This window comes from Ovis canadensis, chromosome 17, assembly GCF_042477335.2.
Source record: "Ovis canadensis isolate MfBH-ARS-UI-01 breed Bighorn chromosome 17, ARS-UI_OviCan_v2, whole genome shotgun sequence".
Classification (NCBI taxonomy): Eukaryota; Metazoa; Chordata; class Mammalia; order Artiodactyla; family Bovidae; genus Ovis; species Ovis canadensis.
Window position 1 is genome coordinate 10,511,970 of NC_091261.1, and position 144,179 is coordinate 10,656,148.

General features: G+C 39.9%; 1 protein-coding gene and 1 pseudogene across 2 annotated transcripts; both read right to left on the reverse strand.

Annotated features, from left to right (window-relative positions):
* Nucleotides 1-5,153: 5,153 nt before the first annotated feature.
* On the reverse strand, nucleotides 5,154-83,696 carry LOC138422407 (ankyrin repeat domain-containing protein 26-like; annotated as a pseudogene).
* A 13,299-nt stretch (nucleotides 83,697-96,995) lies between these two features.
* Nucleotides 96,996-128,838, reverse strand: TMEM192 (transmembrane protein 192). Of its 2 annotated transcripts, XM_069558540.1 has the most exons (6): nucleotides 128,674-128,838; nucleotides 119,295-119,441; nucleotides 114,130-114,394; nucleotides 107,577-107,711; nucleotides 101,494-101,596; nucleotides 96,996-101,175 (listed from the first exon to the last, which is right to left on the reverse strand). In XM_069558540.1, exons 1-6 carry the CDS (start codon nucleotides 128,680-128,682, stop codon nucleotides 101,037-101,039), a joined length of 798 nt encoding a protein of 265 aa, XP_069414641.1. In that variant the 5' UTR covers nucleotides 128,683-128,838; the 3' UTR covers nucleotides 96,996-101,036. The 2 variants fall into 2 exon arrangements, with proteins under 2 accessions (XP_069414641.1, XP_069414642.1); XM_069558541.1 differs by lacking the exon at nucleotides 107,577-107,711.
* Nucleotides 128,839-144,179: the final 15,341 nt, after the last annotated feature.

The window sequence follows — 144,179 nt, forward strand, 5'->3', positions numbered from 1 at the left end:
ACTGGTTGGGGCATAGGCTTGGATTACCTGATAAAAATATCAAAATGTACTAAAATGAAAAAGGATAAAAATTGATGAGCCCACAGGATCTGGTGACAGTAAGTAATAATCACCTTTTTGTGGCTGTTGTTATTTAGTCACTATGTTGTATCTGACTCCTTTGCAACCTAGTAACATCGGCATTCTTCAAACAAAGTAATTTAAAACAAAGAGTTATCCAAAAGACAAAATCAAGTCTTTTAGGTTTATTATGCATCGTATAAAAATATATACATACAAAGTAGAGGTTAAAGAATTCTTTTAAATGAATTAAGAAACTCGATATTGTCATAAGGTAAACTAAAAAGCAGAATCCATATTTCACAAAGCTAATAAAACTAATTTGAAATCCCTCCGCTATTACAAGATCAACCAACCAAACAAAAAGAGGTTGCATATGACATCAGTCAATATTATAAGGGAATATGAAACCTGCTATACATTCCTGCTATATATTGTTCATGATTCCCAGTCAGAATAATTGATTTTCTACCTAAGTGATGATGTGTTGATCACAAATGAATCCTCTTATTCATTTAATCTTGATATTACCATCCTAGAACAGCACTAAGGGTTTTCTTTTTTTTTTAAGGGTTTTCAAAAGAAAAAGAACAACAGTACCTTTTCATCTTATCAACCGCATGTATATTCGCTTCTTTCTTTACTAAAAACTCTACCATTTGCCCTCTCCTTTCACATATCACAAGTGACAGTGGTGTCAGGTCATCCTGTAAAACAAGGAAAACCATTTCTAATGTACACAGTTAACCTATTTCTAAATTGAAATTAAAATCGTGCAATAGATTCTCTGAACTTAAGAATAAAAGTCAGAAAGTAAATGAAAGAGAACCCCCTCCTCACTGCCCTGTTCACCTTCTTTCTCTTTAATATGCTCCTCCTCTGGGCCTTCCCTGGTGGTCCAGTGGCTCAGTGTCAAGCTCCCAATGCAAGGGGTGCGGGTATCATTTAGCTACTGTATCAATTGCATATTTTAGGGACAATGCTGAGGCAGAAATATATAATACTATCTGTAGCATGCATAACCTATCCAAGGATGACCATGAGTAAACTCAAAAGGTTTACAGACATTCCAGTGGGAACATTACTCTCTACATGAACATGCAAAGAGAGAAACTTTTTTTTTTTTCTTTTTCAAAAAATCAACTGTGGGAACCCTGTTTTACTGCTTTCTCAGAAATGTCTCCTGGAATTTAATCTTACTCATTCTCTCTTCCTTGCTTGCTCTTTCCACCGCCCTTCCTTAAGTTAGACGTTCTGGCTGAGAGGTCAGCATTAGCTAGCTGCTAACTGCATGCAGAATGAGTGCCCTCCCCACCTTATCTTCAAAGACCCTTCTTGATGACTCTCATGTGATTACCTCCAGACGACCAGGAGGAAGCTTCCAAAATCCTAGAGTTCTCGTGTTTGTCTTGTTTACTGCTCTTAGTTAAAGATTGCAGCATAAAATTACCAATAAATACATGCTCAACATTTTCTCAGGGAGTTGCTCTTCCACCAGCTCTCCCTGCGCTGTCTCTTATAATCTTGTGTGTTTGTGAGAGTTATTCAGTGGGAAACTGCCACAACCAACTTAACAATTCTAATTTGAAAAATTAAATCCCATTCTTAAGATTTTTTTAAACATGAAATCAATTATAGATTAATTAGACTGTCTTTAAAAACCTTCAAATATTTATCAAAATAAACTATCAATCAAAAAATGGAAACTCATATGCTTATGGATGGAAAGCTGATGACCTGAGTAAGTGAAAAAGCCAGGTGAGACCAGTAACCCCAAAAACACATGTCCCACACAGAAGGGGTAGCCTCTGCACGCAGACCAAACAGTAGGATGGGCTCAAGGGGGTCTAGATTTGGTCCTTGGAGCAGCCTGAACTTCTGCATGGGCCTCCTAAATTTGAAATGTTGACTTAGTGTGTGGAGGCAAACTAAACATATCCAAGGGCCATGTTTGGTCTATGGTCCACTTTTGGTTTTTTGTTTGCTGTTTCCAAACAGGTGGGTATAAAGCAAATATTTGTATGTGAAACCTTTCCTTTCTTTAGTATCATATGTTTCACAAAAAGTGTGGGTCCCAATATGTAATAAATACGGCTATTAAGACTCATAATTCAAGTAAACATAAATTCTTTTAAAAAGATTCATAATTCACAGTCAAGAATATTTCCACTGCCTGTTGAAACTACAGTCTATCTCTAGAATTCTTCTAGATTGTTAATAAAATGGATCATGAGTTACCAAGCCTGCTGAAAACAAATGCTTAAAACAATTCTCCTCTGTGCTGTTACTAACTTCACGGGTTTTAAAGCTCTCATCTGCTTATGCCAGGGATCAGCAATTCTAACAGACACACTGCAAGAGTCTGTCCTGCAGCTGACACCAAAAAAGGCTCATGAGTTACTATTACTGCAGTCAGGAAAACCCTGTTGGTAACAAACATCCGTTGACCTAATGACCTGGACAATAAGCGAAGGTGCAAAATCCTTAAAGGGTCAGACTCTACAGACGAAGTGACTTCGCCATGAGCAAATCGCTAAAGACTCTCGGAGTGTCACTGAATGATGAGTGGTTGGAAGGAAAAGGAGTTATTGTTCAAGCCCATAGATACTGCCAAAGATATTCCTTTTAATGTCTTAAACACAGGGGCAGAGAAAAAGTCAGGCTAATATTGTTGGAAAGGAGGGAGCTGATGGAAGTAGCTAGCATTGATCAAACTCCAACACTTCAGGAGACTACTTTCTTTTGTGAAGTGTGCATTTAGAAATTACATGTATTCACTCCATAGTTATTCATCAAGGATTGGATCAGAATCTCAAGGGAATAGTTCTAAATACACACGCCCAAGCGTTCCTCAATTTACTCAGTCAAAATCTACAGCGAACAGCCTAGGCTAATACATTTTAAAAATAAGTTTTCCCAAATAACTGGTTCACCAGCAGAATATAGCTGAGAATTAGTGCAGCAACCAGTCCAGTCTCATCTCTTACTCACACGGCCAATTCTTTCTCTTATGTGAAGGTTTGAATAAAAAAGAAAAGTGTAAGAGGCAAGAGTCATCAAAACTGCAATTTTTTTAATTTTCCTGGGTAAACAGTGGTAGAACAGGGACTAGTAAACCCAAAAGGCAACCTGATCTCATTATTTATAAACCCATTACTTCCTTCCCATCAAGACATTCTAGATGGGAGAGCAGAGTCTAGACTCTTATCTAAGTGGATGGTTCTGCCAGAATAGGGTAATATCAGGTAGCTATTTGCTCTTCTCTCTTAATTCCCACTTAATCACCACCTGTTCACTGTCAGTCTGTTTGGATCAGAGTCTTCTTAAAACTGGCACCTAGGCAAGTTTACAATTCACTCACACTCTTTTTCAAAATAACAACTATTATCCCTGAAAACTGAAAAGCATACAAGAAATATATAAACTGAAGGGAATAAAAAGCACAAAACAAAATCTCGGGACTTCCGTGGTGGTCCCGTGGCTGGGTCTCAGTGCTCCCAGGAAAGAGGGCCTGGGTTCCACCCCTGGTCAGGAAACTAGATCCTACATGCTGAAACTAAGCCCAGCTCAGCCAAATGAATAAATATTAAAATAAATAAATCCTCTTCTTGGCATTTCCCAACTGCCAAAATTCCAGCTTGGCTTGCACTTTTCACATGCTTGCTCCTTTTCTTTTCCGTTTACCCTCTTAAGACTTGGGCAATAAGAGAGAAACCGTGTTTATATAAACCATTTTTCATAAAATGGGAATTTGTGAATAGCAGCAAGATTTCTAATATGTTGTAAAATGCTTTCATTATGTTTGAATTTCAAGACAAAGTCTACTGAGGCAAATTTTGCTTTACTCTGTTATTTTAGACTGATTACCAAAAAAAAAGAAAAACTTAAGTGGGGGAAAATATTTGGAAAATGTTTTACCTTTAACAAGTGCAGTGTTAACACGAATACCAGCCATAAACACATAAAGGAATGCTTTACTCTCTAATGCTTGAGAAATATCATGATTTCAAGTGAAATCATAGATAATTTGGTTCTTTCAAAATACTTTGACACAGGGATGGCTGGAGCTTTCAAAGACGAAAAACTGAGCCCACCTGTGAGAGTGGAGGGAGTTCCTGGTGGGGCTGCAGCTGCAGGACATCACGTGTGTCCTGGATAAAGCAAGAGGGACGGCTTCACCACCACCAGCTCCACATGCACAGCTGCAACCCCACTGAGCAGCTCCCCAGGGCTGAGTGCAGGAGACCCCGAGGTGTACATCGTGAACCAAGCGGTCACCAGCACAAGTGAACACCCTTGCTGGGTGTCAAACATGACCTGACCCTCTTGGCTGGATCTCAGAACCAGGGTCCTGGAGGGCTCAGGGCTCTAGGCCTGCTGCCTCCCAGGCCCATTTGCACTCACCTGGCTCCCCCTCATGGGCACTAGGTCTCCTTCCTCCTCCCACCCACCTCCAGGGGCACCCATTCCCTGGGCCCCTGGAAGCAGCCACTCCTCACATCACTTCATTTCCCCCAGGCCTTCATCATTTGTGGGCTCTGAGCCAACCACCCACTCTCCGGCACGTTCTGACGGGAAATCTTCCTTCTGGGATAGACGGCTGGCTGGGAGACAGAGCTTTGCCCTCTCTGTGGGCTCCAACATTTTCCCCCACCCCCTGCAGTGGCTTTGGAGTTGTTTCCACGGTAACAGGGCTTGATGGACACTATTCAGTTTACCTATTTACATAGTTAGAAATAAAACACTTCTAGTTTAAAAAAACGCTTTGCAAATATTTTGTAAATAAAGTTAGTTGAGATATACCTTGTTCCTGGCTTCTATATTGGCGTTGCAGGAAAGCAGCTTTGCTGCGAGTGATATATTCTGGCAAAAGACAGCATAGAGGAGAGCGGTGTTCCCACTGATGTCCGTGACATTTGGGTCGGCACCATGCTCCAGCAGAAGAGTCGCACACTCCTCTTCTTGGCATTCTAAGGCCTGTCAGTGTTGCACCAAGAAACAGAGTGTAAATTCTAGGAATTCAAAGTAAACGGTCCACAAGCTTCACCGGTTTGCTATATCTAAATGAGATGCATTCACTTTAGTCTCAGTAGTTAAATCACATCCACCTTGTGTGGACACAGTTCGCTGCCCCATACCTTCATCAGCACTGTCCTGTTTTCATTGTCACAGAGGTTAAGCAGGCATTTTCTCTCCAGGAGCAGAGTTACCACCACTGAATGGCCATTGGCACAGGCCAAGTGGAGGGCAGTCCTATGAAAGAAAGAGGAGTTTTCAGGAAACTGTAGTGTTACTGTTTCAAAACAAACAATTGTTCTTGTGATTGAAAACATTCAATAGCATGCTATTCTTATCGCTCTAAAACAAATATTTCGTTTCCTTCTGGAGAAAGAACATTATATATTATCATTAGCTCTTCTTAACACAGTAATGAAAGAACAATTTACTTGAATTGAATGACCATGACCTTGAGATTCAGCTCAACTTGGGTTTGAATTTTACTTTCACTCTGTCACTTAGCTGTCGCTCAGCCTCTCTGTGCCTCAATTTCCTCAACAACAAAATGGAGAGAGAGTAGTAGTTCTCTCACAGGACAGCACTGCGATGCTTAAATGAGATCCATGCAATGAGTTTAGAACCGTTCCTGGCACAGGTAACAGCTCAGTAACTGTTAGGTAATATAATCATACTTATTATTACTACTACTCTTTTACAAGGACAACATCTCAATGAAGTCAAAGGATATCATACCTCCTTTGTAGATACATTTTGAGGATTAGAGACAACACTGTACTTCAATGATTCTAATACGTTCATTTTCTGACATTTTAATGTCTCTGACATTGGAACGAAATGTATAATTCACAATGTCTGTACAACTATAATTGGTAGCATTTTTGTTTGCTCATTTCTCATTTTTCCTGTTGATCTAATTACCATAAGGTCTTTTTGTCTAAGGTTTCTTCTTTTTAATTAAAATATAGATGGTGCATATTATATACTATTATATATTACAGGTACACAACATAATGATTCACAATTTTTATAGGTCATACTCCATTTAAAGTTATTATATGGCATTTGCTATATTCCCGATGTTGTACAATATATCCCAGTAGCTGGCAGGATTTTAGTTCCCCCACCAGGTATCGAACCCTGGGCCCACAGCAGCAGGTCTTAACCACTGGATGACCAAGGAACTCCCTAGATTCCCTTGACTTCTGAAAAGGCTGAAAGTTGTCAGAAAATATAAATCCTCAAAAAAAAATTCTTAAAAAATTTGAAAGTGAGAAATCATTTTTATCTGTGCCACATTCCTATTAGTGCCAAAAAGACAAGCCCTGTCTGCTAATCTGACTTGCCTATAGACAGCTTGATCTACAGAGAGTTTTAAATTGTTTGTGTTTTTAAAATGTTAAATCAACATCCAGATTTCTTTTCTTTCGTTTCTTTGCGTGTGTGTGTGCCAAAATCCAAGAAACTCCAGAATTCTTACTTCTGAAATCATTCTTAGAAAGGTATTTGGGGTGGGAGGGAGGCTCACAAGGAAGGGGATATATGTATACTTACAACTGATTTATGATGTTATACAGCAGAACACAACACAACATTGTAAAGCAATTATTCTCCAATTTAAAAAAATTAAGGTTAAGAAACAGTAGAAATAGAAAAAACAGAATGTCTCTGTCAGCAGATAAAAAAATGTATAAATAGGAATCTGAGTTTTACTCTGGTACTTTTCTCACTGTGCATATTTGAAATGTTTGCTACATACTCTACCTGAAACTTTTTGGTGAGATAAAAATTGAGTTACTTTTCTCTTTTACCAGGTTATTACTTCACCATCTACATACAGTTTATCATTTCCCACAGAAAAGGTCATCATTTTCAAGTTCTAAAGTTTTATATACATTTGGGTGTTTGGGCATTCTGTTCCATTCATTTATCTATCTTTTCAGTCGTTAGTAAGTGAACACTTTGTGGGCACTTATAGCACATTTTGATATCTAGAAGGGCAAATCTTCCTCTACTATACAAAACTTTTAATTTCATCACAACAATTAAAGACAGCATATGTAACCCAAAATCTTTAAAACCATGAAATGTTGATTTGCTTTAAATATAGAAAGACCATACAGCCTAAGAAAATGCCTTCCTATGCAAGGACACAGCCAGCTTCCAACTTCAAAGCTGTCTTCTAAGGTCCTTCATCAAAGAACACATATACCTAAGTGTACACTGATATAAAATGGATATTGAATTGTATCTGAAGAATTTTTAATCCAGAAGTTGATTTGGCATGGGAATTATTTTGCTCACTATGCAGTTTTCTGTAATATATAACCTTACAGTATAAAAAATATATACATTAAAAATAAAATATTGACAACATCAGAAATCTCTCCACTGCCATGATCCGCAATAGGAGATCCATGAAGAAGTGCTTTCATAAATCACATGAGAAAAAGTGTGAGAGCCAGAAGTTCAGAAGATTTCTTGAAGGCTATATAACTTGAGAGCTTTTACTCATGAGTACATCATGCTAACCCATGCAAATAAAAGCAGGAGGAAGAAAGGAAAAACAGATGCTATTCATGTTTCATTTCATTTCTGTGATTACCAACATGCAGTTAAATGACTTCAAAACTATCAGGAAAGCTCTATAAGAGGAATTATAAGTGGGTCCAAAACCAGCTAAGGCCTTTTGCTGCCTATAAAGTCTGTGGGATGCTGGATCCCAGGAAGGTATCCAGGAGCCTTGGAGGGGAAACTCACAGGAGGGATCTCTGCCAGGCCCTTCCACCTCGCTTACCTCTTCATCTTGTCCCTGTCGTTCAGGCCATTTTTTCCAAAGAGAACATGCTGCACTTTGGCTACGTTGCCCACAATGGCAGCTTTGTGGATCTTTCTGAGGTCTTTGTCTCGGATGTGGTACCTGGGCTGGAGGTTGATTCCATGACCACTGTCTCTCACCAGGTTGATGGAGGAGCCAAAGGGCGACACACCCTTCTTACTCCCGAAGCCAAAAATCTTCTTAATCGCAGAGCCTATGGACTCTAAACACACCTCACCTCTCCCTCAGCTCTTCACAGTCCCCTAAACCCAACACAAGCACTACAGGTAAGCCAGAGCCGTCCCACCACAACCTCCCAGCTGGGAAGCTCAACGGTTTGGAATCTTTCATCCCAGAATGATCGTTGCTAAGCAACACCTCTAAACACATTGCCCATGCGCACAGAGGCCTGGTGTGCCAGCCCAGTGCTCATATGCAAGAACTGTAAGTTCATTTCCTGAAAGAAACAAACAATATCAATAAACCCTTACCTAAACTAAGAAGGAAAGAGAGGAAACTGAAATACAGAAATGAAAGTGACATTATAACTGTATAACTGTCAAAATAACTATAGTTTCCAAAGCAATCTACAGATTCAGTGCAATTTCTGTCAAATTACCAATGGCATTTTTCACACAATTGGAACAAAAAATTTTACAGTGTGTATGGAAACAAAAGACCCCAAATAGACAAAGCAATCTTGAGAAAGAAAAGCAAGAGCTGAAAGAATCAAGTACCCTGACTGCAGACTACTCTGCAAGCTTCAGTAATCAAAACACAGCACTAGCACAAAAACAGAAATATACTGAATGATCAATGGAACAAGACAGAAAGTCCAGAGAGAAACCTACGTACCTGTGGTCAATTAATCTAGGATAAAGGAGGCAAGACTATATATAAAGGAGAAAAGACAGCCCCTTCAATAAGTGATGCTGAGAAAACTCAACAGCTACATGTATAACATCATACACAAAAATAAACTCAAAATGTACTGAACACCTAAATATAAGACAGGTCCTGTAAAACTCAGAGGAGAATATAGGCAGAACACACTCTGACATAAATTACAGCAGGATCTTTTTTCATCCACCTCTTAGAGTAATGAAAATAAAAACAGAAATAAGCAAATGGTATCTAATTAAATTTAAAAGCTTTTCCACAGTACAGGAAATCATAAACAAGACAGACGACAACCCACAGACTATTTGCAAATGATGCAATTGACAAGGGATTAATCTCCAACATATTCAAATAGCTCAAAGAGCTCAACAGCAAAAAAACGAAGAACCTGATCAAAAAATGAGTATAAGATCTAAATACACATTTCTGTAAGGAACACCTACAGACAACCAAAAAGCACACGAGGGATGCTCAGAAAGGAAGCTCCGCATCACTAATTAATATAGAAATGCAGAAATACTATAATAAGGTATCACTTCATACCAATCAGAATAGTCACCATCAAAAAATATACAAACAATAAATGCTGGAGAGAGTGTGGAGAAAAGGGAACCCTTCTACACTGCTTATGGAATGCAACTATGTACACCCACTGTAGAAAACTCTATAAAGGTTGCTTACTGGGTGTATATCTGGAGAAAACCATAATTCAAAAAGGTATATGAACCCCAGTGTTCACTGCAGAACTATTTACAATAGCCAAGACATTGAAGCAACCTAAGTGTCCATCAATAGAAGAATGGATAAAGAAGATGTGGTACACACACACACACACACACACACACACACACACACCGAGAATGGAATATTACTCGGCCATACAAATAAATAATAATGCCATTAGCAGCAACACAGATGGATCTCGAAATTACAATCCTAAAGTGAAGTAACTCAGACAGAGAAAAACAAATATCACATCACTTACATGTGGAACTTAATAAAAATAAGCTTATTTACACAACAGAAACCAACTCACAAGATCTCAAAATCAAATTATAGTTATGAAAGGGGAAACATGAGGGGAAGGACAAATTAGGAGATTGGGATTAACATATATACACTATTTTCTAGTAGTCATGTATGGATATGAGAGTCGTACAATAAAGAAGACTGACTGAAAAAGAATTAATGCTTTTGAACTGTGGTGTTGGGAGTAGACTCTCGAGAGTCCTTGGACTGCAAGGACATTAAACCAGTCAATCCTAAAGGAAATCAATCCTGAATATTCATTGGAAGGACTGATGTTGAGGCTGAAGCTCCAATACTTCAACCACTTGATGTGAAGAGCTGACTCATCAGAAAAGACCATCATGCTGGGAAAGATGGAAGGCAGGAGGAGAAAGGGGACAACAGAGGACAAGAGGGTTGGATACCATCACCAACTCAATGGACATTAATTTGAGATAACCCCACAAGATAGTGGAGGACAGAGGAGTCTGGCTGGCTGCAGTCTATTGGTCGCAGAGTCAGACACGACTAAGGGACTAATACTTTCACTTTGAATATGGAAAACTTAACAGTGCTGGTTTTTAAATCACTCAAGTTAGCTGCAGAGAAAATACTTAGTATCAAAAGTACTTAGATACTACTGTCTAAAAGTAGTATTAATACTACTTAAAAGTAGTATTTTTTAAATACCATATAAATTTTCATCATACACACAAAAATATTTCCCTTTAATAAAGATTTTCTCATCATGTTTAATGAGAAACAACTAAAATGTCATGAGAACAGTCCAGAAGGGAAATTTTTACTAATTATTTTTCAGATCATTTATTTTTTCTTCAAAATCTGTACATATTCTTGTGATGTTTTCAAAAGCAGGTCCTGAGACAGATTTGACCCATCTGTAGCTCCTAGAGGAGATAATCCATAGGACTCGATTTAAATTCAGCAGCAGCTGGAAAGAAAAAGGATTACATTCTTTCTCTAAAATACTTGAGTTAACTCAGTATTAGTAAAAAAAAAAAAATAAACAAAAAAACCTGAGATATTTCTAAGTGCTCTGAAAAATGAAACATATCTATAAATGACAGAAAACAAAATACAAGATTACAATTATATAATCAGCCCACGGTCCCACATGTGGCTGAGTATCAGAGCTTCTGGCTTTCTCATTCTTCATTCATTTACTCAATGACTATCTGCTAAGGTGTTGTGACAAACACTGGAATTACAAGATGAAGGTGACCCATTCACCCTGAGAAATGATAATGCCATAAACTGTAAAAATAGATGAACAGACAATTTCCATACGGAGTCATAAATACTAAGACAGGTATACAAGATGGCATGAGGAACACTCAGAAGGGACAGCCGGCTTTGTGTCAATACTGCCAGCTTTTTGGTGGAGGTGCTATGGAAGTAGCCGCCTGAAGGACAGGAAAAAGTACAAGAGTCAGAGGGGAGAAGCACGTACAAAGACCAGAAGTGAGGAAAGGAATCTGTGGGATCCTACACAGTCTGGCTGTTTAGATGCACAGCTAAGGGGCAGAGTAAGGTGGTAAAGAGATAAGGTCAACTACTTTGGAAGGACCCAAATTGATGCAGGTGTTTGGAGCTTTTCCTGAGGGCAAGAGATAAACTAGTGACAAAGTCAATGACACAGAAATTATAAAGTCACCCACCAAGTGACAGCTATGCAAACATGACTGCTTGAGTCTGGGTGTTCTAGCCTTAACCACTACCAGACACTTGAGACGTTGATGAACTCCATGCTTTCTGAGGATGGTGTCTGGGTGCAGATGGACAGTTCCACAGCGATGACAGTAGTAGAGAAAGGATACAGCCAGAAATAAATAGAAATACATAGAACTTTTGAGATTTTTTTAAATTATGGAACATGATGAATAAATGAGGAAGAAGAATATTTTTCACTATGACTGCTCATGCTTTCACATTTTTCATTAGCTATGTATAAGAAGAAAACATTTAACATAGCATCTGTTATCCAAACAATGGAAAGAGATGCCATTTATTGTTTATTTCAGAAATCAATATCTAAATTTAATTCATACATTTTGGCAACATACCTTTTCTTAGTTCTCTAGTTATACTCCTGTCCAACTCCTGCTGCATCCGAAATAAGTCAAATATTACGTATCTTTAACTTAAGCAAGGGACATTATCATAGGAATGTTATACAACTTATTAAATGTGACATTTTAATAATACTTTTAGAGACTAATTTGAAGATTACTTAAGTAGAAAAATAATCATATAAATAAAAGAAAATGTATTCCTACTTATTCCACTTATAAATAACAAGGAACCTATATATAGAACGTTAATCTGATAAAAAGTACATTAAATATCAGTCTATTGAGTACACATAATTTCAAAGAATTACAGAATGACCCATGATCCTAGGAGTGACCCACAAGATTACTATCTTTTCCCCCTAACAGCTCCTGCTCTAAATACACCTTTATTTTGATTTCTAGGTGAGGATCCTGTTCAAGTGGAGGCAATAGTTTGAGTTGAATGTTATTAAGGAGAACACATCTGCAGTTTTCTTTAAACTTTTCCATTTAACAAAAACACAGGACCTCTGGCCACTCCTTTGGCTAAAGGCTTTATACTTGTCTCTGTTTTATATAATATGGTTCCACACAAAAGTTTGTTTGTTTGTTTGTTTGTTTTTTAAGAAAGGCTTTTACTTTGGGAAAAAAAAAACAACTTTTTTTAAGGTATGAGAGTCATGATTTAGGCAAAGTTCATAATTCTACAAAAGAAGTAAGAAAGCCAATGACTTTCTTACTGAGTCCAGAGTCCTGTGCCAGCTACTTCCTCAGATTAAGAAAAAACACATAGATTTTTAACTATAATGCAGAGAAAATGAATATGTAAAACCTTCTTACATAGTTCAATAATGCTTGTGGCATGACATGACATAGTAGCTTTTTAACTAAATCATGTTTTAAAGCAAGAACAAGAATAAATTATTGTCAAACTCCTATATGTAGCAGTCAGTTGATATAGTTAATTTATAAAGCTTTTTAAAAAAAAAAAAAAAAACACATGACAGGGAACTTGAAGGAGAAAAGTTTCAAGGTAAAGGACTCATACTCCTACCCTCCTTATGAGAGGTGAGGAGATTTACCTAACCAGTGAGTTAGGGAGAAAGAACTTCTCCCAAAGTGCTTGCTTGGTTCCAGATCCCTACTTTGAAAAGATGTATGTGCCCACAGCACTGTGAACTTGGGTGTGGAGTAGGCAGCCTGTGTCTGGGATGGGGGTCAAGCATTTGCTTCCTCCTTTAGGCCTGCATGGGGAAGTGTCTGACTTGGGATGAAGTGTTCGGAGGCCCGCTGTGACCGCACAGCTACAGCACATCCTCCAGTTTCACAGCTCTCAAGTACTAAGACCCAGTGTAGATGCAGTGCTGTGAAAGAAACCTTAATTGCTCTCCTACGATGGCAAGAAGTCAAATGAGAAAACAGGTTGAGACTGAATTTAACAAGGGTTACTTTTCCATACATCACAAATATCAGGAAAACACCATCAAAACCATAAACCTGTGTGCACTGACTGAAATGGATATTTTAATCAAAATGATTGAACAGTGAAAACTGGTTGCAATTTCAAGACTCCCCATCATTGCCATCTTAGATACCATTCATCCAGGTGATGTTAAGATAGAGATAAAGTGAGCTTCATTTATAATGTTTAAATGTTTGAATTAACTACAAATCTAGAAATATTCTACAAATGCTCAGCAAGATTGTTTTTTTTAATTTTAAATAAAAATGCTATAGGTAAAATAGCAATTAAAGAAAATGACGAAAATGTGATTTTTGTAAGAAATGACAAAATTTATGTAAGAAAATGACAAAAAAATGTTAAGCTAAAACTAGAAATTAATGTTTTGGTTTAGTATTTTAAGTTTATTTAATTCATAAAAAGGATTTATCTAGGATTCCTTTAAACAAAAAGCATCTATTTACGGTTAGTGTTTAGACACCAGTGATTAACTTATGCTTAGAGGCAGAAAAACTTCGTTGGGTACAGCAGAGCTTGAAAATGATTATGAACCATTGCCAACTGAAATCAATTAGAAAGGAAGTCAAACATCTGAAAGAATACTTTTGGATATTAGGCAATAAGATTTCATTTCTAAAGTAGAATTTAAATGCAGCTTCTCAAGAAATTTAATAATTTAGTAAGTATCTCTTAAAATCAAGAACTCTGAGACAAAAAAATCATAAATTTATGTCTCCTTTATAGGCACAGCTAATTATGACTTTTACTTAGTTCAGTTCAGTTCAGTTCAGTCGCTCAGTCGTGTCTGACTCTTTGCGACCCCATGAATCGCAGCATATGCCAGGCCTCCCTGTCCATCACAAACTCCCAGAGTTCACTCAGACTGATAGTTGTAACCTTGTTCTAAAGAAGTACACACGTGTCTAGGGCTCTTCAAGTAACAAGTCACAGTTGGGAGAGGAGAGAAAGGGCATCAGAGAGAAAGGGAGGTGGCCTCACAGTGACACCTGCTGCCCTCTGGGACACACCTGCCTCCAGGAAACAGTTCAGGGATGAAGAAACACCCCATCCCACAAAGCCACTTTCAAGCATTTGCTTTCACCACCTTGTATACATGTTTCACTCTTGACCTTGGAGAAATTAAGCTTTTGAAAAAAAATTAAAAAAAAAAAAGAAATTAAGCTTTTGGCTCTGAGGAATCGTCTAGAGTCACGATCTAGAGGGGAGGACAAGAAAGTCAATAGGTGATTGAAAAGAGCTAAAACAGCACCAGGAACAATTACAAGTATCCCCTGCTTTTCCAAAGTTCACTTTATGTTACTTTACTTCTAGGAAAGGCCTACATCAGCATCTGTTTTTGATAATTTTAAAAAAAAATTTTAAGAGACTTTTTGATTTCATATAAAAAGGTTCAGTGTACATTTTACAGTAAAAGGCATCATGCTCCCTAAGCAGGGAGACTGGCCCAACTGGGCTCCTTCCCTGGAAGCCACACCCCACATCTCAGTGTCAAGTCACCACAACCCCAAACCCTATGTGGGAGCACCTGTGCCTCACTTGTGCGTATTCATTTTAGGCTTAAACTAGCAGAACGTGCCCTCGGGTACCTACTTCTTTGCTGTATGCTGTTTTGGCTTATGAAAGGCTTCCTAGGAATGCTCTGCTTTCAGACAGTGGGGAAACCGGGACTAGGCACTGGAGGTGCCTTTCCATCCTCCACACCCCCCCCCCCAGTCAGGTCACCATACTATTTCTAGCCACTCTGTGAATTATCCTTTCACTCCTGTGTTATGTTAATTGCCCCCAATTTCACAAGCATGCCTTTATGCAGTATGCTGCTGCTGCTAAGTCACTTCAGTTGTTTCCAACTCTGTGTGGTAAAACTTAAAAGGACACAGTATTAATTGTTTGTCTTAGGGCGCCCTCTAGCAATGACCATCTAGTTAGCCTTCACTTCCTACTAATCTCATGAACTGCACTCTAGAAAAATTAGGCTTTAGAGACAAATTAATGAACTAAATTTACGTTCTGTGATTCTGTGTTTTGGCTTACCTGTCTAGTTTACCTTCCAATGACTTTCTAACTTCTAGTTCTACTAGGTAGAGTTGCTTATATTTTTCCAATTCTGCTTTATGAGAATCTTCTTGCAAAGTTTTCACCTTGCAGAGTTCAGATTCCAAGTCTTTATTTAATTCTGAGTTCCAGCTGACTTCTTATGGAAGCATTATTCTTCTCTTGTAACTGCTCTAAGTTCTCCTGAGAGCTGCTTGTATCTAAGGCAAATTTTAAAAGATAACATTTTTTAAATAATCAAAAAATTAAAAAATAAAAATAAAAATAATCATTAACCTAGAAAATGATATTTGCTCCCTTTAGTTTTGAGCCAGTGATTCAGAAAGCAATTTTAAAGGTTAAAAAAAAAAAGCAGAAGTTTAAAACAATTATCATCAATGTGAAGTGAATTACATGAGAACTATAAAATGAAAGTGGAATTATTGTTATAGTGGTGCTTATATAATCTGATAATTCAAAGAACAAGAGGATCAACTTAAAATTTTAAAAACTGAACAAGACAACTTAAAAATAATTCAAGAGGATGGTACCAGTTCTAAAGCACAATATTTTCTTTTCCTCCTAGTAGTCTTGCTTTATACTAATTGGTCTTATAAATGAAAGGATTCTCTAGTGAGAATCATTCTAATAGGTCAATTTGGTGATAACTGTGATGGAAACGGAAATATTTAAAGGGAGAAACAAGTGTCCCCTTCCTTCCAGAAAACCAGCAAACCAACTGCTCTAAGGGAAGTAGAGGAAACCCATAAGCTGTATAGATCCAAAATATAATTTACAATGAGGTGAATTCAAGCACATGACAGATGAACAAATTAACCTGCAAAATAGGTCGACTTTCTTTAATTTCTCTATGAGATCCTGTCTCGCCCTTTCTTCAATCTCCCCTTTATACTGCTCTACTTGACTGTGTTCTATCATATTCATTTCTATATGACTTCTGAGGTTCACTACTTCTTGCTCCAACTTCTTTTTATTCTTCTCTAGTTTTTCACATTTCTTTTGCATTCCTTTCATAGATAATAACTCCTCTCGAAGAACTTGATTTTTTGCATCCAGGTGCAGACATTTTGAAGATGCAGTTTCAAGGATTATCAGTCTTCAAGAATAAAATGATACTGTTTGCTAATGAAGAATGTGGACTGAGCACAGCCTAACTTAAACCCAGGATCAAATAGATACAATGGTATCTGTATTGTAGAATGTAGGACCAGGGATTACTCAGAGAATCAAGAAAGAAGTTCAAACCACCAAGAGGCACAAAATATATTCTTCACTGTCATCATCTTTGTCACAGAACATTTGCACTTGATTTTATACTCTTTTGTATTTTTTCCATAAAATGACTACAAGTCACCTCTTAGTAGAATATCCCTTACTCCTTCCCCCCATCTTAATGCCCCATGTTTTAAAGAAGTTTGAGGGATACTGTATTGAGTTACCTAGGGCTGAGTTAATAAATACTTCCCAAAAGAAGATTGTGAAAATAAGACTTTCATTAATAAATATTATAAATATGGATACTAATCCCATAAGTCTTTTTCTGAACTATGAATAGTTTTTGCTAATTTGAACTGCATTCCAAAGAAAAATAATTCAAAAGGTTAAAGAAATCCCATCTCCTAATAGCTTAGTGAGATGATCCATACATTTTCCTGAACAACAACAACAAATGCCTCATTTTGGTAACCATTTGTTACTTTTCACAGAACAGAACATACCAAACAAAACAACAAACAAAATTTGCAGGAATTTCAGTGACACCAAGTTGCAAAGAACTTTCCTTTAGACAGAATGATCACTCGGTAAGTCAAGGTGAGTGGAGGTGGTGGTATTGAAACTGTCTACAAATTCTTGGACACTTTTCTCTGAAATTCCCTCCCCTTAAATATGTGCTGGCCTCAGTAACTGATTTCTACTGGACAGAGTCTAGGGAAACTGACGTTTGCTCTGTGGGCAAGCCCACCATTAGCATCAGTCACTACGCTGCAAAGAAGTCCAGACCACATAGTGAGCACCTTGTCAGTGCCCCCACTGACGGCCCCCAACTAATGTCTCACCCAAAAGCCGGCTCCAACTGCCAGACATGTGCATGAACTAATCTTCAGATGACTCTGGTCCCCACCTTCACGACATCCCAGCTGATGCCAACTGGAAAAGAAACATGCTGGCCTCACTCACTGAGCCTTGCCTCAACACAAATTTGTGAACAAAGTAAATGCTGTTTTGAGCCACTAGGCTTTGACGTGGTTTATTATAAAATTTGCTGGCAATAAATACCTGGCACAGATACTGATATTAAAAGTACCATTAAAAAAGAACTAAAAGATGTGAGAATGCCTTTCAACCTGGAGGTAGGTGAGATCTGAATGGATGCAAAGAAAGAAATGAAAACCCAAAGGGCTTCATGACATGGTAAACTGAATCCTGATGGCCCTTAAAGAGGCTGCTGGTGACAGCTTCTAGGCAAGAGAAGAAAACGACACTGAAACACAGGGGAAAGGAAACTCTTGCTAAGAACCAGCTGAAAGTAACATCAATGAGAGGGATAAGCTATCAAAAAAAAAAGGGGAGGATTATTAAATATAAAGGAAGAAGGCTCAATTATATTTGGGTTCAATATCTGTTATCTCCTTTACAGCATCTCCACATGTCCAGTGGTCACATGATGCTAAAAGACAGAAACAGCTTCTGGGCTAAGATCAAATCTAGGGTGCTGCCAGGAAAACATGGTCTAAAGGTGAAGCCTGTAGACTGTAAAACCCTTCATTAAGACCCTGAAAAGACTTAAGGTGGTGCCTCAAATTCCTTTAAAGATCTTAAGGGCATAAGAATTTTAAAGGCATTATCCTACAAAGCTTCATAAGAAGCCCAAGATGCAGAGCTTCTCTCAAAAAAGATTTGTGAGGGTAGCCTCTCCAATGATGTAAATCCCAATCCAATTCACAGGACACTAAAAGCTTTAAATAGAACCTTGACAGCAAAAAACAGTGCTTGGCCTAACAGAGACCACGACATACAAACGAGAATAGGCCTTCGGGATTTTCTTTGAAGTTCAATAAAGAGGAAGCTGGCTTAAGAAACATGACTCAGCTACAGATAGAGGTCATTTCTTATGAAAAGGACGCACACAGAGCTCAGAGGGTAGAGCAAAGGAGAAGCACTCCTATGGGCAGGACCAAGTCCTCATCAAAAAGCTGGCAGCACCAAACTGAACCTCAGAGTTGCCATGGACCACGGTGCCTCCCGTTTCCTGTTTCTGGACGGGAGAGTCTAGTCATTCAGCAGAATGGTGGGGGTGTGTGTGGCAGATAACTTGTCCCTTTAGTTCTCAAGTCTTAGTACTGAGAGGGTTGTGCTCACAGGGTCACACTCTAGAAATCACACCCAGAAACCTCATCCCCATGTGCCATCTGTACCTGATGAAGATGGTAAGACCTCTACTTGAGCCTGGGCCTCACACTTAACAACTGAGATTTGTGAGGGAATGAGTAGGGAAAAGGGTATTTTTCATTGGAAGGAATATAAAAAATTGTGGCCAGTGAGTTACTGTGCTAGTTTTTAAATGTACCCATTAGTTTTTAAAACTTGATTCTGTAAAAAAGGTAGAATATAGGCCAAGTATAAGTGACTTGCTCCTATTGAACAGAAGATGATGAAAATGATGCCGTGTGAACTGCAAAGCGAGGTTAGACAAGGCGGCAGAGCTTTTTCCTGGCTCTCAACCTGGGAACCAGGCTCCATGTTGCAAGTAAGCCCAGGCTGCAAAGAGAGCCTAGGTGTTCAGGGTAGGTGTTTCACTTGTCTGCCTTCACCAAAGTCCAGCCAACCACAGATACCAACTATCAGACATGGAAATGAACACACCTTCACCCAATTCCAGTCCCCAGCCCTCGAGCTGCCCCATGTGAAGCCGAGGGGACAAGAAGCCAGCTGTCCTGGCCACCGTTTCCTAAGTGCAGATTTTGAACGAAACCAATGTTGTTTATTGAAGCCACTAAACTTAAAGCTGATTAGGAAAACAGAAAAATGGATTTTTGAAAAAGAGAAAATAAAAGCATAACTTAAATGCAGGTAGAAACTGATCTCTTATAAACTGGAATATAATAAAGGGTAAGAGTTTTAATGACAATGTTGAGGAGAAGAAGCATATAACTAGAAGAAAGACTTAAGAACTACTCAGGAAGAAGTTTTTTCAGGGTTCCCTTCAATTACAATTTCTTACAAATAGGGAGGTGTGACTCAGAATTTCTTCTCAAGTTTGAAAACAATGAAGACTAGTAAGCAATGAGACATATGATTTGAACTATAAGAAGTAACTAGAAATAGTTTAATTACCAAAATCAGACTTTTGACCTCATCTCAATTTACTGAAATTCTAAAAGAGGTGGGCAGCTTTGAGTAGTTACTAATCTAGAACTCAATCTTCATTGTCCTCTCCTCAGAGAGAGAAATAAAACACCACGAGATGCCACTTCATACTTGCTAGGATGGCTATACTCACAGAGACAGGTAATGACTAGTGTTGACAGGAATGTATAGAAATGGGAACGTTTTACATACCTTGGAAAAAAATATAAAATGATGCCGCCATGCTGGAAAACAGTATGGCAGGTCCTCAAAAGGTTAAACAGAGTTGCTGTGTAATACAGCAATTCTATTCCTAACTGTATTCCCAAAAGAAGTCAAAAAATATGTTCACATCAAAACTTAGACATAAATGCTCACAGCAACATTACTGACATTAGCCAAAAATTAGAAACAACCCCAAAGGTCCATCAGATGATGAATGGATAAATAAAATGTGGAACGTCCATACAAAAGAATATTCAGTTCACTTCAGTTCATTTCAGTCGTGTCCGACTCTTTGCGACCCCATGAATCGCAGCACGCCAGGCCTCCCTGTCCATCACCAACTCCCGTGGTTCACCCAGACTCACGTCCATTGAGTCCGTGATGCCATCCAGCCATCTCATTCTCTGTCGTCCCCTTCTCCTCCTGCCCTCCAGCATCAGAGTCTTTTCCAATGAGTCAACTCTTCGCATGAGGTGGCCAAAGTACTGGAGCTTCAGCTTTAGCATCATTCCTTCCAAAGAAATCCCAGGGTTGATCTCCTTCAGAATGGACTGGTTAGATCTCCTTGCAGTCCAAGGGACTCTCAAGAGTCTTCTCCAACACCACAGTTCAAAAGCATCAATTCTTCGGCACTCAGCCTTCTTCACAGTCCAACTCTCACATCTATATGTGACCACAGGAAAAACCATAGCCTTGACTAGACGGACCTTAGTCGGCAAAGTAATGTCTCTGCTTTTGAATAAGCTATCTAGGTTGGTCATAACTTTCCTTCCAAGGAGTAAGTGTCTTTTAATTTCATGGCTGCAGTCACCATCTGCAGTGATTTTGGAGCCCAAAAAAATAAAGTCTGACACTGTTTCCACTGTTTCCCCATCTATTTCCCATGAAGTGATGGGACCACATGCCATGATCTTCATTTTCTGAATGTTGAGCTTTAAGCCAACTTTTTCACTCTCCTCTTTCACTTTCATCAAGAGGCTTTTTAGCTCCTCTTCACTCTCTGCCATAAGGGTGGTATCATCTGCATATCTGAGGTTATTGATATTTCTCCCGGCAATCTTGATTCCAGCTTGTGTTTCTTCCAGTCCAGCATTTCTCATGATGTACTCTGCATAGAAGTTAAATAAGCAGGGTGACAATATACAGCCTTGATGTACTCCTTTTCCTATTTGGAACCAGTCTGTTGTTCCATGTCCAGTTCTAACTGTTGCTTCCTGACCTGCATACAGATTCCTCAAGAGGCAGGTTAGGTGGTCTGGTATTCCCATCTCTTTCAGAATTTCCCACAGTTTATTGTGATCCACACAGTCAAAGGCAATTATTGAGCAATAAAAGCAAGGAAATACTGATACATATTAGATAATGAAAGAAGGCGGTCACAAAGGATCCCATATTGTGTGATTCCACTGACATGAAATGTCCAGGAAAGGGACATCTACACAGTCAGGGAGTGGAGTCATGGTTCCCTCAGGCTGGGAAGATCAGGAAGGGAAAACTGGCACAGGGTGATTTCTTTGGAGGGTGATGAAAATGTTCTAACGTGGTAATGCCCGTATAACCCTTTAAACACAATAAAGTTACTGAACTGTACAGTTTAAATGAAAGAACTGCATGGTATGTTCATTAGATTTCAACAAACCTGTCACCAAAAACAATGGATACTTTGGGGTCATTAATGCTGTGCTGCTCAGCTTCAGATCACCAGCGAGGATACAAGACAGAGAGAGTAAGAGTATGTCCTTTTTATCTAAAAATGATATGGGGAAAAGCTGTCTTTTTTACTGGTGTCCAACCTAAAAAAATAATAGACAAATCTGTGTTTCACTGTTCAAAGCATGGAATGATTATATTTCCCCAAATTAAGTGATTTTGGGGTTCTAAAACTGATTAAAAATTACCTTATGTTTTAGCATATTAATTTGAATATCCATTTCCATTTGACTGGTTTTTAAATCTCCATGGAAACTAAGCTCTCCATTTTCTTATTCATTTAACTTCCTTCTTGTCATTTTTAAAAGTTTCTTAAATCTGTAGAAATGTATAGAATGAGTAAGTTCTTTAAGAGCAGATATTTAATAATTAAACAGATATATGTTCTATCAGATAAAACAAACAAATTTATAAATTATAATCCTTTCTCATTATTCAAATTTAATATTCCTTGAAAGCATAATAACAATTCTAATCTTAGATAAATACTATGAAGAAAAATTTTATCACATTTAAATATACTATGTGTGATATATGTAATATATGGGTTCTTATAATTAAGTTAACATCAATTTTTAGCATGCTAGTGTGAAATATTAATTTATTATTAAATATTAGTTATAAACCAGAGATTAGTATTCAAGCTAAAGATGAAGAGATATGATATATGAATGTTATTTGAAAAGACACAAGACACGTTTGTTCCTACTGACCACAGCCTCTACAAAAAAAAAGAAAGTAGATACAAAAAACCAACAAGAGTCTCACTCAGAATTGAAAAAAAAGAAAAGCCTTTGGAGCCTGAGTTAAGCGGGAAATAACCCAGGCTGAGAGTTTTAGAAGAAAGGAAGTCAGAAAAGAGAGTGTATCAGTCTCTTCAAGACTGTTTTAAGAGATGTAGAAATCTTGCCGAGCACATTGTTAACAAAATGCAAGGCAATGTAGAGAAAATTAAAAGAGAAAAATATTAATGAGAATCAGAGAAGAACTCTTTGTATAATCATCACTTGGCATCCACAGAGGACTGGTTCAAAAATCCCCCAACACTCAGTGGATACAAAGTCCACGGATGCTCAAGTTTCCCTAAGCACATCTTCCCTATACTTTCAGTCATCCCTAGATCTCTTACATTATCTAATACAATGCAAATACTTTGTTAATAGTTATAAATACAGTGTAAACACTATGGAAATAGTCGCCAGCTTGAGACCAATCCAAGTTTTGCTTTTTGGAACTTTCTCAAATTTTTTCCCCAGAATACTTTTTATCTTGGGTTGGCTGAATCTGTAGATGATGAGGATTAACCATACTCAGCAAGGAAAACAGAAGCAGTTTTTTATCTTACTGATCAAAACATGGTCACTAGTTTTATTATTCTTTAAGTTACACATAGATTTTTATATGTACATTTTATAACTAAAATTTGGGGGCAAAAAGAAAATATAAGCCAAATCAAGATACTTTTTAATGTTGTTCAACAATAACACAGGTAGGTTTTTAGATAATAAATTACTTGAATGATGAAGGGAAGGAACACAATTAAAAGACGGCAGGATTACCAAAAAGAACAAAGATACTTTGCAGAAGTAAAAATTCAGCATAGATGATGAGGAAGAGAGTGACATTACTATATGCAGAGGCACAGTTGTTACTGTTTTAGAAATCATTACAGATAAGTATAACACTGCTGCACTGAAAAACATTTCAGATTGTGCTGACTTTCCACAGTAAACTTTGAAATAGGATAATGTGTTTAATTATGAAAATACACAAAAAATGAATTTGTGTCTAAGGTTTTAAATAAAATAAAATAATTGGGGTTATCAGAAATATTAAAATCTTACCCAGTAATCTTTTTTTCTAACTCACTGTTTTTCTTCTTTTCTTGGTACAAGCTATTTTCCAAAGATTATTTTAATTCAATGTATTACTTTAATTGTTCCTTTTCATCCTCAGACTTAGAAAAAAAAACAATTTGAGAAAATTATTTTTAAATACCTAGAGAGACTTTATATTCTTTCTTAAAAATATTATTTCTCATGCATTCACAAATATGAATTTATAGTAAACAGTTATTAAAACTGATTGATGCCAATAACAGATTTCAAAATTGATGACTTTTCTTAAGACAACTTAAAATTATTTTTCATTTCATCATTTTTCTGAAATTTAAATTGCCAACATTTATTTGTTAAAAATAGAGCCTTTTACACATAAAATACTAAATGTTAATGAAAGTTTTTTAAAAGACTGCCTATGTTTACATTTTACTTTCTAGAGATGTTCTAAAATAATTTTCATAATTGTTCAAGATATTCCAGGTTTTGTTAAGTCACACCTTACTAAAATAATCTTTGAAAAATTCCCATGCAACCTCATCTCTTTAAAAAAAAAAATCCAACAAATGAAAAATACATTCATTCAGAAAAATGGTTCTATACAGACATAGTATTCATTCTTTTTTATTTTACTTTACAATACCATATTGGTTTTGCCATGCATTGACATGAATCCGCCACAGGAGTACATGAGTTCCCAACCCTGAACACCCCTCCCACCACCCTCCCCATATCATCTCTCTGGGTCATCCCAGTGCACCAGCCCCAAGCATCCTGTATCCTGTATCGAACCTAGACTGGCGATTTGTTTCTTACATTATCGTATTCATTCTTAATGAAGAGAACAAACTACAATATTTTAAATGATTCATTCTCAAAAATCTCACAGAAAGATCTGGATTACGAAAGAAACTCATAATTCTCAATCAAATCATTACTCAAATTTCTGGACTCAAATAGATGTCTGTGTACCAATGTTCAAAGCAGCATTATTAACAATAGTCAGAAAGTGGAATTTCATTGACAGATGAATGAACAAACAAAATGTGGTCTATATAAAATATTGCTTTTGGACTGTCACAATTTTTTAAATTAAAATCTTACTATAAAAATCATTAATTTTATGAATTCAGTCGACTTCTTCTATAGAGGAACCACAGTACTAGTAGCAAGCAGTATCAATAAAAATACAATAAGCTAATCACTGAAACTTTTCACATTGTCCAAAATATCCTTATATATTACTAGTACAAAAATTAAAATCCTTTCTCAGTATGACAGAAATTAAGAGGTTGACTCACCAATCTTGTACTTAACAAGTTTTTCTGAAGCTGTTCAATTTTGCCTGCTTAATTTTTTTTAACATTAACATTTTTTTATTTTTATTTTTACTTTATTTTACTTTACAATACTGTATTGGTTTTGCCATACACTGACATGAATCCACCACGGGTGTACATGCTATCCCAAACATAAACCCTCCTCCCACCTCCCTCCCCACAACATCCCTCTGGGTCATCCCCGTGCACCAGCCCCAAGCATGCCGTATCCAGCATTGGACATAGACTGGTGATTTGATTCTTACATGATAGTATACATGTTTCAATGCCATTCTCCCTTGACTGTAGTTTGTAACTTGGCATTTTCAATTTCAAGCCTAAAATGCAGATTTAAAAATAATTATTCTCACACATAAGATTATTTTTTTAAAGATTTTTCTTGGGCATAGACCATTTTTAAAGTCTTTATTGAATTGACTGCATATTGCTTCTGTTTTATGTTTTGGTTTTTTGGCTATGAGGCACGTGGGGTCCTGGCTCCCCAACCAGGGATCAAACCCATACCCTCTGCCTTGGAAGGCATAGTTTTAACCCTTGGACTGTCACGGCATTCCTTCACACATAGATTTTTAAAATATCACACTGTTTTTGAACAAATATCTGCAGGTTCAATTACATAGGTTCTTAGAATTTTGCAAAGTAGATGATTTGGCAACTGTACTGTTTTTCTGTTTGTGACTAATCACCTTCCCTGGTGGCTCAGATGGTAAAGAATCTGCTGGCAACGCAGGAGACCCAGGTTCGATCCCTGTGTCAGGAAGATCCCCTGGAGAAGGGAATGGCAACCCACTCCAGGATTCTTGCCTGGAGAATTCCATGGACAAAGGAGCCTGGAAGGCTAGAGCCCATGGGGTTGCAAAGAGTCAGACATGACTGAGCGATTAAAGCTTTCACTTTTTACTTGTGGATAATGTGCAAAATATGGAAATAATGGGGGGAAATTATGCATCTCAAAAAAGCTCAAAGCTGAAATGTTACACAGCTTCATGATAATATGTTTATTATCACTGTTGATCTATTCTCATATTATACTGTTTATCTGCTTTATACTTATTTTCTACGCTGCTTTAAATCATACTTTTGGACGTGATCCTGTGTTTTCTCAGCACGTCTCACAGCCTCTGTAAGTTGATCCTGTGTTTCTTGCAACTAAAAAAAAAAGAAAAGAAAGAAAAAACAACTGTTTAACTACTAATAACCTAGTAAGTCCGCCATCATTGGTTTTTGTCTCTTTTGTCTGCATATTGTTAACAGCTGCTTTCCTGCCATGCAGCAGAGATGAGTTGTTACAACAGACACCTTACAGTCCACAAAGTGAAAATATTTCCTGTCTGCCCTCTACAGGTTACTGACCTCTCCTCCAGCACTCAAACACAACATCATCCATGCTTTAAATCAGATTTTCTCAAATAAACACACAAATTTATAAACTACTCAGATGGGGAAAGACAGAAAACTACCTTATGGTAAACAAATATATATATATTTTTTTATCCAGGCTCCACATAGGCCATCACTTTAAATATTCACATATGTAAATGACCACAGATCTTCCAGTAGTTATGAGAGCTAACACTGCTGTTGGTGACAACCTAGTGTGAGAGGCAGTAGCTACACAGGAGCCAGAATGCATGGGCCTCTGTCACAGTTCCATCAGATCTGAGCTGCGTGTCTAGAACAAATCACTTAACCTTTCTGTATCTCAGTTTCTCCATCCATAAAATGGAGATAATGGTAGCATCAACCTCAGTGGGATTTTTGGAAGATTATATTGTGGAGTTTACATAATGTACTTTAGAGAAGCATATGGCTCCAGTATTGCCAGAAGGAAACCCGCTCCGGTATTTTTGGCTGGAGAATCCCTTGGACAGAGGAGTCTGGTGTGCTACTGTTCATGAGGTCACAAAGAATTCGACACGACTGAGTGACTAACCACATACATAAACTATTTAGAAGAGGAAGTGGCATAGAATAAGAACTGTTTGTAATTGGCATTATTACGGTCTCTGTATTTTATCTGCAAAACAATTTGATATATCAGGCAGATGTCATGCCAACAGAAATCGTCTTCAACACAAGTCACACTGAAATCACTCTCCATACCATTGCAAATGGCAGTAAGGGTGAGCACGAGGCCCAGAACATATGCATCCAGTACTTCAAGAATGTTCACTGACTCCACTAACCAACTAGCAGTGTTCTCCACTTATAATAATTTATAACTTACTTCCTCTCTGTACTATACAGTGGACAATGACCATGGGTTAATATGCAAATAGCACCTCCTGGATGGAGTGGTACAGAACTTACATGACCATCAGAGGAAGGGTGAAGTCACTGCCATGGAAATATTACCCTACTGCTAAATCAAAGTTTTCTGAATCAGTTCATTCCCAGGAACTGTTATTGTCTAGCAAGTACTCAGATGAGAAAATTAAGGTTACAAGCTATGGATATCAGAGAAGCCAACTCCAGAACCTCACAGTTGGTGAAAGGCTAGAAATCCATAAATCCCACTTCTGGCTGCATAATGAAAGAAGAAAATTTTACATTTTTATTCCAGAGTCAGGGGGAAAAAATGAGCGTTTAATTGAACAATTCTATTCTATTAGACTATTAGAATTTAGTTTCTTAATAAAAGTTTTACTATACCAGTATCTCCAAGAAGAAATTATTGATATGGTAAAAAGTACTTAGTTGTGTCCTAATAACAGTTAAGCTAAAATATTTTCCATTTATGCAGACAAGTATTGTGCATATCAATAAGTATTCTCTGGTAAACCAATGGATCTTGTAGACAAGATCCTCCCTCATGAAAAAAAGGACAATATAAAATTAAGGGCTAAAATATTCTTCACAGACTAGATGAGAACGGCTGAAGAGAAAAGGCTTAATGAGAACTGGACCGTCAGAAAAGCTCCATGGATAAGAGACTGGGCACCAGGTCTGAATAAATGGAGGACTACCCAAGAGAAAACAAAACTGTGAACACCAAAAGGACAGTCTGAGCAAAGGCCAAGAAAAGGTGAAATCAGCCAGTTAACTCTGAGGGTAAAATCCAACCACAGGAAAAGAAAAGCGTGTCCACACAGAAACTTGTAAATCAGTGTTCACCGCAGCATTATTAATAGCCTCAAAGTGGAAACAGCCCAAAGCTTCATCAACTGGTGAATGGATAAATGGCTTAGCCACATACTGTTTATTGTTTGACAATTAACAGAAATAGAAGAACTGATAACGTGCTATAACATGGATGAAACTCAAAAACATGACACCAAATGAGAAAAGCTCATCACAAAGGAGCACACACTGTGTGATTCCATTTATATGAAAGCCCGAGACAGATACTACACTGGTGTTTGCCTGGGGCTGAGGGAGATGGGGGGCCATGAGGGGCAGCTAAGGGATATGGGGTTTCCTTTTGGGGTGATGGAAAGGCTCTAAAATTGGTCACAGGTGACACCTTTCTACACTAAGAAATAGTGAACTACACATTTTCAGTGGGTGAATTATATGATACATGAATTATATTTCAATAGCTTTTAAAAAAATCCAATGGCAGGGTCTAAATAATCTTAATTCTCTATTTTGGATGTACATACTATACACCATCTGAGTACTTCCAGGCTTTTATAGTATATCTAAAATGAAAAGAAGGCTTTGCTTAACTTCAACTAACTTGTATAATACCCTTTCTGCATAAGTTATTCTGAAACCTATGAAACAAATATATATATAACTCCACAGTCACTGACATAAGTGAAGATGAGAAATGATAATTTCCTGAAACATTCCATTAAACAGTCTCTGATTTTATCTGGCTTGCCTTATCATGGCAATACAGGTATCACACCAAAATAGTATTGTTTCAAAGAAACAGTCTCTCAACTTCTGTGAAGAATGCTGCACAATTCTTAACTTTCCTAAGGGTAAATAATATAAGAAAAAATATATATAATGCAAATGGCAGAATGAAAGTCAAGTTTTAGAAATGAGTGCATTATAAAGATAATAAAATTGTAGTAAATTACTTGCAATGAAAATACAAAAGAAAGCTGTCCATGAAAACGAGTGTCCTAAAACACTTTATCCTACATATAAACAGTCAACACATTCACTTTCATACATACCTGACTTGTAAGTTGACATAAGTTCTTCTTTAAATCCTGTGCCTCAACTTCTAAGTTGGCACGATAACGTGACAAGACCTCCAGTGACGCCTCTGATATAGACTGCTTTCTGAGGGTATCAGCCAGTTCTTGTTGAAGTTGTCTCACAACTGCCTAATAAGATGCTCTGTCACTGAGTTTATCAAATCACTTTACTATTACATTATGTTAATAATAGATAACTCCAACATATGTACTTTGAAAATTATCACCACAGATAGCAACTCACCTTCTTTTTCCTCCTCACTGAGTTTGGTTACAGACACAGAAGGGACCGCCCTCCAGCCTTCCTGATATTAAGTTACTCAGACGAAAGATGCGGCCCCACTGTCCATGCCCTGCCCCTCCCAATAAATCTGCACAGCTTCACCACCTCATGTCCAGAAATGAGTGTGTAGGTGGGAAAAGTGATGGAAAATTCCACACTGTGGAAACATTTTCCTTTCCTTCTTTATTAGAAGCTTTCATTAACTCAGAGATCTTCACATATTCCAACCAGTGCTCAGATCTTTCCAATAGATTCCTACCTCAGCAGAAAAATGAAGCTATTCCCTTGTTGCTTACTCCAGTACTTTGGCCACCTCATGCGAAGAGTTGACTCATTGGAAAAGACTCTGATGCTGGGAGGGATTGGGGGCAGGAGGAGAAGGGGACGACAGAGGATGAGATGGTTGGATGGCATCACTGACTCGATGGATGTGAGTCCGAGTGAACTCCGGGAGTTGGTGATGGACAGGGAGGCATGGCGTGCTGCGATTCATGGGGTCACAAAGAGTCGGACATGACTGAGTGACTGAAATGAACTGAACTGAGTATGTCTATATTAATCCCAAACTCCTAATTTATCCCTCCTCCCCACCTTTGCCCTTGGCTAACTGTAAGGACCTACTGGAGAGCACAGGGAACTCTACTCAATATTCTGTAGTCACCTACCTGGGAAAAGGAACTGAAAAAGAATGGATATATGTGTGGGAATAACTGAATCAATTTCCTATACATCTGAAACTAACACAAAATTGTAAATCAGCCATATTCCAATATAAAAGAAAAATGAAATTTAAGAAATACGGTTGCTCCCATCGCCTTCAAGGAGCCTCGATATCCTAACCTCCACCTGCCTCCAGACCGCAGCCCCTACAACCCTCTCCCTGATTCACTCTATTCCTGCTGCTCATGAATCCTGCCATCCTTCATTTTTAGTGGACAAACTTGTATTCAAATGATACTAATTAATCCTTAAAATGAGAATTATGAGCAAACTGTAAAAATGTTCTAAGTAAATAACATAAATAGCAGTGGGAAGATTAAATCAGGAATAGTTTGGCTAAAGCTCACCACTCGAGTCCCAAATTATGATTCAATGACAAATAGATGCCTTTAAAGTGTTGAGAGGCCATAATAAAAAATGATTCAAGGCTGAAATTTTCCCAAGTTAATTCAAATTGGTATAAATAAAATTAAAATTATACCAACAAATATGTCAAAAAGGTATGACAAGCTACTGAAGCCAAAGTACAATATATAAAATATAGCATCTGGGAAATCTGGAATTGACTGTCAAGGTAATCCATGTAACTGAAACTTAATTTTGAAATATTCATTTTAGGTTTGAGCATTTCATTTCTCTGCTTCATCATGATACTGAAATGTGGTAACATAAAGATTAAAATTCTTATCCTAAAAGAGTAAGTTACTAATACTATCTATATTAATAATTTAGAACTGAATCTCTTAACATTTCATAAGCAATATGATGTCTCTACTCAAAGTAAAGCATCTCTTGGGTCTAATTTTTATTTGCTGGATGCAAGGTGTGCTTTTAGGCTGGTGTAGAGACCATAGATTCACAGCCTACATATTTTTTATGTTCAACTAGATTCAACATTTAGCCAGAATCAAGAATCACTGTGAACTTTCTTTCAGGAAGTCTGAGAATTTCTTCTTCTGGATACTCACGTCTCTTTCTGCTTTCTCATTTTCATACTGACACATTCTCTCTTTTAAATGAATACACTCCTTGATTAACTCCTTGTTTCTTTCCTCCAGCATCAGACCTTGTTTCTCACGTTTGGCCTTAAGTTTTCTCACGATCTGCTGAAACTGGTCTTGGACGCTAATGACCGTCTTCTCTTTACTGTCAGCTCGGTTTTGTGCATCGTCCAGTTGCTGTCAGAGCAACATATTTTCACTCTGGAGTCGAGATAATCTCTCCTCTAAGGATTCCTGCTTTCCAATATATTTATTCACTTTGCCTTGTTCATTCTGATACGTGAGTTCAATTTCCTGCTTTTGACACTCTGTTTGGCTTAGGTCTCTCTGGACAGGTTCTAATATCAAAATCTTTTCTCTGAGAGAATCTCGTGTGATGCAGCTTAATTTCTAGGTTAATGAACTTACTTTCCACTCTAGAAAATTGCTGGGAAAGCATCTCCTTGTTATCTTTCAGGTTAGCCACATCGGTCTTCATTTTGTCTTGCAAGTGTAACCACTCATCTCTTGCTCTCTGGAAGGCAAATTCCAGGTCTCTTTTTGATGTCTGACTTTGATCATGATTGTCTGAGGCAGCAGCCAGTCTAGAACGGTAGGATTCCACTTCCATTTCCAGTCTTCGTTTGCTTTCTTTTTCCTTCTCCAGCTTAGAGTTTAGCATTGTATTCTCAGCTGTCAGAGCATTAAGCTCGCTCAATATATTGGGATATAGTCTTTGTTGATGATTCTTCATTCAGTTTTATTGCCTTTTGAAGATATCATTCTTTCCTTTTACAATTTCAATGTCATCAAATATTTCTTTTCCTTTTCCCCGGTGCTGATTTTTCACTGCATCTATCTCCAGTCTTGGCATGGCAAGTTCATCCTGCAGCACGTGGTTTTTGCACAACAGGTCCTTTGCTTCTTCACAACTATCAGAAACCTAAGTGAAACAAAGGAGACTTTTAGCTAGTACTCAATACAGTGACATTCCATGATTTCCTCTCAAATGAAAAACTAACCTCTATGTTTATACAATGAAAAGACTGCACCAAGTGTGTCTCCAAATGGGAAAAATAAGGTTCGATACAAATCTCAGACTTTATACAAGCAGAAATACCCAAAAGTTCAAAAATTTAACTGAAGACAACAAATCCATGAAAGTACAAAAGAAACCCCAAGAGACTTTTCAAGAAGCTCAGAACTGGAAAGGCTTTACTTTGAATTACAACAAACTTGGGAAGGCTTAAACAAAAGATGTATAGATCAGACTACACTTAAAAATTGCATCTGACATGGTATATTTGTACAATGGAATACTGCTACTACTGCTGCTGCTAAGTCACTTCAGTCGTGTCCGACTCTGTGTGACCCCATAGACGGCAGCCCACCAGGCTCCCCGTCCCTAGGATTCTCCAGGCAAGAACACTGGAGTGGGTCAATGGAATACTGCTATGCCATATAAAAATGAAATGCTATTTGTAGCAACAGGGATGTTGGACCTAGACATTATTACACTAAGTGAAGTAAGTCAGACAAAGACAAGTATTATATCATACTGCTTACATGTAGAATCTAAAAATGAACTTATTTACAAAACAGAAAGCTTCACAGACATAGAAAACAAACTTATGGTCACCATAGGTGAAAGGGAGGTATGGGAAGGGAGAAATTAGGATGTTGGGATTAATATATACACACGAGTATATATGAAATATATGAATTGATACTTTTGAACTGTAGTGTTGGAGAAGACTATTGAGAGTCCCTTGGACTGCAAGGAGAGCCAACAAGTCCATCTTAAAGGAAATCAGTCCTGAATGTTCATTGGAAGGACTGGTGGTAAAGCTGAAACTCCAATAGTTTGGCCACCTGATGGGAAGAACTGACTCATTTGAAAAGACCCTGATGCTGGGAAAGACTGGAGGCAAGAGGAAAAGGGGACGACAGAGGATGAGATGGTTGGATGGCATCACCAACTCAATGGACATGGTTTGAGTCAACTCCAGGAGTTGGTGATGGACAGAGAGGCCTGGCATGCTGCAATCCATGGGGTCGCAAAGAGTCAGACACAACTGAACTGAAACTGAACTGATATATAAAATAACCAACAAGGATCAACATAAAGAACTACACTTAATATTCTACAAGAAAAATCTGAAGAGGAATGTGTGTGTGTGTGTGTGTGTGTGTGTGCGTGTGTGTTAGTCACTCAGTCATGTCTGACTCTTTTTAACCCCCATGGACTGTAGCCCATCAGACTCCTCTGCCCATGGAATTCTCCAGGCAAGAATACTGGAGTGGGTAGTCATTTCCTTCTCCAGGGGACTTTCCCAACCCAAGGATCAAGCCCAGGTCTCCTGTATTGCAGGCGGATTCTTTACTGTATGAGCCAGCAAGGAAGCCCTATATATATATATATATACATATATATACACACACACACATATACATATATTGCTGAATGACTGTGCTGAATACCTGAAACAACACAATACTGTAAATCAACTATAATTCAATAAACAGCACTACTTGCTAGCTTTAAAAACACTGCATCTGATACCTAACCTATACAGTTACCTCACAGTAAGAGCCTTAGCTCTGTATACATTTAAACAGACTAAATTTCACAAAAAAACTTTTTTGAGACTATGCTATATTTCTAACATTTTAACAGTCAATTAGAAGAATTATCCCTATTGATAACTGTACTAAGCACTTCTACAAACATCAATTAACTCATTAGCTATAATTCTGGAAAGGAAGAAGTTAAAAATATAAATAAGCTGCAGGCTTTTCACCAGGTCTTCTGACTCTAGTAGTCCTCTTACATCAAACCACAGTTACTTCTCTAGTACAAACATACAAAGTAAGCCTCTTATTTCACTCATGATACACACACTAATGGTAAATAAGGTAAAATGTAGAGAGCTCTTCTTAGAAAATCATGAGATTATTTGCTACAGCAATAACTTTCTTTTTTTTTTTAAGTTACAAAGGAATTTATTATGTTTTCCCATTGCTTCTGGTTCTCTTAAAACAATTTTGGGTTTTGAAATTTGAAGTTAAAAAATTGTGAATATAATGAAAGGCATACTCTTTTTCAAAAAAAGATTCATAAGCTAACCCAAAATACCTGCTGTCGTTTTAGTTATCTTACCAAGATTATCTCAGGTTTTGTTTAATTTAGCTTCTCTGTTATCTCGGTTTGGGCTATAAGTAACAAAATACTTAATTGCCTTAACCAAGGTTAGCTAGTCCCATAGCGGGCTATTCAGTGGCATGGGGACAGACGGATACTGCAGTTGGGGGCTCCCCCCTCTACCATCCTTGTTGGCTTCTGTCCTGTGTATCTTTCCTAGCTGCTAGATGGGTTGACAGCAATAACTTTCATTATCTCTTCATAATGTTTAAAATAGTAACATGGGGGAAATACAATGAAAAACACAATAATCATCTCTAATATATATTATGGCATGTCTATCACTGTTTTCAAAATTCCCTGTACTGAAACAGGACACACAGAGCAGAGCGCTCATCTTCTCACAAGTAGAAGAATGACATCCAAAATGTGGCCTCAGAACTGCCTATAGACTCCTCCTTGCCATCAGGGAAGTGATTAACCTAGTGATCTTTCGAGGAAATGACATCACCACCAACAACCAGAATATCTACTGTCAGTAGCAAAATTTGTTTTCTTTAGAGGGGGAGGGGGGACTTTTATAAGTTTGTTCTATAGAAACAACTTTTTAAGCTGTTCAAAAGTGTTTTAACAAATGATGGCACAGTTTTTACAAATCGAAAACCTGTAAATGATGTGAAAAGGTCGTTGATAGGGTATTGGTTAAAGAAATGACAGTGGAGCCAAAAACGGACTCTGATTCAGACACTGAAAGTGATGACGTGCGTGGAGTGACCAACACGTTCACTCCAAAGCAGAGGGACTTGGTCGGGACTTAGTCGATGCTAGACCACACACGCTCTTCCTCGCCTAAACCGCAATCAGGGCGCCGGCTCTTCCAAGACAATTGGAAAAACTTTGAGATCGATTCCTATGGAAAGTACTAAAGGCCTCTCCTTGGATGAGGCCATCGTGTGTCACTCCCTATCTGCAGCAGACAAACGGATCTGAATGACAAATATTACTTTACCCAACAGATGGAAAATGTTTCCCTCCTCAAAACATAGATATATAGGCTTTCAAAATTCTCTACATTTTCTATGATGTATAGTGTTGGTTTTTAAAATATACACATACACAGAGACATATACACATATTTTAAAATGACTACAGAAAATACCTCAGAGTTCATTTCCTTAGTAGCCGTTTCTGTCTCTTTTTGTTTGGCAAGGTGATTGGCCAGAATTCCATCCTGTAACATTCTGCCATTCTGTTCTCGACAAAGCTGCTTCTGAGTGTCATTTCGATCTTCTATAACCTGGAGAGACATTATATGAACTTTTGGGCCTATACCATTAAAAAAAAAATTAAAAGCTTAGGAGAAGAATTTAAAATCAAAAAAATACTGTTTAAATGAAGTAGCCTTATTCCCACATGAATAACTCAGATCTTAATTTAAATGCCTGCTAAATTTATCACAGAGCAAAAATATAGGCAGACATGGTACTGTGAAGGAAAATTTCTTTACAAAGCACTTAATTAGTTTCTTCACACTGTCAACGCAAGTTAGCCTGTATTTTTACATTAAAAAATCAAAATTAATACATGGATTGGAATTAAGAATACTACTTTGCCTAATGTATCAAAAATGCTAACCATTACGTTAATGATTAAGCTGGATTTATGTCCATTCCTCCACTCAGAAAACATACACAGACCATCTATGAGAAGCCAAGAATGGCAAGAAATTAATAACTTAAGCTCTAAATGTCACAGTTCATACTTAAGATAACAATTTTGTTCTAAACCTAAAAATACATATTAAATTAAAGGGATGCTATACATAATATTGATGAGATAGTCTCAGAAAATTGAAAATTTCACCAAAGATTGCTCTACCTGATTCAGATCATTTCTCACAGTCTTCAGTTCCATTTCTAGTGCTCTGAGAGTGAGTTCAAGTTGCTGTTTCATTTCAACTTCTTTACTATATTGGTCTTTTTTTCTTAACTACTCCCTAATTTTTTCATACAACATATCAGCATTTCTTCTCTGCTCTTCTTCTTGCTTTAAGGTGAATCTGCAAAATTTATACAGCTCTTCTTAGAAAATCATGAGATTATCCACTGCTACAATCACTTTCATTCCCTCTACATAATGTTTCAAATAGTAAAATGGGGGGAAATATAATGAAAAACACTTAATAATCCTCAGAGTTTTTACGTGCAGTCGATGGTGGACCACACACGGTCCACACACATGAGGGTTAAGAATAAAATTGCATCCATTTTTGTTTTCTGTCTTGAGAAAAAGGACTACTGTATACATCTGTGCATGGGAATGTAAAGGAATATAAACGTCAAATATAGATCAAAGATCTTTTTTAAGTTCTTATACTTTGACCGAATAATACGATATTATTAAAGAAACTGTATTCAAAATAATGAGAAAGGTAGAAATGAATTTATAGGAAAAAATGTTTCTTGTAGTATTAAATATAAAACAGAAAAGTGAAAAACAACTGAAAGTCAATGTGCTAAATAATTAATAAGGTTTCCATTATGGTGGACTTCTGTATGGTCATGAAAATGATGATTTGGAAAAACATACATTAAGTTATTAGAAGCATTCACTGTTAAGAACCTGCTATATTATTTCCAAGAACTTCACACTCCACAATACTATAACAATTTCTCCTCTGTAAAATCCTAGAGGATAAGCTAGTCCTTATAACACGTCTACATCGCTGCAGTATTAAAGGAAACAATAGTTCAAATATTTCTTTAAAAGCCAGGTGTACAGTACCTCAAGCTGCCGAGCTCTCGTTCCCACTCCACTTTCTGATGCTCTAACTGTGATTTTACTTCTTTGGTTTCTGACAGCTCTTTCTGTAGCCCACGAACCTTACTTTCCATTTTTTAATCTTTCCTCTAAGCAATTCACAGTGGCTTTTTTTTAAGTTCTACTAATCCGTCATACGAAAGAATCACATCCCAGATTTTCAATAAGCTAACAGAATCTGCATGATGAAGAAAACAAAGATTAAAAAGAAAAAAAAAGTTCATGTGAGTAATTTTTGAGTATAAAGGACTGCCTTTCATGTTCACACATCCATGCATTGAACAAATATTAAGTGTCTATAATGGGAAGACATTATTCTAAGCTCTGCAGATGAAACAGACTCCTCTGGCTCTTGTTTAGCTTGAAGTCTAGTAGAAGAGAAAGATAAATAAAATAATATGAACTCAGAAGGATACTCTAAGAAAAGAGAGTTCTATGATCACATAACAGAACTTGACATAGACTGGGTCCAGTAAAGATTTCCCTGGGGAAGAGGTGTCACACTGAGAAATGAAGGATGAGCAGGAAGTAGTAAGTAGAGAAGGAGGAACAACCCCATAGACAGTCTCCAGCTGCCATTATGTTTTTAACCAAGACGGAATGAACAGCTACTGATTTACCTTCCTGAGTGGAGCGAGCAAAAACGACACCGACAAAATACATTAAACAATGATTATCATGGCAAAGGACTTCAAGGAATGAGAGACAATGATCCTGGAAACACACGAGGTTAGCCTAAGGAACGCCCCAAATCACTGCCTTGAGAGAATTTCCAGGCTCCGACACGGGGAGAAGGAATGGAAGCTGAGTCAGCCAGACTCGCTGAAAGGAGGTGATAAAGCTGACAGTCTGGTGAAACCAAAGTGGGCAGAGATCACAGATCAGAACCACAGAGAGGAGAGAGTGGAACAGAGAGAAAAAGGACCCTGGAGATGTGAGGAGGAGCCCCTCGGGTATTCAGCAGAGGAACGAATACAGCCCATCTGGGAGAAACCACCTGAGACCAGGGAGAAACTATCCGAAAAGACTATAGGAACCTGTGACTGATGCCCACTCAGTCCCAGGAATTCTATCTATTCTCATGAGCCAGGCTGGAAAAACTCCTAGGTACCAGCAGAATGAACAGGGTAGTCAGCAAGGTCTTCCCTCCAAGACAGTAAATAACAGCCTTAGCCCCAGGGTCCCTCTGGATACACCTAACAAATCATAAGAAGCAAGAGCACAGAAGGATCTCTGGAAAACTCTTAATATTTGGAAACTAAATCACATGGATCTAAATAACCCTTGGATCAAAGAGGTAATGAAAAGAAGAATTACAAAGTATTTTGAACTGAATGAAAATGAAAATGTAAGACCAATTTTAGGAAATTGACATGCTGATGCTAAAATTCATGTGGAAAGAAGGGTAAAAAATAAAACAAGATAAAGCTAGACAACTGTGACCTTTAACCATGAAGCAAAGAGAAGTAACAGTTGGGCTTCAAGCAAGGGATAACATGATGAGATCTGAACTTTTAAAAATAGATAATAATTATAGCTGCTGTGGGGACTGAGGTTCCGGGAGGTAGAATGGCAGGGAAAGAAGTCCTGAGATTATTTCAGTTATTCGACGAGGAAAGTGATGCTAACTTGACCTTGGGTGAAGGCACAGGAAAGAAGAGGCAACAGAAGGTACAGTGAGTGAGAATGATCATAGACCTGTGGCACAGAGTATACACTCATGTTGATGTTCTTTTAATACAGAACCTACTTCTGAGATGCAGAGCACTGTAACATATCCCTGGCTCTAGAGCAGTACTAGACAAGGTGTACATGTATTACACTACACCATACACAAACAGGCATTGTGCCTGTGTCAAGTTGTTCAATTCAATTCAGTTCAGTTCAGTTCAGTCACTCAGTCCTGTCCAACTCTTTGCAACCCCATGAATCACAGTATGCCAGGCCTCCCTGTCCATCACCATCTCCCGGAGTTGACTCACGTCCACTGAGTCCGTGATGCCATCCAGTCATCTCATCCTCTGTCGTCCCCTTCTCCTCCTGCCCCCAATCCCTCCCAGCATCAGAATCTTTTCCAATGAGTCAGCTCTTCGCATGAGGTGGCCAAAGTACTGCAGTTTCAGCTTTAGCATCATTCCTTCCAAAGAAATCCCAGGGCTGATCTCCTTCAGAATGGACTGGTTGGATCTCCTTGCAGTCCAAGGGACTCTCAAGAGTCTTCTCCAACACCACAGTTCAAAAGCATCAATTCCTTGGCGCTCAGCCTTCTACACAGTACAACTCTCACATACATACATGACCACTGCAAAAACCATAGCCTTGACTAGACGGACCTTAGTCGGCAAAGTAATGTCTCTGCTTTTGAATAAGCTATCTAGGTTGGTCATAACTTTTCTTCCAAGGAGTAAGCGTCTTAATTTCATGGCTGCAGTCACCATCTGCAGTGATTTTGGAGCCCCCAAAAATAAAGTCTGATACTGTTTCCACTGTTTCCCCATCTATTTCCCATGAAGTGATGGGACCGGTTGCCATGATCTTCGTTTTCTGAATGTTGAGCTTTAAGCCAACTTTTTCACGCTCCTCTTTCACTTTCATCAAGAGGCTTTTTAGCTCCTCTTCACTCTCTGCCATAAGGGTGGTGTCATCTGCATATCTGAGATTATTGATATTTCTCCTGGCAATCTTGATTCCAGCTTGAGTTTCTTTCAGTCCAGTGTTTCTCATGATGTACTCTGCATATAAGTTAAATAAGCAGGGTGACAATATACAGCCTTGACGTACTCCTTTTCCTATTTGGAACCAGTCTGTTGTTCCATGTCCAGTTCTAACTGTTGCTTCCTGACCTGCATACAGATTCCTCAAGAGGCAGGTTAGGTGGTCTGGTATTCCCATCTCTTTCAGAATTTCCCACAGTTTATTGTGATCCACACAGTCAAAGGCCTTGGCATAGTCAATAAAGCAGAAATAGATGTTTTTCTGGAACTCTCTTCCTTTTTCATGATCCATCGGATGTTGGCAATTTGATCTCTGGTTCCTCTGCCTTTTCTAAAACCAGCTTGAATGTCAGGGAGTTCACAGTTCACGTATTGCTGAAGTCTGGCTTGGAGAATTTTGAGCATTACTTTACTAGCATATGAGATGAGTGCAATTGTGCAGTAGTTTGAGCATTCTTTGGCATTGCCTTTCTTTGGAATTGGAATGAAAACTGACCTTTTCCAGTCGTGTGGCCACTGCTGAGTTTTCCAAATTTGCTGGCATATTGAGTGCAGCACTTTCAGAACATCATCTTTCAGGATTTGAAACAGCTCCACTGGAATTCCATCACCTCCACTAGCTTTGTTTGTAGTGATGCTTTCTAAGGCCCACTTGACTTCACATTGCAAGATGTCTGGCTCTAGATGAGTGATCACATCATCATGATTATTTGGGTCATGAAGATCTTTTTTGTATAGTTCTTCTGTGTATTCTTGCCACCTCTTCTTAATATCTTCTGCTTCTGTTAGGTCCAGACCATTTCTGTCCTTTATCGAGCCCATCTTTACATAAAATGTTCCCTTGGTATCTCTAATTTTCTTGAAGAGATCTCTAGTCTTTCCCATTCTGTTTTTTTCCTCTATTTCTTTGCACTGATCTTAGCAACATGGAATTCTCATAGTAAAGCAACTCACCATCCTTGGAAGCTGTTTCAGATGACAAAGTTAAGTCATCAAGGTCATCCACAGAATTAATTTGTTCTTTGACTTACACATAAATAACACTATTTCATAATGTCCTTAAAATATTTATATAACATACTAATTGTACAAAGGTGATAATCATCTCTTCATTAAAGCAAAACCAGACACTTTTTAAAAGGACAGATTTTTTTATCAAAAGGATAATTTTATCAATAGTGTTTCTAAATTAAGTTGGCAAAGTATATGTCTCTACAACAAAGGAAGATTTTATATTTTGCTACTATTCCTTTTACAAAGTATTTTTTACTAGGAAAATATTTTTTATAGATAACTTTTTGACTGTACCTTGTTATTTTCATTAGATGTTTTCTTTGCAGGCCTAAAAAAACAAAGGATTCTTTTCAGGTTAATATTAAATACTTAAAAATACAAATACCTAAACTTTGTTTTTTATATAAAATCTTTGCATTTGCATTGGTAAGTAATGTTTTATAAAAGGATAAAACAAGAAAGAAGAGTAACATTAAAGGACGAACAAAATACATTTGTAATACTAATAAGGCATTTAATTTAGATCAAAGAAAAGGAACAACATAATATTACTTGTATTATGTGAAGGGAATATACCAGGATTTTTTGCAGTTGTTATTTTCATCAATAGGAAATATGTTTTGCAGCAATAAACCTATCTGGGAAGTATTACTTAAGTCCGTATAAGAAAGAAACCCAGTTTTAATAACCATGATATTAGCCTTCCAAGGACGTCCTATGCAACTGCTATGCATTATTATAAGCACTTTGTATGTCTTAACGGCATTTTAATCCTCACAAACATTCTGGGAGATAGGTAACACATTAGGTCCTCTACATAGGAAGAAACAGAGCCCAGAAAGGCTGAGTAAGTTGCCCAAGCCCACACAGCAGGTCACCAACAGACCCAGAGTTCAAACTCAGGAAATCTGGCTTCAACACTGTGGTTCGAAAATATGCTGAGAAAGTAATATTTAAATAAGTATACTAACACATATATATGGAATTTAGAAAGATGGTAATGATAACCCTGTATGTGAGACAGCAAAAGAGACACAGATGTATAGAATGGACTTTTGGACTCTGAGGGAGAGGGAGAGGGTGGGATGATTTGGGAGAATGGCACTGAAACATGTATACTATCATGTAAGAAACAAATTGCTAGTCTATGTTCGATGCAGGATACAGGATGCTTGGGGCTGGTGCACGAGGATGCTTCAGAGAGATGATATGGGGTGGGAGGTGGGAGGACGGTTCAGGATTGGGAACTCATGTACACCCGTGGCAGATTCATGTCAATGTATGGCAAAACCAATACAGTATTGTAAAGTAAAATAAAGTAAAAATTAAAATTAAAAAAATAATTAAATAAAAAGAGTAAAATAAAATAAAATAAATAAGTCTTAAGTAATATGATAGCAAATTAATCTTTATTATTATTCCATGTCCAGTTATAACTATAAATAATAATTTCTGAATCTTAACACGTTTCTCAAAAAATAAAAAGACTTTAGAGGTAGGCAATGCTGGAAATCTACTTTCACTAAACACGTGCTTTTGTAAAGAAATTTATCAGTAGGCATTCATTCAACCAATCTGCTGTTTATTCATGAATCTGATATACATTTATTGAGCACAAAATACATGTTAATAAAACTCTTACTATGGGAAGCATATTTTTTCTAATTTAGAACTTTATAAACCAAAATTAATAATTTGTGAAAGATTGTTAGAAGTTTTTTTTTTCCTGTTGAATATAAACAAAAAATTTCCCTTTTCCTTAGAATCTGCAAACAACTATGACATTGATATGATGTAATATTTCAGAGTACCTTACAAAATCATAGTTACTCAGGATGTTGCTATCAACTAGAATCATCAAGGAATGATCAAATCCTATTCAGTATAGCCTAAGTGTTTGTAAGTTCATGATTATATAATTTTTTAAAATCTATGTAGGATAGGATTAGCAGAACTAATCATCCACACGTGCAATTACATAGGAATATTACACTTCAGAACCAACAAACAAGCCCTTACCATAAAACTATATATAACAGTAGTATTATGTACAATTAGTTTGCTGTAATAGTTTAAAGATAATGCCATATGATCAATAAGCTTTCTAATATTGGAAATGCAAACAAGATTAAACCCAATAAACACGTCCTCTGCTGGCTCATTTCTAACAGCATACATACTCTAAAAGCTCCCATCTTAAAACAAGAACCTCCTTTGAACTCCACATTCCTCTTCAGTTACCATCTAGTTCTCTATGGCCTGTCCCAGCAAATATTCCCTACAGGGCTGTTTACATGTATTCACTACAGTCCAGCTTTCAAGGAGACTATTTACTGAAACGATTTCTGGCCAAAGGCACTGGTCCTCACTTTAATCTTTCAGCAGTGTTTGTCCACTATAGTTGAGGAATCTCTTGTCTTGGCCTGTATACTATATTATGCTGCTTTATTTCCAGAAGAAGTATTCAGTGCTTATTTCTTCCTCTAGAAATAAAGAATTTGTAGATATTACCTGTCATCATCCTGATCCACTTCACTTAAAATGCTGTCATCATTAACATGCAGCAGACCACCAGTCAGTGAATCAGTCTTTTCAAATATTGGTGCAATCACACATTCTTCTGGTGTCCACTTGCTATTGTCCTTTTTCTTTACTTCCTTCCTATGCATGCCAGGATCGCTACTTTAAAAAAAAAATCCACAAAAAAGCCAATGTTTTCTAATAATTCAACTGATAAAGAATAAGAAAGCAATTCTTGTAAAATTCCTACTCTTACCCATCTTAAATCATTGATTAATTCACAAAGTAGTTATTAAGTACCAACCATATGCAAGAAAACACAAATTCTTGCCTCAAAGACAGATATACAATTATGATTTGATGTGATATGTAAGAGTTGATAATATGAAAGTGATCAGTGAAATAAGAAAGGCTTTACAGAAGAAGTGAAGAGAGAAGGTTACAAAGAAGAAAAAAGGGAGAAAATCATTCTACTTGGAGACTAGAGTACGGAGCACAAAGATCAGGCACGTGGCATCTAGGCTGTTTACTAGGAATCTGGAAGGAAAAGTATGAAACACATGAAAGAAAGCAGGGAGGTGCATCTTTGGTAAGACATTGGGAAGAACCTCAAGGGCTACAGTGGAAACCTAGAGTTCACTGCCTAACACAATGACTCTTACCCATGGGAGTCATAATTAGATTTATATTTTATTTTCTGTTTTGCTTTTAAATACAATAATGCTTAATTTAGGGATTTCCCTGATGGTCCAGTACTTAGGAGTCTGCCTGCCAATGAGGGGGCACTGGTTTGATCCCTGGTCCAGGAAGATCCCACATGCCATGGGGCAACTAAACCCGTGCTGCACAACTGCTGAAGCCAGCACCCTAGAGCCCATGCTCAGCATCAGGAGAAGTCACCACAATGAGAAGCCGAAGCACTGCCGCTGCAAAGAACCAGCACAGTCAAACAGAAAAAAAAAAAAATAAGTAACGCTTAATTTGGGTGACTTTTTAAATGACATGAGGCACATATAACATGAAAGAAAAAAATCAAGGAAATATTTGGGGTTGGTGAGGGGCGGGCGGCAAGGCAGTTTACTTTTAAACCACCCACATGATGGGATGATTTCAGCATTATGGCTGAAAGACCAGTACCTCATCAGCTCCCCTGCCACCAACAACAATTTGGCTTCTATCCACGAACATACTCAAAGTGCTATGAGAAAAAAAAAAAAAAAAAAACCTGCCCACCAAGAATACTCTATCCAGAAAAATTATGTTTCAGAAATGAAGGAAAAATAAAAACTTTCCCAGAAAAGACAGAGCTGAGGGAGTTCCTCACCACTAGACCTGTTCCATAAGAAATGCTGAAAGAAGTCCTCACACTGAAGTGAAAAGATGCTAAGTAGTGACATAAAATTTATTTAAGTATACCACACACTGGTAAAGGCAAGTAGGCAGTCAAATTCAGAATACTCTAGTACTGTAATATGGTGGTATGTTAAGAAATTAACTTTAGTATTATGTCTAAAGGACAAAAAAATAAAAACAACTATATCTCTAGCAAAATGTAAATTGTGATCATCACAACCATTAGCTCAGTTCAGTTCAGTTCAGTTTAGTCACTCAGTCGTATCTCTTTGTGACCCTATGGACTGCAGCACATCAGACCTCCCTGTCCATCACCAACTCCTAGAGTTTACCCAAACTCATGTCCATTGAGTCAGTGATGCCATCCAACCATTTCCTCCTCTGTCGTCCCCTTCTCCTCCTGCCCTCAACCTTTCCAGCATCAGGGTCTTTTCCAATGACGCAGCTCTTTGCATCGGTTGGCCAAAGTATTGGAGTTTCAGCTTCAACATCAGTCCGTCCAATGAACACCCAGGACTGATCTCCTTTTGGATGGACTGGTTGGATCTCCTTGCAGTCCAAGGGACTCTCAAGAGTCTTCTCCAAGATCACAGTTCAAAAGCATCAATTCTTCCGTGCTCAGCTTTCTTTATAGTCCAACTCTCACATCCAAACTTATTTAACAGAAAAATAACAAATGACCTGCTGTTAAATAGGCTTACCTATCAGAACCTTCATTCTCCATAGCAGCAAACTCCTGCTTGTTCTTTCCCTACTGAATCAATCCACTCTCATCAGCAGTATCACATACATTGTCTGATACTTCCACTTCACTACTTTTGTGCTTCTTATTTTCTTCTTCAAACTTCAATGAAAGTTTGACAGTAAGAAATTCTGTTACTTAATTATAAACATCTTTTTTTGTTTTCATTAATTGTATTATTTGACTCAGGGTTTGGCCTGATTTTAAGTGATAAAAAAATCTTTTTGTGCTTACTTGAATTTTGTCACTAACAAGTCACTGAAATATTTGTAAATCCTACTTCTCCTTTTTTGACAAAAAAGAAACAAAATTCCCAAAATTTCAAAAAAGGCTTCCCTAAGATGATGCAATTATTCATCCCCAGTCTTCCCCATCTAACTGGCAGAGACAGAGAAATAAAAAGACAAAACACACAAAATCTGTCCTCTTCAGTCTTTACCACCTGGATTTTCCATTAAACAGACAGATTTAGAGGATGTGACACCTTAGTGCCTCAAAAACACTAAAGCTATTCTTTCCCCACTGCCTTTTACATTTCTTTGTTCATTTGGATCCAGGATATAACGAAAAAGTGATGGTGTTCACTAAAATATATGAACCAAAGTTTACCAAAACACAAAGAGCAGAGTGAAACTGACGAGTGGTTAGTGTGGAATTCTGGAATATAAATAATGCTTCCCAATTCCACATTCAATAACCATCAAACTTTATAGCTAGAGGGTATAGAAATAATTGTCTATTGTAGCCCCATTATTTACCAGAAATAGGAGTAAAACCAAGAAAGGTTAAATGATTTTTTTGTTTTTCTTTTTTTCAAATTATTTTTTAATTGAACGAAATTGCTTTACAGAATTTTGTTGTTTTCTGTCAAACTTCAACATAAACCAGCCAGTTATACATATATCCTCTGCCTTTTGAACCTGCCTCCCATCTCCCCGCCCCCATCCCACCCCTCTAGGTTGATACAGAGCTCCTGTTTGAGTTTTCTGAGCCATACAGCAAATCCCCATTGTCTATCTTTTTACATATGGTAATGTAAGTTTCCATGTTACTCTTTCCATGCATCTCAACCTCTCTTCCCCTTGCTCCAAGTCCATAAATCTATTTTCTATGTCTGATTCTCCACTGCCGCCCTGTAAATAAATTCTTCAATACCATTTTCCTAGATTCCATATATATGTGTTAGAATACAATATTTATCTTTCTCTTTCTGACTTACTTCACTCTGTATAATAGGCTCTAAGTTCATTCACCTTATTAGAACTGACTCAATTGCATACCTTTTTATGGCTGAGTAATATTCTATTGTGTATATGAACCACAACTTCTTTATCCATTCATCTATCAGTGGACATCTAGGTTGCTTCCATGTTCTAACTATAGCAACAGTGCTGGAATGAATGATGGGATACATGAGTCTTTTTCAATTTTGGTTCCCTCAGGGTATATGCCTAGGAGTGAGATTGCTCCTGGGTCATATTGTAGTTTTATTCCTAGTTTTTTAAGGAATCTCCATACAGCCTTCCATAGTGACTGGATCAATTTACATTCCCACCAACAGTGCAAGAGTGTTCCCTTTCCTCCACACCCTCTCCAGCATTTATTGCTTGTAGACGTTTTGATGATGGCCATTCTGACTGGTGTGAGGTTATATCTCATTGTAGTTTTGATTTGTATTTCTCTAATAATGAGCGATGTTGAGCACATTTTCATGTGTTTGTTAGCCATCTGTATGTAGTCTTTGGAGAAATGTCTATTTAGGTCTTTTCCCCACTTTTTGATTGGATTGTTTTTCTGGTATTGAGTTGTATTAGCTGCTTGTATATTTTGGAAATTAATCCTTTGTCAGTTGTTTTATTTGCTATTATTTTCTCCCATTCTTAGGGTTGTCTTTTCATCTTGTTTATAGTTTCCTTTGCTGTGCAAAAGCTTCTAAGTTTAATCAGGTCCCACTTGTTTACTTTTGTTTTTATTTCCATTACTCTAGGAGGTGGGTCACAGATGATCTTGCTTTGATGTATGTCATTGAGTGTTCTGCCTATGTTTTACACTAAGAGTTTTATAGTTTCTAGTCTTGCATTTAGGTCTTTAATCCATTTTAGTCCAATCGAGCTGGAGAAATCAACCTTCTTGACTTCAGATTATACTACAAAGCTACAGTCATAAAGACAGTATGGTACTGGCACAAAAACAGAAATATAGACTGATGGAACAAGTCTGAAAGCCCAGAAATAAACCCATGCACCTATGGGTACCTTAGTTTTGACAAAGGAGGCAAGAATATACAATGGGGCAAAGACAGCCTCTTCAATAAATGGTGCTGGGAAAACTAGACAGCTACATGTAAAAGAATGAAATTGGAACCCTTCTTAACATCATACACAAAGATAAGCTAAATGATTTCTTCAAAGCCCCTAAAGTGGCATTCCCTAGCATTTTATGGCACCAAAAGAGATGATTAAATTCTGTAACTTTGAATCTGATAAATTACCAAATAAATTCATCAAATGAATCAGATAAGTTTGCGTGACTTTACCCAAGTAATTTAATGCCTTAGCTGGGGATAGGGCTGATCTCCTTTTTCTTTTAAAGGAGAATACCTACAGATTTTTGTCTGTTGTTAAAACTCAAGTCAATGCACCTCTTACACAAAAGAGCAAACAAGCAAAGAAACTTAAAAATCTATTACTGGAAGGAAGAAAAATCGTACAGCATCTCAAAACTCAGTTTTCTCCTTTGGAGATAATTTTTTGGGGGTGGGAGTTTATACTACCTACATGACAAAATCACATGTGTCAGAACTTAATACATTTTAGTAAACAACATAATGGAAAAGTCTGTCTCAAAAGAAACATCTGCAAGTGATGATTAAAGAATATGTGGGAGTACATGTGAAAGTTAAAGTGAAAGCCACTCCGTTGTGTCCGACTCTTTGCAACCCTATGGACTATACGGACCAGGGAGTTCAACAGGCCAGAATACTGGAGTGGATAGTCTCTTCTTTCTCTAGGGGATCTTCCCAACCCAGAAATCGAGCCCAGGTCTCCTGCATTACAGGCAAATTCTTTTCCAGCTGAGCCACAAGAGAAGCCTTATACATGTATTGGGAAGGGAGTACATGTATTTATTAAATTTTTTATTTTTTTAATTTGTTTTACTGTTTGTTCTATTTTTAATTTTAGTTTTATTGTTATTAAATTTGTTATTAAATACATAAAGGGAAGGAAGCACATGTATTTGTAACTAAAAATATCCTGAGGTGTCCATGTTGGAAATCTAAAATTTATTAAAATCTAACTCTTAAACTTCTTAATCTATGCTTGCTGCTGCTGCTGCTGCTAAGTCACTTCAGTTGTGTCCGACTCTGTGTGACGCCATAGATGGCAGCCCACAAAGGTGCCCACTAGGCTCCCCCATCCCTGGGATTCTCCAGGCAAGAATACTGGAGTAGGTTGCCACATCCTCCTCCAGGGTATCTTCCCAACCCAGGGATTAAACCTAGGTCTCACACATTACAGGTGGATTCTTTACCATCTGAGCCACCAGGGAAGCCCAACAATACTGGAGTGGGTAGCCAAACCCTTCTCCAGGGGAATTTCCTGACCCAGAAAATGAACTGGGGTCTCCTTCATTGCAGGTGGATTCTTTACCAGCTGAGCTACCAAGGAAGCCCCTACATTCAGTTATATTATATTCTAATATCTACCAATGAAAGTGGAAAAAGCATTTTTAGTAATATTTATTGATTTCTCACCCCAAAAGGAGATAAATTAGAAAGTTATTCTTTGTGCCCTAACAACAAAGGTCCAATCTGGAAGCTTTGATTCTCTTAATAGGTGACCGGGTTGATTCTATGACCCCACTCTCTCCCTGAATGTACATCCCTAATCAATTACACCAAGATCACAGACAGAATGACTCTTTCATCTTGGCATCACTGACTGGCAATTTCAATGGAAAACCCTGAACCACTGGGAATGATTTCTCTCTACATGTATCTAGGTCCGGGATCATCATTGTCATATTGTTTATCATTTCAACTGTTTACTCTTACAATTCAGTATTTGATATCACCTTTATAATCATACAATGAAGTTATAAAAATGGAAGAAATAAACAATAGTCAGGAATTTTTTTTCCCTCAATTCCAAAAACAAACTATAAATATAAGAGATTCTAACAATATGTGAAGTTTAATAATTAAGATTCCATAAAAAACTATTAAATTATTATCTATTGATTCTAAAAGGCTAATTTTGAAAGGTAATTTTATTTGTCATGACCTTTGTTACACACTGTATCATGCTGTTGAAGCATAGGAAACAGTATTAAGCCAGAAATTTAAATTTGCATTTTTACATATCTGGGAATGGTTATTTTCATCTCCAACAGGTTTTTCTTCTTCTTCCTCTAATGTCATTTCTAAGTCTAGTTCTGCCGACAAATCAATTAAAGTTACTTAGAATATTTAGATAAAAGACATAATCTTTATTTAAAACATAGATTTAAAACACAGTATCGAATGACATCTTAAATCAATCTTAATCTTCAGCTGAATATTTACTTCTTTAAGACATACTTTCAACGATCTAAAATTTCAGCAAACAATTTGGAAAATACCAGATGTCACTAGGATATGAGCACACAAACAGCTCAAAGACTCATTCACAAAATCATCCAAACATCAATGAACAATCAGAAACAAAACAAAATTTCAAAATACAGGACAGACATATAAAGTCACAATACAGTCTCTTCTCTACTTCATAACAGTACCTTTTTAACAACATGCCAAGCTTCAACTGCAACATTATTCATGGTTTACAAAATTCTTCTTACTTTTTATGCTTTTATCAATTCCTTAATCTGAAATGCTACCCTGTACTCTTCCTGACAAATAACTTTTCATCTTTTAAGACTCAACCTACTTTGTGAAGTTGTCCTTGATTACAGCTATCTTTCCTCAGATAAACAGGTATCCCTTTCCTTGTAGCGACCTTAGTACTTTATAGATTTTTCTACTGTATCTTCATCACCTGAATCGTAAATTTTTTTTTCCCATGTCTATCTTCTTGGCTCCTAAACTGCACAGGACAAGCTCTTAAAAATCACTTTTTAGTCCTTATTTATTTTATTCAATAATTATTTATCAGCTTTCTGCTCTGTACTAGACTCTGGAGTTTAAAGAAAAATGTAGATAAAACATGTCAGGGAATGCTTTTCTAGAGATAATGCCTGAGAGGAGACTTACACAGTCCAAGGGAAGGAGAGGGAAGGCATGCAAGGCTGTAACAAGACGGGGAGAGAAGTACACACACAACAGGGTAAATATCTGAGAAAGTACAGAGACAGGTCAGGAGGGCATCACCAGCAATTCAGAATTCCATAGCAAACGACAGAAAGGGCAAGAGATGAAGAGTCAGGCAGAAGTCAGATTATGAAAGCCTCACATCACTTTATGATGCTTGGACATTAATGTGATTTGAAGAGTGGTTCACAGTCACACTTGCTTTTGAGAGAGGTGACTCTAAATGCTACAAGACGAATGAATTTGAAGGGCACACAAACAAATGGAGGGAGATGAATCTCAAGGCATTATTAATGGAAAAAAAACAAAGGTGGTGCAGGCCTGAACTGGGGGAGCATTTCCAGAAATATTTAGGATATAAACTTTTCTGAGTCCAGTACAGAATAAATATTTATGAAATGAATAAATGTACAAATCGGGGACCCTGAAGGAGTAGACTCTGCTGGTTACTTTATAAAAGGTATTGACTGAGATGAGAAATGATCTACATGAACGGTCTGAAGTTGCTTCCATTTATTTTGCACCTTTCCTATTTCACATCTTCCTCTGTTGAAGGGACTGGATAGGTTTTATCTGAACTTGCATTTCATGGACGTACCAAGCTAATGCACAAACAAAGGCAAACAAGTCACTTCTATAGATTAAAAAAAAAAAAAAACACTTTGAGTTTATAGCTTGTAGTCACTATTCTAGGAAATAACTGAGAATCTTTTGTAAATGCAAAGTTAACCCTATAGGTGAGGGTAGAAAAGAAAAAACCAGGGGTGAAAAAAAGAAACAGTATATGATTTCTTACTATAGCTCTGACCATATGACTGATTAAAGGTGCTAAATTAATTGGTATTTATGGACAACACATATTAGATGTGGTTACTCAATAGATTGGGCATCCTAGTAGAATCAGAATTGACTTTCTATATACCGCTTTTAAATGATACAGCACTCCTTCAATATTGCTATCAGGTTACAGTTTGAGAAGGCAATCTCTAGATGTCCACCTAGGTCTCCCAACTAGTCCCAGAGTTCTAAAAATAATCCTGTTACCCACTCTCAGCTGTATGCTAAATACTAGGCTAAACACTTTCTCCTAACTCTCTCTGTATTTCTTGTATTACTATGGTCAGAGGGAGAATGCAAACACCTTGCTAAGAAATATTGCTTGGCTGTAGGTTGCATAAAAGGATTCAGCACAAGGTAGGTTTTGCCACAAAATCTAATTTGGAACCATCAGAATAATGGTTAGGCCATGCCCAGGTGGCCCACAGCTGCATTACCTTGTTTGCTTTTTCTGTTTTCTGGCAGCTGAAACTGGCACAGGTCATGGAGCGTGTAATTCCCCAAAAACACCACTCCAACAGTCATCTTTTTTTTTTTTAACTTTATTTTACTTTACAATACTGTATTGGTTTTGCCATACATTGGCATGAATCCACCAAGGGTGTACATGCTTTCCCAAAAATGAACCCCCCTCCCACCTCCCTCCCCACAACATCCCTCTGGGTCATCCCCGTGCACCAGCCCCAAGCATGCTGTATCCTGCATCAGACATAGACTGGCGATTCGATTCTTACATGATAGTATACATGTTTCAATGCCATTCTCCCAAATCATCCCACCCTATCCCTCTCCCTCTGAGTCCAAAAGACCGCTATACACATTTGTGTCTTTTTTGCTGTCTTGCATACAGGGTCATCATTGCCATCTTTCTAAATTCCATATATATGTGTTAGTATACTGTATTGGTGTTTTTCTTTCTGGCTTACTTCACTCTGTATAATCGGCTCCAGTTTCATCCATCTCATCTGTACTGATTCAAATGTATTCTTTTTAATGGCAACAGTCACCTTTTATCTATTGCAGTCATCTGTCCAAATTCTGTGGGTGCTGACTGATTTTTGCTCATTGATTGTGAAACCGGTGGACACTGATCAACTCTTAAATGCCCCGCTCTTTGATAAGTCTCATTACTGAGGCTCAAACTAGAATCAGAATCTGAAAACAGTTTCCATTTATTAGAATGTCAGTAAGAATACTACTCTGACTAACTTGTACTGTCTTTCTTCAGAGAATCAGTTCCATGTCCTCCTCTCCCCTCAAACTCACTAGTCCGTCAGAGCTTATTATATCTTACACTTCACTGTGATTCATGAAGAGACATTAACTAGTGTCTCATTTTTTCTACCTGCTAATTTTCTAGTATTACTTACTCTGATTCACTCAATCTCTATTGCATATTCTGTATTCCATAAGAACTTTATTAATAATTATTTTTCCTCAACAAATAGTTTATTAACAAAATTTATGGCATTTATTTTACATTGAATTATGCATGACAATATTGTGTGTTCTAGAGACCATGGTTTTAAAAACACTTCTTTGAATGGTACTACCTTAATTAATGGTACAAACCAAGACAATGTATTAAAATGCAAAGACATCACTTTGCCGACAAAGGTCTGTACAGTCAAAGCTACGGATTTTGCAGTAGTCACAAAGGGATGTGAGAGTTGGACCGTAAAGAAGGCTGAGTGCCAAAGAATTGATGCTAGAGAAGACTCTTGAGAGTCCCTGGAGAGCAGAGATTAAACCAGTCAATTCCAAGGGAAATGAACCCTGAATACACACTGGAAGGACTGATGCTGAAACTGAAGCTCCAATACTTTGGACACCTGATGTGAAAAGCCAACTCACTGGAAAAGACCCTGATGCTGGAAAAGATTGAGGGGAGGAGAGGGGGACAGCAGAGGGTGAGATGGTTGGATAGCATCACTGATTCAGTGGACATGACTAGGCTAACTTGGGGAGATGGTGAGGGACAGGGTGGACTGGCGTGTTACAGTCCATAGGGACACAAAGAGTTGGACACGATTTAGCAACTGAACAGCACCAACAACAGCTTTAATTACAATGAGACAGCCTTTTCTCAATGTATCAATATCTTCAGAAGCCATTTTTTAAGCCTTGGATAAACATCACAAACATATAAGAAATGATAGGCTTGTGTGTGACTAATTGTTTCCACATGAAAATAGGATAAGTTGAGGACAACACTGGATCCAAAGAGCACAGAGCACCATGATAAAAGAATGAATACAACACAAAAGTGTTTGCTTCAAGAAAAAAAAAAAAAAGCTGTCAGGTCTAAATTTCTTAAGAGAAGTCAAAGAAACAAGCAAGAAATGTAAAAGTGAAACTTTAAACCCCGTTTCAGCTCAAGGCCCCATTTATCATTTCACATCTAACCACTTCAACAGTTTAAAACTGTGGTTCTCAAGTGTGCCCTGAGACTCCCTGAAGTCCAGAGACCATCAGGTCAGGGGGTCCAAGAGGTCAGAACTATTCTCACAACAACACTAAATGTTACTTCCATTCTCATTTTCTTTTGAATGCACAGTGGAGTTCTTCAGAGACACGATATATGATATTATAACTCTAATGACAAATGGAATTAGCCATTATGATTCTGTGTTCTTATATTTTAAGTTTTTCAGCTTTGTTTTCCAATACGGTGAACATCAATAAATACAACCGACTTAAACAAAAGTTCCATGGCATTCTAATAATTTTTAGAAGTACAAAAGGATCCTAAAGCCAAAACTTTCAGAATCACTGTTTTAAAAGATTATGTCTACCAAAAAGTCATTAAAGTATGAGTACTTCCTCTACTTCTAATAATCAAAGATACCACAAACACAACAGACACACAAAGTCTGCAAAACAAAACATCTGGTTGGCCTACATTCATCTGTGTAACAACACTAAAATGAAATAATTATAAGCTGAAATACAACTGATATATTAACAAGACAAGCTTTACTCTAGGTAAAGGTCAAAGTTCAAATAAGCATTTTTGGACACTGGAAAAATCTTAGGATCTAATAATTTCTGAGAATCCCTAAGAAGTATACAGATTGCAAACTGAGAACTTCAGGGTATTGAAACATACAGAAACATATTGAGTTCAAGTTTACATTTTAAAAATTTCTTGTTCTTATGCTTGCACTTATCTTTTTTTCAAAACATGGATACCAATAATAACATTTGCCTTATGTATGTCAAATGCTTTAATTAAATTTGCAAAAAAATAAAGTTAGCAGTATGAAGACTGAGAATTTCAAATACTTCAGTGTCCCTCTTTTCAGAGTTACGTGTGTATTGCAAAATTTACCTGAAGTGGATGTTCGTAGATCCTTCATTCCTACTGTTTTATTAGGAATGGAATCCCTCACTAAGACTGCAGGCTGAATGGGTTTGGAAACAAGTTGGTTAATAAATAATGTACCTTTGATACAATCCACAGTTCATAATTCAAGATAAAAACATAAATGATTTAGCCTTCATGTTAGGATATTTCTCAGGAGAATCTAAAAGGGAAAAGGGACATAGAGTTAATTACATGTAAACGTGAAAGCCAGCTCTACATTCATGCAGAGTTAGCACTGAGCAGAAATCCTTGTGCTCAGCCTTGGCAGTGAATACATTTGGTTTTAGTGTCTTGCTTTCAGGGGGATGTTAGGACACCAGCAAGACAGACTATGAATCCACTATACATAGTGAAGAAAAAATAGAAATAAAGGTTTAACAAAACATGCAGTTAAGACTTCAAAAGTAACATTACATTTTCAATGACTTTATAAAATATTAAAGTGCACACAGACCAGTGTGAACATGCCAACTGATGAGGAGAAAAGTGATCTTAATCAGAGGAACAAATCATGACCCCAAGAAGATAAATGTGAAAGTAGATGGTAAAATGCAACAGCATTGTCTGGAATGAAATACAGCAGTATCATTTACACCATTAAACTACAAGTATTTATTATGTTCTTCAATCCATCCAGTCATTTAAGAAGTACACAGCTGGGATGACAGTTCAACTGAATGCATAATTCATTTCTCATTAGAGAAAGAGTAATGAACTGATTAGCTGGGATACACACTTGTAGAATAATGGTTCATAAAAATATTCACTTTTTTTCCATACCCATGCGGGCTACTGGTATGCCTACATGTCTTGGCTCCTCTAGTTTAGCCATCTTAAAGTTTCTCGATCCAATCATGCAAGAAGGTATATAAGACACATCTAGAAAATAACGTATAATAAGTTCTCAATATTGAAATGCAATTATCAAAAAGGAAATAATAAATTTAACTGTCACACAATTATTAGATATTAAAAATCTTCCATGTTTCAAAATCAATGTGAAAGTGAAAGTGAAGTTGCTCAGTCATGTCCGACTCTTTGTGACCTGTGGACTGTAGCCCACCAAGCTCCTCCATCCATGGGATTCTCCAGGCAAGAATACTGGTGTGGGTTGCCATTTCCTTCTCCAGGGGATCTTCCTGACCCAGGGATTGAACCCAGGTCTCCCACATTGCAAGCAGACGCTTTACACAGAACTTCAGATCCAAGTACTAACATCAAAGATTTCAAGGGAGGAAAGGAAGCCAGGTTGAAAGAAGAAGGGGGAGGAGGCGGGGGGGGGGGCGGGGGCAAAAGGGGTGGCTTTACAGACGTCTCCTGCCACCTACAGATACCCAGGCATTATGGGAATTTTCCCTGGGCTCCAGAGAAGGGAAGACTGGAACTCGGCCCTACCAGAAATCAGACCAGAACCAGAATTCGAGTTCTCTGCCAAGAGGAGGTAATCAGTCTCCAATCCTCAGCTCAGGCTGAGGGCCCTTCCACCAGATTCCTGCATCCAGGACTGGGGGACTAGAAAAACAGGGAAAGATAGGAAGGGTTAAGGAGAGGAAAGAGAGAGGGAAGGGGAGAGAGGTAAATAAAGTCTCTTGTTCCTTACCGGTCGGGGCACTCTGGCCAGTTGTCCGCGTCAGGAGGGGACAAAAGGGTCCCAGTTGCTGCCGCTGGGTCTGGTCCCTTGGCAGGCAAGCTGGCCCCTGAGTACCCTGAGTGGTCAGGATGTCAGTCTCAACGAAGAGGAGTCCCACTAGAGTCGCCATTTGTTGCAGGAAGGCGGACCTCTTCCAGGGCCCAAAACTGGGCTCTTGTCTAACACTCGGAAATGAATTGTCCAAGGAGACACGTGTGCTGACAAAGCAAGAGATTTTAATGGGAAAGGGCACCTGGGTGGAGGGCAGTAGGGTAAGGAAACAGAGGAGAACCGTACTTATCGAAAATAATAATTCTAGCATTTAGGTAATGAACCCTATTAATCGGTTTTGTTTCAAAACTTAGTTTGGTTTGGTACACCATGCTACTACTTCAAAGGATTTCTGTGAAACAACTGTCAAAAAAAGTCAATGCCCCCCTATTCACATTAATCTAATTTGAATAACAAATACCAACACAACATATATCTTTGATGTCTGATAGGTATTTGGAGTGGCTGGAGTTTCCCCCACTTCTAGCACCCCTTCCCACCTCCAGTATTCTCTGGAGCAACAATGATCTTATCTCTTCTCAATCCAAATACACTGAAGCCATCTAGAAGGAGTTCCTTCAAGTTTCCTCAACTCCAAACTCACCTCCCTAAGGCCTTACTTTCCTCCCTTTGTGCTTTCACTAGAGCTTTCCTCTATAAAGGGTAATCTCTGGATCATGGTCTTAATTCTTCCCCCTTTACATTCTTTCTATGGATCATCCCCACCACTTCTTTTTCCCTCTTTGCTTAGCAATGGTATCTTACCCCTGTAATTGCTACTTCAACTCTTTGCTTCCCTCTGGCTACAGACACATTTAGAAAGAAAAACAAAATAATGCTTTTCCTTGATCCTGTTATGTCCTGAACTCTCCAAAGCTCTACTTCCAGATTTCTCTAAATGTAAGGCTACACTCTTGCTACTCGGAGAGCTAGTTAGAAACACAGATTCTTAGACTTCCTGCTCAGTATGTGCACTTCACACAAGGTCCCCAGGCTACTAGTTGAAATCTGAGAAACTCTGGTCTATACTGAGTCTGCTTCTACATTACTTCAACTTAATTTATTCTCCTGAAATCTTAGCCTCAACTTCCTCACTCTAACACTTCCCTCTAAAGTGAAACTGCATTACAAGTTGGAAACTTTCCAGTGGACTCTCTATCAGGCTGTAGGTTCCTTGATCTCCCTATCACGCCCCCTGCTTGCTCCTTCTTTCTAGTTCTCTTTTGTTGGCCTATGTGACACCATCCTATAAAGCAGCAATGTTTCATAAGACACCAATTTGCACACATTACAGCTGAGCACCTATGCCCACACTCCCCCACAGAGGATGACAGAGGTCCCTCTGCATGCCCAGGGACCGCAATCCTGAATGCCTTCCTAACAATGAGGAAGACAGGAAGAAGGGAAAGCTTTGCTATTCTTCTCTGACATGTTTTGGTGCTGGAAGCTCACTTCAAATGCATCATCCATATCAAATACTCTCCCTTTTTCTAAAGCGTTATCTTACTTATTGCCCCCTTCCTCCACAGACCTGTGCCTCTTTTCCTTCATTTCCTCCCTACACCCTTTGCCTCTCTAATCCCTCATTCCCTCATTCCTCTTGTTTCTTAACCTTCCTTAGGTCATAGAGTATCTTGAAACAGAATTTTTTTTTTTTTTTGGCCCATGTGTCAAATGGAATCTTAGTTCCCTGAATAGGGATCAAACCAGCACCCCCTGCATTGGAGACTCTTAACAGCACAGAGTCCTAACCCCTGGACCGCCAAGGAAGTCCAGGAGCTAAATAACTTAGCTCCTTAAACTGGATTCTCAATTTAATCTGTGGCTGACACGTGATAAGATACACTATTTCCCTCCTTTTCTTGTCTCTACCTCACTACACATCTGACAGGTGACTTTCTTTGCCTATTAGAATATATCAGCATTTCTATTTTATTTTTATTTTATTTTTTTAAGTTTTTATTTTTACTTTATTTTACTTTACAATACTGTATTGGTTTTGCCATACATTGACATGAATCCGCCACGGGTGTACATGAGTTCCCAAACATGAACCCCCCTCCTACCTCCCACCCCATATCATCTCTCTGATTTCCATTTTAAAGCAACATTCTATGGGAATGCAAACTAGTACAGCCACTATGGAGAACAGTGTGGAGATTCCTTAAAAAACTGGAAATAGAACTGCCTAATGACCCATCAATCCCACTGCTGGGCGTACGCACAGAGGAAACCAGAATTGAAAGAGATACGTGTACTTCAATGTTCATCACAGCACTGTTTATAATAGCCAGGACATGGAAGCTATCCAGATGTCCATCAGCAGATGAATGGATAAGAAAGCTGTGGTACATATACACAATGGACTATTACTCAGCCATTAAAAAGAATACATTTGAATCAGTTCTAATGAGGTGGATGAAACTGGAGCCGATTATACAGAGTGAAGTAAGCCAGAAAGAAAAACACCAATACAGTATACTAACGCATATATATGGAATTTAGAAAGATGGTAACGATAATCTTGTATGTGAGACAGAAAAAGAGACACAGATGTATAGAACAGTCTTTTGGACTCTTTGGGAGGGGAAAAGGGTGGGATGATTTGGGAGAATGGCATTGAAACATGTATAATATCATATATGAAACGAATCACCAGTCCAGGTTCGATGCAGGATACAGGATGCTTGGGGCTGGTGCACTGGGATGACCCAGAAGTACAGGGAAGGAGGTGGGAGGGGAGTTCAGGATGGGGAACATGTGTACACCCCTGGAGGATTCATGTTGATGTATGGCAAAACCAATACAATATTTTAAAGTAAAAAAATAAATAAATAAAAGGAAAAAAATAAATCAACATTCTGTCAAATGACTTTTCTATAAAATATAGTTCTTACCTTCTACTTGTCCATTTAACGTAATTTTTCCTCTTTGACCAGCAGCTCCAGATAAAAGATCCACATACTTCCATGGAAGGCTCTCAGAGATACTCTGTTAAAATTAATACTGAGTTGCATGAAGATTTCCTAATTTCTTTTGAAGAAAATACCCTAGTTTTAAAAACTGCCTACATTTAACCCGGTTAAGACAGGTTTGCCAAGATCCACAGCTGCTAAGTGACAGATTCAGGACAGTGACTTCAAACACAGTGCTGTATCACCAGGCAGTGGCTACCTGCACCTAAGGGATCAGGCCCTTCTCATCTCCTTCCAAAGCTGCCGCCTTCAAACAGAGCACTGCTACTTCATGTTACTTTAAGGACGGCTGCCATAAAGGTTCTCTGAGCGTGCTGGTTAAACTATCCAAAATGGTTTGTACTTACTAAAACATCACAAAGCAAAGCTAACTGCTGTTATTATGTCACATATTTCTTACTATTCGCTATGCTTTTGCTTCTCTTGAAATGTTCCTTGCAGATTAACTTGACAATCCAAATGTAATAATACCTTCAAGTTTCAAGCACTATCTTTTCAATGTTGATGTGGTAAAAACCACAATTCAACCCGTTTCTCTCTAGCCCTCTCCAGCAGTTTTACACATGCACATGTGCCAAAGAAAAATACATTTGCTAGGGAGATTAGGGATGACACAAACACACTACACACTACAGTGTATAAAACAGATAACTAGTAAGGACCTACTGTGTAGCACAGGGAACTCCACTCAATATTCTGTACTGGCCCATGCAGGAAAAGAATCTAAAACAGAGGTGATATACATATAGAGAGATATAACTGATTCACTTTGCTGCACACCTGAACTTAACACAGTATTGTAAATCAACTGTACTCCAATAAAAAATAAAGGAAGAAAGGAAGCGAGGAAGAAAGAAAGAAAGGAACATTTGATCATAGACTCACTTGGAACAATGCTTCAGTTTTTAGGTAAATGTCATTTCAGAACACAAACAGATTCCTTATGATTTCTAAGCCTTGATTTCCATATTACACTGAGTTCATTAGGTAAACCTTGACAATTAGCTAAAGTGTACTATGTGGTAGTATTTAGCACAGAATTATCTTCTTGATTAAAAATCAATAATTAAAAATTAAAATTAAAATCAGATTAAAAATAAAAAAATTTTGATGGGCAAATGCAAAGGTGAGAAAGTCACAGCATCTTCTGCTTTTATGTTTTTACATCACTAAGTTGTTTACATTTCAAAATAATAACAGAAGACAGTACCTCAGAATCCCAAGGTGATTCTATATCTTCCTCTTCTCCCAATCCTAAGGCTCACATCATATCTGTAAAATGGAGTCACAGATACATTAATGAGAACATTTACTACTATGAATTTTAATACATATATTAATTTTAATACATATATTAATTTTACATACATTAATTAATACATATATTAATTTTAATACATATATTTCCCACTAGTTCAATAAAATATACTAGTGGAAAAGAATTTCAGACGGTTGAAGCATTTTCAGGGAGTAAAAGTTGGTAGTACTTGGGTCACTTCTGAAGAAAGAGAGCAAAAGAAACACACTTAAAAAGAAATGGATGCCATATTTGCATCTATGCACTTTAAAGGTTTTTTACTTGTGCTTTTAAGCATAGAAAAAAATCCACAGACATTCACTTACTTACCAGTTCTATTATTTCTGTGTGTTCCATCAACAGAACTCAAACGGTCATGATTTATTTGCTCTTGTGGAGCCCTTTCAATAATATCTGTATCACTTTCTTTGTCTACAATCTCTGGCTTTGTGGCTCCTTCCTATAAAAACAAGACAAAATAAAACAAAAACCAAACTTCAGAAAACATATTCATTTATTTGGTCATTCAGTCAATCAGTAAGATGACATTCACTGTTGTCTAAGAAATCATAGACACTGTCCTCAGAGAAGTTAGAAATGTAAAGAAAAGAGTGATTCTGTTCTGTGTTCTAGGCAAGGCAGAGACACGTGAAAACAAGCAAGAGGGAAGAAAAGTGTCCTTCAACAGCTCTGCAACAGAAGTGGACCAAGCACAGGAAGGGCACAAAGGAGAGAGGAGGCAGGTGAACCCATGAAGCTCAAGGAACGCTGTGACAAAGGGCTGTGTCTCAGAAGAAAGAGTACGGAGCTGGGATGTGAGGGGGATTCTGGGAAGGACAGCCCAACAAAAGGACAAAGTGTGAAACAGTGTGAATAAGTCATGTGGGAAACTAGAGCACAGTTACTGGGAACCCTACAGAGACAAAACGGAAGGACCAGGTCAAATGGCAAAAAGCAAGTATCATCTTTTTTCTGCACGTGACAGGAATCTACTACAGAAGTAAAGGGTTACATCATCACAAATATATTTTATTTTATTTGGTGCCATGCTTTTTTTCAAATGAAAGGGGAAAGACTACACTGTACCAGGGAGTAGCAAACATGACATTATTTTACAGGACAGCACTGTGAAAAAAAAAAAAAAGACACTACAAGCGATGCTCCAGAGTGGACAGGAAGCAAACTAAACACTGCCCATCACCCAGAGTTTCCATGAAACTGTAATTAAAAAGTTGAATTTGGCTTTAAAAACAGCCAAATAAAAACAGTAACAGTAAAAATCATTCTAAAACAAACTGCAAAGCCAAGAGGAATGAAAAGATTGACAAACATGTTTTAGAAAGATTACTCTGGCAGCAACATAAAGATAAACATCAGGGAAGCAAAACTTGAAAAGAATATTTCAAGATTATAGGTGAGAAAGTAGATTATGATAATAAGACATGAAAAATGATAAGCAGGTAGAAAATACTGAACCTGCTGAGTGACTGGATGCAATAATTTCAAGGAAGTTTGGAGTCCGGGATCTTTCCTGCTGCGGCATTTCAGTGATGCTGTCTTCTAAGATGGGGAAAACAGAAGACAGTGTAGCTTACAAAGAGTCGGGGACGAGGGAAGCATCAGGAACAAGGCCCTCAGTTTGCAGAGTATTGAATTAATTATGCACACAAGGGACTCAGAAGAAAGGATTTGGATAAATACCTTTGGATTAGAAATAGATAGCCTTATTCAGGAAAAGCATAGCTGTTAACATAACTATTTGTAAAATATGCTAACCTGGTATAATTAATGCAAACCTATGCAGAATTTTGAACTTTTGAAAGTAAAACAATACCAGGGGAAGAAAACTATGACATTAAAATTTTCAGTTATATATTTTAACACCTGTTTCAAGGACATAAAACATACTTTTATAAATATGTGCAAATATTCATGTCTGGGATATTACAATAATAAGCATTTTTTAGTATAATGAAAAGGTTTAATAGTAAAACACCAAAAGATTCCTTTTTAAAATTGATCTTAAAAGACAACTTTTAAATTGTAGATTAGAAATGCTTATGTGAGTATGGAATTATGAGTCATTTTAATGTACTACTATGAGCTAAATTGAAGAAAGTAGGAAAAACCGCTAGACCATTCAGGTAAGACCTAAATCAAATCCCTTATGATTATACAGTGGAAGTGAGAAATAGATTTAAGGGGCCTAGATCTGATAGATAGAGTGCCTGATGAACTATGGAATGAGGTTTGTGACATTGTACAGGAGACAGGGATCAAGACCATCCCCATGGAAAAGAAATGCAAAAAAGCAAAATGGCTGTCTGGGGAGGCCTTACAAATAGCTGTGAAAAGAAGAGAGGCAAAAAGCAAAGGAGAAAAGGAAAGATATAAGCATCTGAATGCAGAGTTCCAAAGAATAGCAAGAAGAGATAAGAAAGCCTTCTTCAGTGATTAATGCAAAGAAATCAAGGAAAACCACAGAATGGGAAAGACTAGAGATCTCTTCAAGAAAATTAGAGATACCAAGGGAACATTTCATGCAAAGATGGGTTCAATAAAGGACAGAAATGGTATGGACCTAACAGAAGCAGAAGATATTAAGAAGAGGTGGCAAGAATACATGGAAGAACTGTACAAAAAAGATCTTCAAGACCCAGATAAATCATGATGATGTGATCACTCATCTAGAGCCAGACACCCTGGAATGTGAAGTCAAGTGGGCCTTAGAAAGCATCACTAAGAACAAAGCTAGTGGAGGTGATGGAATTCCAGTTGAGCTGTTTCAAATCCTTAAAGATGATGCTGTGAAAGTGCTGCACTCAATATGCCAACAAATTTGGAAAACTCAGCAGTGGCCACAGGACTGGAAAGGGTCAGTTTTCATTCCAATCCCAAAGAAAGGCAATGCCAAAGAATGCTCAAACTACTGCACAATTGCATTCATCTCACATGCTAGTAAAGTAATGTTCAAAATTCTCCAAGCCAGGCTTCAGCACTACGTGAACCGTGAACTCCCTGATGTTCAAGCTGGTTTTAGAAAAGGCAGAGGAACCAGAGATCAAATTGCCAACATCCGCTGGATCATGGATAAAGCAAGAGAGTTCCAGAAAAACATCTATTTCTGCTTTATTGACTATGCCAAAGCCTTTGACTGTGTGGATCACAATCAACTGTGGAAAATTCTGAAAGAGATGGGAATACCAGACCACCTAACCTGCCTCTTGAGAAATCTGTATGCAGGTCAGGAAGCAACAGTTAGAACTGGACATGGAACAACAGACTGGTTCCAAATAGGAAAAGGAGTACGTCAAGGCTGTGTATTGTCACCCTGCTTATTTAACTTATATGCAGAGTACATCATGAGAAATGCTGGACTGGAAGAAACACAAGCTGGAATCAAGATTGCCAGGAGAAATATCAATAACCTCAGATATGCAGATGATACCACCCTTATGGCAGAAAGTGAAGAGGAACTAAAAAGCCTCTTGATGAAAGTGAAAGAGGAGAGTGAAAAAGTTGGCTTAAAGCTCAACATTCAAAAAACGAAGATCATGGCATCTGGTCCCATCACTTCATGGGAAATAGACGGGAAACAGTGAAAACAGTGTCAGACTTTATTTTTGGGGGCTCCAAAATCACCGCAGATGGTGACTGCAGCCATGAAATTAAAAGACGCTTACTTCTTGGAAGAAAAGTTATGACCAACCTAGATAGCATATTCAAAAGCAGGGACATTACTTTGCCGACTAAGGTCAGTCTAGTTAAGGCTATGGTTTTTCCTGTGGTCATGTATGGATGTGAAAGTTGGACTGTGTAGAAGGCTGAGCACCGAAGAATTGATGCTTTTGAAGTGTGGCATTGGAGAAGACTCTTGAGAGTCCCTTGGACTGCAAGGAGATCCAACCAGTCCATTCTGAAGGAGATCAGCCCTTGGATTTCTTTGGAGGGAATGATGCTGAAGCTGAAACTCCAGTACTTTGGCCTCCTCATGCGAAGAGTTGACTCATTGGAAAGGACTCTGATGCTGGGAGGGATTGGGGTCAGTAGGAGAAAGGGGCGACCGAGGATGAGATGGCTGGATGGCATCACTGACTTGATGGACATGAGTCTGAGTGAACTCCGGGAGATGGTGATGAACAGGGAGACCTGGTGTGCTGCGACTCATGGGGTCGCAAAGAGTCGGACACAACTGAGCAACTGAACTGAACTGATGAGATAAGAAAGAAATATAAAACCCTATTTGAAAATTCACAAGGTTTTCTTCTTATTTCTGTGTAAACAGCACACTTAACAACTCTAATTTCCCATCTGTGCCTTCTGGAATAGTAGTAAAGATTGAAGGAATGATCTTGATATTAAAAATAGTAGTAAAATTATGATTATCCTAGCTGGAGATAGAAAGGTTTTCAAATACATCTATGATGATCAAGCAGGGCTCAAATTTCGTGTCAGGAAAGAATAAACAAACTTAAAAAATCAAGTAACCACAATTTCTGAGTTTTGGATACAAAAGAATTGATATGTTAGTTTCATATGTATAACAAAGAATTGACAGGATAGTTTAACACCTATAAATACTGAAGTTAATATAAAGTTTCTAAAATAACATAGAGTATACATATGGCTAGAGATATTTTAAAAAGTAAAAAATTATCTTCCAGAGATAATTTGTAAACCCTGTTGGTAATTTTTTCCTTATGATTTTATAATAACAAGTAGTCTACATAAGAAAAAGAAATCATAAATTATAATTTCATTCATTTCCTGTAAGTGCCATTACATGTAGATATTAGGAAAAGACAAATCAGAGTCTCTTCAGCAAAAAAAAAAGTTATACATTTTTTCTTTAAGACTATTGCACCTGAAAATTTTCTCATTGAATGAAGAGAGAGTAAGAATCTCATTTATATAATTATAACTTTTATAAAAGGACTAGATAAAATGCTTATTTATTTCCTCTTTATTTTCAAAAAGATCTAAAACACCCACCAAGATTATACCAAACAGTAAGATAAATTAGTTAAGTACATTAAGTATTTATCAAACAGTAAGTTAGAAACCACAAGAAACAGAAAGGCCAAAAGTTCTTAAATCATGATAAATCTGCTAAGGCCTAAAACAGAAGTCACCTTGAATTGTCTATGAACTAAAGTTTTGCTATATTAAATAGAGGACATTGCTTCATTACTTTCAAAGTGAGAATTTGTTTAAAAAGACAAATCACTTCAAACTGAAATGAACTTCCAGAGGGAACTATATTCAATACAGATATATACATACATGTGTATGTGTCAGTCCCTCAGTTGTGTCCGACTCTTTGTGACCCCATGGACTGTAATCCACCAGGCTCCTCTGTCCATGGAATTCTGCAGGCAAGAATACTGGAGTGAGTTGCCATTTCCTTCTCCAAGGGATCTTCCCAACCCAGGGATTGAACCCAGGTCTCCCGCATTGCAGGCAGACTCTTTACCAACTGAGCCACCAGGGAAGCCATATATACATATATAAGTATAACCAAGACACTCTGCTGTACATCTGAAACTAACACAATATTGTAAATTGATTATACTGCAATTGAAAAAAAAAAAAAAAAAACAAGAACCACCATCAACCTCAAAAATAACCACCAAAAAAAGTAAGGAACAAATTTTCTTTCAGTTCTTCATCAGCTATATGTCATTCAAAAGAGTATGAGCACTGCTTTTTCGTGACCTCACTGTCGCCTCTTAAGTTGAATTTGAAATAATTCTTTTCATATTTATAATAAAGAGTTCCTCATCTGACATACCCCCACTATTTCTGTTGTGTTTGTGTAATAATCTTTCTCATCCTGACCCTCATTCCATTTCATATTCATCTTTTCCTTCTTAAATGTATTCTTCCCTTTCATCCCCCTCCCCATGTTCATATTCATCTAGCTGTTCTTCCTAATTGCTTTGTAATGTTTGTCTTTCATAAGGGCATACTTAGTATGCCAGCATTTATAAATCTGAAGCATGCACATATATTGCTCTTATTATCACACCATTTTGTATCGTGACTTTGAAAGCTTCCATTTCTGTGGTAGGATCCCTTGTGTCATATAAGGGGACATGACATGTGAATGGCATGTGAAAAAGTAGAGGGAAAAAAGAGTTACAAACAAAACAACTTGCCTTTGTGAGACCAAGGCCCGCGAGAGATTTGAGAGGTTGTGGAAGAGGTTCAGGCGATGGGAAGGCAGGATGAGAGAAGCCCCAGACTCCAGGTGATGGTTCGGGAATGGTTTCAACCACATCTTCAATTTCACCATCAGAATTATTGTCCTCAGAGAAGGCTGTACTCTCTGGACTCACAATGCCACATTTTGCTTCTACTATAGTGAAAACAAGTGAGACTACATGAGAATATCTGTAATTTCAAATCAGTGAATAAAACCAGGAGGACAGTCTTAGATAACTTACTGTTTCTCTTGGATTGCTGAGAAGCATTCATTAGCTTCGTTAAGTTTGGTTTCAGGACATTCTGGAGAAGAAAATAAGAACTTTAAGAATAATGAGTCAAATTTAATAAAATAATTATAACACCTCCCATTCCTCTATATCTAACACAAAGAGCACAGGCTCTGGAGTCATTCAGATGTGGATTCAAATCCCAGTTCTGCCACTGACTAACCTTCTCATGGGGTAAGGATTATGACAGATGACATAGGAAGCCCCGGATGTTCCTCCCCTTATCCCTAATATACTGCTATACAAATACTATGACACCTACTAGATTACTTTCTCTACCAAAATGTTCTAGAATAAAAATTCATCCCCAATACTTTAGAGTACTATGTCTGAAAAACTAAGCTATTTAAATTAGTTGCTATGTTTTGAAATTTGTTTGCATAATTTCTATATGCATGAATTATTGCTTGGGAAGGGAAATACGAAAGTTTAGTTTTTAGCAGAACCTTATTTAGATAGGTTAGAACTGCAAATAGGAAAAGTTATTTCTATTCTGTTTGTCAAAGAGCTAAAGACAAATGATTTTTAAAATTCAGCTCATTCTAAGAAAGAGGGGAAAAAATAAGAGTAAACCTGTAGGGCAACGATCATGAGTGAAAGCCACAAACACTCTAAACAGAAAGCCATAGGCAAACATGTTAACAATAGAGGCAGAGAGAGATGCACTCAAAGAATAGACACTGAAGAAATGTATTCTGCAAGGAGAAATTAGGTTAACAGGAAATATTAAAAATGACAAAATGTAGGGTAGGAAAAAGAAAGGAAAAAGTGAGATATGCCTAGTGAAGTACAAACTTAAGGGGGAAAAAAGAAAAGCATAACTATAATGAGGTATGTGGAAAAACATATTTATTTAGAACTTATATACAACAAATCAGTAATATATCAGTATTGCTAAGAATACACTATGAACAAAGCCTGTGCTTTATATGTTTTTATTAATATATAAATTATATATCTACACTGCTCAAGTTTTATGAAAATATCAACATAAATTATATATAAAACATATATTTAAAATAGAGGCTTTTGTTCATTGCATATCCCTAATAATAGTAATTTATATTACTTTAAAACTGTTTATAAATAATACTGTAATAAAGAGTTTATTTTTGCCAGTATAAAAAAGCCATTCAATTAGCCACACATGGTCATCTATCACTACTTGAATGCTGTCAAGTATTACTGGAGAGAGAGGAATTGATAAAGAAATATTCCTAACATTTCACTGGGAACAAGGACTGGTAGTCAGAATTCTAAGGAAACTATGCTGTTTGAAAAAAAAAAATTAATGGAATACAAGATGGAGCTAGAAAGCTATTGGGTGGGAGAAGTTTGGGGTTGGCTAAAAAGTTTGTTTGGGTTTTTCCATAAGATGTTACAGAAAAACACGAACAAACTCATTGGCTAACCCAATATATGGGAGCTCTCTGCACCATCTATTCAATTTTGCTGCGAACCTAAAAGTGCTCTAAAAAATAAAGTCTATTATTTTTTTTTTTTTTGAAGAAAACAGAAACAATGGTTGGATAAAATACTGAAACATGCTATAATGCTTAGGACCCCTGAGAACATTATACCAAGAGAAAGAAGCCAGTCATAAAAACCACATACAGCATGATTTCATATATGTCTAGAAGAGGCAAATCTATAGTATAGAGACAGAAAATAAATTAGTGGTTGGGCTGGGCTCATGGGGGTGGGGTGTCTGAATGAAACGGGAAATGATTGCTAATGTGGGATTCTTTTGAGATGAGGAAAATGTTCTGAAAGTTGTTGTGGCCGTGGTTGCACAACCCTGTGAATATACTAAACACCACTGAACTATACATATTAAATGGGTGAATTGATGGTATGTGAATTGTATCTCAATAAAACTGTCATTTTCTTAAGTAAAGCTGCAATTTTTAAAAAGTAACTGGTTAGAACCCATAGCATGCATACTTTAAACATTAGAATGCTGAAGAATACTGAAGAAGTCTCTAGACTTCTAGAGATAGCAGATAGACTTCTCATAGTGATAATTCAGCAGAAAGGCATGTCATAAATATCCACATGCCTAACAACAGAGCCTCAAAACAAACAAAGCAAGAACTGAAGTTACCAAAGGTAGAAACAGATGGAAATTTTAAACACCAGTTTCTTAACAGGTAATAGAAGTAGATCCAAAGTGGGGGGGGGGGGGGGGGGGGGGGCGGGGATGTAAGTAATGTACACAATACCATCAACCACCTTGTCTAAAATAAATATTTTGAGGATTGACACATGTGCACTACTGATGTATAAAAGAGATAACTAATGAGAACGTATTGTATAGCTCAGGGAACTCTATCCAATGCTCTGTGGTGACTTAAGTTGGAAAAGAAATCTAAAAAAGAGGGAATATATGTATACATATAACTGATCCACTTTGCTGTATAGCAGAAACCAAAGTAAGATTGCAAAGCAACTCTATTGCAATAAAAATTAATTTTAAAATATGTTGAGTATAACAAGCAGTGGTTAAGCATTCACTTCATAATTTTTTGTCTCCTTGGAACCTCTAAGGATCTTTCAGTGGTCTGAAACCTTTCTTTAAGATTTCCTATTATCTTCTTTCCTCTTATTATTTATGTATTTACTCTGGGCTGTGCCAGGTTTCCGCAGCCACACGTGAGCCTTCTCTGGCTGCGGCAGGTGGGGGCTGATCTCTGGTTGCGGTGTGCGAGCTTCTCGGTGCAGGGGCTTCTCTGGCTGTGCAGCCCTGGCTGTAGGCTGCGGGGGCTTCAGACGCTGTGGCCTGCGGGCTCTAGAGCACAGGCTCAGAGGTTGTGGTACACGGGCTTCGTTGCCCTGCAGCATATGGAATATTCCTGAACCAGGGATGGAACTTGTGTCATAGGCAGATTCTTAAACACTAGATGAACCATCAAGGCGATCTTCTGAAAGGGGGTGACCAAAGTAATTTGCACAGATGCCTTTTTCCTTCTTCACATCCTTTTCAAACACAAAGACTTATTCAAAACCATCCCATTTTCCCCAAGACACAAACCCTGTATTCTTTCCTCTTAGATATTTTAATTCTCTACTCCCTGGAACCCAGGTGGTTTTGACAAGAAGCCCTGCTCCCCTGCAGAAATGTGCTGGGGGCCAATCACAAGCCATCAGCCAGAGACAGACAGCATCCAGGCGGGTGGGTCTGGAGTGCTACAAACAACACAGCAAAGGAAATGGACCTGGGCTGCACCCTCGTTTCATCACACAGCAGTAGCACCTGGCAGGCACGTGTTCATTTCCTATCAGCAAGCAGCAAAGGCGAGGCACGAGCTGGATCCTCCTGCTTTTCCCAGGAGGTGGTTTCACTGCCAACGCCTTGCGATGCTCTCCACGGTCTTAGGTTCGTTCCATAGCACGGTTGCTTTTCAGCACTTACCTGCCAGCTTCTGACTCATGGGACCTGTACAACCTCCTTCAACAGATTGTGCTTAGTCACTCAGTTGTGTCTGAGTCCAGGCTCCTCTGTCCATGGGGATTCTCCAGGCTAAAATACTGGAGTGGGTTGCCACACTTTCCTCCAGGGGATTTTCCCAACCCAAGGATCAAACCCAGGTCTCCTGCGCTGAAGGCAGATTCTTTACTGTTTGAGGCACCAGGGACTATCATATAATAACATGCATAAGACCTAAAAGGACAGGCCTGTGTCGGGGCATCAGCACATCAGTCGGCCTTCCTTCACACAGAAGAGGCCACACTAGGGGCCTGTGTTTCTCCATCCTAAAGCCCAAGGGTCCCAGAGCGTGTCATTTCCCTCAAATCACTTGCAGGTAGTAACAGCACACTCTGTAGCTTTAGGACCAAGCTAGGATGGCAGTGCACATGTGTGCTAAGTCACTTCAGTTGTGTCCGACTCTTTGTGACCCCAGGGACTGTAGCATGCCAGGCTCCTCTGTCCATGGGATTCTCCAGACAAGAATACTGGAGTAGGCTGCCATTCCCCCCTCCAGGGGATCTTCCTGACCCAGGGATCGAAGCTGGGGCTCTTATGTTTCCTGCCTTGGCAACCAGGTTCTTTACCTGGGAAACCCAAGGATTGCAGGGGGAACATGAAAAGAGAGGAGGTGCTCAGTGTTGTTATGTACACCATGGGAGGATGTCAGGGACAACTTCTTTTTAAAAAGGAAGAAAAGCAAGTTGTAAAATGGTGTTCTTTCATCCAAGAAATATTTACTGAGGGAATCCCCTGGCAGTCCAGTGGTTAGGACTCCATGCTTTCACTGCTGAGGGCCTGGGTTCAATCTCTGGTCAGGGAACTAAGATCCCACAAGCCATGCAGCAAGGTAAAAAAAAAAAAAAATTTATATATATATATATATATATATATATATACACTGAGCATGCACCATTCTAGGCACTTAGGACACTGCTGCTGCTAAGTCACTTCAGTCGTGTCCAACTCTGTGCAACCCCATAGACGGCAGTCCCCCAGGCTCCCCTGTCCCTGGGATTCTCCAGGCAAGAACAGTGGAGTGGGTTGCCATTTCCTTCTCCAACTGCAACTAACTAAACAGACAAACCTGGCAAATAAGCAAACCCTGTCTTAAATGGTGATAAGTAACATGAGAGAAACAGAGCAGGAGGAGGCAGGGTATCATCGACTCACAGCCTTTAAATGGGGCAGATGGGGAAGGCCTTCCTGAGAAGAGGACCTTTAGGCGTGTCTGAAGGTCGTGTATCTTGGTCTGCATATATATGCCTGGTGCTTCCCTGGTGATTCAGTGGTTAAGATCTGCCTTGCAATGCAGAGAGCAAAGGTTCTATTCCTGGTTGGGGAACTAAGATCCCACATGCCATGGAGCAACTAAGTCAACAAGCTGCAACTAGAGAGTCCACAACGAAGATCCCACGTGTGGAAACTAGGGCCCGACATAACCAAATAGATAAATAAATATTAAATATTTTTGAAAAGCCAGCCTGGCCTCAAATGATTTCAAGAGGTCCCTAAACTCCCGGGCATTCCCCTGCCTTCTTCTAAAGCCTGAAATTTCTTTAATGAGGGGGAAAAGAAACCTATTTAATTCCGTTTAATTCCATTAAATTTCTATTTAATTCTGTACTATCAAAGAGAAATATCTGATGGTTTTGGAAAAGCTGGCGCACAGCGCTCCCATGTTACCAGGTGACCGTAGAAGCATATGGTTGATGTCTGGACTTTGCTCCATCACAAGGGAAGGGGAGCACAAATTTCAAGAAGATAGGTGGGTCACTGAGTCAGAAGGAGCAAAGGCGGCTATCAGACGGCACTCATCCTGGCTCAGCTGCCTCTGCCTGTTTGGCGCAGGACAGGGCAGCTGTCTGCTGTGTGGTGCGCATGTCGTGTGACTAAAACCAGGCAATTCCAGTACACTAACCATGACGTTCACACAAGGCAATTTAGCAGTGACCGGGCATCCTGGACACTCACTGATCAGCAGTGCTACGCTGAATTCTCACCTTCTGTACCATCTGCACTAAAGCGAGAAGGGAGCTCTCTAGCAGACCCGCTTTGAAAGAGAGGCTAAAGGAAATTCTTCAGATTCAAAGAGAATAATACCAGAGGGAAACAAATTTCAAGAACAAAGGAAGAGCAATAGAAATGGCAAATAACTATGTAAATATGAGTCTTATGGTTTTTTGGTCTGTGCCATCCAACGTGTGGGATCTTAGTTCCCCGACCAGGGGTGGAACCCTTGCCCACTGCAGTGGGTGCTCCTAGTCTTAATCACTGGACTGTCAGGGAGTCCCTAATTTTAAAGAAGTGGCCAAAGCAGTCAGCCTTTTCTACTTCTTATTTAAGAAATATTTATTTTTATGTATTTAGGTAGCTGTGCCAGGTCTTAGTTGTGGCACTTGGGACCTTCCATCTTCATTGCAGCAGGTGGGATCTAGTTCCCCGACCAGGGATCAAACCCAGGCCCCGTGCACTGGGAGCGCAGAGGCCTAGCCACTGGACCACCAGGGCAGTCCCGAGAATATTTTGTATGTATATATGATGTACATATGTATGACAGCAGAAAGCAAAATTTCTAACACTGTCTGAAGCACAAAGATGTAGCCCTAAGTGGTGGTGTGGCTTCTATGTTCTCCTTGACATGGCACAATCTTATTTCCAAGCAGACAGAGAAAAGCTAAATATGAATACTATAAGCTCCAGAGCAACCACTAAAATTCAGAGACACATGGGGAAAAACATCAATATGGAACACTAAGAATATAATCAACAATACAGTCGATAATAATGTAGGGGAATATAGTCAGTAATCAAGTAATACCTTTCATGGTGACAGATGGTAACTAGATTTACTGCAATCATTTTGAAATGCATAGAAATGTCAAAGCACTATGCTGTGCACCGGGGAACTAACAGAGTGCTGTAGTCAATTATACTTCAAAAATAAACAAGTTCATAGAAAAAGAGATAGGATTTGTCGTAACTGGAGGTACACAGAGGGGTGTTGGGAGGAGAATTGGAAGAATCTGGTCAAAGGGTACAAACTTCCAGAGCACCACCCAGCCGGCTCAGGCAGCCGGCCCAGGAGACCCCGTCCTTCCGGCCTCTGCGGCCGGACCCAGATTTAGAAGGAGCCCCAGGGCGAAACACCCTCTGCGCGCCCGCCACAAGCCCACCGGAGCCACGAGCCCGAAACACCAAGGGGTGCCCAGCGAGCCCAGCTCCCGCCGCCAGCCCGCCGGCCAGTGTCCAGGCACGTCCTCCCATCCACGGGCTCGCCGGAGACACGCGCTCCTGCAGGCGATCCGAGCGCTCCAGAAGGGCACGCACCTGCTGCTAAGAAAGACCCCCTTCTGCCACCTGCAACTCTCTCATCCATCCAGCCTCCCATCCCTTCCCCTGCCCCGAGAGACTCTCTCCTCCTCTCCAACCTCCGAGACCAGGAGAGCTGTGTCCGCCTTCTCTAAGCTCCCTGGAGCTGACATCAGCCACCAGTGAGGACCCAAGAGTAAACACTAGGAAAGAACAAAGGTGAAGATTCAGGGAGACTCACGGAGAGAGTCTATCTTCTCTCGAGTCTCCTTTTCCTCTCCACTCCTCCCCCCATCCCCGCTCCTTCACCAGCAAGAGAAATACGTGTTAAATTCTCTCGTGGTGTGGACTTCAGTTGGCAAACCCAGGCCCTGTTGGCCCTGCAAGAGGCCGCAGAAGCGTTTCTAGTTCGGCTCTTCGAGGATGCCTGTCTCCTCTCCTTACACTCCCGCCGCGTCAGGCTCTCCTCAAAGGGTGCTCAGCTGGCCCTGAGAATCAGAGGCATTCAAGGGCACAGCTGGGCTCCGGGCACCCACCCGTGTTTCTGGTGGATACCAGAGCCCCTGCCCATGGCTAGGACCAGATCCACCGGGTACAAGGTGTTGCCTGCACTTGCTGTCTCTGAGTAGAGTGTGTGAGTTGGTTTCCTAGTTAGTTTTTTTGAGAAGGAGAAGACTGCATGGCTTTCCTCTCTAACAGAGGTAAAATATGAGAGAATCAAGGTATTCCAGAAATCTTGAGAATAATTTTCAGATGAAGATACTCTACTTTGCAAATTATTCATATGACTGTTTGATGATTTGGAAAACATCAGATTTTCTAGGTTATAGGAGAAAAGGATATTTACTGATTATTTTAAATCCTCTTGTACCATTTAAATGTTTTACCATATGTATATTTACTTCTATTTAAAACATGATGGAACAAATAAGGGAAGAGCACTCCAGTCAGTTGCATGGAAGAGCCTGGTGCATCCAGGATACAAATATCTCTCCCTCAAATAGACTTCATCATTAGTGGCAGAAGCAAGTTCCTGTGTGCACTGTGCCTGTCAACAGATCCAAAATTCAACTGAGATGAAAACAGAAAATTGTTAAGGTCTGATGTTTTACCTCCTCTGGTAAACTCCTACCAAAGTCATTCAGAAATTCCAACTTGCAAACTTGATTTGATTCATCTGCAAATCATAGATGTATCATAATTTATACTTCAGAATTCTTCATTCCAGGATTTTAAAGAGCCTTTTCAATGTTTTTACAGGTATTTTTATAACTTCCTTGTGGAGAGATAATAAAAATGATTCTTAATGAAAAAAAATTGAAGCAAAGTTACTATTATACAGAGATTGCACTGTGTTCTTTGTGTGTTAGTGCTAATTTCTTCATTTGGACACTGTTTTCCAAGAGCCACAATTTAAAGAGAATTGAGGGCCACATTTTTGTCTCCAATGGAGTAGAGTGTGAGCTGATAAAATCCTTGTCCTTCTTTTGTAACTGAAAGCAGTTTAAGTGACTTCCAGGGAAATAGGAAGTGCCACCAGAAGACTTTTGATATTGTGTGTGATGAAAATAATTAGTGAGGGTGGATATTAATAATGATGTAGTCAACCAACTGAATTCAAACTAAATGGAAGGACCAAGTTCTGTTGTTCAATACATTTTAACCCTTTGGAAAAACCTTTTCCTGTTCTACATCAACTCATTTTTATGTAAACAATGGAATAAACCTTATCTATGAATACATTTCTTTTTAAAGGTACAAATCTCCAACTGTAAGATAAATAAGTACTAGGGACATAATCTACAACACAATAAATAAAATTAATAAACACTGTTCTATATTATATATGAGAATTGTTAAAGAGGAGAGTGAAAAGTTTGGCTTAAAGCTGAACATTCAGAAAATAAAGATCATGGCATCTGGTCCCATCACTTCATGGGAATTAGATGGGGAAACAGTGGAAACAGTGTCAGATTTTATTTTGGGGGGCTCCAAAATCACTGCAGATGGTGACTACAGCCATGAAATTAAAAGAGTCTTACTCCTTGGAAGGAAAGTTATGACCAACCTAGATAGCTTATTCAAAAGCAGAGACATTACTTTGCCGACTAAGGTCCGTCTAGTCAAGGCTATGGTTTTTCCTGTGGTCATGTATGGATGTGAGAGTTGGACTCTGAAGAAAGCTGAAAGCCAAAGAATTGCTGCTTTTGAACTGTGGTGTTGGAGAAGACTCTTGAGAGTCCCTTGGACTGCAAGGAGATCCAACCAGTCCATTCTGAAGGAGATCAACTTTGGGTGTTCTTTGGAAGGAATGATGCTAAAGCTGAAACTCCAGTACTTTGGCCACCTCACACGAAGAGTTGACTCATTGGAAAAGACTGATGCTTGGAGGGATTGAGGGCAGGAGGAGAAGGGGACAACGGAGGATGAGATGGTTGGATGGCATCACTGACTCGATGGACGTGAGTTTGCGTGAACTCCAGGAGTTGGTGATGGATAGGGAGGCCTGGCGTGCTGCGATTCATGGGGTCGCAAAGAGTCACACACGACTGAGCGACTGAACTGAACTGAACTGAATATTGAACAGGACCTTAAACGGCCAGAAAGACTCTGACAAAGATGAACACAGCGGGAGGCATCTTCCTCTCCGACTTCAAACTACATCATGGAGCTATAGTAACCACCACAGTGAGGAACTGGCAGGAACACAGACACATGGACTCCAGGAAAGAATAGAGAGCCCAGGAACGAATCCACATGTACGTGGTCAGTTCATGAAAATCAAACCAGTAACGAGCAAAGAGGAAAGGGCAGTCTTCTCAAGAAACAGTGACAGGAAAACTGGCCACCTACACCGAAGAACATCAGTGAAGGTCATCCTCTAGATCATCTAACAGAAATCGAACTGGAAACACGCGATCTTGCACATGGAGCCCTTTCCCCACCACCCACCCCCCAGCCCCCCCCCCCCCCCCCAGTCCTCTGAGATGGACCTCCAGTCAGCGCTCAGCTGGACACAGGACTTTGTCCTCATTTTTCCCTCTTGCAGCGCCTCCCTGCTGGCGGGCAGTGAGGCAACCCCACTTCTCTCAGCCTGGATGCAGCCCCGTTATCCAGGAGCCTGAGCCCTGACGGCCCTGAGGAGACAAAGCTCCCGCCAGCTGGTCACCGAGCCCAGTCTGAAGGCAAAGCGTCCTGCGCCCGCGGGGCAGAGGGGGTTTTGGCGCCCCCTGCGGCCCGCCAGAGAAGAGCGGGCAGCTCCGCGCTCACAGACCTCAGAGGGCTCACCCAGAAGCAGCTCTGCTGTGAGCACTCAGACTGGAGGCCCAAAATGAATGGAGCAGAATAGCTCCATGACCCTCCTCAAAACATGGCTAAGGAAAAATCAGAGCCTGTATGGAATGCAGCCATAAAAAGGAACACATTTGAATCCATTCTAATGAAGGGGATGAACCTAGAGCATATTAAAGAGGGAAGTCAGTCAGAAAGAGAAAAACATGGAATCTAGAAGGATGGGTCTGATGAATCTGTTCACATAGCAGCAATGGAGATGCAGACATAGAGAACAGACTTGTGGATAAGGGTGGGGAACAAGAGGGAGAGGGTGAGATGAATGGAGAGAGCAGCATGGATGCATGTACACCAACATTTGTAAATAGACAACCAGGGGGAATTTGCTGTATGACTCAGGGAACTGAAACTATGGAGAACAGTGTGGAGATTCCTTAAAAAACTGAAAATAGAACTGCCTTATGACCCGGCAATCCTACTGCTGGGCATACACACCGAGGAAACCAGAATTGAAAGAGACATGTGTACCCCAATGTTCATTGCAGCACTGTTTATAATAGCCAGGACCTGGAAGCAACCTAGATATCCATCAGCAGATGAATGGATAAGAAAGCTGTGGTACATATACACAATGGAGTATTACTCAGCCATTAAAAAGAATACATTTGAATCAGTTCTAGTGAGGTGAATGAAACTGGAGCCTATTATACAGAGGGAATTAAGCCAGAAAGAAAAACACCAATCCATAAACTAATACATATATATGGAATTTAGAAAGATGGTAACAATAACCCAGTATGCAAGACAGCAAAAGAGACACAGATGTATAGAACAGTCTGCTGGACTCTGTGGGAGAGGGAGAGGGTGGGATGATTTGGGAGAATGGCATTGAAACATGTATAATATCATATATGAAATGAATCACCAGTCCAGGTTTGATGCAGGATACAGGATGCTTGGGGCTGGTGCACTGGGATGACCCAGAGGGATGCTACAGGGAGGGAGGAGGGAGGGGGGTTCAGGATGGGGAACACGTGTATACCCGTGGCAGATTCATGTTGATGTATGGCAAAATCAATACAATATTGTAACGTAATTAGCCTCCAATTAAAATAAATAAATTTATAATAAAAATAAATAAAAAGAAAAAAGTGAGGGGACACACGTACACCTATGGTTAATTCATGTGGGTGTATGACAAATCAAAGCAATATTGTAAAGCAATGATCAACCAACTAAAAATAAATAACTGTTTAAAAAAAAAGACTAAATGAACAGAAACACAAACTTTGCAACTAACACCATAACTCAATTTTAAAAACTATAAAACTTTATTTTTTTTAGTGTTCTTTTTTTTTTAGCTTTTTATTTTTTAAATTTTAATATCTTTAATTCTTACATGCGTTCCCAAACATGAACCCCCCTCCCACCTCCCTCCCCATAACATCTCTCTGGGTCATCCCCATGCACCAGCCCCAAGCATGCTGTATCCTGCGTCAGACATAGACTGGCGATTCAATTCTTACATGATAGTATACATGTTAGAATGTCATTCTCCCAAATCATCCCACCCTCTCCCTCTCCCTCTGAGTCCAAAGGTCCATTATACACATCTGTGTCTCTTTCCCTGTCTTTCATACAGGGTCATCATTGCCATCTTCCTAAATTCCATATATGTGTTAGTATACTGTATTGGTGTTTTTCTTTCTGGCTTACTTCACTCTGTATAATCGGCTGCAGTTTCATCCATCTCATCAGAACTGATTCAAATGAATTCTTTTTTATGGCTGAGTAATACTCCATTGTGTATATGTACCACAGCTTTCTGATCCATTCATCTGCTGATGGACATCTAGGTTGTTTCCATGTCCTGGCTATTATAAACAGTGCTGTGATGAACATTGGGGTACAAGTGTCTCTTTCAATTCTGGTTTCCTCGGCGTGTATGCCCAGCAGTGGGATTGCTGGGTCATAAGGTAGTTCTATTTGCAATTTTTTAAGGAATCTCCACACTGTTCTCCATAGTGGCTGTACTAGTTTGCATTCCCACCAACAGTGTAGGAGGGTTCCCTTTTCTCCACACCCTCTCCAGCATTTATTGCTTGCAGATTTTTGGATCACAGCCATTCTGACTGGTGTGAAGTGGTATCTCATTGTGGTTTTGATTTGCATTTCTCTAATAATGAGTGAAGTTGAGCATCTTTTCATGTGTTTGTTAGCCATCCGTATGTCTTCTTTGGAGAAATGTCTATTTAGTTCTTTGGCCCATTTTTTGATTGGGTCGTTTATTTTTCTGGAATTGAGCTGCATAAGTTGCTTGTATATTTTTGAGATTAGTTGTTTGTCAGTTGCTTCATTTGCTATTATTTTCTCCCATGCAGAAGGCTGTCTTTTCACCTTGCTTATATTTTCCTTTGTTGTGCAGAAGCTTTTAATTTTAATTAGATCCCATTTGTTTATTTTTGCTTTTTATTTCCAGAATTCTGGGAGGTGGATCATAGAGGATTCTGCTGTGATTTATGTCTGAGAGTGTTTTGCCTATGTTCTCCTCTAGGAGTTTTATAGTTTCTGATCTTACATTTAGATCTTTAATCCATTTTGAGTTTATTTTTGTGTGTGGTGTTAGAAAGTGATCTAGTTTCATTCTTTTACAAGTGGTTGACCAGTTTTCCCAGCACCACTTGTTAAAGAGATTGTCTTTACTCCATTGTATATTCTTGCCTCCTTTGTCAAAGATAAGGTGTCCATATGTGTGTGGATTTATCTCTGGGCTTTCTATTTTGTTCCATTGATCTATATGTCTGTCTTTGTGCCAGTACCATACTGTCTTGATGACTGTGGCTTTGTAGTAGAGCCTGAAGTCAGGCAAGTTGATTCCTCCAGTTCCATTCTTCTTTCTCAAGATTGCTTTGGCTATTCGAGGTTTTTTGTATTTCCATACAAATCTTGAAATTATTTGTTCTAGTTCTGTGAAAAATGTTGCTGGTAGCTTGATAGGGATTGCATTGAATTTGTAAATTGCTTTGGGTAGTATACTCATTTTTACTATATTGATTCTTCTGATCCATGAACATGGTATATTTCTCCATCTATTAGTGTCCTCTAAAAACTATAAAACTTTAGAAAACAATAAAAGATCTACATGACCTTTGGTCTGGTGATGAGTTCTAACACACAACAAAAAAGCCAACTTACCAAATTATGAATATAAATTGTTTAAAACATTGACTTTTACAATTTTATACATTTACTCTGTGAAGGACCTTATTTGAGAGAACCAAAAGACAAACTGTGAAATGAACCACTGACCACCCACCCTTGCCAGGCAACAGAGAAGAGAAAGCACTTGCAGGAGTCATCTTACAACAGGAGGTCCTGGTAAGGAACAAGGAACTAACAAGCTACCACCAACCAGGACTCTGGAGAGGTCAAAAAGAGATGGGAGACCGCAGTGCAGAGGTCCTACCAACTTCCCAGGATCCTCCTCGCTGGAATCCATCTCAGCTGAGTGATGTGTGTGCCCCCAGGAAAGATCCTAATTCAGAATGACTGGCAAGAGACAAACCAGAAACTAACCCAATGGCCAGAAAACCTGAGACTGTGAGCCATGTGGCAGAGCAGTTCTCTCCATTTCCCTCACCCTCCTCCCCTCTGCCCCGGCAGCCCTTCCCAATAAAGTCTCTCACTTGGACGGCACTCCTCTCCTCGGACAATTTACTTCCAAGTGTCAGACAAGAAGCCACTCTCAAGCCCTGGAAGGGATCCCCCTTCCTTCATCAAAACCATGATCCAGGAGAAAATATCTTCCAAATGCTACCTTGTAGAGAAGGAAATGGCACCACCTCAAGTATTCTGGCCTGAGAAATCCCAGGGACAGAGGAGTTTGGTGGGCTACAGTCCAACAGCAGGGCATTTCTGAGGAGAGGAAACAGTCCCAGGGAAGCTGAAGTGCTCACCAAAGGCCCCAGAGCTTTGGATGGCACAGCCAGACCTGTGGCTGAGGGCTCCCAGCAGCCAGGCCTCTTGATCCTGGCCTCTCTCACCAGGTACATGTGTGGAAAACTAGAATCAAAAATATGCCTGAGGGCGTCCCTGGCGGCTCCATGGTAAAGAATCCGCCTGCCAGTGCTGGACATGCAGGTGTGATCCCTGCTATGGTTAGATCCCATATGCTATGGAGCCGGTGAGCCACAGCTGCCGAGCCTGTACTCTAGATCCTGGAAGCCACAATGCCGAGCTCACATACTGCAGCCACTGAAGCCCGTGAGCCTGTGCCCCGCAGTAGGAGGAGCCGCTGCAGTGAGAAGCCCACACACCACTAGTTATGGCCCACGCTCACCTGAACTAGGGAAAAGCCCACACACAAAGACCCAACACAGCCAAAAATACATACAATTGTTTTCCTAAAAAATGCGTATCTGACAAAGAATCTCTACTCAAATTGTCAAAGAACACTAGAGCAAACAAGCCCATTCATAATTGGTAAAGATTGAAATATACACCTGGGCACTGAGGGTATACTGATAGCAAACTATTATACAGAAACATACTCAAGATACTGGTGAAATGCATGCACAGCCCCCTTTGGAAGACAGTCTGACAGTTTTTTCAGTAACCACATGGGACAAGCACTGATTTCTATGCATGACAAGCGGTGGAAGCCAGGTGTCTTATCATTGGAATGGGAAGATACGGAGAAACAAAAGGAAAGGTTACAAGATCCAAGGAGACATCATCACAAATTACCTTTAACTGAAAATGTTCAAAGGTAAGCTCGAATACATGTATGTATTTCCAAGTATTGTCAGCTGAGCATATTTAGCTCCTACATGTATGTTTTACATATCATTCTGTAATGAAAGGGAACAGGAAATGTCCCTGGTGGTCCGGTGGTAAAGGATCTGCCTACCAATGCAGGGAACACGGGTTCCCTCCCTGGTGCTAGAAGATTCCACATGCCCAGGGGCAACTAAGCCCTTGTACAACTATCAAAGTACTTGCATGCTCCAGAGCCCAAGTTCTGCAACCAGAGAAAGCACTGCAATGAGAAGCCATGGTATGACAACTAGAGGGCAGCCTCTGCTCACTACAACTAGACAGCTAGCAACAAAGACCCAGCATAGTCAAAAATAATTCAATGTTAAAAAAAAAAAAAAGCAAGGACAGAAGTTCTTTGAATAAATGACTGAGGTTAGGGGTGAGGCAGTAAATATATGAGCTGGATTTTCACAAACAAGAACATCCATGCAAAGAACAAGCCTGCAGAGCTCTGTGCCCATCAGCCACAGGAAGAGACTGCCTCCTGACAGCCAGCAGCATTTACAAGTGACCTCCTAAGGCCTTCGTCAAACTACAGGGGCACCTATGGGTTTTCTGTTTCCCTCACTTTTCTGACTCTTTCCTTAAAAATATGCACATTTCTTCATAGAATGTCACAGTGGAAGGAAAACAGGCCTACAATTTTTAGACCTCAATTTGCAAAAACACTTGGAGCTTGTTTTTTTTTTAATTAAAGCACCACATAATTTAAAATTTTTACACGTTCTAATTATTCAGTTCCAAAACACCAAACTTATTGCACAGGGTCCCCATGGAAAGGCCCCCTCTCAGCAGGACAGCCACAAATTCCACCTTGAAAGGGCAGCAAGGTGCCCTCCACCCTTCTTTTCTGCCTCGGTGGCCACCAGGTTTTTAAATCCATGCACCCTACTGTTTCTAGGGTGCAATTCGTGTACCCTTCCCTTTCCTATCCCAGCAGGTGGTCAAGGGCCCACCGGGCTGCAAAGTGCCAGAAGCAGGGCTGGACCAGCCAGCCAGAGTAAGAGTTATGAAGTCCCTGCAGGTGAAATCACCAGGCAGGATAAATCCCTTGGACTTCCAGCAGGCACTAGGCTGCTTGGGAAAACCGCACGGGTCTGAGCTTTATGCAAAGGGGTAAAGCGGTAAAAGGCTTGACCCCAAAGGCGAGGGCTTTCTGCGACCGCCAGGTTAGGGGGCTCTGAGACTGTGCCAACAGAGAGGGCAGAAAACGTGGTTCCCTGCTCCACCTAGTCCCAGTTCCCTTACCTGTGGTCCACACCCGTCCACTCCGCTCACTGGATGCCGATCAATGGGGACCCAGGAGCACATGAAATGGGCGTTCCCAGCCGCAATGGTGACCCCTGAGAGCACAACTGGGATGTCCCGCGCCCGACGCGCTCCCTGTGCGTCACCCGCCCCCTCACCACCACCACGCGCTCCCGGTGCGCCCCGCCCCCACGCCCACTTCCAGGAGAGCCCCACGGGCCTCGCTACTGCCGCCAGGTGGAGCACAAGGACAAGCAAATCCACCCCACAGAGACAATCCAAGCTTTTCATCAGCTCATCTGCCTATGATTCAGGGATAAAACTATGACTACAGAAAGCAAAGATGACCTGACCTAGGATGGCCATGATATTCTATAGAACCAGACAAAATTGGTTACGAGGAAACTTCTGTTTTTCTTGGAAATGGTAAAGCTGGTTCTTTTGCTTATGCAATTAAAAACAATTAGCTTGTTACAAAGGCCTGCCTAGGGCAACCCTTCAAGTTAACCCTTGCCACAGAATTCAACAACTTCCCTGGTGGCTCAGATGGTAAAGCATCTGCCTACAGTGCGGGAGACCTGGGTCCAATCCCTGGGTCGGGAAAATCTCCTGGAGAAGGGACTGGCAACCCACTCCAGTATTCTTGCTGCCACCCGCCTCCCCTCCCCCACCTCCGCACACCCCCCCCCCCAAAAAAAAAAGTGGCTCAAATAAATATTTTAAATCTCAGGCGGAAAACTAGAAGATCTCTTGTCTGTCTGTCTGTATTTATGTATGTCTTAGTGTGAGTCTTCTGTTTTTTGATAATATTGCTCAAGTTCTAAGTTCTTATTTAACTGGTCTCAAGAAAAGGAAGTCCTTACAAATCAAACAGTTGGAAATACAAGAAAACATTGACCTAAACGAATTTCAGATTCACGTGAACTGGGAAATAGTCAATATTAAATATCTAGTATTTTTTTCCCCTAGTCTACTATAGACATGTTTAAGAGTCATGAACATTAAGCACAAAATTTTCACAGTGCCTAGGTTTATTATAAGTTAAAAATTGTTATATTTTTATATCTGTCACAAGCTTATCAACAAAGAAAGTACCACTAAAAACAACAACAAAAAACTCGTAAAAAATGTAAATGTGATATGAGCTTTTAGATAAATTATTAACAATAATTATACTCTAAAATATCTGTCTATGATAGTCTCAATTGAAGGCAGAGGAGAAGGGGATGACAGAGGATAAGATGGTTGGATGGCATCACTGACTCAATGGACATGAGTTTGAGCAAGCCCCTGGAGTTGATGATGGACAGGGAAGCCTGGCATCCTGCAGTTCCTGGGGTCACAAAGAGTCAGACACGACTGAGCAGCTGAACTGAACTGAACTTACAATAGTGTCTCCAGATTTTGGTTTCTATCGTTGTGCTAAACTAAGTGACAACAGTGTATTGAATAGCTAGGTCATTTCCAAATAAATTAAGGTTGTGAAACATTCAGTACTTGAAAGGACCTCCCTCTTACACAGAAACGAAAGAGATTTTTGACTATCCATGAATAGTGTCTGGTGCCATCCTGACATGTTCAGTGTAAGAAAGCAATAATTTTTTTTTCTTTTGTATTATCACTGATACATACGTTCACCAGTCTATAGAATGCCAATATAAAAGTCAGTTCTTGGTTGCTTAAGGGAAATGTATGACTTGTTATTAAAGAAGGTATGAGGAATGAAATTGCATTTTATGAAGGAAAACGAAGTAGTTCTGTCTTGCAGGTGGCAGTTTCAGGATGGGAGAAGCAAAGGAATGGATATAGAATGGGATAAAGAGGTTTTATGGAAAGTAGACCCCCAGAAAAGGGTTTTGTACCTACTACACGTTTTCTTGAGATGTTGACTGCCTTTGCTAATGGATTTTAAGTTTCTTTACCTCCTGAGCAATCTGTTCTAGCTTTACCTTTGAAATCTTTTGTTAACTTCGGCTAAGTGGAGAAGTGTTGTTTCATGGTGACTTATGTGATCCTCAGTTCAGTTCAGTCGCTCAGTTATGTCCGACTCTTTGAGACCCCATGAATCGCAGCACACCAGGCCTCCCTGTCCATCACCAACTCCTGGAGTTCATTCAAACTCACGTCCATCGAGTCAGTGATGCCATCCAGCCATCTCATCCTCTGTCGTCCCCTTCTCCTCCTGCCCCCAATCCCTCCCAGCATCAGAGTCTTTTCTACTTTCTTCAATTTAAGTCTGAATTTGGCAATAAGGAGTTCATGATCTGAACCACAGTCAGCTCCCGGTCTTGTTTTTGCTGACTGTATAGAACTTCTCCATCTTTGGCTGCAAAGAATATAACCAATCAGATTTCGGTGTTGACCATCTGGTGATGTCCATGTGTACAGTCTTCTCTTGTGTTGTTGGAAGAGGGTGTTTGCTATGACCAGTGCCTTCTCTTGGCAAAACTCTATTAGTCTTTGCCCTGCTTCATTCTGCATTCCGAAGCCAAATTTGCCTGTTACTCCAGGTGTTTCTTGACTTCCTACTTTTGCATTCCAGTCCCCTAGAATGAAAAGGACATCTCTTTGGGGTGTTAGTTCTAAAAAGTCTTGTAGGTCTTCATACAGCTACCATTCAACTTCAGCTTCTTCAGCGTTACTGGTTGGGGCATAGACTTGGATGATATTGAATGGTGATATTGAATGGTTTGCCTTGGAAATGAACAGAGATCATTTTGTTGTTTTTGAGATTGCATCCAAGTACTGCATTTTGGACTCTTTTGTTGACCATGATGGCTACTCCATTTCTTCTAAGGGATTCCTGCCTGCGGTAGTAGATATAATGGTCACCTGAGTTAAATTCACCCATTCCAGTCCATTTTAGTTCACTGATTCCTAGAATGTTGACTTTCACTCTTGCCATCTCCTGTTTGACTACTTCCAATTTGCCTTGATTCATGGACCTGACATTCCAGGTTCCTATGCAATATTGCTCTTTACAGCATCGGACCTTGCTTCTATCACCAGTCACATCCACAGCTGGGTATTGTTTTGGCTTTGGCTCCATCCCTTCATTCTTTCTGGAGTTATTTCTCCACTGATCTCCAGTAGTATATTGGGCACCTACTGACCTGAGGAGTTCCTCTTTCAGTATCCTATCATTTTGCCTTTTCATACTGTTCATGGGGTTCTCAAGGCAAGAATACTGAAGTGGTTTGCCATTCCCTTCTCCAGTGGATCACTTTCTGTCAGACCTCTCCACCATGACCCGCCCGTCTTGGGTGGCCCCACAGGACATGGCTTAGTTTCACTGAGTTACACAAGGCTGTGGTCCTAGTGTGATTAGATTGACTAGATTTCTGTGAGTATGGTTTCAGTGTGTCTGCCCTCTGATGCCCTCCTGACTGTTATAAACCCTTTTTATATCTATGAACAAGCCTGCCTAAATAATTGACTTCTAGCTAACTTTGGGATGCTTCAGAGGACCCCTGAGACCTCCCCAAGAGAGATATTAAACAACCTGAGTTCATTTGGCATGTTAAACTACATGGGAAGTGCTGTCAGAAAGAGTGATGAATCTTCCCAAGTTATATTATATGGTGGATGTTACTGTAAGGTATAGTTTGAGCCGAGGCAGAAAAGAAGGAGAGAGATGGCATTTGTAGTTGGGCAGGGGCTGATAAGTCCCAGATAGATACAACCGGCCTGGAGCCTCACAACAGGACCTAAAGTTTGGTTTTGTTTTCTCCGAAGTTAGATGATTCAGCAAGGGCCTTTGAGACTGTTGTTTTCTTTTCTGGGCCCAAAGACTCCTTCAGTTACTAATATAGGTATTCTAGAAATTATGTGACATCCATGAAAATCTGATATGTTCTGGTAAAATGCTGTCAGTTATAATTCTAATTATCATATTCATGTGTTTCAAGTCACAGAAGTTACCAGACTACTTTGTCAATTTCTGTCTAATCAGGTTTGAAACATTGCATCTATGGTTTCACACTGATGCCTTTGCCAAAATACTGCTACTTCAAATTATCTGTGGAAAAGACTTTTCTAAGCTTACCTGTAAACAATTTTGTTTGTTTGTTACCTGGTAAGCTGGTACCAGACTGGAATTTAGTCTCCTTTCTAGGTTAAGAGAACAAAGTTTCCTTAGAATGCAGCTTTCGATCACAGATGACTTTCTTTACCTTTCAGTGACTTATGTTTGTATTTATCACCTGTTTCTTACTTCGGTAAAGAAAATAAACATTATTTAAGATTATGGTACATGTAGGATGGACCAAGCTTTCCCCATTTCTGCAAATTCCCTTAAGTCCTCAGATTCTTCTCATGGGACCAAGGTCTCACTTCCCTCCAGAAAGACAGTCCAAGCTTTTGATCAGTTGATCTGCCCCTGATATCAGAGTCAATTTGAGCACGAGTTGGTCTATAATTTAGGCATGAAACTATGACTACATCAAGGAAAGATGACTTTTTGATGCAGGATGGCCATGATATTCCTTGGACTTCAGAGAAAATTGGTTAAAATAAAACTTTTTTTCTTTGGAAACTGCAAAGCCAGTTCTTTCAGCACATGCAAGTGAAAACATCTAGGTTGTTAGGTCCATTTTAATTCCAGTCCCAAAGAAAGGCAATGACAAAGCATGTTCAAACTGCCACACAATTGGACTCATCTCACACGCTAGTAATGATCAAAATTCTCCAAGCCAGGCTTCAGCAATATATCAACCGTGAACTTCCAAATGTTCAAGATGGATTTAGAAAAGGCAGAGGAACCAGAGACCAAATTGCCAACATCCACTGGATCATTGAAAAAGCAAGAGAGTTACATAAAAACATTTATTTCTGCTTTATTGACTATGCCAAAGCCTTTGACTACATGTATCCCAATAATCTGGCGAAAATTCTGAAAAAGATGGGACTACCAGACCACCTGACCTGCCTCTTGAGAAATCTGTATGCGGGTCAGCAAGAAACAGCTAGAACTGGACATGGAAAAACAGATTGCTTCCAAATAGAAAAAGGAATATGTCAAGACTGTATATTGCCACCCTGCTTATTTAACTTACATGCAGAGTACATCATGAGAAACGCTGGGCTGGATTAAGCACAAGCTGGAATCAAGATTGCAGGGAGAAATATCACTCACCTCAGATACGCAGATGACACCACCCTTATGGCAGAAAGTGAAGAAGAAATAAAAAGCTTCTTCTTGAAAGTGAAAGAGGAGAGTGAAAAAGTTGGTTTAAAGCTCAACATTCAGAAAACAAAGATCATGGCATCCAGTCCCATCACTTAATGGGAAATAGATGGGGAAACAGTGGAAACAGTGTCAGACTTTATTTCGGGGGGCTCCAAAATCACTGCAGTTGGTGACTGCAGCCATGAAATTAAAAGATGCTTACTCCTTGGAAGAAAAGTTATGACCAACCTAGATAGCATATTGAAAAGCAGAGACATTACTTTGCCAGCAAAGGTCCATCTAGTCAAGGCTATGGTTTTCCCAGTGGTCATGTATGGATGTGAGAGTTGGACTGTGAAGAAGGCTGAGTGCCAAAGAATTGATGCTTTTGAAGTGTGGTGTTGGAGAAGACTCTTGAGAGTCCCTTGGACTGCAAGGAGACCCAACCAGTCCATTCTAAAGGAGATCAGTTCTGGGTGTTCATCGGAAGGACTGATATTAAAGCTGAAACTCCAGTACTTTGGCCACCTCATGCGAAGAGTTGACTCATTGGAAAAGACTCTGATGCTGGGAGGGATTGGGGGCAGGAGGAAAAGAGGAAAACAGAGGATAATATGGCTGGATGGCATCACCGACTGGACATGAGTTTGAGTCAACTCCGGGAGTTGGTGATGGACAATGAGGCCTAGCCTGCTGCAATTCATGGGGCTGCAAAGAGTCGGACACGACTGAGCAACTGAAATGAACTGAAGAATTATATAACAACAATGTATCCTGCTTATTGATATGCTTTTCCTTCTTGAGAACCTTCTAACTAATCCTGCTATCTTAAAATGTATATTATGGGAGTGGGTCTGGTAAGATCTTTCTATTGCTAGTTCTAATCCTGTCATTATAAAATGTAAATCGTGGGAGTGGGTCTAGTAAGACCTTTGAGACAGTCTTTTGATTTATTGTAACAATTAATTTAAATGCATATGAAAAGTATATAAAAATATAAAAGCACCCTCTGTCCCCCTTCTGATGTCTGTGTCAGAACTTTTCTCTGTCCTTTTTTATACTTTAATAAAACTCTTCTACGCAAAAGCTCTTGAGTGATCAAGACTGGCTCCTGGTCCCAAGGCGAAGTTTTCAGAGGTCAGGAATCCAGCGTCGTTCACAGTGAGCTGTCAGATGTTCTGTGCCAAATATATACTCCTTAATCACAACCCAAATTCTTAGCCTGTGACTTGAATTGTAGATAGTTTTTACCCAGTTTATTATTTGTCCTAAAACTTTTGTCATGATCGCCTTACAAAAGTTTTTTCCCAAGGGGAAATTTTAATTTCTATGCAGTTAAATATATCAGGCTTTTCACTTATGGCTTCTATGCCAATCCTAAAAGTCTTAGACTTCACCTCTCTGAAATGATTGTAAAAACATAACCATTTTTTATTTCTAATATTTTAATAGTTTCATTTTAATACATTAATCTTTAAATTAGCTGGATTTAGAAGTTATGAATTTTAAGATAAAGATAATAACCTTAGTTTTTTCTTTGGTGTTTTACCCAGTGGTTTTAATATCATTTAGTGATTGAGCTAACTTTTCTGTGGTGATTTTAATTGTCACTTTTATATATTAAGGCAGTAAAGCGTCTGTCTACAATGCGGGAGACCCGGGTTCGATCCCTGGGTTGGGAAGATCCCCTGGAGAAGGAATGGCAATCCACTCCAAGACTATTGCCTGAAAAATCCCATGGACAGAGGAGCCTGGTAGGCACAGTCCATGGGGTCACAAAGAGTCGGACACGACTGAGCGACTTCACTTTCACATTTCTTTTCTTTATATACTAAATTCCCATACACACTTTGGGCTATTTCTCTACTTCCTATTCCATTTCTTTCATCTGATTATTAATGGACAGTATTTAACTGTTGCTGTTATTATAATAATGAGTCAAGTTTTCCATAGCATTAGTCCTCTCATAGATTGCCTGGACAAAAATAGACATGTTTATAGTGTCAAGACTCTGAGGACATGCCATGCCTTTTCAAGTCTTCTTTTGTAACTTTTAGTAATGTTCTTAAGTTTTCTTCAAAAGGATTTGGATTATTTAATCTTTTTTCATTGTTATTACAGATGAGGTCTGTTCTTGAATTGTATGTTCTAACTGGTATTTATCTGTATAAAGCAATGAATTTTTATGTATTAAATTTCCAGCTATCTTACTGCATGCTCCTATTTCTACTGTTTTCCAGGAATTCCAAAAGCATATTTATATACTCACAGGTAGCAAAAACATCATAAAATTTTTTTTGTGGTTGTCCAGTCACTGTAATTCTTTTCTGTTTCATTAAAGTGAATATTGATTAGAAATTATTATGGGGGGAAAAAAGACAACCATTCAAAGAGAGGGTCTGAACTAGGCAAGATGCATGAACCAAGTACCTATTATGGTCCTGTGAAAATGTCCTTCCTTAATTTATTTTTATCTATATTTTTAATAACAGTTTTTCTAGTAGGATTTTTGGCATTTTCCTGGTATTCAATCATATAATTCACCCCTAAAAGATGATGTTAAACTGCTGCACTCAATATGCCAGCAAATTTGGAAAACTCAGCAGTGGCCACAGGACTAAAAAAGGTCAGTTTTCACTCCAAAACCAAAGAAAGGCAATGCCAAAAAATGTTCAAACTACTGCACAATTGCACTCATCTAAAACACCAGCAAAGTAATGTTCAAAATTCTCCAAGTTAGGTTTCAGCAGTGTGTGAATCAAGAACTTCCAGATTTTCAAGCGGGATTCAGAAAAGACAGTGGAACCAGAGATCAAATTGCCAACATCCACTGGATCATAGAAAAAGCAAGAGAATTCCAGAAAACTATCTACTTCTGCTTCATCGACTAGGCCAAAGCCTTTTACTGTGTGGATCACAACAAACTGTGGAAAATTCTTAAAGAAATGGGAATACCAGACCACCTGACCTGCCTCCTGAGAAATCTATATGTTGGTCAAGAAGAACTGGACATGGAACAATGGACTGGTTCCAAATTGGGAAAGGAGTACTTCAACGCTGTATATTGTCACCTTGCTTATTTAACTTATATTCAGAGTACATCATGCAAAATTCCAGACTGGATGAAGCACAGGCTAGAATCAAGACTGCAGGGAGAAATATCAATAACCTCAGATATGCAGATGACACCACTCTTATGGTAGAAAGTGAAGGGGAACTAAAGAGCCTCTTGATGAAGATGAAAGAGGAGAGTGAAAAAATTAAAACTCAACATTCAAAAAACTAAGATCATGGTGCCTGGTCCCATCATTTCATGGCAAATAGATGGGGAAACAGTAGAAACAGTGAGAGACTTTATTTGGGGGGCTCCAAAATCATTGCAGATGGTGACTGCAGCCATAAAATCAAAAGATGCATGCTCCTTGGAAGAAAAGCTATGACCAACCTAGACACCATATTAAAAAGGAGAAACATTACTTTGCTGACGAAGATCCATCTAGTCAAAGCTATGGTTTTTCCAGTAGTCATGCATGGATGTGAGAGTTGAACCATAAATAAAGCTGAGCATCAAAGAATTGAAGCTTTTGAACTGTGGTGTTTGAGAAGGCTCTTGAGAGTCCCTTGAACTACAAGGAGATCAAACCAGTCCATTCCGAAGGAAATCAGTCCTGAATATTCATTGGAAGAACTGACGCTGAAGCTGAAACTCCAATACTTTGGCCACTTGATGTGAAGAACTGACTCATTGGAAAAGACCGTGATGCTTCGAAAGACTGAAGGAGAGGAGAAGGGGACAACAGAGGATGAGATGGTTGGATGGCATCACCGACTCAATGGACATGAGTTTGAGCAAGATCCAGGAGTTTGTGATGGACAGAGAAGACTGGCATGCTGCAGTTTATGGGGTCACAAAGAGTCAGACACGACTGAGCAACTGAACTGAACTGAACTGAATCATATAGTCTGGAAGTAATGGTAATTTTCATTGCTTTTTCCATCTATAAAGATCTATATACTTTTTCTCATCTGAATATTTTGTTGGAACCTCCAGAATGATAATGTATGGACACTGTCTTAATTCTAATGTTAATGGGAACATCTGAGGTTTTCTACTACCCTTGTCTGTTTTCTGTTGCATTCTTTTCAAAGTGAAAATGTTAAATAAGCATGTTTGACTCTTACATTGTAAATATTTTCCCCATATATTTTTAATTTTATATATGGCACCAGACATCTTCTATATCAGTGTATATCTGTATATATATACATAATATATATACATATATATATAACATTATGTGTATATATATACTTGATCCCCTGAAACTATTTCAGTGTATTATGAAATTTTTCACTCTTATAATCATTACTGCCATGATTTTACATGTCTTTGTGCACTTGTGAATAATGTAGGAAAATGGTTGTTTTGTTTTTTTTTCACTTTTAAATCTTTGTTACATCTTAAATTAATATGTTACATTCCAGTCAGGGGAGAGAAAAAGTAAGCAAGTATATTACATAATATGGAAGATGGAAAGTGCAATGGGAGGAAAACAAACAAGATGTAGGGGAAGAAAAATCTTCTCTCTTTCCCTCTTTTTTTTTTTTTTTTTGACTGATTTAATAATATAATGGCTATAAGGCCATTAGATGAACAGGAGAAAAAAATTTAATTGTGTACACACGGGAGCCCCATAAAAACATGACTTGTAAAGAAGTGACCAAGCAGTTAGATACTCTTTTTAAAGAAACATTTACATTTATAAATGAAATCTCTATTTGTAAGGGTATTTCCTTCTCTGTGCCAGGACGAGGCAGATAGTTCTACATTTTATAATCTGACCAATGGAGAAGACAAAGAGCTAAATCTACATAACAATCATACTCTTGTTAGCTGTGCCTTTCCTGTAGCCTCCAATAACTGGCTTCCCCGCCCTTCAACATGTTCATTGGTCCTTTGCTAGAGGTATTTAAGGTGGTGGCTTGGGGCTTCCCTTGTGGCTCAACTGGTAAAGCATCTGTCTGCATGCGGAGACCTGGGTTCGATCTCTGGGTTGGGACGATCCCCTGGAGAAGGGAAAGGCTACCCACGCCAGTATTCTGGCATGGAGAATTCCATGGAGTCCATGGGGTTGCAAAGCGAACGATTTTCACTCTGTGTCACTCTTGGGCCATTTTGGGATATTACTCAGTATTCCTGGGTATCTCCCATGTACACAGAAGGTATCCATGCTGATAAAATTTGGGGTTTTTTTGGTCTCCTGTTTACTGTCTTTTATTACAGTGAGTTTCCAGGAAATAACCTAATAGGGCAGAGGGAAAATTATTTTTCCTTCCCTAAACAAGGTTTGATTATTCAGAGCCTTCTTGGCTCTAAATTCCATCTGGTGATAAATATGACTTCTGCTCTCTTGGTGTTACCAGATCAGTCCTGGGTCTGCTCGCCCACCATGCTGCAAAGCCAATCTAATGATACCAGGTTGTGGTGAAGAAAGTATAGCATTTATTTCAGGTCCAAGTAAGAATAATGGGCGGCTCATGCTCAAAAGACCCCCAGACGGCTTTCAGGGAAGGGTGTTTAAAGGCAACAATTGGGATGAGGGTTGCAGGGTACATGGCTTTCTTCTGATTGTTTGGTAGTCAGGTAACCAGGTGGTTTCAAGACTCTTAATTATCAGCCTACTGGTTCCAATCAGCCTTGGTCTACATACTCATACTTAGCTTGTAGTTATCATCCTACATGTGGGTGCAGTCTTAGTTCCTGCAGAAAAACTCAAAGATATGCATCAGATTGCTATGTATGTCACTTGGGGAGGAACCAGGACATTTTTTAATCTCTGCACTATTATTTCTTGGGGCTTCCCTGGTGGCTCAGACAGCCAATAATCTGCCTGCAATGCAGAAGACCCTGGTTTGATCCCTGGGTCAGGAAGATCATCTGGAGAAGGAAATGGCAATCCTCTCCAGTACTCTTGCCTGGGAAATCCCCTGGACAGAGGAACCTGTTGGGCTACAGTCCATGGGTCACAGAGTCGGACACAACTGAGTGACTAACACTGATGATGATGGTTGTTTCTTGACTGCTTTTCGTGTCTGTATTCCCTCTCTCCACTAATTAGTAACTTCTTGTGCCTGCTCTTTGGAACGCAGGGAAGGCTTAGGAGACTAAAACCTTTTTTCTATATAAACAAGAAACAGGGGACACAGAGGGTCTTTTGAATCCAGGAGGGCCATACAGGGTCCTACTGTTTCACTGCTGAGGGGACGATACCTTTTACATGGCAGTTTTATCTCCTGCTTTCACAGAGAAAAAGGAGAGTAAGAGCTTACTTCTTTTTTTTTAAGTGACTCTTTTATGAGTGGTGGGTTTTCTCTTGTGGGTTCTTTCCTGCAGGGGTTCTTTTTTTGCTGGGCCATGCAGCATGTGGGATCTTAGTTCCCCATCCAGGGTTCAAACCCATGCCCCCTGCAGTAGAAGGTAGAGTATAAACTACTCAACTGACCACCTGGTCAGTCCCAAGAGTTTAATTTTTTGTAAGTGATTGTTTCTCGATAACTTTAGTTCAAAATAACCAATATGCCAAACTGACAATTTTGAGGGGACATACATTCAGAACTCCTACAACATAAGGGAGATAGAGGGGCTGAGTGTGAACGGGAGGCCTTAATAAACAAGAGACACGTGAACACAGACTTGAAGGAGGTAAAGTTCCATAGGAGTCGATCTTTCCGGACAGAGGGAACAGGGGTGCAAAGTCCTGAGTTGGGGATGTGTCTCACAGTCCAGAAACAACATGACTGGAGCAGAGAAAGTGAAGGAAAAGCGGAGGTGGGTGGGAGCCCTGGATGTCACTGCCAGGGACTTGGATTTTTATTGAACATTTAGGACTCCCCTGGTGGTTCAGCAGTAAAGAATCTGCCTGCAATGCAGGAGACATGGGTTCGACCCGTGGGTCAGGAAGATCCCCTGGAGAAGGGCATGGCAACCCACTCTAGTATTCTTGCCTGGAGAATCCCCTGGACAGAGGAGCCTGGCAGGCTACAGTCGATAGGGTCACAAAAAGTCAGAGGAATGAAGCAACTAAGCAGCAGGGAGACATCAGAGTTGCATTGTATACGTGTGCTTTAGCATGACCTCTTTGGCTGCTACACTAAATGTTGATGTTTGGAGTGGGGATATGTGGGGGAAGAGCATTGGTTAGAAGCTGAAAGGCCATGTAAAGAGACTATTTCAACAATCCATGTGAAGGTGATGGATTCTGGCTCTATTTTAAAGGAAAAGCCAGCAAGGTTTGCTGATAGATTCTATGGGAATGTGAGAGGAAGAGGAGTTACCCTGGTGGAGATAGAGAAGGCTGTGTTGGAGGGCTTAGTTTTGCAAAATGCCTTTGAGGCATTGCAGTGGGGATCTAGAGGAGCAGCTGGGGATATGCATCTGGAGGTCAGGGAGGACACACCTGGAAGTGGTCAGCTTGTACACTCTGCTATAGCCATGAAGTCAGCAAGAGCAAGAACTGATGGGAGACGAAAGAGGACCAGGAGACACTAACATCAAGAAAAGTAGCCTGCAAAGGAGATAGGACAGGCCAATGAAAAGGAAAATTAGGAGGTTGCAGTGTCCTGGAAGCCAGAGTAAAGAAAATCAAGTGAGGAGAGAGCAGGGAACTGAGAGGACCACGGCAGGCAGGCCGAGGAGGTATACTCAGTCCCAGGTAAGAGATATCCTACCCTTTGCCTTGATAAGAAGTTCCAGTAGAGTAGCTAGGTAAAAAGCTGGGTCAGAACAGAAAGAATGGGAAGGGATAATTTAGAGACATGTTTACTACAGTCTTCTTTAGGAAACCTAGGAAATGTCTTGAGATTTTTGTGATTTGTGATTGTCGTATATTTGAGATTTGTTTCCTCAAGAATTCAAGAGGCTGCCAGAAGGGAGTTTTGTATTCACGGCTCACAAGAGCATTTCTGATCAGGCTGTAAGACCACGAAATACTGGTATCTTCTGTGAAAAGTATGAAGCAGACATAAAGTTCATTTTCTCTGCCATTCAGTTTTCTGAATGTTTATAAGATACTGAAGCTAAATTCTTTCCACAAGTCATATTAACATTAAAATCTCCATGAGGCCTGATTTACAGAAAAAGAATTATATTCTTCAAACCAGATACTGGCTTGTTTGTCTATGCATTCACTTCCACCCTCCCTCTATCTTACTCCTCCCAACCCCACCCCAGAATGTAGGTTCCATGACAACAGAAACCATCTCTGTCTGACTGACCCCTGTTGCGAACACCTACAACATGTCCTGGTGCACACCAGCTCCCACAGAATGTAAGTATGAAATGAAATGAAATGCCTGTGTACAGACATTACAGAATCGCAAGTCCATGCGCCCAATACACAGTAAGACCCATCAATACTTAAACAGAGTTTGGAACCGAGAAAGGTTTATTACACATTCATACAGGGAAATGGGTGGCTCATGTCCTAAGAACCCCAAAATTACTGAAAGCTTTTAGCAAGCCCCTTTAAAAGCAAAAGGTGAGGGAATGTTGTGGTGAGTTGTTGCAAACTTCTTGGTATCAGAATCTTTGTGGTCAGGTCATGGTTTGGTAACGGCTTTCCTGTAAAGCTCTACCAAACGAATGTTATTTGTTTATTGTTAACAGAATAATGTTACTCTGTCCTGACAAGAAAGGGCAAAGTTCCAAGGCACAACTTTCACCCCCTGAGGTCCCAGTCCTGGCTAAGAGGAGGCAGAGCTCAGCTACAGCTCCTCACGGCCAGGTTCCCCACTCTGCCCACCTGTCACCCCTGAGGGAGCCGGGCATCCAACCCAACTGGCCCTCAGTCTCCTCAGGCTGCCCAAGTAGGGGAGACCAGGTCTCAGACTGTGACCCAGACAAACGGGCACTGCTATTAGGTCACAGACAGGTTCACTGCTGCCTCAAGGCCTGGGCCTCAGCATGGAGGGCCTGAGTGAGGGCTCTGGAGTCCAGCAGGACAGAGTGCACAGCCTGCTCCCTGAGCCTGCCAGCTTACCAGTTGGCCCAAGGCTGGGTAGGCTGGAGGGCCTCCAGGAGAAGGCCTGAATCTGCCTCTTATCTCACTCTCCACCTGATGACCACCACACCACTGACCCTGGCTGAATCGCTTCCCTAGTGGTCCCTCACTGACAATTCCTTGTGGGCAGGGCCCACTGTGGTGCTGACCAATAGCTGGGCAGGGCAACTAACAGCCGCTCATTGATGCTTGCTTGTGGGCAGGACCTACTGAGGTACCAACCAACACCTGTTGCCTAGTAACAGGGTATGGAATAATAAGGCACAGCAATGGCTGCCTGCTAAGGGCTGTGCTCATCCTGCTGTTACATGGAGACATTTTTGGTTGTTACAACTAGAGGTTGCTACAGGCATCCCAGTAGTCATACTGCTAAACACCCTATGATGCACAGGGTGAAACAAAGATTTCACCCTGTGAAAACAAAGAAACAGTCCCTGAAACAAAGATTATATAACTTAAAATGGCCATAGCACCAAGGATGGAGAACCCTGTCTTAGAGAAAAAAGGAAAAAGAATTAACTCAATTCATATAAGACCTCTGTTTGAATCTCTGGATGAAGACAAAGGCCTCCAGCAGAAGCCTGTGTGTGTGTGTATACATATACATTTGGCCTTGCTGTGCAGCTTGTGGGATCTTCATTCCTTGATCAGGGATTAAACCTGGGCTCTCAGTAGTGAAAGCACAGAGCCCTAATCATTGGATCTCCAGGGAATTCCCAAGTCTGGGTATATTAAAATTCCCTCAGGATACTCCTGGCTTTCACCCAATGTACTTTAGGGATCTATTTGTGTCAGTTCCACCAAGGCTGCAGGGACAGAATCCAGGCTGTAGTTGAAGAGTACATGGCAAAAGTACCCCAAACAAATTAGAAAATATTCCCAACAAATATAAACTGAAGACTATCCTGATATAGAAAGGAAGATCATGTTTGTTAAGAAAAAGAATATCCAAAAAAAGAAAAAGACTATCCTAGGAGAATAATAAGCAAAAGACTTACACATGTATATCATAAAAGATTTGTAAAAGGACAAAGAATGAAAAAAAAAAAGTCAACCTCATTAATATTCAAAGAAATGCAGTAAGTCATGATGCTACTGTCACTTGAAATACAATTTTCAAGTTAACAATACAGAAATACATCACAGATATAAACATACACACACATGATAAAATGTTACTTCACCTGCCTTTGTTCATTCAGCACCATGTACTCTGCCACCCATTTTCCCATTCCACCCTGACAGTCTGATCCTCCTGAAACTAAAACCAACTGCCACTTCCTTGCCTAGAACTCTTTAGCCAGACCCATTCCAGCACAGGCCCCTTGGCCTACAGGATCAGGGTGCCCAGAATCTTGGTTGTTCCTCCTCCCAGTCCTGCCTCACACTTTGCGCTCAAGTTATACACAGCACATATGGTCATCAGTAGCTGTCACACTTCTTGTTTGCTCATGAATTTCCCTGAAATTCCTAAAGCTTTGTCCTCCCCCCTCCCCGCCAGAGAATCCTCTGACCTGGAGCCCCTATGGTATCTTGGGGCTGCTGCCATCATCTCACATAGCACAGAGCCTGGAAATCCTAGTCCTCTCCTTAGAGTGTAAGTTTTAAACTAGGACTGTATCACTAATGTTTGTATCCATGGTGCTAGCACAGTGTCTCTGGTGCATAGAATGATTAATATTTAAACTGTTTTGTTCATTCTTTTTAGAATTTCTTTTATTGTTTGAAATGTTCAGCATTCTGTTTAGAAAAGTGTGTTGGTGATTATACAGATATCTCATCAGAACTTGAGTGTTCTAACTTTTAAACTATACTTTTCTCTGTAAACCAAAGTTCATCTCATAACCTTAGAAATTGATGAGAGATACAAATTGAATTTTAAAAATGAATGAGCATTAATCACCTACCACCAGTGCTTTCCTTAAGGAAAACAGCTAAAGGCAAAAGCTCTCCAGGGCACAGAGACAAATTTCCACAGAATGCAATGGCTTTGAGACATACAAAAAGGAAGGGAAAAAGAAAAAAAGGGAGGAAGAGAAAGTCAGGAAACCTGGATTCAATTTTAACTTTAAAAATACAATTTTGGCTTTAGTTTGTGAATGCTGTCATTTTGGGGGACTCAATGGGGTTGACTGCAAGTAACAAGCAATCAATCACCTGTCCTCAACAGAAAATTCTGAGTGCTCTGAAAGGGCTGTATCTGAAGGAAACAAACATTTGCCATTTCATAAGTATGGTATGATCCACTGAAGACATTCCTTGTCAAACAGTTATGTACAGCTCAACGATTTTTAAATCAAATATTCATTATTCAGCTAAATACAAAAAAGATTTTTAGCAGCATATGTAATCACAAATATCTCCTCTCTCATGTTAAGCATTCAACAAAGAAGTTTGCTGAGGCAGCACGGAAAGGTGCCAAAAGCAAACTGATAAATGAAAAGGGCCAAGTAGGAAAAATGGAGGAAAAAAAAATGCCATTTACACATAAAAATGCTTCACTTTATCTGAAGAATTAGATATGTTTAATATCTGTATATAAACAGTTAATACATTTTTTCCCATCATAATTTTTAAGTATAATCCAAGACTAAAAAAAAGTTCTTTTTTTCTTTCAGACAAACTTAAAGCCACAGAAGACTCCTTTTAAATCAGTGAACTTATTGATTCAGTGACAACTGGTCAATACTGAAACAGCAATCTCTCAAAGAAGGGTCAAAGTAAAGAAAGAGAAAGCCTAAAGTCTTCTCCATTTCAGCTGCTGCCAATCACAGGCCCTGCTGCTGCCACAGGCAGCACTGGTTGGCCTAACACTGGTCCAAGTAAACTTCAAATCTTACTTTTGGAGGATGGAAAACTGTAAGGTTTGGAAGGTAAATCACCTAGTGGAAAATTCTTTATAAAAACTATAAGGGCCAAGGATATCCAGTACCACAGAAGCATATAAATGCATAGGCTCCATGGAAAAAACCACTAACCATGAGAAATGATGACTTCTCTCACCTCTATAAAAGTGGGAAAAACTCATTTGATCAAAACCCCATTTTAAGTAGGTTGTCATGTCAGACTTTCTTTACAAAAGACAAATTATCACCAGGTTTCAAGAGTATGGAAGAAGTGTTGGCCAAGGAGATGTTTAAACTACACTTTGACCTAGGATAAACCAAGTGGTTAAATAATTTCAAAACGTGCAAAAGATATATTTTCCATGAGTTATCAAGGCTCTTCAAAGTGCCTTTCAAATGATCCATGAGTCCTACTTGTTAAACAGTCATACAGGTGAGAATCAGATTCAGGTTTCCAACAGAAACTGTAGAATGTTACTTGGCAAAGCTGCAATCTCCTGGGACACCTTGTCAGGGAGTTGATCAGTCTTAAGTGACTCTGGTTCCTCTGGAATTGCTGTCAAATCCCACTTGGCTGCGAGCCGAGGTCAGAGGACGAGACGGCCAGCAGCCGCTGACTGAGGAGCGCGTTGTGCCGCTTCAAGTACCCTATGATGTCTCCCTGCTTCTCCACAAGCTCCTCCAGGCTCGAGAGAGGCCTGCACAGAACCAAGGTGGCCATGATTACACACGTTCACCAACAGTCTCTTTGCTAATGGAGCCCTACTACTTTTCAGTAAAGCATATTACATTTGTTATTTTTCTTAGACATCATAAGCCAAAGCAATATCCCCAAATGAGATTCTTTCTTTAGACTTAGTTTCACCACAGCTGAGAGGAAAGAAACAAATCAAACACAGTCATAAACATATTCTAACATATGCAGAGTCCTAAACTCCAAGCATCAGAATGGTCTCTAGATTTTTAGATGAAAAAACTTTTAATTCTCTTTCTCTACTCTTTCACTCTGCACATACCTGAATCCAGTCTCCGAGGTAACATTGTTGGAGTAAGCATAGATTTTTTCTTCTTCAAGTACATCAGGCTGTGGCTTGGCTTTATTAAATTTTTGAATTTTCACTAAAATAAGAAAGTCATTATTATCAGGTTATCCAATCACAAAAAATTTTCTAATTCCATTTATTCAAATTACATTAGGAATTGCCTATTCTTTTCAAATAAAATGTAAAAAAAAAAAGCACTTCATAAAGTGAATACACAAAAATGGGAAAAATTGACTAAAATGGAATGGAAATGCTGATGCAGAGAGGCAGTAGAATCAGGAAACAGCCATCAGTCGTCACTGCCAGGAAGTGAAGACACCTATATAGAGGAGCCAGAGTTTGATGACCTGGAGACCACTGATGAACTTGAAGCCCTAATCCCAACATGACTGTCCTTGGAGACGATACCTTTGGTGAAGTAATTAAGGTAAAAACAAATGGGATTGCTGATCTGATACATGAAGAGACACCAGGGATACACGTACACAGAGCCAAGGCCACATAAGAACACAGTGAGAGGGCAGCCACCTATATCCCAAGGGAGAGGCCTCAGGAAAGTCATCCTTGCTCACCCCCCCCCCAATCTCAGATGTCCAGTCTCCAGAACTGAATAACTAAGTTTATGTGTCTTAGTCATCCAGTTCTAGAAGCCCCAGAAGACTAATGCCACTGGGAGAAGTCAGCTGCAAAGACAAGGCTGCTGCTCCCAACCTCAGATCTGTCTACACACCTGCATGTCTGAATAACAGCCACTGTCCAGGCACCTACTCCAACTGTATAACAACCCCGGGACATGGCTGGAATGAGTACTCCCACCAGAGATGGTACAAGGAGACAGAGGCTGAGGCAGGTCTCTGTGACAGGCAGTGACTGCCTTGAGAATTATTTCTGCAGCTCGAAATGGGTGGAGTATTCAGCATGTGTGGAGGGGAGAGGAGGTGAGTTAGGCCCTGGCACAATTTTTAAAAACTCCACAGGATTCTTTCCTTTCCCATAATAACCCTTGAGATATAATTTACATATGATGCAGTTCACATGTAATTCCTTTACTGTGTACAATTCAATGGTTCAATACATTCAAAGTGTTGTGCAACTATCTCCACCATCAATTTTAGAACATCTTACCACCCCAAAAAGAAGCTTGGGTTCCTTGAGCAGTCATTCTTCATGTAGCCCAGCCTCTAGGACTAGGCAACACTTACACATTCTCTTTCTCTATAGACGTGCCTGTTCTGGTCATTTCAAGTATTATAGAATCATATAATATTTATGACTGCTTTTCCTGTGGGCATAATGCTTTCAAGCTTCACTCCATGTACTCCTTTTTTTGTGCCTGAACACTATCCTCTGTATAGACAGACCATCATTTGTTGGTCTAGTCATCACTTTATGCCTTTGGGGTTGTTCCTACTTCTGTGTGTGTGTGTTAGTTGCTCAGTGGTATCTGACTTTTTGCAACCCCAGGGGCTGTAGCCTGCCAGGTTCTTCTGTCCATCGAATTATCCAGGCAAGAATACTGGAGTGGGTTGCCATTCCCTTCTCCAAAGGATCTTCCCAATCCATACTATAAATAATGCCACTTGGAACACAAAGTGTAGAAGTAGGCAGATACCCAGAAGTACATGTGCTGAGTCATATGTTCAATCTGTCATGGAACCACCAGAACCCACAGATGATTTTCATGTGACTCTCAGCTGAGAACAAGGCAAAAGAAGCTTAAGCAATGAAGTTAAAGAGAAATGTGGGAAGGTTAGGAGATATGCAGAGGGTTCACCAGAAAGGACCAGAAGGAAGTGAGATGCCAAAAGAACGAAGTGAGAGGATGTAACGAGAAGCCCTTGACTTTCAGGAGATGGTCAAGAGAATTAGAAATAAGAAGCCTCTCACACAAAAACAGACACATAGATCAATGCAGCAGGATAGAGAGCCCAGAAATAAACCTACACGCTTATGATCAATTAATCTATGACAAAGGAGGCAAGAGAATACAATGGAGAAAAGAAAGTTTGAACTTCAATAAGATGGGCTGGGAAAACTGGACAGCTACATGTAAAAAATAAAATTATAACATTCTCTAACACCATATGCAAAAATAAACTCAAAATGGATTAAAGATCTAAATGTAAGGGTGGAAACTATAAAACTCCTAGAGGAAAACATAGGTAGCATGCTGCTAAGCTGTTAAGTCATTTCAGTTGTGTCTGACTCTGTGCGACCCCATAGACGGCAGCCCACCAGGCTTCCCCATCCCTGGGATTCTCCAAGCAAGAACACTGGAGTGGGTTGCCATTTCCTTCTCCAACGCATGAAAGTGAAAAGTGAAAGTGAAGTCACTCAGTCGTATCCAACTCCCCGAGACCCCATGGACTGCAGCCTACCAGGCTCCTCGGTCCATAGGATTTTTCAGGCAAGAGTACTGGAGTGGGGTGCCATTCACAACAATTTTGGGTGGATCTATCTCTTACAGTAATGGATATAAAAGCAAAAATAAACAAATGGAACATAATTAAACTTAAAAGCTTTTGCACAGCAAAGGAAATGATAAACAAAAAAAGAAAACCTAAAGAATGGGAGAAAATATTTCCAAACCAAACCATGACACCAACAGGGATTAATTTCAGTTCATACAGTTCAATATCAAAAAAACAAACAACCCAAACAAAAATAGGCAAAATTCCTAAATAGACATGTCTCCAAGAAGACATCAAAATGATCAACAGACATGAAAAGATACTTAGCATCACTAATTAGAGAAATGCAAATCAAAACTATAATGAAGTATTGCCTCACCCCAGTCAGAACAGCCATCATCAAAAAGTCTACAAATAATAAATGCTGGAGAGGGTGTGGAGAAAAGGGAACCCTCTCACACCTTTGGTGGGAATGTAAATTGGTGCAGCCACTATGGGAAACAGTATGCTGCTGCTGCTGCTAAGTCGCTTCAGTTGAGTCCGAATCTGTGCAACCCCAGAGACAGCAGCCTACCAGGCTCCCCCGTCCCTGGGATTCTCCAGGCAGGAACACTGGAGTGGGTTGCCATTTCCTTCTCCAATGCATGAAAGTGAAAAGTGAAAGTGAAGTCACTCAGTTCTGTCTGACTCCTAGCGACCCCATCCATGGGGTCCTCTGTCCACAGGATTTTCCAGGCAAGAGTACTGGAGTGGGTTGCCATTGCCTTCTCCGATGGGAAACAGTATGGAAGTTTATTAAAAAACTAAAAACAGTTACCTACCACGTGACCCAAAAATCCCATTCCTAGGCATATATCTGGAAGAAAAACATGGTTTGAAAGGGTACATCCACCTCAATGTTCATTGCAGCACTGTTTACAATAGATAAGACATGGACGCAACCTATATCTTCACTGACGGAGGAAAAGATGTGATGCATATATACAATGGAATACTGCTGCTGCTGCTGCTAAGTTGCATCAGTCGTGTCCGACTCTGTGCAACCCCATAGACTGCAGCCCACCAGGCTCCTCCATCCCTGGGATTCTCCAGGCAAGAATATTGGAGTGGGTTGCCATTTCCTTCTCCAATGGAATACTAGTCAGTCATTAAAAAGAATGAAATAATGCCATTTGTGGCAACATGGATGGATCCAGTGATTATCATACTGAGTGAAATAAGTCAGAGAAAGACAAATATGTGATATCACTTATATATGGAAACTAAAATATGATGCAAATGAACTTATTTACAAAACAGAAATAGACTCAGAGACACAGAAAACAAACTAGGATTTCCGAAGGGGAAATGGGGTGCAGAGGGAGGGATAAATTAGGAGTTTGGAATTAACAGATATACACTACCATACATAAAATAGATAAATAATGAAGACTTACTATATGGCATAAGGAACTATATTCAATATCTTATAATAACTTATAATGGAAGAGAATCTTAAAAAGAATATATATATATATATCTGAATCACTTTGCTGTACACCTGAAACTAACACAACATTGTGAATCACCTACACTTCAGTGGAAAAAAAAAAAAAAAAGACATGAATAGCCCCTTGGCTTCCAATGGCATAAGCACAGCACCCTCATCCAAGAGCAGATAGGGACTGAGCACTGGGCGCCACCATGAAGGCTGGGAGAGTTCAGCAAAAAGATGAGGCCACCAAGGGGGCAGGCAGGATCCCAAGAAGCCAGGGTCCCAGGGGAAGTAAAGAATACATCTCGAGGAGGGAGCAAACCACCATGTCCAGTGCCACTTTAGAGATGAAGGATGAGACCTGACTGTCCCAGGAGGTTTGCTCCTGAATTGGAGTTATGTTCATATGGCATCTCCTTATAATGTTTTCTTCCACATAAAAACTCCTAGATAAATGGAGAAACTTGGAACAAGTTTAAGTTTCTTGAACTTGGGAACAGAAATAACACTTAACAGGGTACTAAAATAAAAGTTAAGAGGCAGAAATAAAACACGTAGCTCGACAATATAAAAATGTCCAACTATCAGACTAGTCTTTGTAGGTTTTTTTTTTTCCTGAAGATGTTCCACTTTTTAAATTTAAGTTGATTTACAATGTTGTGATAGTTTCTGCTGTTTGTGGTTTTTAAAATAAGCTGCATGCAGTCAGCATTTTACAGATCGCAGGCCAGGCAACACCATGAGTGCAATCTACATAGAACAAGAAATCTACTTTCTTTCTGCTACAGTAAGCCCAGGAGAGCTCTCACTAAACTGCAGGACATGGGACATGGGCCTGCTGCCCTTACACTCCTTTCCTCCCGAGCTGAAGCCAGAACATCAGGACTGCTAGAAGACTGGTAACTGAGTAGCATTTTTTGAAGCTTGGATTGTTTTTAAACAAATGGTGAGCCAATCAAATCACAAAGCTTTTAAGTTTCATGTTCCTAACTTTTTCCAACAGAGGCAGTCCAGTGCTCAGTGAAAAAGTCCATCTGTATTTCCAGAGATTAACTACTTTACTACAGATAAGTCAGTCAAGTTTAGGTTAGAATTAGTGTATCAAAGAATTATGTCATGAAGAGTTACTATTCACATTACTAAAACTAGATATCTTTTAAATCTTTTTAATATAGGGAGGAAAAATGTATGTATCAGGAGATTAACCTTAAATTTTTTGTGATACACTTCAGTGTATCATAACAAAAGCAATATTTGCCCTAGAAGTCTCAATCAGAGGCACAAAATAGTAAAATGGAACATGAGTTTTGGTCCATGTGACTTTTCCTTCATAACTGAAGAATTATCTCTTTCAAATAGGACAGATAGGGTATTTTATTGTCACAAAACAACTGTTGATCAATAATACCAAATTAGCTGTATTACAGATTTTGGTGCATGTCAATATTGCAACAGGAATAAAATCTTGATTTCTATCAGCTTTGGATTTTTTTCTCTTCAAGAATCCTTCCACCTATTTTTCCTGTTAACATACTTGAAGCTTATTTAATTTTACCCCTCAGATTTTTGAGAGACAGCTAGCTGTACAGAGCAATCCTTAGACAATTCTAAATTTAGAAAGAAGTAGATTCTTAAATGGTTTATCAAAAACAAGTTTGGTTTAAATACAGTTTTCATGTACTAACTTATTTACTTTCATTTTTTATTACGATTTTGACCCCACCAGCACCTGGGATCTTAATTTCTGGATGAGAGATAGAACCCATGCCTCTGCAGTGGAAGTTAAAGAGTCTTAACCAGCATGACTGCCAGACAAGTCCTACATTTTGTTATTTTCTAATTTAAAGCCAGACTTACATCTCAGTTGCCTTTGAGGATGCAGAATTTATGGATTTATCATTTCTGTTTTTTAATGAAAAGCCTTCACTCTATTTAACAAGAATTTGTTGATGACATAAATCTAGAAATATGACTCACTGGTATGTTCCTAGTGGTTTGAAATTAGAGGAGTTTGGATGTGGTCAGCAATGAGAGACATGGGTGCTCAATAGGGTCTCAGCCACATAGAAAAGCTTTCATGCCAGAAAGGTAAACAGGCTGGACTTCAGGTGGGGATGGGACCTGCAGTTAAAGACCTTTCTCAGTTCTAACAGGCTCGTTGTCATGCTCACCTGTGTACACAAGCAGGCACGTCAGGGAACAGATCAGCTCCAGGGCCAGGGTGGCCAAAATGAGGTTCAGGTACCATGTGCTGGGCTCAGGGAAGGAGTGCTGCAGGCAGAGGAGAAGGAGGAGTGCCGTGCTGCCTGCAGGGAGGAGATGTACACAGGTGGGGGCACAGCCGGGATCCAAGCACCCCGGCCACCACCACAGCAGGGGCATGCACCCTCAGTTATTCGGCAAGAAGGAAGTTAGAGGATGGAAATCAAACACAAATAAACAACACTGCCAAAAGTAAATGATGTCCATAACACAAATAGAGAAGAATCTGGACTTTCTTAAAACTCAAGGAGTAAGTTTCTACAAGGACCCAGTGGCCCCTTCTGGTCATGCACCACAGTCAAGGGCAGGGCGAGGGTCCAGAAAAACCCAGGACACACTGCTGACCTTGGACAGATGATCCAACACCTCTACTTACTGTGACATATGGGATGACGGTACCTTCCTCACAGAGCTGCTGTGAGGAGTAAATAAGTCTGTGTGTGAAAAACACTTAGAATGATGCCTAGCCTGTGAGTATTCAATAAATATGAGCTGTTCCCCCCTGCTCAGATATCCATTATTTATTTTTGAAGATCATTTTAACTTCATCCTATACTTTTATTTTGAAGACTGTCAAAGAAAAGTTTGGGCTTCCCAGGTGGCTCAGTGGTAAAGAATCAGCCTGCCAATTCAGGAGCTGGAGGAGTTGTGAGTTTGATCTTCAAGTTGGGAAGACCCCCTGGTAAAGGAACTGGTAACCCACTCCAGTATTCTTGTCTGGAGGATTCTGTGGACAGAGGAGCCTGGAGGGCTGCAGTCCACGGGGGTCACAAAGAGTTGGATGTGACTGAGCATGCACATGCATCAAAGAAATGTTTAGGGGCAGAAATCATTCTTATAGTGTTTTATCTTAGAATTTCCTAAAACTAACACATTTATCTAAATCTGATCATGGCTGGGGAGATGCTTATTTGACTTACCTTCTATTTCTTGGTACAATGCGATTATTTTGAGCCATGATTTTAAATAACCTATCAGAAGTCTCTCTACACAAAGCAATAGTCTAGCACAAATCCCTAAGGCCTCTCCTTACACTCACAAATGTTAGTGTCTTAGCATGTTGACCAAGAGCTCAATTTATAAATTAGCTTTATGTACAAGGAAAATTTAATTTTACAGCTTTAGGAAGAGGAAAAAACTAGAGGAAAACCTCTGCAGGGAAAGTGAACACAGTTTCCAAAGGATTTTTGATATCCTGAGAAGGCCTATGTCAGCAAGGTGGCAGGACATGGGGTGAACCTGCAGGCAGCAGCAGAGACTGCTGAAGTAAGACATTCTCCTGATAACAAACACTGTAGACATGAGAGCACCCCACCCACTCTGCCCATGTTTCAGTGAAGGGTTAAGTTTTCAAATCGATGAAAAAAACAACTAAACGTGCAACTTGTTATGTAGCTAGTAATATTTGAAAGAGTTCAAGATTAAGGAAGGAGAAGAGAAAAATCAGATAAATACTTTCAGCTTACTGGAAGGAAACCAAAGCCCTTTTTCCCATCTCCACAAAATAAAGTCAAATCAATTTATTTTTCTCTCTGCAGAGAAAAACAAGTGTCAAGATGAAGCTAAACAATACCCAGAAATACTATCATAGGCCAAAAAAAAAAAAAAGAATGGTTACACCCTTCAGATTAACTGGAAGTTCTATATCCTCATAGATTTATGTTCTTTTTCTTCAAATTAGAAAAAATATATATTTAAAGAAAATAGAAACAGAGTAAACATCTGCCCCAATCTCTTGGATTTTCTGGTTCCTTATATAAGCAACTTGAAAGTGAAGCCTTCTGTGATTGTTTAGAAACAGGTTGTGATTAAGGGTCATACATGTAGCAATAATTTCAAAGTCAAAAGAAAGGCAAAAAATGGCTAGAAAATGGAAGCAACCTAGATGTCCGTCAGCAGATGAATGGATAAGAAAGTTGTGGTACATATACACAATGGAATATTACTCAGCTATTAAAAAGAAGGCATTTCAATCAGTTCTAATGAGGTGGATGAAACTGAAGCCTATTATACAGAGTGAAGTAAGTCAGAAAGAAAAACACCAAACAGTATATTAACACATATGTATTAAATTTAGAAAGATGGTAATGATGACCCTATATGCGAGACAGCAAAAGAAACAGAGATGTAAAGAACAGACTTTTGGACTCTGCGGGAGAAGGGGAGGGTGAGATGATTTGAGAAAACAGCATTGAAACATGTATATTATCATATATGAAATAGATCACTAGTCCAAGTTTGATACATGAGACAGCTGCTCAGGGCTGGTGCACTGGGATGACCCAGAGGGATGGGATGGTGAGGGAGGAGGCAGGGGGGTTCAGGATGGGGGACATATGTGCACCCATGGCTGATTCATGTCAATGTATGGCCAAAACCACCACAATACTGTAAAGTAATTAGCCTTCAATTAAAATAAATTAATTTTAAAAAAAAGATTAGACAATCTCTTGGTGATTTCAATACTATTTCCAGACCAGCACTGGAGAAACTGAACATACAGTCAGCATACAGGTCAGTATATAGACAAGGTTCCACTTTTGCTTTGTCACAGGCACAGAGTATAAGTGACATCTTCTGGCCAAAAACAAGCACTGCACACTAGCCATGAAGTGAAAGTGAAGGTCACTCAGCCCTGTCCAATTCTTTGGGACCCCATGGACTATACAATCCACGGAATTTCCAGGCCAGAATACTGGAGTGGGTAGCCTTTCCCTTCTCAAGGGGACCTTCTCCCCCAGGAATCAAATACAGGTCTCCTGCATTGCAGGCAGAATCTTTATCAGCTGAGCCACAAGGGAAGCCAAAGAATACTAGAATGGGTAGCCTATCTTCTCTTCAGGGGATCTTCCCAACCCAGGGATTGAACCAGGGTCTCCTGCATTGCAGGTGGATTCTTTACTGAGCTATCAGGGAAGCCCACACATGAGCAGTAGAAAGCAGAAACAGCTCTTCCTCTGGAGAAGGAGTTAAGGCCACCCCCTTGGAGATGTATCAGGACTAGTCATCCCACTACAATGCTTCTTTCTCTGCAATCCCTGGGCCCTCCACCCCCACTGAGAACCTCACTGAGCAGATGAACTTGCAGCCTGACTTTTAAGAAAAGGCACTACAGAATACAGAAGAAAAAAAAATTAAACTCTATAGAGCTGTTTTTCTGTGAAAAGATTAATTTCTAATTTGGCTTCAAAATGTTTAATCATTTATTCTGGACTCAAATTGAAACAGAGGGCTTTTTATTTTAAAAAAAAAAAAGGTAGAAACTTTGACAATTAGGCAAAAATACATGAGAGTTCAAATTAATTCCATTAAGCCTTTAAAATGTCTGCAGCAATAAAGAAAAGCAGGTAGGCATATGTTCAAAGTCCTCGATGGACTTTCTGATCTTGCATTAATAAATTGCTTTCCACATTTCTGTTTTAAATAATACATCTTATTATAAAACAGTCTCTCTCTTACTGCAAGAAAAGCATTATGCTGTTGTTTAGTCACGAAGTTGTGTCCGACTCTTTGTGATGCTATGGAGCCTCTGTCCATGGGCTTTCCCAGGAAAGGATATTGCAGTGGGTAAGAAAAGCATGAAGCTTCGTGTAAAATAAAATAACTCTCTCTTATCCTACAAGTATAAACTAGCATCAGCTTTATATCTCCTTGAGATAAACAAGACTGCTAGTAGCAAGAGGAATGAAGGGAGTCACATTTCACCCAGGCCTTCCTTGCTCACAATTAAGTAGACAGACAGTGCCACAGTAAAATATGCCTTTTTGTCATAAAGGTTGTTTTAAGCTGATTAGTTTTAAGAAATGGTAGACAAAGATGAAGTTCTGAAAACCAACTAGGGGTTAGCTTTTATGAGAGGCATTTACATTTATAAGGGAAATCTCCATTGATAAGGTGATATCCCTCTATATATCAGGATGAAATAAGAGAGCCTTCCTAAGTGAACAAAGCAAAGAAATAGAGGAAAATAATAGAATGGGAAGACTAGAGATCTCTTCAAGAAAATTAGAGATATCAAGGGAACATTTCATGCAAAGATGGGTACAATAAAGGATAGAAACAGTATGGACCTAAAAGAAGCAGAAGATATTAAGAAGAGGTGGGAAGAATACACAAAAGAACTATACAAAAAAGATCTTAATAACCCAGACAACCATGCTGGTGTGATCACTCACCAAGAGACAAACATCCTGGAATGCGAAGTAAAGTGGGGCTTAGAAAACATCACTACAAACAAAGCTACTGAAGGTAATGGAATTCCAGCTGAGCTATTTCAAATCCTAAAAGATTATGCTGTTAAAGTGCTGCACTCAATATGCGAGCAAATTTTGGAAAACTCAGCAGTGCCAACAAGACTGGAAAAGGTCAGTTTTCATTCTAATCCTGAAGGACAATGCTAAAGAATGCTCAAACTACTGCATAATTGCACTAATTTCACATGCTAGCAAGGTCATGCTCAAAATTCTCCAAGCTGGGCTTCAACAGTATGTGAACCAAAAACTTCCAGATGTACAAGCTGGATTTAGAAAAGGCAGTGGAACCAGAGATCAAATTGACAACATCCGCTGGATCGTAGGAAAAGCAAGAGAATTCCAGAAAAACATCTACTTCTGCTTCATTTTGTACTCTAAAGCCTTTGACTGTGTGGATCACAACTGTGGAAAATTCTTAAAAGAGATGAGGATACCAGACCACCTTACCTGCCTCCTGAGGAACCTGTATGCAGGTTAAGAGGCAACAGTTGAACCGCACATGGAACAACAGACTGGTTCCAAATCGGGAAAAGAGTATACAAGGCTGTATACCGTCACCTTGCTTATTTAATTTATATGCAGAGCACATCATATGAAATACCAGGCTGGATGAAGCACAAGCTGGAATCAAGATTGCAGGGAGAAATATCAGTAACCTCAGATATGCAGATGATACCACCATTATGGCAGAAAGTGAAGAGGAACTAAAGAGCCTCTTGATGAAGGTGAAAGAGGAAAGTGAAAAAGCTGGCTTAAAACTCAACATTCAAAAAACTAAGATCATGGTATCCGGTCCCATCACTTCATGGCAAATAGATGGGGAAAAAAATGTAAACAGTGAGAGACTTTATTTTCTTGGGCTCCAAAATCACTGCAGATGGTGACTGCAGCCATAAAATTAAAAGATGCTTGCTCCTTGGAAGTAAAGCTATGACAAACCTAGATAGTATATTAAAAAGCAGAGACATCACTTTGCCAATAAATGTCTGTATAGTCAAAGCTATGGTTCTTCCAGTAGTCATGTATGGATGTGAGAGTTGGAACATAAAGAATGCTGAGCACCAAAGAATTGATGCTTTCGAACTGTGGTGTTTGAGAAGACTCTTGAGAATCCTTTGGACAGCAGGAGATCCAACCAGTAAATCCTAAAGGAAATCAACCTTGAATATTCATTGGAAGGACTGATGCTCAAACTGAAGCTCCAATACTCTGGCCAACTGATGCGAAAAGCCGACTCATCAGAAAAGACCTTGATGCTAGAAAAGATAGTAAGTAGGCAGAGAAGGGGATAACAGAGGACAAGATGGTTAGATGGCATCACTGACTCACTGGACATGAGTTGGAGCAAGCTCTGGGAGACAGTGAAGGACAGGGAAGCCTAGTGTGCTGCAGTCCATGGGGTCACAAAGAGTTGGACATGACTAAGGGACTGAACAATAACAAATACCACAATGACTCTAACTCTCTAGAAACTAATCATGGAAAAGGCAAGAAATCAATGGAAATCTGCTTAACAACCTTACCATTGCTTATTGCGCTTCTCCTGGTCACCTCTCAGAATTACTGCCCCCTGCAATCTTTCCCATCTTCTTTGGTCTTTAGCTGTAGATGTTATTGAAGTAGGTGGCTTAGGCCATTTTCGAGTCACTCAGTTCTCTTGGGTCTCTCTCTTGTATATTGTTGTTTAGTTGCTGTGTCTGACTCTTTTGTGACCCCATGGACTATAGCCCACCAGACTCTTCTATAAATGGGATTTCCCAGGCAATCATACTGGAATGGGTTGCCATTTCCTTCTCCAGGCGTCTTCCAACCCAAGGATTGATTACATCTCCTGCACTGGTAAACAAGTTCTTTACCACTGAGACACCAGGGAAGCATCTCCCTTGTATACAGAAAGTATAATGTTATTAAACTTGTTTTTTTTTTTCTTTCCTTCTGTTAACCTGTCTTTTTTTGGTGGAATCTCAGCTAAAAACCTAGAAGGGAAGAGAAAATATTTTTCCTCCTCTATATAACAAATACAGATTTCTAAGGGAAATACAAGAAAAATTTCAAGACATTAAGGTGATATGAATTTTAGTGGCCACATCACTCTCACAGAAACAACAGCATATATTTGATTATAAAACCAAACTTAACACCTTATTCTGCTGTCATTTATGCCACTCAAGCAAGCTGCCAAAGGGCTGAGTGAGACAACTGAACTTACCAGTGGAGTGTATCATCAGTGGAAGTCTTTTCAGATGTCTTGTTGACCGGTAGATCTTGTTATAGCCTCGGTTTCTTACTTTGCAATGGTGATACTGGATGTATCGTTCAAGAAGGAAATACAGAATCCACAAAATAACTTTTCCAAGGATTATGACTGTCTGAACTTTCAGTGGGTTGGTATAGTTTCCTGGGCACTTGTCCTCCATTGGATTGGGGTAAGAACAAAGCACACCTGTTAAAAATGCTAAAATAACAAACACAAGCTGGTAGAAAAGAAAACAGTAGGATTAACATTCAACATTTGGATTTAAGAAACAATAAGGTCCATGCCCAGCACATACTCTTATACCTGTGACTTTCACTATCCTATTTTTTATGAATTTAAAAATGGATTTTTGCTATTTTTGCAAACTTTTTAAACAGATAACCTGGAGAAAATTTTGCAGAAAATTTGAGGAAAAAACAAATTCCAAATAAGAAAATAAAAACCACCCTAAATCCCATCTGCTAGAGATGAGTACTTCAATTTTAAATGCAGTTTCCTGTCCACTTCTTTTATTAAAAAGAGTAAAAACAATTAATTCAGCACCTCAAAAGTAACTAATAAACATCATGCATTAAAGTTTATTTCTAATTTCAGTTTTAAGAGAACTAAAATAATTGTCCAATTAGATTGACAAAATTTTAAAGACTGGTATCAAAATATGGGCAAACGGTCTTACAAAATGCTGACTGGTCTGGGATGTCTTGTTGAAAATAATTTGGAAATATCTTGACTGAGAAATTCTATCTTAAGACCCAGTCACTCAGAAGTAAAAGCAGAAGTAAAACATATTTTACTTCAGTTTTCTCTGTATTTTAAAAGAAAAAAAAGTAAACTGCCCAAGTATATGTGTGTATCCAAAGCAGAATATTTGAATAAATTAAGGTATACCCACTCACATAATAGAATGTTATTCAGCTATAAAAGAATTAATTGAAGTTCTATCTATTAGTTTGGGTGGATATCTATGACATGTTAAGATTTAAAAACACTAATGTTTAAGGTAGTAGTTGAAAGTGCGGTCTCCAGACCAGTTAGAAATGCAAACTCTCAAGCCCCAAATCGACACCTCTGGGGTAGCAGCCAGCAGCCTGTGGTGTAATAAGCCTGTCAGGGGGTCTGATGTATGTTCAAGTTTGAGAAATGTTGTTTAGAAATAAATACTGTAGTATCTATTTTTTTTTCCTTGGAAATGGGAGACCTCCTTTTACAATGTGGTAATCTTTTTGTATATATTTGTATGAACTTAGATCATGGCATCCGTTCCCATCACTTCATGGGAAATAGATGGGGAAACAGTGTAAACAGTGTCAGACTTTATTTTTTTCGGGTTCCCAAATCACTGCAGATGGTGACTGCAGTCATGAAATTAAAAGACGCTTACTCCTTAGAAGAAAAGTTATGACCAACCTAGATACCATATCAAAAGCAGAGACATTACTTTGCCGACTAAGGTCCATCTAGTCAAGGCTCTGGTTTTTCCAGTAGTCATGTATGGATGTGAGAGTTGGACTGTGAAGAAGGCTGAGCGCGGAAGAATGGATGCTTTTGAACTGTGGTGTTGGAGAAGACTCTTGAGAGTTCCTTGGACTGCAAGGAGATCGACCCAGTCCATTCTGAAGGAGATCAGCCCTGGGATTTCATTGGAAGGAATGATGCTAAAGCTGAAACTCCAGTACTTTGGCCACCTCATGCGAAGAGTTGACTCATTGGAAAAGACTCTGATGCTGGGAGGGATTGGGGGCAGGAGGAGAAGGGGCCAACAGAGGATGAGCTGGCTGGATGGCATCACTGACTCGATGGACGTGAGTCTGAGTGAACTCCGGGAGTTGGTGATGCACAGGGAGGCCTGGCATGCTGCAATTCATGGGGTCGCAAAGAGTCGGACATAACTGAGCGACTGAACTGAACTGAACTGAACAAAAGATACTGCAAGAAATACAACAAACTCTGAGATATATTTATTAACTCAGGGAGAAGGGGTGAAGCAGAGAAATGGGAAGAGTATATCTCGGTATACTGTGTTTTACTTGTTATAAAAGGAAGTATTATTCTGTAATATTTTGAAAAATCATATTAAAGAAAATTTTAAATGTTGTCATTAGCATCCATCACCAAGCAGGCACCTATCACCAAGCAGGGAGTCTTATCATGTAATAAATCTATTTAAAATGTATGTGATTTGTCAAGAGTAGTAATATTTGCTATATTATGCACATCCTCATAAAGCAAAAGTGGAAAAGTCAACATACTCCCTCTACTGTAATGTACTGTACATTGAACCTAACTGAACCATTTATACAAAGTAGCATATAAAGGCATTAATTTTTCTTGTTCTTTAACACAAGATTATCTTAGTCCTAAAATTAGGGCAATCAGTGCCATAATAGCAAAGGCAAGCAATTTTTTTTAAGTGTTGTGTACATGTATGTGTATGTATGTATCACATACATAAAAAGTATGAATACAAAATACACAAAAAGGCACCAGGAAAGAAGTGCTTCAGCTGCTGTCTGGAAATTAGGAAGTCATGGCAGAACCAGGCCACTTGCTAGATGTATAGAGGAGCACACGCATACCTCTGTCCTCAATGCAGTCAGTTCTCTCACAGCGCACCTCACTGGAGCAGCAGCTGGGCCAGTCCTCAACCACGTCCACTCTCCTCATGAATACCCAAGAAGCGGCAAGATTTTGCCCTCTTTTGATTTTTCACATTTCAGCAAAGAGCAACTGCAGCCCCTGGTGCTTGAGACTACAGTCATCAAAATGAGGAAGAGACTTGGAACAGAGCCCCCAGCGAGCCTCCAAGACCATCCATACATGTGTCTTGTTTTTATGATGTTGAACTTTACTTATTTCTTTTTATTGAGGAACATAACTGACATAAAATGTGTTGATTTGGAAAATTCATATGTTGCAAAATGATGGCCACCATAGCTTTAGCCAATACCTGTATCATATCATATAATTACCATTTCTTTTTTGTGGTAAGAGCAATTATTTAGTCTCCGAGCAACTTTGAAATTTATAATATTATAGTGTTGACTATAATCTCTATACTATGCATTAGATCTCCAGGATTTATTTATCTTGTGGTTGACATGTTTTAAAAATCCCCAGACATTTGTAATTTTATCATATAAAACATGGGAAAACATTATACTGATTTCTCTGTTTAACATTATTTCCTAGGTGTAAATAAATTGATAAATGTCTGTCAACATATAGATTTATCTATATCTTTTTTGTTGTTTTTAGAACTGAAAAAGTAATACATGATATGGTAAAAAAAATTTTTCAAATAGTACAAAAGGTAAACATTAAAACATATGAGGTGTCCATTCCATTGAGGTGCTCAGTGCAACTAGTATTAAAAGGATGTCTGCTTCTGGAAATACTCTATTACAGAATACAGAATAAATGTTAAATGTTTCCAGTACCAATTACAAGGGGGTGGGTGAGCAGGAGGCGAGCAAGCTTTTAACACCAGCTGCATGTACTACTGCTACAGCTAAGTTGCTTTGGTCATGTCCGACTCTGTAAGACCCCATAGCCCACCAGGCTCCCCTGTCCCTGGGATTCTCCAGGCAAGAACACTGGAGTGGGTTGCCATTTCCTTCTCCAATGCATGAAAGTGAAAAGTGAAAGTGAAGTCGCTCAGTCGTGTCCGACTCTTAGCGACCCCAGGGACTGGTGCCTACCAGGCTCCTCCATCCACAGGATTTTCCAAGCAAGAGTACTGGAGTGGGGTGCCATTCAACTCAATTCTGACACTATCTACCTGGTATATCCACTATCCACCTAAAATCACTTCCACTATCCACCGAGGTATCAGATTCCCTCGGTATCGGCCCAGTCCCACAAGACTACCCCCACTTCAGATGCTAATTGCAAGTCTAGCTTGTAACCAGTGTTTCTTACCCACTGGCTACAAATCAAAGATTCCCACCAACTCCCTCTTGGGCTCAATTAGTTTGCTAAACAGGCTCACAGAACACAAGAAACCTATTTACTCTCCAGATTACCAATTTATTACAAATGATATTAAAGGATGCACATCGACAGCCCAATGAAGAGACACACTGGGTGAGGCCCCAAAGGAGCTCCTGTCCTGGTGGAGTTCAGGGCCTGGCAGTATGGCACATCACAAGCGTTCTGGCTCACTAACCTAGAAGCTATCTGAACCCCTTCCTTTTGAGCTTTTACGGAGGCTTCACTACATAGGCCTGGTTGATTAAATCCCTGGCAGTCAGTGAATGATTCAACCTCCAGCCCTTTTCCCATCCCCAGAAGTCAGAGGGTGGGATGGTATGTTCCAACCTTCTGTCCCTGCTTAGTTTCCCTGGCTGTTGCCCCATCCTTCAGGTGCTTTTCAAAGTCAACTCATCAACATAAACAGAAATGGTGGAAAGATGCTTGCTATGAATATCAAGACACCCAGTTCACCTTTATGACACTGAAGTGATTTTAGGAACTGAAGACAAAAGACCAAAAATTGTAACAAAAGATACTCCCATTGCTCTTATTGCTCAGGAAATTCCCAGGGTTTTTGGGAGCTGAGAGCCAGAAACCAAGGATGACGACCCAGTGCACCTGAGAACTCTACTCTGATCACCTGAATGACCAAATACGTTTCTTATAAGTCACAATATCACCCACATGTCCAAAAGCTCTCTCAACTCCCTTGCAAACATGCAAAAGGAACATTCTGTTCACATCATTGTAAACCCCATTTTTTTCCATTCAACAATGAATCGTGAAGAGTAGTTTAAATACATATGCATCTACCCCAAATTTCTAAGTTTCTCTTCTAATATTACATAAGCATTCCTTCCTATGGAAAGGACATACAAAACATCTTCTGGGCAGTGGTAGTTTGCAGTTCCTTCATATTGCAGACAACACTGCTATCATAAACAATATCCTTGCGTGTGTGCAAATATGTCTACAATAAATTCTTTGAAGTAGAAGTATGAGTAAAAAAGTATGCACTCTTTAAATGCTGATAGATACAGCCAAACTGCCCTCTGCCCTCTGAGGAGGTTATAAATTTTTTTTAGAAATATCACCTCTAGAAAAACATCACCTCCAAATGGACCACTTTCCCCCAGCCAACTTACATGTATCAGCAAGAGAAGATTTGCTATGATGACAGTAGGAAGAGGGTGGAATCTGGGCCTAAAATGAGCATGTAAAGAGTGATGTGGAAGCTGCTGGGTGTCCAGAAGAGGGTCATCTTCAATACTCTGGATGAGATCCAAGGAACCCTGGGGTACAGAAAACGCCAATAAACACCACTTTCTGGATTATGTTTTCAAGAAAAACTACTAACTACAAAGCTTTAAAATTCATTACAAAAATTACAGACAAGAAACCACACTCCTTACCTAAAGCCAAATTTGAAAAAAATATCATAAACCTCTTAATAACTACTGTAAATAAATTGGTAAAAATAACAATTATTAAAAGAAGTAAAAGAAATATTGATTCTTTATCTCCAAATAAGGTAATACATAATGGGATTAAAGCAAATAATTTTCTTCAAGCCCTAAAAACTTACTGATTTTTAAAATACTTTATTCAACAGCTTTATTGAGATATAATGTATATAACATAAAATATACTAGCTTAAGTATGCTGCTGCTAAGTCACTTCAGTCGTGTCCAACTCTGTGCGACCCCGGAGACGGCAGCCCACCAGGCTCCCCCGTCCCTGGGATTCTCCAGGCAAGAACACTGGAGTGGGTTGCCATTTCCTTCTCCAACGCATGAAAGTGAAAAGTGAAAGTGAAGTCGCTCAGTCATGTCTGACCCTCAGCGACCCCATGGACTACAGCCTTCCAGGCTCCTCCATCCATGGGATTTTCCAGGCAAGCATACTGGAGTGGGGTGCCATTGCCTTCTCCAAGCTTAAGTATACAATTCAATAAATGTCTGTATATTTATAGTTATGCAACTATTACAACAATTTTAGAACACCTGCAACATGCTAATCATGCCCATTTATAATCACTCCCCATTTCTGTCCCTAGACCTAGGTAACCTATAACCTGTCTTTATAGATTGGTTCTTTTTTTTTTTTTTGACATTTCATGTAAATGAAATCATAAAAAATGTTCTGAGTCCTGCTTCTTGTACTGAATATGTTTTAGAGTTCATCTGTGTTGTGGCATGTATCAGAAATCAGTTCATTTTTATTGATGAATATGGTATTTCATTATACGGATATATCACATTTTGTTTGACCATTATAAATTGATGTATATTAATAATAATGCTGTTTCATACAACTCAATAGCAAAAAAAACAAAACCAAAAACAATTCAATTAAAACATGGGCAAAGGAACCAAATAAACATTTTTTCAAAGAGAAATACAGATGGCCAACAGATGCACAAAAAGATGCTTAGATCCCTGATCACCACGGAGACACAAATCAAAACAGCGATGAGCTATAAACTCACACTTATTAGCATGGCTTTTATCAAAAAGATGAGATAATATGTGCTAGAGAAGATATGGAGAAAAGGGAACCCTTGAGCATTGATGGTGGGAATGTAAATTGGTACAGCCACTGTGGAAAACAGTATGGAAGGGCCTCAAAACATCAAAAATAGAATTATTATATGGCCCAGCAAATCTGCTTCTGGGTGTATATCCAAAGGATACAAAATCTTATCTCAAAGTTATCTGTACTCCCATGTTCATCACAGTATTATTCATAATAGCCAAGACATGGAAACAATCTAACATATTTTTATATAACAAATTATTATTTAGTCATAAAAAAGAATGAAGCCCTGTCATTTGCAACAACATGGATGGATCTTGAAGGAATTATATCAAGTAATATAAATCAAATAGAGACAGACAATTACTGTATGATCTCACTTTTATGTGGAATCTATAAAAACTGAAGATAGATACAGAAAATAGATTGGTGGCTGCCACAGGAAGGGGATGGGAGAGTAGGAGAAATGAGTGAAAGTGGTCAAAATGTAAAAATCTGATGGCAAATAAGTCCTGGGGAAACATAATTTGTGGCCCAGTGACTACAGTTATCTGTAATGTATATATATTTGAGTGTTGTGAAGAGAGTAGACAATTTTTTTCACAATAGTAAAAGATGCTTATCAGTTCCCACATTTAATAGTCATACACACAAAAAAGATATTTACAGTTACAAGTCATAACGGAAACATGATTAACCTAACAGTATAAAATAACTGCATACAATTTGGGGAGTTAAGTAGAGTGACGTGGTAAGTGGAAGTGCATACATGCATATGTTTTCATCTACTTAGCCAGTTTATGTCTTTTGGTGTGCATTTAATCCATTTATATTTAAGGTAATTATCAATGTGTGATCCTATTACCATTTTCTTCATTGTTTTGGGTTAATTCTTTGTAGGTCTTTTCCTTCTCTTGTGTTTCCTGCCAAGAGAAGTTCCTTTAAAATTTATTGTAAAGCTGGTTTGGTGATGCTGAATTCTCTTAACTTTTGCTTGTCTGGAAAGCTTTTGATTTCTCCACCAAATCTGAACAAGAGTCTTGCTGAGTAGAGTATTCTTGGTTGTAGATTCTTCCCTTTCATCATTTTAAATATAGCATGCCATTCTCTTCTGTTGAAGGGAATTTCTGTTGAGTTTCTGTTGAGAAATCAGCTAAAAATCTTACGGGAATTCTCTTGTATGTTGTCATTTTCCCCATTACTTTTTAATATTTTATCTTTGTTTTTAATTTGTCAGTTTGATTACATTGTGTCTTGGTGTATTCCTCCTCAGGTTTATCCTGCCTGGGACTCTCTGCACTTCCTGGATTGGTTGACTATTTCTTTTCCCATATTAGGTAAGTTTTCAACTAAAACCATCTCTTCAAATATTTTCTCGGATCCTTTCTCTCTCTCTTCTCCTTCTGAGACCCCCATAATGCAAATGTTGGTGCACTTAACATTGTCCCAGAGGACTCTTAGGCTGACTTCATTTTTTTTTTTCATTTTTTTTTCTATATTCTGTTTTACAGCAGCGATCTCCACATTCTGTCTTCCAGGTCACTTATCTGTTCCTCTGCCTCAGTTATTCTTCTACTTATTCCTTCTAGTGTATTGTTCATCTCTGTTTTGTTTGTTTAGTTCTTCTAGGTCTTTTGTAAACATTTCTTACATCTGCTTCATTTTTTCCCCAAGATTCTGAATCATCTACACTATCATTATTTTGAATTCTTTTCCTGGACCTAGCTCCACTTCAGTTATTTTTCTGGGGTTTTATCTTGTTCTTTCATCTGGGAGACAATTATTTGCCTTTTCATTTCAGTTAACTTTTGTGGTTGTGGTTTTCATTCAAGAGGCTTCAGGATTGTAGTTCTTCCTGCTTCTTCCTTCTGACCTCAGGTGAATGAGGCTGATGTGAGGGACTGGTGGTGGGGAAAACTGGGTCTTATTCTTGTGGGCTGGGTAAAATTTTAATCCAATTATCAGCTGATGGGACAGGTGGGGCTAGTATTTTGGCCTGGGGCAACCCAGCCTTGGAGTCTACAGGCTCTATGGTAGGTCTAATGCCTCTTCCAAGAGGGCTCACTTGCCAAGGAACACCTCCCAGGACTGCTGCTGCCAGTGCCCCTGTCCCCACAGTGAGCCACTGACAACCCACACCTCCACAGGAGACCCTCCAACACTAGCAGGTAGGTCTGGTTCTGTCTCCTATAGGGTCACTGCTCTTTTCCCCTGAGTGCTGGTGTATGCAAGAGTTTGCTTGTGCCCTCCAAGAGTGGATTATCTATTTCTTCCAGTCCTGTGGAAATCCTGTAATCAAATCCTGCTGGCCTGCAAAGTCAGATTCTCTGTGGATTCCTAGTCCCTTTCCTGGATTCCCATATTGGGAAGACTGACATAGAGCTCAGAACCCTCACAACAGAGGGAGAACTTCTTAAGTATTCTTCTTCTCCAGTTTGTGGGTCACCCATCCAGAAGGTATGGGATTTGATTTTATCACGATTGTATCCCCTTCTATTGTCTCACTGCAGCCTCTCCTTTGTCTTTGAACATGGGGTATGTTTTTTGGTGAGTTCTAGCATCCTCCTGTTAATGGCTGTATAACAGCTAGTTGTGATCTTGGTCTTCTTACAGGAGGAGATGAGCACATGTCCTTCTACTCCACCATCTTGATACTCACGTCCATCGAGTCAGTGATGCCATCCAGCCATCTCATTCTCTGTTGTCCCCTTCTCCTCCTGCCCCCAATCCCTCCCAGCATCAGAGTCTTTTCCAATGAGTCAGCTCTTCGCATGAGGTGGCCAAAGTACTGGAGTTTCAGCTTTAGCATCATTCCTTCCAAAGAACACCCAGGGCTGATCTCCTTCAGAATGGACTGGTTAGATCTCCTTGCAGTCCAAGGGACTCTCAAGAGTCTTCTCCAACACCACAGTTCAAAAGCATCAATTAATTGATATGTATACATATATATATATATATATATGTATATATATATAACATACATACTGTTGTTGTTGTTTGGTCACCCAGTTGTGTCCAACTCTTGGTGACCCCGTGGACCACAATGCGCCAGGCCTCTCTGTCCCTCACTATCTCCCAAAGTTTGCCCAAGTTCATATCCATTAAATCAGTGATGCCTTCCAGCCATCTCATCCTCTGACACCCTCTTCTCCTTCTCCCCTCAATCTTTCCCAGCATCAGGGACTTTTCCAATGAATCAGCTGTTAGCATCAGCCGTTCCCATATATATGTATGTATATATATATATAAATATTTAGGGCTTCCCATGTGGTTCTAGTGGTAAAGAAACTACCTGCCATGCAGGACACAGAAGAGACTTAGGCTGGATCCCTGGGTCTGGAAGACCCCCTGCAGGAGGGCACGGCAACCCACTTGCCTGGAAAATCCTATGCACAGAGCCTGGTGGGCTACAGTACATAGGGTCTCCAAGAGTCTGATACGACTGAAGTGACTTAGCACCAGCACCACACACACACACACACACACGTGCATATATACATACATACGTGTGTGTGTGTGTGTGTGTGTGTGTGTGTGTGTGTGTGTGAGGCTTCCCAGGTAGTTCAGTGGTAAAGAATTCATCTGCCAAGCAGGAGATGCAGGTTCAATCCCTGGGTCAGCAAGATCCCCTGGTAAAGGAAACGGCAACCTACTCCAGTATTCTTGCCTGGGAAATCCCAAGGACAGAGGAGTCTGGCAGGCTACAGTCCATGGGGTTGTGAAGAGCTGGACATGGGTTAGTGACTTAACATATATTTACTTCCAAAGTAAATATATATATAATGTATAAATACATATATATTTAATATAATTTAATTGTAGTTATTAATTGACTGTTGTTAGTTGATATTAATATATATTTAGTATATATATATATATATTAAAAGACTTCCCTGGTGGCTCAGACAGTAAAGTGTCTGTCTACAAAGTGACAGACCTGGGTTCAATCCCTGGGTTGGGAAGGTTCCCTGGAGAAGGAAATGGCAACCCACTCCAATACTCTTGCCTTGAAAATCCCATGGACGGAGGAACCTGGTGCAGGCTACTATCCATGGGGTCGCAAAAAGTCGGGCATGACTCTTACATAGATAGATATATATATAAAATATATATAACATTTATATATTATATAATATATATATTTACTTTGGAAGGGGTAGAGAGGGGGACAAATGGTGTAAGGGTGGGCTCTGGGCACTGAGATTATAAAGATAACACAGAAGTCTGGGACATGACCAGATCTGGGATGGGCTTCTCGATTTCCACTAGTAGGCATTCAACACTGCTACAATTTTTTTTTTTTTTTAATTCAATGCCTAGATAGCTTCCTGATTAGTTTGCCATAACTCAAGGAGAAATTCTGATGATATCTGTTTTCTTCATGACTTCTATTCTTCTAGCTTCCTCAGCAGCTGTCTCACCTCCCTGGGTATTCCCTTAGCTAATGTCCATGCACACCTCCAGGGGCCATTTTTCCAATCTCTGTGCCTCTTCATCCCTCCCCACCTGTCAAACGGCTGTCTGGCAAACATGCCGCCTTCCCTGATGCCTCAATGCTGTTCCCTCTGCCCTTTTTTTTCATTTTGACACTGTAGTTTTTATTTCTACAAGTTTGAGTGGGTCTATTTATATCTTTCATGTCTTTTTAACCTTTGCAACACACAGAAAAGTTACAGTAGTTTCTTTTAAATGTCCTTGTTTGCTATTTCATGCCACTTTTAATCAGTTTTAATTGATTTATTATGTCATATTTCCCTGCCTCTTTGCATGCTTGGTCATTTTTTCCACTTTATTGAGATATAATTAACACGTCACACTGTGTAAGTTTGTGTATCATTAGTTGATTTGATACACTTATATACTGCAAAATGATTACCATGATAGCATCACTTAACATCTCCATTATATCACATAATTAGCAATGCCTGGTAATTTTGGATTGGATGCCAGACACTGCAAAAAATTTTAACTCTTTGGGTGCTGGATACTTTTGTATTCCTGTAAATATTCTTGAGCTTTCTTCTGGATTCAGTTAAGTCACTGGAAACAATTTGATCTCTTTACTCTTTTAAGGTGCTTCTTAGGTGGGACCACACCATGTTTGGTCTAGTGCTAAATATTCCTTACAAGTGAAGTAAGACCTTTCCTAATACTCAACACCCTGTGATTATGAGGTTTCCAGTCTAGCTGGAAAAACAAGCACTAATCCTTGTCCTTGTGAGAGTACTGCTCCTTCTAGTCCTTCTGGGTCATTTTTTTTTTTCCCTCAGTCGTCAGGGCATTACCTCAGAGGCATACAGAACAGGACTTAGCTGAACAGGGATTCTGCACTCTTTGGAGCTCTCCCTCTGTACAGTGCTCTGCTCTCTGGGTTCTCTGGTGAACCCAAGTTGCTTCAGTATCCCCAGATTCAGCTCCACCTCCTCAACTCAGGGTCCTACTGAAGCCCACCTGGTGCCCCTACCTCTGCCATAGCCCACAAACTCTCTTTAGGCAGTGAGCTGGCAATTACACAGCTCGTGTTGTTTCCTATCTCTCAAAGATCACTCTAGTTCATTGCTTGATGTCTATTATCTCAAAACAATGTCCCTTCATATACAGATATTTTGTTCTTCCAGGCAGAAAGAAGCACAAGGTATGAAAGTGGTTGGAACAGGTGTGCTTCACAGGGCAGGACTCTACATTATACTTTATTCTTTGTACCTTTAGTACCTGACACACAGCAGGTGCTCAATATGTGTGTAGAGTGAATGAAAGATGGCCCAACTTCTTGAACAGTTGGGATCTAGGAATTTTTTAAAAGACAGCACTGAAACCCTGACTGTAAGACAGCAGTCTACTTTATCTCTCTCTTGGTCCCTTTCATGCACTTTCTCCTCTGGTCTGCATGAGCTTTTTGGAGTGCCCACAAATACCCTCTCTTATCTTTTTTCAGCATCCAACTCATCTTTCAAGGTCCAACAGAATTTCCATCCTCTATAAAACTTGTCTTGCCAAGTGTTTTCTTTCTACTTTAAAACCAAGAAAGGTATTGCATTTCATGTGCTGACTTGTATTGTTTCATTTATGTGTATGCCTTTTGTTCTCCCTCACTACACTGAAGGGGTCGGGGACAATATGGTTTCTGTCACTTATTCAATGTTCATGAAATACAATGTGTTTGGTGACTATATCAAATACACTGTCCTTTGGATCCTATAAGAAATGTAGGAGAACTATACAAACAGCATCCTGTCTCTCTCTGTAACTTGTCATCTGCAAGAGAACGGTGAAAGGAATAAGACTCTTAAAATAATCACACTGCTACCTGGAAAAGATACCTGTTGTTTGTCCACATCATCTCCTCCCTTTTTTGTCACAATTATTACTTCCCCTTTGGGGACCCAAAGTCTACCTCTGCAATCTCAAGGGGAATATCCTTCAGTGCTCTTCACCTTCCTCTGGTCTAAGGATGGTCATGAAACCAAAAAGGGTTAGGCCAATCTAACTCTCTCTTAGAGTAACAGAGCAAACAAAAGGCCATGGTTGAGATAGATCCATCCCAGAAGAGATTCTGAAAGGACTCCTGTCACTGGATCCCTTAAGCAGCCCTGGTTTGAATCCTTTCAGAGAATTAGGTGTTCATCTACCCTATATCCTTTCAAATAAATCCCTTTCTTCCTTAAAGTAGCCAAAATTGGTTTGCCCGCTTGCAAACAAAGAACCCAAACTAAAAAGTTTTTGCCTCTTAATTCATTTAGGCCTAGGACATGGCACATAGTTTTTAGCTTTCTCTTGGGTGGGAGAAATCATATCCACAAATACCAAAGGTAGGCAATTGTTCATACCTAAAGTAACCTAGCTATGTAGATATTGGTGAAACATTACTCTCCAATCTTCTGGTGAAACAAATTTCTAGGATTGTACTAATCCTAAAGCTAAAAGTTACAGATCCAAGAACCTGGAGGCAGCTTAGCACCAAGCAAGAAGCATTTACTGCACACATTTTTATGAGTCTCATTTTCCATTTAGATACTCATTTTCTCCACATATTTTCAATTCATGAATCTCACCCTTTAAAAATTCAAAAACAATCAATTTTTCTTTAAATATATGAATCTCAAATCTACTTTCAGGTGTTACAGTTAGCTTTCCACTTTCTCATAGTGTAAAAAACATGGGTTTTAGTCCTATCATTAGAAATTGTTTGGTCTTTATTTAGTCAAGATAATTGAACTATGGTCACTATTTGCACAAGAATCTAAGGTACTGTAGGGCTGGAATTGTGTTTCAAGTGTCTTGCGTGATGCATCTCATTCAGTGGCAGGATCACAGTAATATGCCTATTAATTTATTAACTTAAATCAGCGCTTTAATATAACTATTAACTTTGCATTTTCTCAAGAGCAAGAATTTTGTAATTCAATGGGTAATCCAGTTAATTCTGGGCACAAATACATGCTTTTCCTAAAAATGTTTTAATACCCTTAAGCAAAGACTTTTACAGTTACGCTGCACTCTGTACACTGTAACTAGTGCAGTGGCTTCTAATAATCCTGTTTGGATCCACTTAAGATTTAAAAATCCCTTCACTCCTACCAGGCCTCCATTTAAAACATCATATTGTTTGTCTCCAATGCGGGTTTCCGTGTGATGATAGCGACAGATCTGCCCTCAGAGCCAAGGCCGGAGGCCAAGAGGAGGTGGACTCGCTCCTGCGCCCGAGGCCATGCGCGCATCGCTGGCCTCCCCAGTTCTGGGACCCGACACGCGACCGCAAGGGCTGGGCGCCCCTCCTGCTTCCTGTGACGAGAAAATAAGCCCAGGGCCAGCAAGGCGCGGACCCCGCCGGCGCCCCTGCGCCTCCTCCCACAAACCGCAGCCCGGTAACCGCGCGCAGAAGGATCCCCTCCGCCAAGTCTGTTCCCAACCCCGTCTCTACCCAGGGCGCCCAGCATCAGAGGAGGGGGATGCGGGCCGGTCGCTCGCCACCTGCCACTGAGCACTCACGTCCTCCATACTGCCGGCCGCCGGAGGCCGCAGCCGGGCCGCCCAGCCTCCGCACCTGAGCCCGCGCCGCCTTCCGGGACACGCCCTGGGACCCACCCTTTGCTTTCAATTGGCCGAAGCGTAGAGGCGGGCCCCTCCTCCTCGCTCCAGGGCCCTGCTTCCGGCGGCAGTCCCAGGCCCGCCCCTCGCCCTCGATTGGCAGAGGGGCAGGAGTGATTGGTCCCGCCTCTTGCTTACTATTGGTAGACTCTGAGGGGGCTGATCCAATACCTCGATCCCGAATGACCAAGGAGAAAGGGGGAGTGACCCTTCCCGAAGTCCCTCCCTGGGAGGCCGCTGGCTCTGGGAACGCTGCGGTGCCTACGGACTGCGAAACCTGCGCTAGTGTCCTAGGTTGGCCAGAGATTTGGGCGCTAATGGATGCGTTCTAAGTCCAATAATTGAACTACTTTTGGCCGTCAGCTGCTTCTTTATAAAGCATTCTTTTTTCTCGGCTTTCTTTAGTTATTGTTTGCAGCGTAGGTCTGTGCATAGGACCCGCGGTAGAATCCCAGGTTTTCATTGATAGCACAAAACTCCACCATCAGAGGAACACAAACAGAATAAAAACTGTTTTCGAGGACACAGTTAATGATTTCACCAGTGGGAAAGGAGGAAATAAGGGTTTTTTTTTTGGGGGGGGGGGTGGACTTTTTATTCCAAGTGAAATTGAACAAGAAATTTTATGGCATTTTTCTGAGACTACACTATCGTTTGTTAAAACGTGAAAGTGAAGTTGTTCAGTCGTATCTGACTCTTTGCGACCCCGTAGACTGTAGCCTACCAGGCTCCTCCGACCATGGGATTCTCCAGGCAAGAATACTGGAGCGGGTTGCCGTTTCCTTCTCCAGGGGAACTCCCAGCCCAGGGATCAAACCCAGGTCTCCCGCATTGGAGGCGGACGCTTTAACCTCAGCTACCAGGGAAGCCTAGTTAAAGTGTAAAGAAAGTTAAAAATTTTGTCAATATCAGCCCCCATTCTATTGTTATATTGTAGTAATAAACTTTCATACTTTTTAATGCTTATTTGTACATTGTGTATGGTGTAATCTTGTTTATACCATTGTTGAAATAAAATTATTTACGTATCAGCCAAGAAAAAGATGGAAGAGCAAGTAGATCAAGCCAGTCAATCCTAAAGGAAATCAACCTGAATATTCATTGGAAAGACCGATGCTGAAGCTGAAGCTCCAACAGTTTGGTCACCTGGTGTGAAGAGCCGACTCATTAGAAAAGATTCTGTTGCTGGAAAAGATTGAGAGCAGGAGGAGAAGGGGGCAACAGAGGGTGAGATGGTTGGATGGCATCACCAACTTGATAGCTATGAGTTTGAACAAATTCAGGGATGTAGTGAAGGACAGGGTAGCCCAGCTTTCTGCTGTCCATGAGGTCACAGACAGTTGAACTTAGCAACTGAGCAACAACAAAATAAAAGATAAACTTTTGATCTTTAAAATCTCAAGGCAACTTTAAATCTGTAAAATTTTCTGAGACACTATGAATTATATCTCAAGAGCTTTGTCTAGAAGTGCATTTCCCCTCAACATTGTATTTTAAAAGTTTTCAAACCTGGGAAACTTTGAAAAACTAGTACGGAGAACACCTATGTATCTCTCACATTGATTCAACAATGGTTAACATTATCTCAACAGTTAGTTGCTTTGTGTGAGGATTCGTGCTTATGTGTGTGTCACATGTTTTTAAATTGAACCATCTGAAAGTAGAGTCCAAAATGAAGCTGTTTCTAGATAGTTCATTGCCTAAAAGGAAGGATATTTTCATGTTAACTGCAGGTTTCCCTGGTGGCTCAGATGGTAAAGAATCCACCTGCAAGAGACCTGGTTTCCATCTCTGGTTGGGAAGATCTCCAGGAGAAGGGAATGGCAACCCACTCCACTATTCTTGCCTGGAGAATTCCATGGACAGAGGAGCCTGGCAGGCTCCAGACCATGGGGTCACAAAGAGTTGATCACAACTGAGCGACTTTCACTTTCCTTTTTAACTATAATGATATGATTATACTTAAGGAAACCAATAGTAATTCCATATTTGCAAATCCATGGCAAAAATTTCCAAATTGTCCTGCAAATGTATCTTTTGCTGCTTCCCTTCACCCAACCACATAGGATCCAATTGTCAGGAAAGAGTGTAATCTCCTCAGTTCTGTCACACCACAGCAAAGGTTTGAACAGTGGACCAGTGTTACAGCTCCATTACAGCTCAGAGTTTTATCCCTGAGGTGTACAAACAAAGGATAGTACACCCTCGAGGTGTGAGGGCAGACGGAACCCAAAGGAGAAGCCCCAGCCCATCTTAGCTCCCTCTTTATAAATGTTTTGTCTCCTCATCCTCTGAGCCTGTACTATGCAAACTAGGGCTAGCCAGGAAGGGGGTGTGTTTGTTTCACCTGAGGTTCTCATTCCAGTCTGCGTATTTTTCCTTTGTTCTCTTTGTATGGGCTTTTCCCTTTCTTTGTCTTTTTCCCACCACCACTCTAGACTCCTTTTTCCAGTTCTGCTGCTGCTGCTGCTGCTGCTAAGTCGCTTCAGTCGTGTCCGACTCTGTGCGATCCCATGGACAGCAGCCCACCAGGCTCCCCTGACCCTGGGATTCTCCAGGCAAGAACACTGGAGTGGGTTGCCATTTCCTTCTCCAATGCAGGAAAGTGAAAAGTGAAAGTGAAGTCGCTCAGTCGTGTCCGACTCTTGTGATCCCATGGACTGCAGCCTACCAGGCTCCTCCGCCCATGGGATTTTCCAGGAAAGAGTACTGGAGTGGGGTGCCATTGCCTTCTCCTATTCTAACTACCTAAAATTCCCTCCTCAAGAGATGGGAGGCCCAATTCCTTGGGAAGAGGGGCACCGAGGTCTCTCTGGCTACTTCCTGCTAAGCTGGGTCGGCAAGGGGCATTGGACCTTCCCTCTTGCTAGTCTCAAGCCTCAGAGTCCTCGTAGTGGTATCCATCTAAGAGTGAGTGATAGATGTTTTCTGCAGTTGGTGTAGTTTTATATATCCTTATTGAACTAGCACTGCATTTTGTAGCTTGTTGACCTGATCAGAGACAAAATGAGTTAAATAACTGATACTACATGGAACAATTATAAGCAGTATCAATATGGTGCTAACAGGGGTTAGTAGGGATATTAGTCAACTCCAAATCCTCCCTCACTGGGAGAAAGATCCCCAAGGAGAGATTATAGACACCCTGAGGACTCTCCAGCTCGTTCTTTGAGATCCTGTAGAATATGAATATTTTTCTTGAGGACTGTGAGACTTTCTTCTTGTGGCAACAGTTAGCCTCTATGGTCTTTAAATTGGAGACTACTGCATATCCGGCTCTTCTTTTTCCATCTAAGACAAAGCTGCTTCTATCAATGTATCAGACTTCCTCAGGATTAGTCAGAGGATCTTCAGTTCAGTTCAGTTCAGTTGCTCAGTCGTGTCCAACTCTTTGCGACCCCATGAATTGCAGCACGCCAGGCCTCCCTGTCCATCACCAACTCCCGGAGTTCACTCAGACTCACTTCCATCGAGTCAGTGATGCCATCCAGCCAGCTCATCCTCTGTCGTCCCCTTCTCCTCCTGCCCTCAATCCCTCCCAGCATCAGGGTCTTTTCCAATGAGTCAACTCTTCGCATGAGGTGGCCAAAGTACTGGAGCTTCAGCTTTAGCATCATTCCTTCCAAAGAAATCCCAGGGCTGATCTCCTTCAGAATGGACTGGTTCGATCTCTTTGCAGTCCAAGGGACTCTCAAGAGTCTTCTCCAACACCACAGTTCAAAAGCATCATTCTTCGGCGCTCAGCCTTCTTCACAGTCCAACTCTCACATCCATACATGACCACTGGAAAAACCATGGCCTTGACTCGACGGACCTTAGTCGACAAAGTAATGTCTCTGCTTTTGAATATGCTATCTAGGTTCAGTCAGTCCCTTTCAGGGTTTTGTCCAATGGTCCAAAGTTTCTAGGCAACAGTGAAAGGTGAGAGAGCCCTCAGGGGTAGGCAGGAAGGTAGCTGAGTTAAGAGTCTCACAAGGGGATATAGTCAGGCCTGGATTTTCATCAGCACTACTTGATATCTGAGGATCCTTTGATCGGATTTCCATAAATGGCCTTTCCCATTCAGGAGTTGTTTCACTTGGTGGCTGGTAAAAATAGTTTTCCCCCAAGAGAGAGTTTTGAAGCATCTTCTATCAGGACTGCAGTAGCTGCAAGATTTCAAAGGCATGGAGGCCAGCCTCAGTGGTTGGGTCAAACCTCTTGGATAAGTAAGCTACTTGCTGGGGCTCAGGTCCCAACCTTTGACTTAACACTTCCAAGCCTATTCCATCCTTCTCGTGGACATATAGTTGGAATGCTTTTTCTGGGTCTGGCAACCTCAAGGTGGGTGCTTGAGTTAAGGCTTATACACTAAAGTAGCCTCTACCTCCTTTTGAGGAGTTCCCCTCGTCAATGGGATTGAATCATCCAGTTCCTTTAAGCTGCCTATAAGGGCTGGGCAATAGACCATAGTTGGATATCCAGATTCTACAATATCCGGTTAGCTCACTATTGTTTTAGAGTTGTGAGGGAAGGAAACTGCAGGATTCTTTGTTCTCGGTGGGTGGACAGCCTCCTGGACCCATGCATAATCTGAACTCCCAAGTAAGTAACCCTTGTCTGGACCATCTATGCCTTAGCACAACAGACTTTACATCCCCTCTTTGCCAAAAAGTTTAGAATTTGAATCACATTTTATTGGGCATTTCCCTCATCTACAGATTAGGTCATCTACATATAGTAATATTTTCCCATTTGGTCCCAGATCCAGATCTAGGAAATCACAGCTAAGAGCCTGTGCAAACAGGTGGGGACTATCTCTGAACCGCTGATGTAATAATGTTCAGGTTATTTGTTGTTTTTCTCCTGGAGTCTCCCATTGATTTTGGTCTCTCCCTATTGGAGAGGGAGTAACGGGTTCCTCAGCAGTAACCAGAAGCTGTAGGGCTCTAGGGGCTGAAAATCTTCCCATCACAAGGGTGGTTCCCAGCTTAGTGAGTATATCTCTTCCCAATAAGGGAGTAGGACACTCAGGGACCACCAGAAACTGGTGGGAAAATATTTGTCCATCCCAGTAACAAAGAAGTGCTCACATGACTTTTTTTGTAATTGTTGTCCTGTAGCACCCAAAATGGTATAGGTTTGGGGGGAGAAGGCTCTGGAGTAGGAAGTCAGGATAGAGTGGGTAGCCTCTGTGTCAACCAAAAGAATTCTTGGATGTACCTGCCACATCCAGTTGTACCCTTGGCTCCAGCCCTGTGATGGTTATCTGTGATAGGCAGGCTGGCTTGAGTGGGCCACTTCAGTCCTGTTGAACCATCGTGAGGGAAGGCTTGGCACTCAACCTTGAGACTGTACTGCCCAGTGTCCCAATTGACAGCATTTGTAGCAAGCTTTCCATGGAAGCTTTCCATGATTTGGACAATCTTTGGCCCAATGTCCTGCCTGTCTACAGATTAGGTATTCACATTGTGCCTTGTCCTTCAAAGACTTGGGGTTTGCCATAGCACTTCCCTGGAGGGCATCCAACACCTGGGCATGCCTAGTCTCTCTTTCTCTCCCTTTGCTGGGCCTTGGCTTCCCTCTTATGTTCTGTTATAAAAGGTATTGGTGGCCATCTGGACCATCTTGTCTAAAGTGGCAGCAAGGTTCTCCTGCTGTAGCTGTTGAAGCTTTATCCTTGTATCTGATGCATATTAGGACAAGAATTTGTCCTTTAAAATCACCTGTCTCTTGTAAGAGTGTCAGTCCAGATTGGTAAACTTTTGGAGGGCCTCTTTTAGCCTTTCCAGAAAGGCAATCAGGTTCTTGTTGGGCTCCTGAGTTGTTGCTGAGACTGGGCACAGCACCACAACTAATATGCTTCCTACTATATCCATGGGTGGACTTGCTTAGGGATGAGTCTTTCTGAAGCTTATCCTACCCAGTAATGTTGCAACCTGGGAGCTGGGCATCCCCGGGTCAGAGTGCAGATCCAGGCAGGTTGAAGCACGTCAACCTCCTGGAGATCGAATCCCCTGGCAGGTCAAGGCATATCGGCCTCTGAGGGTCAACCTCTTGGGCCCCCTGGGATGGAGTTGGGTGTCTCCAACGTCTTCAGCATAACTAGTGCTGGGTAGGATTAAGAGGTTGTAATCTTAACTCATTGTCAGTTTGTCCACCATGATATAAAGCAATCTAAGCCTGTGCCCTGAGACTGGGAACCTGGCAAAACAGCCACAAGGCTAATTCTCTTAACCCTTGTGTGGGAATGTAAGTCCCTGATTCCCTCCCCTAGTCTTCCATAAGAGAAACATTTCATTGTCATAGATCCACTCTAGGTAATAACAGAAGTAATGATAAAGGAGTGGGTTATTGGCTGGGTGGAGTGATGTTGCCTACAGAAGGGGCAGGGTTGTGGTTGTAGGAGTTGAGGCAAAGTGGCCTAAGGACAAAATGACAAGAAGCAACCGACTGATTTTCAATAAAGTGGAGTGGAGATTTGATCCAGGGAGTACATTCACAGCTTGAAGAGAAGGGTGGTAAGGGTTTGGGCTCAAATGGCCTTCATGGCTAACTCCCAAAGTGACAAACATTGTCCCTGGTAGCCCAATTGCCCTTGAAGGGATGCCACCAAAAGATGGACTTCTAGTAGGCATTGTGTGCCTGTCACCCCCAACCCCAACCCCAAGTGCATCCACTGAAAGGTGCTGTTGTTGTCGCACATGTTGTAGGAAACATGGAAGATGAAGGCCTGAATCTCTACAGGGATTGCTTATTATACCATCTTTCCCACACAAGTGCCAGCTATTTTCTTTTATTTATTTTTTTTATTTTATTGAAGGATAGTTGCTTTACAGAATTTTGCTGTTTTCTGTCAAATCTCAACATGAATCAACCATCAGTTCAGTTCAGTTCAGTTCAATTCAGTCGCTCAGTCGTGTCTGACTCTTTGCGACCCCATGAATCGCAGCACACCAGGCCTCCCTGTCCATCACCAACACCTAGAGCTCACTCAGACTCACGTCCATCGAGTCAGTGTTGCCATCCAGCCATCTCATTCTCTGTTGTCCCCCTCTCCTCCTGCCCCCAATCCCTCTCAGCATTAGAGTCTTTTCCAATGAGTCAACTCTTCTCATGAGGTGGCCAAAGTACTGGAGTTTCAGCTTCAGCATCATTCCCTCCAAAGAAATCCCAGGGAAAATCCCAAAGAAATCTCCTTCAGAATGGACTGGTTGGATCTCCTTGCAGTCCAAGGAACTCTCAAGAGTCTTCTCCAACACCACAGTTCAGAAGCATTAATTCTTCAGCACTCAGCTTTCTTCACAGTCCAACTCTCACATCCATACATGACCACTGGAAAAACCATAGCCTTGACTAGACACACCTTTGTTGGCAAAGTAATGTCTCTGCTTTTCAATATGCTATCTAGGTTGGTCATAACTTTTCTTCCAAAGAGTAAGCGTCTTTTAATTTCATGGCTGCAGTCACCATCTCCAGTGATTTTGGAGCCCCAAAAAATAAAGTCTGACACTGTTTCCACTGTTTTCCCATCTTTTTCCCATGAAGTGATGGGACCAGATGCCATGATCTTTGTTTTCTGAATGTTGAGCTTTAACCCAAGTCTTTCACTCTCCAGTTTCACTTTAATCAAGAGGCTTTTTAGTTCCTCTTCACTTTCTGCCATAAGGGTGGTGTCATCTGCATATCTGAGGTTATTAATATTTCTCCCGGCAATCTTGATTCCAGCTTGTGCTTCTTCCAGTCCAGCGTTTCTCATGATGTACTCTGCATAGAAGTTAAATAAGCAGGGTGACAATATACAGCCTTGACGTACTCCTTTTCCCAGGTACACATATAACCCTTCCCTTTTGGAACTCCTTATTTTTTGATTGTCCTGCCAGAAGATTGTAGAGGCAACATTGTTGTCCCAGACAGGGCTCACAAAAAGAGCATGAGACAGGAAGGAAGGGGGCCGGGCACAACTTTTGAGAGAATGACATAACCCAAGAACATAACATAAACCAATTAAATCAAATGAGTCCAAGAGGGCAGACAAGTTGACTTCAACTAAGCCTTGATCCTCAATCTTCCAGTTAAAATGACACACCCAGAGGTGCCAGGACAGTTCCAAGGCATTTATCAAAAGACAAAGAGTGGGCAGTTCCCCAATAGTTGGAATGATCTTCCCACTTATTAGCATATGAAGTTACCCAGCCCTTAAAAACTAACCACACCACATTTCACAGCCACCACACTTAGCCTCTGAGATTGCTCACACTCTGTGGAGTGTGTTTCTCTCTGATTCCGAACAAATCTACCTCTTACCTATCCCTGTGTCTCTCATCGAATTCTTTCTGCAATGAGACATCAAGAACCTGAGCTTCATTAGGCCCTGAAACCAGACACCCTGGGTTTTGGCCAGGCTGGAATCCTGGTAGGACATGACTGAGCAACTAAGCACAACACAGCACAGAGTCCCGGTCACATGGATTCAAGTGATGTGATTCCAGTCTTAGGTAAATGGTTTCAAGCAAAACTTTTGGAAATGGAAAGATGATGACCTGCCCAATACTTTGTAAACAGTGCTATAGATGAAGAGAGGAGCTGAAGGACGGGAAGAAAAAGCAGTGGGAAGAACATGCCAAAGAATCCCCTTCATAACCTGCTGGAAAAACTGCTAGATGCCTGACCTGTGCCCACAGCTTTCATTGGCCTGATCCTTGAGACAAAGGAAATTAAGGAGAGAAGAACTCTTACTTGCTTGGGCAACAGTTACTAGGGCACAGCAGATAGTGGAGCCTTCAGGACACATTGGGTTGTAGCCCCTACCAGAGTCCCACAATTGTGCCCACTGTTTGCAGAAGGTTTGAGGAAACAAGAAATGAGAGATTGTAAAAGAATTGATTTTGTTAGCCATATGTCCTTGCAGCCATAGGGGTGAAGACTTCTTACCTTAACTGGAGGTCTTCTGGAATCTGAGACTGAGCCGTATGAGCTTTCTGCTGAGTTTGTGTTTGCTGTCCTGGTTTCCAGCACGCTGGGCTTCTTGTCACTTCCCCTGCACTGGGTTTCTTTTTCTGCAGTTTCCACAGCATCAACTTTTGCCAAGTTGGGCTTCTGCTGTGCTTTGTCTCTGCCTCACTGGAGCCGAGCCAAGGTTACTTCAGCTAGATAACATCCAGGTCATAGCACCAGATATGTAGGGAGAGTGTATAATTTCCTCAGTTCTGTCTCATTGCAGCAAAGATCTGAAACAGTGGACCAGTGGTACAGCTTGGTTACAGCTCAGAGTTTTATTCCACAAGCAAAGTACACCCTCAAGGTGTGAGTGCAGGGTGACACCAAAAGAGAGCCAAGGCCCCAACCCAGCTTGACTTCCTCATTTTATACATTTAGTCTCCTCCCCTCTGAGCCTTCCCTGTGCAAATCAGGGCTAGCCAGGAAGGGGGAGTGTTTGTTTCACCTGAGGTTCTCACTCCGATCTGTGGATTTTTTCTTTGTTCCCTTTACCTGGGCTTTTCCCCTTTGTTTTTTAGCCACCACATTTTGGACTCTTTTTTCTATTCTAACTACTTAACACAATCAAGGTTCACATACAACATTTAGTTATTATGTCAATGTGTACAGTATATTGCTTTCAAGATGGTAGAGCAGAAGGACATGTGCTCATCTTCTCCCATGAGAACTCCAAAAGGGCAACTACCATCAGCAGGAAACTGAAAAACCATCAGCAGGAAAATATTGGATCCCACCAAAAAAAAGATACCTCATGCCCAAGGGGAAGGAGAGCCCCCAACAAGATGGTAGAAGGGGTGAAATCATATTTAGATTCAAACCTCATGCTTGCCAGAGACACTCAGAGGGTGCAGACAAAACCGTGTGCACCAGGACCCAGGGACCCCACAAGAGATTGAACCAGACCTTCCTTTAAGTGTCTGAGTGTCTCCTGCAGAGGCGTGGGTCAGCAGCAGCCTGCCAGGGGGACAGGGGCTCTGGCTGCAGCAGACCTGGGAGGCAAGGCATGTGGCATAACGTCCTCTTGGAGGAGGTGGTCATTAGCCCCACCATAAAGCCTCTGAGCAGAATGCCCACAAACTGGAGAACAATTATACAAAGAAGTTCTTGGAATGTTGCAAAAGTTCTAGGGCCCACAATAGATTTTCCAACATGGAAATCTGGCAAAAGGACTGAGAACCCCAAGGAATTTGACCTTGAAGGCCAGTGGGATTTGATTACAGAACTTCCATAGGACTGTGGAAACAGACTCTTGAAGGGCACAAACAAAACCTTGTGAGCACCAGGACCCAGGCAAAAAAAAAAAAAAAAAAAAGCAGTGACCCTACAAAAGAATGAGCCAGACTTTCCTGTGAGTGTCCAGGAGTCTGTGGCAGAGGCATGGGTGACAGTGGCCTGCCACGGGGTCAGGGGCACTGAATACAACATTCCTGAGAGCCGCACATGCTGGTATTATAAGTCCTTTTGAAAGAGGTCACTATTATCACCATTACCCCTATCATAATTGGCCTCAGGCTAAACTACAGAGAAGGAACACAGCACCTCCCCTTCAGCAGAAAATTTGGATTAAAGGTTTACTGAGCATGGTCCCACCCATCAGAGTGAGATTCAGTTTGCCCCACAGCCAGTCTCTCCCATCAGGAAGCTTTCTCAAGCCTCTTATCCTTATCCATCAGAAGGCAGACAGAACAAAAACCACAATCATGGAAAGCTAACCAAACTGAGCTTGAGTAAACTTCAGGAGATGATTAAGGACAAGGAAGCCTGGTGTGCTGCAGTCCATGGGATTACAAAGAGTCAGACATGACTGAGCAACTGAACAACAACAACCAAACTGAACACATGGATCACAGCCTTGTGTAACTCAATGAAACTATGAGCCATGCCATGCAGGGCCACCCAAGATGGATGGGTCATGGTGGAGAATTCTGATGAAACCTGGCCCACTGGAGAAGAGAATGGCAAACCCCTTCAGTATTGTTGACTTGAGAACCCCATGAACAGTATGAAAAGTCAAAAAGGTATGAAACTGGGTAATGAGCCTGCCAGGTTGTTAGGTGTTCATTATGTTACTGGAGAAGAGCAGAGAATTAGCTCCAGAAAGATTGAAGAGGCTGAGCCAAAGTGGAAATGATGACCAGTTGTGGATGTGTCTGGTGGTGACCGTAAATGGGGAAACAATGGAAACAGTACAGGCTTTTGTTTTCTTGGGCTCCAAAATCACTGTGGATGGTGACTGCAGCCATGAAATTAAAAGACGCTTGCTCCTTGGAAGAAAAGAAATGACAAACCTAGACAGCATATTATAAAACAGAGACATTACTTTGCCGACAAAAGTCCATATAGTCAAAGCTATGGTTCTTCCGGTAGTCACGTATGGATGTGAGAGTTGGACCATAAAGAAGGTTGAGTGCCAAAGAACTGATGCTTTTTAAATCAACCCTCTAGGGTTCAATCAATGAATATTCATTGGAAGGACCTGGGATGATGATAGTGTACTTGGTAGGCTAAAGGACTTACTTACACTTTAGGGTAGAAATCATCTGTGATTACACATCATCTTTGTCTCCCTATAATAGAGAAGAGGGTTTCCCAGGTGGCACTAGAGGTAAAGAACCTGCCTGCCAATGCAGGAGACAAATCCCAGGTTAGGAAGATCTCCTGGAGACAGGCATGGCAGTGCACTACAATATTCTTTCCTGGAGAATCCCACGGACAGAGGAGCCTGGTGGGTTGAAGAGTGGGACACAACTGAAGCAACTTACCACACATGCAATAGGAACCTTTGTATTCAACAGAAGTCAAACTTTAATGACAAGTTAGTCATTAAAATGATTTGCCTGTAAGCTCAATTATACATAATGGTCCATCCATGGGAATCCTACCTCCCAGATAATGACCATTTAGCTTTGTTTTACTCATAGGAAACATCCAGACCAGACCCACCTGTGAAAACTGCAGGAAAGAAGAAATTAACACGTCCCCTTTGAAGGCTTATTGCAACCAGGAAATGTTTGACTTTACTCCCTCTCATTTTGTTATCAAAGCCTGAATTCTAACTCAGAGAAAATGGTTCTTTGGACATTAGTCCACCATCTTCTTGGTCTGCTGGTTTTCTGAATAAAGTTGGTATTCCTTGCCCTAACCACTTGTCTCTTTATTGTCCTGTTGTGCGGTGAGCAGTACAACCTTGAACTTGGTAATACCATCAACTTTTTGTTTGAAAAAAAGAGGTGCAGGGTCAGCTCCAATGGTAGAGCTAATGGTGACCTTCTCCAAGAGGAATTAGGCCAACAAGCCATGTCTCCCCAAACTGCTGTTGCCAGTACCCCTGTTCCTGCAGCCGGCCACTGCTGACCCATGCCTCTGCAGGAGACCTTCAAACACTTATAGGCAGGTCTGGCTCAGTCTCATGGGGGGGAGGTCACTGTTCCTTTCCCCTGGTCCTGGTTTTATTTGTGCCCTCCAAGAGACTCTGGCGGGTATGAGGTTTGATTTTAACGTGATTGTGTGCCCTTCCTACCACCTTGTTGACGCCTTTCCTTTGTCCTTGGATGTGGGGTCTCTTTTTTCTTGTTGGATTTCAATATTCTCCTGTTGATGGTTGTTCAGCAGCTAGTTGCGATTTTGGTGTTCTTGCAGAAGATCAGCACATGTCCTTCTATTCTTCCATCTTACTTCCTACAGGTGCAAACAATAGGTGCCTACTTAATATTTATTATTGATTTTAAAGTGAGATCTCTTTATTCACTCTCATTCACTTTAGCTACTGATACTGGAGATTGTTTTGGGCTTCCCTGGTAGCTCAGACAATAAAGAATTTGCCTGCAATGCAGAAGACCCCAGTTTGACCCCTGGATCCAGAAGGCCCCCTGAGAAGGGAATGGCTACCCACTTTAGTATACTTGCCTGGAAAATTCCATGGGAAGAGGAGCCTGGCAGGTGGGCTACAGTCCATGGTGTCGCAAAGTGTTGGACACGACTAAGCAGCTAACACTTTTATTGATAGTTATTAAAAATTTATTTATTTTTGTCTGCATTTGGTCTTTATTGCTGTGTATGGGCTTTATTTAGTTGTGGAGAGAAGGGTCTACTCTCTAGTTACTGTGTTCTGGCTTCTCATCGTGGTGGCTTCTTTTGTTGTGGAGCACAGGTTCTAGGGCTCACAGGCTTCAGTGGTTGTTGCACATGGGCTCAGTACTTGCGGCTCCTGGGCTTAAGAGCACAGGCTCAATAGTTGTGGTGCACGGGCTTAGTTGCTCCACAGCATGTGGACTCATTCCCGATCAGAGAATGATCCGCATTAGCAGGTAGATTACTTACCACTGAGGCACCAGGAAAGCCAATACTGATTTCTACCTTGGCTATAAACCAAATTTTAAATTTGACCTTTTTACAAATTTCTTAAGTTTCCCTGTACCTTTATCAGGAATGCATATATTCCAAATTCAAGCTTTGAAATAAAGCTTTGTAGCTAAATCTCTCTTAGATCCCCAGAGATGTGTCACTGAAATTTTTCCTTTCAATCAACAGTCAGAAAAAGTAAGTCAACAGTTATTTTAGTGTCAAATTATTTTTGACTCATAAACTTTTCCTAGAAAGAAATTTAAGGATATTGTAAGCAATTGGAAATATTCTGCAGTTTCTATTTATTTGTTCCATAAATGTATCTTTCAGAGCACTGTGTACCACAAATAGAATCCAACTGTAACAAAACTTTTCAAATTTGGGTGAAAGTGTTCTATTCGAGGTCCTTAGCACCTATGAAATTTCAGACTTTATCCAGCACTTTCTCCCAAGTTATTGGTTTGTGTTATCCAGGAGTTCTTGTGCCTGACATTTAAAAACACACTTGTTTTTGAAGACAGAAAAATTTTATATCGGTTTCGCTGACTAATTCAGAGTGGGAGAAAAAATTTGCTAAAACTTCCAAATATAATTTTTCCTTGGATAGACACCAAACTGTGAAGATTTAGACCAAAAGCAAAATTTCTCTGAAAGTTTAGAAAAACCATTTACAGAAACTCAGGATGAAATGAATTTTGTACACTTCATGGAAATCATGGCTGCTGCTGCTGCTAAGTCACTTCAGTTGTGTCCGATTCTGTGCAACCCCATAGATGGCAGCTCACCAGGCTCCCCTGTCCCTGGGATTCTCCAGGCAAGAACACTGGAGTGGGTTGCCATTTCCTTCTCGCTCAGTCGTGTCCGACTCTTTGCAACCCCATAGACTGGGGCCTACCAGGCTTCTCTGTCCATGGGATTTTCTAGGCAATAGTACTGGAGTGGATTGCCATTTCCTTCTCCAGGGGATCTTCCCAACCCAGGGCTCGAACCCGCGTCTCCCACACTGTAGACAGACGCTTTACCATCTGAGCCACCAGGGAAGTCCCCCAAATCATGGCTACTACTCAGTAATTTAGAGCTGGTCTCATCTGATCTCTGCTCCTGCCTGATTCAACTCTAAAGCTAAGTCCCAGGCCCTGAAATCCAGCCAGGTTAGTTCTTAGTATTTCCATGGAGGATTTCCTTATTTCACAAATAACCAGAAGATGGGGCTTTCATCTTTCAGCAGTGATATCTCATTTAATTACGTTCTAGGCTTTAAGAAGGAAAATTTTTCTTTTAAAATATAATTCATAATTTTGTGTGCTGAGGTTTAAAAGACATTTGAAAGTATCTTCCAACAACTTATAAAATAATTATGTTGATTTTCCAATGTTTAGAAAAGTTTGTAGTTTCAGTCTCTGAAGTTGTTTGTACAAAGGTGACATAAAACAGGACATGTGATGATTTGCTATTAATGGCATTCTTGTTAATAGAAGCTAGAGATGAATTTATTCTTTAAAATAAATGAAAATTAAGTTACTTAGAGTGTTATAAAGGAGAAAAAACAGAAGACACAAAGGAATAACATGTACATTTATACATGGACATGTGTATATCCTGCCTCTCTCTAAGAAGGATCCTATGTACAGCTTTTATGTGGGCGTGACAATTTACAAAGCCTTTACACATTTTTAAGCAACATTTCTATTTCAGTCTTGATAACAATCCTCAGAGTTGGGCTTGTAAAATACTATTGCTTGCATTTTACAGTTCAGAAAACTGGTAAGAGTGTTTAAATGACTTTCCCAAGATCACAGGGAAACTAGAGTTTGAGTGTATGTTTAGCACTCCCTCACTCATTCATTTATTCATTCATCAATAATTATTTACTGAAGTCCTCCAGTGTGGGACACTGATGGGAAATATGGGAAACTAAAATAAAATCACCTATGTTTCCTTGTTTCTATTCCTTTGTTGTTGTTGTTTAGCCACTCAGCCATGTCTGACTCTTTGCAACCCCATGAACTGCAGCACTCCAGACTTCCCTGAGCTTGCTTAAACTCATATCTATTGAGCCAGTGATCCCACCCAAGCATCTCATT

Bases quoted from the DNA above. Each gene is read 5' to 3' on its own strand.
- TMEM192 (XM_069558540.1), bottom strand. The intron at 107,712-114,129 runs GTAAGTTCAGTT...TCCTCCCTGCAG, and splicing joins ACTGATGATACACTCCACTG to GCAGCACGGCACTCCTCCTT. The intron at 101,597-107,576 runs GTGAGCATGACA...TTCTTATTTTAG, and splicing joins GTGCCTGCTTGTGTACACAG to TGAAAATTCAAAAATTTAAT.